Source organism: Schistocerca cancellata, chromosome 1 (assembly GCF_023864275.1).
Source record: "Schistocerca cancellata isolate TAMUIC-IGC-003103 chromosome 1, iqSchCanc2.1, whole genome shotgun sequence".
In the NCBI taxonomy this organism is placed as follows: Eukaryota; Metazoa; Arthropoda; class Insecta; order Orthoptera; family Acrididae; genus Schistocerca; species Schistocerca cancellata.
In genome coordinates, this window is record NC_064626.1 from 503,852,308 (window position 1) to 503,996,486 (window position 144,179).

Genomic DNA, 144,179 nt, shown 5'->3' on the forward strand with positions numbered 1-144,179 from the left:
CAGACAGGTCTGCATCTAATATGGCCAAGAAAGCAAGACAAACAAACATCCAGCCGCGCGGGATTAGCCGAGCGGTCTAGGGCGCTGCAGTCATGGACTGTGCGGCTGATCCCGGCGGAGGTTCGAGCCCTCCCTCGGGCATGGGTGTGTCTGTTTGTCCTTAGGATCATTTAGGTTAAGTAGTGTGTAAGCGTAGGGACTGATGGCCTTAGCAGTTAAGTCCCATAAGATTTCACACACAACAACAACAAACATCCAAGAAGGTGAAAAAGAAGCTGGAAGACCTGCTAGAGGCCAAAGAAGGGCCATCATATGCAGCAGGACAGTTTTAAGTAACTGTAAGTAACAAATTTCAAAAGTTTTTTCTTTAAAGTCAATTTACCGCAAACTAAAATTTTCAGTACATATGCCCCATTATATCAGAAACTATCATAGATAAATGAATGACATTTTCAGTGACTCTGCATAACATAAAAAGCCACCTCTGGTATTACATTCATTAATATTCTCCTTTAGGAAGCTCACAAAAAAGTATTTTCTGCCAAAAAACTTAATATTTTTTGTTAATAAATTTAAAAAAGTAATTCTTAAAAACCATAAAATGGATAAAGTAGATTTTAGTACAGTTGACTCTACTAGCATCATGTAACCTACAGTAAAAATATTGAGGTCCTGCATCAAATAGTTTTTTTCAGAAATGGGTCAAATACTTCCTAAATTAACATGGGTTACATAGGCAGGGTGTGGTCCACTTAAAGTAAAATTCTTGACCTGATGATCGGTAAATGTGAGACTCATTTTCCACGGTAGCCGTTCTACCATAATAATCCTTCTAATAAGATTTCCTGAACTCTTTGTGAACAATAACGGCGGCATACTTCATCAAAACAACGATCTTTGCTTACTCCACTCAATAAACGTTTGTACGTCTTTTCCCTTCACTATGTCAGATGTACACCGTCTGTAACACTTTCACCACAAATGACACATTCAGACGACGCGCTAAGTTCCACTGGCGAATGTGCCTTAACGATGGTCAGTCGACGACGGATGCCTCCTCCACTGCCAGATCTAGCAGTGGTCAGTATAAGACCCAGCTCAACGCACGCGTTTTTGACAGAGGATCAGCAAAATCCAGAGAATAATTGTACTGCTACTGGAAAACAAACAATTGAATGAAACGTCAGAAGGTGACGCTCATTAACCACGCGATTTACATAAAACTGATAAATAGCGATATTTACAAATGAATTAGGTTCTCGGCACTTTGGCTGACTTTTTGAAAATCCATGTTAATGCTCTACACCTTTTCTCCCAGAAATTTGGCCAATTCTCAGATACTGCACGATTTACGGCGACGAAACAAGTGTTTATCTAATGGTGAAAACCTAGAGTTTTCTAGTGTAGCGTGGAAAACGTGAAAGTAATAGTGTTTCATATAAGCTCATTATACGTATGTTGACTGCCAAAATGTGGTGTTTATTTGTGGTAATGAGGATCACATTAATTAATACTGTTCAAATAAATCATTCAGTTTATTGCTAACGGACCTCAAACAGAACACAAACGGCACGAAGACTTCCGACTTCTACCGATAAGTATAGATCACAAATAGGAGGCTAAATTGCCAAGAAAACTTTTGCTAAGGTAATACAAATCACTAGGACTATGTGTTAGCGTAATTTGGTAAACTTCGTGCAGGATCCGGTCATTGACATCGTTAGTGATCTGATAATGTTACAACATGCTTAATTTAATCTCATTTTCATTACTATTAATAAGTCCTGTATTTGAATATAAACATTCATATTCTGACCTTTCGTAAAACCTTGTAAGTTTAATCTGTCATTTCTAGCATAGCACCGAGCGAATTCGTGTAGCACCTAATGCATTAGTCTCGCATTCAGGCATGGATTCAACCCCAGAACCAATCATCTAAATTAGGGTTTTCCGTGGTTTGCCAGTTCACTCTAGGCGAATTCCGGCATGATTCTTTGAAAAGATCACCTTCTTCCTTCCCTCCAACATTAATAAGTACTAGTAATGTTCTGTCTCTGATGATCTTAGCCGTCAACAACACATAAAACATTAAACTTACTTCCTTACTTCTACCAAAGCAGACGATCCACGGGCCTACGGAGTGAAAGCCGTTCGTGTACTCGTATTGTCATCAGCACTGAGCAAGACGAAAATTTCTTTTCCATGTACCACTACTCCTTTCGTCGTGGTCATTTTGCCGCTCACTAATTCATTATTGTTTGAAACTATACTACTTGTTAAAAAGACATGGATTGCCGGCATGCATGCGCAAATGTTCACTGCCATTTCTAAACAACGTTTACCGCCATACAGAAATGGTATGGAGATACGATCGCAAAAGAATTTTACCGACTGATTTCTATTTGATGATGATTTTTTTTATTTATTACCTAAATGACCCACAATAATTTAAACTTCATATCCGCTCATTGCAAATAGTATTCATCTTCATCTTTTCTTCAGGTATTAGGCAGGAATTGCCTGTTACGCTACCCATCTCTGTCGCGGTCTTCCTCTGTCTCTTCTCCCATGGCTTTTATAATTTCTTGCCTTTAAGGGATGTCTCTCGCATTCTTTGCAGATGTTCGTTCCATTTTCTTCTGTAATGTCGAATGTTATCATTTAGGCTAAAGATTTGCAGTTCTTCTCTAATATCTTGATTTCTTAGCCTGTCTTTTCTTGCGCAACCTTTAACACCTCTAAGGAATTTCATTTCTTGCTTCTAGGTAATCACCCAGGTCTCACTTCAATAGAGCAGCGTGGGAACTGCAGTAGATTTGTAAAATTTAATTTCAGTGTCTTCCCTGGTTTTGTTTTTTAGGTTCCTGTTGATTGTTCCACATACCCGACTGAATTTACTGAGCTTAATTTCAATATCTCTGCAGTAGGCATATGTCATTTCACATCCGAGGTAACTGAAATGCTCTAAAATCTTCTGATCTGTGACTATTTTGGTTCTGATTGGTTCTTTCCCCATGAAGGCCATTGTCTTTTCTTTTGAAATTTCCTGTTAAATTTTGCACTTATTTGTTTTAGCAAGTAGATTCCTTTTTGAAGGTCATCTTCCTTATCTGCATCTGAAGGTCATCTTCCTTGTCTGCTAGGATCACTGCATCATCAGCATACAGTAAATTATTTAAAAGAATGATCCTGTCTAGGTATATGCCTTTCTGAAATTCTGATTTCCATGTATGTATTATTTCATTAACGTAGATGTTGAACAAGTCTGGAGAGATGCAGCAACCTTGTCGTACCACTTTGTTAGTTGGTATCTCATTAGTTGTTTTTACCATTGAGATCTAAGGTGATATTTGTGTCTTGATATAATCTTTTTGTCGCATTTACTAGATGCTTTGAATATCCGCGATTCATCATTACTTCCCAAACTTCCTGTCTATTGACATTGTCAAAAGCTTTTTTAAAGTCAGTAAAATTAATGTGTGTTTCTTTATTATACTCTCTCCGTTTTTCTATTATTTGCTGTGTAACAAAAACTGCATCTATTGTGGAGCGTCCTTTCCTAAAACCCGTTTGTTTCTCATGCAGTACTGCTTCTGCTATGTTTTTAAATCTTGTTTTTAAAATCTTAGCATACATCTTGTATGCTGAGTCCAGTAAACTTATTCCTCTGTAATCACTGCATAGGCTTTTATCTCCTTTTTAAAAATTGATATCACTCTAGTTGTTTTCCAGTCTTTGGGAATACTCTTCTTCTTCCAAAATTCGTTGAAGAGACGTAGCAGTCGTTGGTGTAGGATCATTCCACCATATTTTAATAATTCAGCATTAATGCCGTCTTTTCCTGTTGATTTTCTGTTCTTAAGTGATGTTAGTGCAGATGTTAATTCGTCAGACTGTATTTCATCTAATCTTTTCTCGTCTAGTTGTACAATTTCAGTTTCTTGTGCTGTATGACCTTTATCTTTCTGTTGTGTTTAAGGTTTTTAAAAACTTATATGCCAATCAACCAAACGTGTTTCGACGCTTATATGTGAGTCAGATTTATTGTAGTGACGTATAATATATAAAGTTTACATTGATTTATCTATTGTAGGTCTAAAACTTATAACATGTGCGTTTTGTTTGGTTTGTTTCGATTGCTCACCTGCTAATTACATTGTAAGTTAAAGTGCGTTATTAAAGATGGGTTTTGGTGCCCTTTACTGTCGTTTTTCACAGCATGCCATTTGCAAAGCATTTATGAAGAAAATTGTGAATTTCTGAAGTACTATTTCGTCGGTAGCGGTTATGTACGTTACTATACTTCGATTTCCGTTCCGTTGCGTATCTCTGTTGGATACCTCCATCTATTGCTACTGAGTACACTGTTTCCAAACTGTTATTTATAAAATTTCACTCATAACTTTGCTTCACACGTATTTTATACAAAACGTGATTTTAGCACTCACTTTTCTCTCCATACTTATTGAGAAGTGGCTATGGTGTTCTACGTCATTCAAGATGCAAACGTTATAGTTTTTAGGCCCAGAATAAATAAATGAATGTAACTTTATATTATACATTATAGAAATAAAATTTGATCCGCAGAAGATCACGCATAGGCGTCGGAACGTGCCTGGATGAATAGTGAATAGAAAGAAGTAAATAGTGTTTGAATAAAGCGGATTTTTGAAACAACGCAAACTTTAAATCACAAATGTGGAAAAAACCATATATATAAAAGCCCCTCTTGAGGTTTATATATACGGTAACTTATATATAGGTGTAGTCCCAACTGCATTACCAACTCGCATTCGGGAGACAAGGGTTCAAACGCAGACCCACCTTCCACATGTACAGTGTTATTACAAATGATTGAAGCGATTTCACAGCTCTACAATAACTTTATTATTTGAGATATTTTCACAATGCTTTGGACACACATACAAAAACTCAAAAAGTTTTTTTTAGGCATTCACAAATGTTCGATATGTGCCCCTTTAGTGATTCGGCAGACATCGAGCCGATTATCAAGTTCCCCCCACACTCGGCGCAGCATGTCCCATAAATGAGTTCGAAAGCATCGTTGATGCGAGCTCGCAGTTCTGGCACATTTCTTGGTAGAGGAGGTTTAAACACTGAATCTTTCACATAACCCCACAGAAAGAAATTGCATGGGGTTAAGTCGGGAGAGCGTGGAGGCCATGACATGAATTGCTGATCATGATCTCCACCACGACCGATCCATTGGTTTTCCAATCTCCTGTTTAAGAAATGCCGAACATCATGATGGAAGTGCGGTGGAGCACCATCCTGTCGAAAGATGAAGTCGGCGCTGTCGGTCTCCAGTTGTGGCATGAGCCAATTTTCCGCGGGCTACGCGTGAAACTTGCCCGCACGCGTTCAACCGTTTCTTCGCTCACTGCAGGCCGACCCGTTGATTTCCCCTTACAGGGGCATCCAGAAGCTTTAAACTGCGCATACCATCGCCGAATGGAGTTAGCAGTTGGTGGATCTTTGTTGAACTTCGTCCTGAAGTGTCGTTGCACTGTTATGACTGACTGATGTGAGTGCATTTCAAGCACGACATACGCTTTCTCGGCTCCTGTCGCCATTTTGTCTCACTGCGCTCTCGAGCGCTCTGGCGGCAGAAACCTGAAGTGCGGCTTCAGTCGAACAAAACTTTATGAGTTTTTCTACGTATCTGTAGTGTGTCGTGACCATTTGTCAATGAATGGAGCTACAGTGAATTTATGAAATCGCTTCAATCATTTGTAACAGCCCTGTATATTGCCAGTCAAGGATATGAACATTTCTAAGGCGTTTGTGGTGTGATTTGGCGTGTGGGGTCTTCTGTTATCCTTCAGCAATATGTCATTTCGTGCCACGATCACAAAGGATAGGACAACAAGGTTAACATCACTGAACGAAACCATAGGCGTAGCCAGGATTTGATTTCGGGGGGTATATATAAGTAGCGCCGTTTTGCGTTCAATTTCAAGTCCACTTTGTTTCGAAGTCTATTTGTTGACAACCCCAATTCCCCGGAAATCAAATGCTAGCTACGACTGTGGGTTGCAGCGTTTTCCTTCACCGATGCAAATCCTGTTATTCTGGTCTTTATGACCACGGTACCAAATGCCATATTCCAACAAGATAACACAAGACCCCATGCTGCAGATCACACCACAAACGCCTTGATAAATGTACAGATCCTTGACCAGAGCGTACATTCCCCCGACCTCTCATTCACAGAGCGTGTCCATGATATGATGCTATGACCTCTACTTTCACAGCAGCCTTTATCCAACAACCTTCATCAACTTAAGACACCATGTGTTTCAGACATGAGAAGAAATTCCTCAAGATGGCTTTCACAGACTGTTTTGTTCCACGTCACAAAGAATACCAGACAGTATTCGTGTCTGTATTCATTACACCTTACATTTATGTTGATGATGGACATCAAGCCGTAATGGAATGTAAGTTTAATAATTTCATACCTGTTATTTGAAAAACATCCCTACAAAGTTTGCTACATATCGGACTGCTGCATCGTGGTATAACACTTTCCATTTCTGTCAGAGCAATACATGTAGTGCAATTTGCACAAATGTCACTTCAAGAACGAAAGAGGTAAGTCATAACTTTCGTGTATGTTCCGTACATGTACTGCCTCTAGCTGATGGTTACTATTTCGACAACCATTATGCCAGGGTTTGGTATTGACTATAAATTATCGTTGGAGATGGAATAACTGAATCTAATGGAAGAAAGTAATGTCAACACTTATTGTACAGGAAAAAGTAGAGTCACCTGCAAAAGCTCTTGGGGCGACATTGCATATTTGGGAAATAAACTCAGTATTCTTTCGGTGGACGTCAAATATAACAAAAAATTGTATTTGGGATTTTCTATGAATTCATATTAAGTCTGTTACCTTCTCAATTTGTGCTTCAGATCTAGAAGCAGGAAATTAATAACTGAATATGGCCATTTGTGTACAGATACTTATTAATGTACATAATGGTATTATTATTTAGTAAATATTCCATTCCACAAGTTATAATTATTGAAAGAGATAATTATTTCAGTTTCCTTAAAACAGTATTACCAAATCGTTCAATAATTTTGTGAGAAATATTATAAAAATTTTCAACACAGAAATTTTATACTCGTTGGTACAATCGTTAAGAAAGTAAGCATTTCATCAGGTTACCTTCCATTCGGAAAGCGGTCGCTCTCAGTGATTGTTATATTGACTTGTAAATTATAGATTGCAGCAATCAGTCGTCCTTTTTAAATTTTAATATGCAGATCCATATTTCGGCTAGAAGCTAGCTATTCTCAATACACTATTATTTTCGCTCAATGCATGAAAGTCCCTGTTGATGGGGCTCCACCCGCAGTTCATTGAATACTATTCAATCATTCCTTTGAAAGAACACAGACAAATACCTTCTCCATCCTTCCACAATCTGAGACTGATCTCATCTCTGATGACCTCGTCGTCAACGGGACGTTACACTCCAATCCCTTCCGGCTAGAGTCTAGATCAGTGACAGCGGCAGTCACGGTGGCGCCTATCTACCGCTCGTAGGTTGGCAACGTGTCAGTTTTGTGTAGCTAGTGGGATGATACGTTAACGTAACCAAGAGAAGAGCAGAAAGGCAGTGTATTTCTAGCACCGAAATTGAAATCATTCGCTGACAGCATTCCTGCACAAAACTTGTAAGTACGCCACTGGCCCTGTTTTAGACTGTTACCTCTCCTTCTTTCAAGAAGAAGAAGTCCTTTTGTTACTCGCCATTTCTTTCCCTGCCTGATTGACTGTGCATAAATATATCCGTACATTCGACGAACAAACAAAAAGAAAAGAAAATTATTCAAAAATCAGTTTGCAGGATGTTCATATATTTCAAAACAATACAAGGACTGAGATAAATGCTGCTCAAATTTTGGCAAATTTCGTGACTAGAAGCGCTTTTGCATAAAATTCATAACACCGGCTTCATTTTCAGAATAAGAGCGAAAAAACAACCTCAAAAACATAACGAGGCAAACATTTAAAATTTACAGCCATGAAGTTGACCGAAATCAAAGTAATTCTGGCTCATCATTTTATTTTAGATGTCGTGTTTTATCAGCAAAACTTCAGTTCCGTATTCATTTGCTTCGATCATCATATGGAATGTGTAAACAGTGAGAAGGTGGGAAATTAAAACACATTGGGGCAAAAAGAATCATCAAATTTTGCAAACAGCTCGCTTACGGTCTGGCCATAGAAATATGACCTGGGACATACTCTTACGGTTCGAATTCACAGTTACATAACCACATCGCCAACCTCCATCTAACGATGAACTATATCGCAGGGAGTGGCAACTGACCCTTAACAAGAAGGATCCTTTATTGTATGATTATATGATAGCAGAACAAACACTGGTAGCAGTTACTTCTGTAAAATATCTGGGAGTATGCGTACGGAACGATTTGAAGTGGAAAGATCATATAAAATTAATTGTTGGTAAGGCGGGTGCCAGGTTGAGATTCATTGGGAGAGTCCTTAGAAAATGTAGTCCACCAACAAAGGAGGTGGCTTACAAAACACTCGTTCGACCTATACTTGAGTATTGCTCATCAGCGTGGGATCCGTACCAGTAGGGATGACAGAGGAAATAGAGAAGATCCAAAGAAGAGCGGCGCGTTTCGTCACAGGGTTATTTGGTAAGCGTGATAGCGTTACGGAGATGTTTAGCAAACTCAAGTGGCAGACTCTGCAAGAGGGGCGCTCTGCATCACGGTGTAGCTTGCTGTCCAGGTTTCGAGAGGGTGCGTTTCTGGATGAGGTATCGAATATATTGCTTCCCCCTACTTATACCTCCCGAGGAGATCACGAATGTAAAATTAGAGAGATTCGAGCGCACACGGAGGCTTTCCGGCAGTCGTTCTTCCCGCGAACCATACGCGACTGGAACAGGAAAGGGAGGTAATGACAGTGGTACGTAAAGTGCCCTCCGCCACACACCGTTGGGTGGCTTGCGGAGTAGAAATGTAGATGTAGAATTAAGAGATAATGAGCAGTCATATTTTAAAGTTATTTGTTTACTTTTCTATAAAACGATGTACCTGCCAAATGCAAATGCAGGGGATGAGTTAGTTGATGTTCGTAAGTAGCTAGAAATTGTTTAATTGTGGTATCATAGATCGATATCACCCTCACTGGCGTCAATGGAAATGCGAATTTCCGACAACGGCGACAGTGGTCGTGCGGAGCTCACGACGCGCGCCCGCTGCACCACGCCCTCAGCGGCTCTGACTACGAGTGCCCCATGCGGCCGCGATATAGGTTGGCCGAGTCTCAGACGCAGTTTTCAACAGTCTTCAGTCTTACTCAGCCTTCGACAGTTAGTTCGTGCATTAGTAGTGGGAACCTCACACTGCAAGATGCTTTATTTTGCTTTTCGTAATAACTGAACTTTATAGCTGTTTTTTCTTTTGTAAAGTTTCTTTGCAATGCATGGAGGAAGCTACAATTAAAACTTCCGTTTACTGAATTTATGTGTTCGCTAATCATTTCTGTTCCTGTCCAGCTTCTGCGCACCACTCTGTAGCCCACCTCTCCTTACCATTTTGCACGAAGCAGTACACAACACTGGCTACTGCCAAACCTCTGGAAGCTACTGTGAATGGATGCGTCGAGACAGTTCCCGAGAGTTGTGTATAGGGATACCAAAGGACCCTCTCTTGTGGATACTACCCACTCTGCAGGAAGTATGGGACCATCACTACTCGTCCAGCCTGACTGCCTGGCGTGCCAAGCATATCAGAGTTGCAGATCAGAAAGAACTCTAGGTGTTGCATCGATTCCTGTCTTCCACTGAAACTGAAACTGAGCCAGTGAGATTCGCTTCACCTTATGGAAAACTTCCTGTGACCTATGTCAGGAAGAATCAAACGCAAAAGGGTAGGAGTCAACTAATCGTTGGCAGTTCAAATGTATGGAGAATAATGGTACCCCTTTGGGAAATGGCAAAAATGGATGTGTATAGCTGAGGGCCTTATTCAGTATGTTGAAGAGACTTTTCCTGCTAACACGGTGCAACCAACTGCCAGATCTGGTGTTCGCTGGAAAACACGTTGCCACTACTCGAGGCCTGCAGTCATACTTGGATCTTTCCAGAGACTGGCGGAGAAGGTTAAGAACGCCAGCCTTGCACACAGGGTTTCAACGAAGCTCACAGTTCACAACACTCTCCCCAGAACTCATCTCGATCTCCTAGTTCTGAGTCGAGTGGAAGGATTGAACTAGAGACTTGCAAGATTTCGTAACAAGCTAGGCTGCGACTTCCTGGATTTACGCCATAAGGTTGAGAACTGTAGGGCTCCATTAATTGAGACAGATGTGGACTATACTTCAGAGGCTGCTACCCAGGTAGCTGGTTGAGTGTGGGGTGTACACAAGGGCTTTTACATTAAACGACTCTCCATCCAGTCCAGATAACGACGCCTGTAGAGGACATGAAAGTGTCAGTAAAAGTCTGAAGAAATGTCTTCAACAGGCGAGAGTATTAAAATCCTAGTAATCCTAATTGGCTCTAATAGCACCAAATGAACCTAACATATTTGAGGACGTCAAGATAGAAATTGGCATCATGACCAAGACACGGCACTTACCAAAGTACAACAGGCAAATAAAAAAGTAGAAGGATTTATATTTTCCGCAAACTGCAACGCCACACAAAGAAAGCGAAGTTGAAGCAGCAGAAGGTAAGGAGGAAACGAAATGAAATTTCGTGAGTTTATACCTTGTAACTACAAACAGAAGTAACCTTATCGACAATGTCAGTATAAAAAATGGCTCTGAGCACTATGGGACTTAACTTCTGAGGTCATCAGTCCCCTAGAACTTAGAACTACTTAAACCTAACTAACCTAAGGACATCACACACATCCATGCCAGAGGCAGGATTCGAACCTGCGACCGTAGCGGTCGCGCGGTTCCAGACTATAGCGCCTAGAACCGCTCGGCCACTTCGGCCGGCAGTGTCAGTATAAAGACAAGGATTAATGATCATGATGTCATCACAACGACAGTGCTTACTAATGTCAATAAATCAATCAAGAAGTCTAGGAGAGTATTTATGCAGGGAAGAGCAGATAAGCAGTTGTTAGCATCCAGACTGCGAATGAGCATCATTTAGTTCCACTATGATGTACGTAGAGGAATTATTGGCAAATTTTAAACTGACTGTAAATCGCGCTATGGAGAAGTACGTGCCGAGTTAGTGGGTTTAGGATGGAAAAGACCCACCGTGGTTTAATAACACAATTCGGAAAACGCTGAGAAAGCAAATACTGCATCACCCTCCGGTCAAAAAAGAACGTGGAAAAAGAACGTGGAAATGTCGACAGGCAAAAGTTAGTAGAAATTCGAGTGTGTGTAAAGACATAGATTCGCGAAGCGAGCTTCCACCGTCATACCTTATCCCGGATCTTGCTGAGAACCGAAGAAAACTCATTCATACGTAACATCACTTGGCTGACAGCAGATTTCTAACCAGTCACTCGTCGACCAGTCTGGTGGGACAACATGAGACACATAAAAAGGAAAGATGTTTTAAATTTCGCGTTTGAAAAATCGTTCACCCATGAAAATCGTGCAGACATGTCACCGTTAGACGATCGCACAGACTCTCTTATGGAGGACATATAAATAGGCGCCCCTGGCGTTGAGAAGCAGTTGAAAGAGTTGAAGACAAATAAGTCGCCAGGTCGGAATGGAATCCCAATTCGGTGTTACACAGAGTACTCTACAGCACTTGCCGTTTAGTTGCATTTATACCGGATCTCCCACACAGTGCACAGTACCAAGCGGCTGGAAAAAAGCGCAGGTGACTGCTGTATATAAGGAGGATAAAATGACAAATCCGCATAGTCACAGACCCATATACTTAGCGTCGGTATGGTGCGGAATTCGTGAAAATATCTCAAATATGATAAATTTTCTTGAGACAGAAGAACTTCTGTTCACAAATCGGCACGAATATAAGGGGCATCGCTCGTGTGAAACTCAGTTTGCCCTTTTCTCGCGAGATACGTTGCGAAAAATGGATGAAGATTTCCAGAAGGCGTTTGACACTGTGTCCCACTGCAGACTGTTAACGGAGGTCCTGCCATACGTAATAGGTTCCCACATATGCGAGTGGCCCCGAAGACTTGTTAAGTAGTACTACCCAGGAGGTTGTTCTCGACGAGCGGTGTTCATCAGAGACAAGCGTATCGATAGGAGTGTCCCAAGAGAGTGCTGTAGGATCACTCTTGTTCTCCGTACACATGAAGGCTCTGGCAGATAGGGTGAACAGTACTCTGTGACTGTTTGCTATGATACTGTAGTATACGCGAAATTATCGTCGTTGAGTGACTAAACAAGGAGACAGGATGGCTTACGCAGAATTTCTGTTTGCTATAATGAATGGCAGCTTGATCTAAACGCAGAAAAATGTAAGTTAATGCAGATGAGTAGGAAAATCAATCCTGTAATATCCGAATGCAGCCTCGGTGGCGTGCTGCGTGACGTCGATTAAATATCTAGGCGTAATGTTGCAAAGCAATATGAAATCGAACGAGCACGTAAATGTAAGTGTGGTAAGTACGAAAGTGATGGACGACTTCAGTTTGTTGGGAGCGTTTCAGGAAAGTGTAGCTCATTTACAAAGGAGACAGTGTATGTGACACTTGTGCGATCCATTTTTGAATACTATTCGATTGTTTGGATTAAAAGAAAGATATCGAAACAAGTCAGAAGCGAGCTGCTAGATTTGTTACCGTTACGTTCGTGAGCACAAATAGGAATCTCTGTAAGGTTGAAGGTTGGCGACGTTCTTTTTGGAAAACACTGTTGGTTGGTTGGTTGACTGGGGGGAGGGGACCAAACAGCTAGGTAATCGGTCCCATCGGATTAGGGAAGGATGGGAAAGGAAGTCGACCGTGCTCCTTCAAAGGATCTATCCCGGCATTTGCCTGGAACGATTTAGAGAAATCATGGAAAACCTAAATCAGGAAGGCCGGATGCGGGTTTGAACCGTCGTCCTCCCTAATGCGAGTCCAGTGTGCTAACCACTGCGCCACCTCGCTCGGTGTGAAACACTGTTCAGAAAGTTTAGAGAACAGGCATTTTCAGCTGACTGCGGAACGATTCCGTTGCCGCAATGTACATTTCGCATAAGCTTCACGAGTACAGGATAACAGAGAGTCCAACTCGTACATAGACATGTAGAGAGTCGTTTTTCCCTCAATCCAATTGCGAATGGAACAGGAAAGAAAATGACTATTAACGGTAAATGGCACCCTTCGCTCTACACCGTATGGTGGCTTGCGGTGTATGCATGTAGATTTAGATGAGAGAGTATGTGATATTATTTCAGTGATTACAAAATCGAGTAAAATTTATGAAGAATTTGACAGTGTGAACTCATTCATCAGTATGATGTTTCTCCCCTCTGGCCTGGATGTATGTACAGATTCGGTTGGGAAAGGAGTCATAAAGGCAAGGCAAGGAAAGCTGACCCACAACTGTTGTAACTGGTCACTGATATACCGCATTCTGTTGCTGACGTGGAGCTGACGTGCGAGACGGTCTTACGGTTGTTCTATCGGGGACATATCTGAAGATCTTGTTGGCCACAGGAGTGCCTCAACATCACGCAGACAGTTCATAGGGACGACATGTGCCGTGTGTGGACTAGCATTGTCCTGTTTAAAAATGGCACCACGATACTGTCACATGATGTCGCAGGAAGTCCCTGACGTACTATTGTACCACCAGAGTTCCCTCAGTCACCACCAGTATCGACCTATGGTACGCCACACCATCTAGCCAGGAGTAACACACCTGTGCCTCTCCAAAACATTGTACGATTGGGATCACTCGTCAGGTCGCCGCCATACTCGCCGAAAATGGTCATCAGGGATAGTGAAGAGCCACGTTTCATCGCTGAACACAGTGCTACGACATTTATCAGTAGTCCGTGTTTCCTGGGCACGGAACCACTCCAAATGCAGCCGTTTGTGTTGTGGTTTTAATGGCAGCCTACGCAGGGGACTTTGAGTCCCTAGTCCAGCTGCTGCAGGTCACCGACCAATGGTGTAGGAAGACACAGAATGTTGCAAGCAGGGCATTACTTGTTCTCGGATGGCAGGTGCAGATGTGGTTAGGATGTGCTTGGTGCACAATACGGCGGTCCTCCCACGTGGTGGACAGATGTGGTTGATCTGAACCTTAACGACGAATACGCCCACCTCACATTTCTAATCAGTCCAACATCGGGCCACTGCCGCATCTGAATGCAACACAAAAATGGGTCATTCCATCGAAAATCATCAGATTTTAGCCAAATTGGGTTGCATCATGGCTACAGATTTCAATGAAATTTGGTACAGTTACCACACGCACTAAATTAAGTTCATATCTCAGGTATTGAAATGTGAAACCCTTGGCGGGCCGAGCTACGCCCTCCCAAAGTTACCATTTTGGTCGTTTTTTCAAAAAACATGTTACCATGTGTGTCGTCCTAGCTCCTGTACTAAGTCAGATACAGCCAAAAGTTTGGTCTCATTTGGAAGTTAACACCTCTCTCTTGTAGGAGAAAGCAATGGTTCATGGTTCAGTAGTAATACATAGACAAACAGCTACACAAGTTATCACATTTTTGCAAGTTTCCAATATTTTTTATTTAATTTGTGAATGATTGTACTGAAACAATATTTGATGTGTATAGAGAAGCGGTAAGGCTGAATTCATAAAACAAATTTGGTTGTGTTACTTGCATGCACACACTGACTTTTTGGATTTTGAAAATTGCGGAATTGTCGAAAATCACTATTTGGGATCTCCCCAATCTATGTGCAAGGTCACAGCATGCTGTAAATTGCTTCATTATGCAGCTCGTAACTAATTCTAATTACCCCCAAAATATCTTTGTGTTACTCCAATGCATAACTTTTTTATTGTACTCTTTAACAGCGTGTACGTGTCGATAAGGACATTATTGTAAGTGCCACAGAATCTGACACAACAGACCCATTATTCTGCAACATATTCAGCCTGAATTAGTATAAATAATACGTATCACACACTCTGAACATACCAATCATTATCTAAATAGAAAGTTGCACATGCGTTGAAGATCGGTGCCTTTCCTCACTTGGGCTGCTGAAAGTTGTTAAACAACTGGAGTATTTCAATTTCAGGTCCAGTGCATACCGTCTGCCTGTTACAGCGTTTGGCACAATATTTGGTTTTAGAATGTCCCCGAGTTTCACCCTGCTGACTTCGTTAGTTAAAAAGTAAACTTTAGCTGGTCCAGGTGGATGCAGATACTTCACCAAAACATCTTGGTTCTCTTCAGAACAGTTCGCAACAAAGGCAAGGTATCACTTAGAACCGTAGACACAAATAATGTAAGAAGACGGCCTGATATCCTGCAATGATACTGCTTGGTATTGCACTGGGGACTGTTGTCCCTCTGCGTTGTGTGTGAGACAATCCATATGATATCACACGGAGCATGAAGTTCGATACATCTTAACAACATCCTTTCCAGCGTGTATTTCTTTTTGTGTTTGGAATTGTCCTGCGCTGATCACATCTTTCATTCAGCAGCATTGCACTGTTATTTTCAATGTCTTCTGAGGACACATAGGAAAATTGAGTACCCTTTATCTCTTGTAATGCAAATTCGAAAAGTGCTGGTGCAGCGCGGATTGGGTGATGTTCTTGAAGACTCTTCCTGGCAGCCAGTCTTTTGACTGTCCCCCCAACCCCATCAAAGGCACTCTTCCCGTGGCCAGTGGCAAAGAAATGCCACTCAGCATCAGTTCCGAAGTCCTCAGAATGCAGTGTCAGATTTTTTAAATTTTTCCGGTTTTTACATTGAGATGATGCTCCATCTGGAAAGTAGTGAATTTTTCCTAAGTGTGGCATTGCACATTTTATATAGGGAATATTGGTTTTCTGATAATAATATACTGCAGCTGCTGAATGAATGATAGTCACTTATTACGCACATTGTCTTCACAGTTGATGATGCTCACCCTGATTTCGGTAGGTAAACTACAATAGGATGCTCTGTGGCCTGGGATTGCAGCCAGTGAAATCCTTGTGCTGCATCTTGTACAATAAACGAGTAATTCTCAGAAAAATCTCCGATCACAATACACTCTGTTGGGCCAAGCAAATCTTTCAATGAAGCTAAAACTTGATTGCTGTTTTGTCATAAAATGATGACTTTTCAGCAGTTCCAGTTTGTTGCTAAAATTGTGTATGAAATCATCAACTGTTTCCACCACTGATATCAATGTACACCGATCTGTTGTGATCCACTGCATATGCTGGACATCTTCAGCCAAACACAGTGCTTCTGATTCTGCAAGAGGAGCTGAAATGCATTGCACTCCAGGGCACTTATCACACTTACATAACATACAGTCCTCGCTTTCTATAGAGAAGACAATCTTCTCAAGTAAGTCTGTAGTTGTCTCACTAAGCTTGGCGACATCTGTCATCAGCTTCACGTTCTGGTGATGAATACAAACACACACAACATGGGTCGTATGAACACCCGGGAGTACACACCATTTGGGACGCAACCGTGCAAATTTCGAGAAACCAATTTTTTAAGTGGCAAACTTCTCTTTTAAGGCTGCATATAGCTCCTTCAAATTCACTAAAACAAGGTATTTCTCCTTGTGTTCTTTAACACCACATTCCGATCCGACATATACAAAGTCTTTCATCCCTGGACACAAAAGACTGTACTCATTATCCTCATAAAATGTACAAACAGCATGTTGTACATTATCACATAAAGACTTATGACCACGATGCGTAACATCAGGCAAGATTCCTCGTTTTTCCTTCAACGCCCTGGCCTTCCGAACCAAATATTCTGACACCCCAAATTGCCTAGCACAATACTCAATTGCCCACTTCGAAGGAAGGAGGCTGATAATCTTGATTTTTATTTCATAGGTAGCTGTTTTACATTTTTCTTTCAGCTGTTCAATAAGATCAGCGAAGTCTGTCTAGGTGGAAGCTGAAGGGATAAGATACTCATCATTAGGTATTGTAACTTCGAGGCACTTTTTCATGTGCTTAAGAACAGCAAAGCAGATTTTCTTGTACTTCGTTTTGCCATGTGATACTTTTTTTACTACTACTCAGACGCCGTTTCTTAAGTGGTGTCACACTGAGAGCACTGCAGGCCGTATTCACTGCAGCTACAAATTCTTCAGCAGGCCGAAAACTGTCACTTGTATCTATTGACCATTGATCTCGTGGTTGCCTCTTATACTGGTGTTAATCACGCAATAACACTTTGAGCTCAGAGATTTGCCAGGTGTAAGATTAACATTATCAGAAAGCTGCCTATACATGTCTGTGGAAGTAAGTCTCAGAAATTTTTTGACACAGCCTTTTGACGAAACAATGGGCCACAACATACATAACCACAAATTTGTGTGTAAAATTGTCCAAGTATACCTTCTCATGATGGTAGCACAAAGTTTCCTCATCATCAACTTGTAATCCTGTACGAATAGCCAACAGGTGTTTCTCTTTATGCAATAATTTACCAACAGCCGTATGTATACAAAAATTTATTTTATGGAACTTCTTATGTGCAACCAGTTTCGGCATTACATTGATGTCATCTTCAGGCTCCACACGTCATAGTCGTAAAATCGCTATACACGGAAGAAGCTATATAACTGGATCCGTGAATCAAATCGCTACGCAACAGCTCTTGGTGGCCAGGCGACACAGACTGGGGCGGTTTGCAAACCCAATTGGTAAATTATTGCATCAAGAACTACATGCCAGCCGTTGTCCCACAGCCCATAATGGACCAACAAAGATTAAGAATAGGTGTTTTGTCTCATTACTGTAGTCACACATGTTTGAATTCTGATTGTCTACAATAGGATAGTTTATGACACTCCTGTCCTAATGCTGCACCAAGAAAACATTTCTCCATGTCGTCCACACACTGACCATGCACTTCACGAATCACTTCCATACTAAACTGTACTGCCAGGCACACTCCTCATAAGATGATACAATACTGTGCACAATGACAGCACAGCTGTGATTGGATGTTGGTGGTGGACCAACAAGGATTCTTGGGCTGACAGAACTGTATTGCAGGTGGTGTGTTAGGTTGCTATCTGTATGTAAAAACAACAGATTATTACTACATGTATCAGGCTTTCCACAAGTGATAGATGGGACATTTGAAGTTAGAGAAATCAAAATAAAATGTTTAATTTAAATCCTTGATTTCTTTAGCTGGAATTCAAACATTTATTATTTGATAGACAAGATTAATGGGCAATTTCTGTAATTCACCACTATTTTTGTCTGCAGTTTTGAGTAATAGTTCTGGATTAACACCATAAAAATAAAACAGAGAGAAAAATCAAAAATTTAACGTTGAATTTAACTTAATGCACTTTGGATACTTCAGAAAACATCCCATAAAGATAGTAGTGTCATGGTTTCATGCTTTAGGGCATAGGTTTTAACTTAATTATTTCATATAAATTGTCCCATTCATCACAAGTAGCATGTGCCATCCATCACAGTGTCTATCGATCTCAGTGTTTATGTATGAACAAACAATTTGAATTAAAATATAACTTACAGAATTCAGTAGATCCTGAGAATGACTCAATGAAATGAGAGTTTCCTTTACTATGAAAAAAATGCATGATTTTAGTGACATATAGGAGACCTTTCATTGTAAAAAAGAAATTAATGAAAAATAACTTGACCATACCTACCAAGTTTTGCTACTGGAAGCAACTTAATAATGAACTGTTTGTCAATAAGGTGGGCTATCATTGCCAACTTGACAACCTACTATTTACCACTCCCACCACAAGTGTAATTTCTCTAAGACGATGGTAATAAACGAAAGGTAAAAAAGGAGCAGAATGTTTATATTCTCTACATGTAATTTCAGTGCCTTTGGATTTCACTGAAACTTTTCACAGTCATGAGTTTCACCTTTTTAACTTCCACTCGTAGGCTCATTCACTCATAGAATGCCTGGTATAATATGTGGTGTATCAGTATTAGGACATTGTTAAATGACCTACAATAAATGGGAGTAACAAAAAGATATTTTGGGGGTAATTAGACTTAAATACAAGTTACATAACGAAGCAGTATGCAGCACACTGTGACCTTGCACATAGTGCATTTGGGGAGGTCCCAAATGGTAATTTTCGACAATTTTGGAATTTTCAAAATCCAAAAACTCAGTGTATTCATGCAAGTAACACAACCAAATTTGTTTTATGAATTCAGCCTTGCCACTTCTCTATACACTTCAAATATTGTTTCAGTACAATAATTCACAAATTAGATAAAAATATTGGAAACTTGCAAAAATGTGATAACTTGTGTAGCTGTTTGTCTATGTATTACTTTCGAACCTTGAACCATTGCTTTCTTCTACAAGGGAGAGGTGTTACCTTCCAAATGAGTCTAAACTTTTGGCTGTATCTGACTTAGTACAGGAGCTAGGACGACACACATGGTAGCATGTTTTTTGAAAAAACGACCAAAATTGTAACTTTGGGAGGGCCTAGCTCGGCCCCCCAAGGGTTTCACATTTCAGTACCTTAGATATGAACTTAATTTAGTGTAGGTATTAACTGTACCAAATTTCATTGAAATCTGTAACCATGATGCATCACCCCTCCCCCCCCCCCCCTCCCCCATCTGACGATTTCCACTGGAATGACCCAAATGTATACTGGACGATACGAAAAGCCGAGCAAAGCGAGGCCCACAACGAGGCACCATCTAAACTCTGTCGGTTGATGATAACACTGTCTCAGAAAAGTATGCAGTATCTTTGTGTCCTTCACAGAGATCACTCAAGACGCGGCGCTGTTCACGTCCCTTGTATACCTGGTATCAACACTCAACACAAACAACATGAATGCACACTTATGGCCGTTCTACCTGTCACACAGAATTCCAACTCTAATCATTTGCATGTGTGCGAAGTTTCATTACCCTCTATCACTGTATTTTGGGTGTTAAACCATTTTTTGTCGCGCAGTGTAGGTAAACATACAGTAGTGCCTTATCTCAATACGGAACTCGAAACATTTAGCTCTGAAGAGGAGCATGTACAAGAGCTATGGCTCAGGTTTAGAAAAATAGTTGACCATGCTCTTGATAGATATATAAGCAGTAAAACATTTCATGATGACAGAGATCCTCCACGGTATACAGTCCCTATAAATACACTTTTTAGGATACAGAGAATACTGCGTAATAGGTGTAAAAGAAAGCGTAGGGCTATAGAGAGGGAGAAGCTGAATGAAGCAATGTGTGAAGCCCTCAATTACTACCGAAGCAGGATATTATCGAAGGATCTCTCATGAAACTCAAAGAAATTCTGGTTGTGTGTAAAGGCTCTTAGTGGCACCAAAGTTAGTGTGCAGACATACCTGGACTAGGCAGGAATTGAAACTGAGGGTAGCAAAGCAACGAAACGCTGAACTTCGTTTTCAAATGAACCATGGAATGATTTTAAACTGAAAAATATTTCCAGGCGCAGATGTGGCCTCTGGCCATGATTTATCGGTTTATTGCAGGTTAAATTTAAGCAACTGGAGGAAAGTAGGAATTTAAGGAGATGGGACCTAGATAAATTGAAAGAACCAGAATATTTTGCGAGTTTTGCAAAGATTGACTAAAACAGGGAAAAGAAATACAACAGATGACGTCTGGGTAGTTTTAAGGGATGTAATAGTGTAGGCAACAGATGATCAAATAGCTAGAAAGACAATTCCTTGAATGACGACGGTACTTTGAATTTAATTGGCGATAGAAGAAAACATAAAAATGCAGCAAAAGCAGGTAAAAGGGAATACAGGGATCTTTAAAGAGGCCTTGATAGAAAAGAGAAGCAGCTGTATGAATGTCGATAGCTCTGATGGCAAGCCAATACTAACAAGGGAACGCCACGACATTCGGATCACGGATTCACTTTAAACTTTGTGCACTCTTAGCAGTCCATGAGGACAACATAATGTGCAAGTAGTAAGGCGTACTGCTTGGGCGATTTCCAGAAAATCGCAAGAGAAGTTTTACGCGGTTTACCCTTATATTCTAGCTTATTGTAACTCATTGTATTATTCAAGAATTTTTTTTACATCCTTATTTATCGATGTTCGTATTGATCTTTCCAAACCTGTTCGTCGTCCTTGAAATTGTGTCTGCAGATTGAAGCGTCCAGGTGCAAAACAGTTCTCGGTAGCTTAACCGATTGCAAGTATGAGGGATTTCGGAAATCACAACAGGCGGCATTTTCATGAAAACTTTATGCGTTTGGTCGTTTACTTGCCGATAGTTATAAATATCATATTTGTTATGATAATATAAATTAGCAAACAACCAAATAACATTGGAAATTCAATAATCGTTCATGCAAACACACGTCTATTCATCATATTACGTTTCAAATGTAATATGTATGAAAGAATGCGAGTAGCGTTGAAAAATTATAAATTAAAAAAAAGGTACTAGAGCGGGACGCGATACAACGATCCAGCTGTTACAAAACTTGGTCACTAGCCACATGACCGCCGCCATCTCGTACTCAGGGTCGCAACGCACCGTAATATCGGTTCTGCGCAAGACTTGTCTTGCGATTTTCTTGAAAACGCCTAAGTAGTACGCCTTCCTAATTGCATGTTATGTTATGCTAATGAACTGCTGAAAGTGTACAAAGTTTACAGTAAATCCGTGATCCGAACGTCGTGGCCTCCCCTAAGCAATGCTGGGAAAGCTGAAGTATGTGAGAAATATAATAGGTGTTTCTCGGGAATGTGATAATGTAAGCCGGCCGGAGTGGCCGTGCGGTTCTAGGCGCTACAGTCTGGAACCGAGCGACCGCTACGGTCGCAGGTTCGAATCCTGCCTCGGGCATGGATGTGTGTGATGTCCTTAGGTTAGTTAGGTTTAATTAGTTCTCAGTTCTAGGCGACTGATGACCTCAGAAGTTAAGTCGCATAGTGCTCAGAGCCTTTTGAATCATTTGATAATGTAAACTAATTGGAGTAAAACATTCCATATCACATGGGTCGGGTTTATATTTCGTACAGAGGTACAACTATTTACAGAGATACGTTTTCATTTTGTGTGCTGGTAGTTCAACTGCTATGGGTTTATTTATCAATTGTTGCTTTGAAGTTGAAGTTGCGAAGCTGCACTTGAGTTACACAGCTGAACACACTCCAAGACAAAAAACGATTGACCACGATGGAATTATCCGAATGGTACAGAAATCTGTAACTGTGATGTACGTCAGTTTCAGAAATATTGGATGATTTATTCTAGAGAAAGAGTCTCACAAAGTGAGCAAATAAGTAAAGCGTTGGTCCACTTCAGGCCCTCATGCAAACAGTTACACGGCTTGGTATCGATTGACAGAATTGTTGCATGTTCTGAGAAATATTGTGCCACGTTCTGTCCAATTGGCGCTATACGTCGTCAAAATCCCGAGATGGCTGGAGGGCCCTGTCCATAATGCTCCAAACATTCTCAACTGGGGAGAGATCCGGCGACCTTGCTGGTCAAGGTAGGGTTAGGCAAACACGAAGACAAATAGAGAAACTCTCGCCGTGTGCGGGGGTATTATCTTGCTGAAATGTAAGTCCAGGATGGCTCGCCTTGTTGCGCAACAAAACGGGGCACACACTATCGTCGACCTACCGCTGTGCTGTAAGAGACCCGCGGATGGCGACCAAAGGTGTCCTGCTATGAAGAGAAGTAGCATCCCAGACCATCACTCCTAGTTGTCGGACCGTATGGCGGGCGACAGTCAGGTTCGCATTCCACTGCTGTCCGGAGCGTCCCCATGTACCGTCTTCGCTGGCCATCAGGGCTCATTTCAAAGCTGGACTGAAGACAATTCTACGCCGGTCAATGAGGTTCCAAGCCGAAGACGTGTCTGGAGACGGCCTGGACAACGGTGGGATACCAACCTTACTGTCGCTCACCATACAGCCCAAAAACCTCGAGTGATGGTCTGTGGTGCCATTTCTTTTCATAGCAGGATCCCTTTGGTTGTCCCCCGCGGCACCTTTACAATACAGCAATACGTCGAAGACATTCTACACCCCGTTTTGTTGCCCTTCATGGCAAGCCATCTGGGGCTTACATTTCAGCAAAAAACGCACGCCCATAACCACTAAGATTTTTCTGTTGCTCGTTTTCGTGCTTGCCAAATCCTACGTTGACCAGCAAGGTCATCGGATTAAGAACATTCGGAGCATTACGCGCAGGGCCCTCCAACCAGCTCGGGATTTTAACACTGTAATGCAACAATTGGACAGAATTTGGCACGATATCTCTCAGGAGGACATCCAACAACTCCATCCATCAACGTCAAGTCGAATAACTGTATGCGTGTAGGCCAGAGATGGATCAACGTGTTATTGACTTGCTCAGCTTGTAAATCTGTTTCTCTTGAATAAATCAGCCAGTTTCCTGAAATTGTAATTATTTGTTTGTGTGTACACGTACATCACATGTACCGATTTTCACCACATTCGTATAATTAATTTGGTGCGATTTTAGAGTGTATTTCAACTGTGATGTGTTGGCCAGTTCTACTGTACGTTTTAAGCATGCTGAGTATGTTGATATGGCATATGTTGTACAGGTTTTGCTCTGGTAACGCTGCAGCTGCTTATAGAGAGCACGGTTGACGATTTCAGAACCCCAGAGTACCAGATTCAAGAGTGTTTATTCGTATTTTCTTTAAACTGCATGAGACTACTGTAGTACCCAGCAGTCATATTTCATCTGAACATGCAAATGAACAGTGTGTGGATGACGTAGACGACATCATTCAACCGGTAAAACGCAGTCCTTCGACTAGCATGCGCAGAACACAGATTCTAGCAAGTGTGAATATTACCGAACGAAGTATCAGTTTAATAAGGCACGGTTGCATAACACTGACGCAAATTATTTACAGAAGAATGGAAAAACTGGTTGAGGCGCACCTAGGGAAAGATCAGTTTGGCTTCCAGAGAAATGTAGGAACAAGCGAGGCAATAGTGAACATACGGCTTATGTTACAAGCAGACCTCGTCTACTCGTCATCGCCAGTTTCGTCCAAATTTATGGTATGTACAACACTTGGCCAGAAACGAAAGTGACAGCCTTCCATGTAAGTGCAGTTTTGAGGCAGCATTTGCCACAGTAGGAAGACTTCAAAATGATGATCCGAGCGTCTTATGTTGTATGGATTAATATTTTCAGTAACATCCCCTTCATCTACGTACAGCTTCCTGCAGAGTGCATCCTTCATTGAGCCAAACAGATGGAACTCGGAAAGTGCGAGATGAGGAAGAACAGTCCAATGACGTTTTGTGAGCTCCTCTCGAGTGCCCAGATCTGTGCGAGGTTTTGCGTTATCATAGAGAACGAGAAATTCGTTCGCATTTTTGTGGCGACGAAAACGCTGACTCGTTTCTACAGTTTCCTAAGGGTAGCATAATATACTTCAGAGTTGATCGTTGCATAATGATGGAGGATATCCAACAGAATAAACTTTCCAGACTCCCAGATGAACGTCGCCATGACTTTACCGTTTGAGGGTGCGGCTTTGAATTTTCTCTTCGGCGGAGAGGTGGTGCGGCGCCTCTCCATGGATTGCCATTTTCTTTCCGGAGACGGAGCACAAGCTCGAATTACGGACGAATGGGGAAGGAAGTCGGCCGTGCCCTTTAAAAGGAACCACCCCGGAATTTGCTTAGAGCGATTTAGGTTAATGACGGAAAACCTAAATCTGGATGGCCAGACAGGGATTTGAACCGTCGTCCTCCCGAGTGCGAGTCCGGCGTCCTAACCTCTCTCGGTGGTTCCAGTCGACCAAGTCCGACAACTACAACATAGTGTCACCATACTGTGCACAAGCATATCGTACCTCCTTCACATCTGCGCCTGTCATTCGAGAATAAGTAATGCTTCCCTGAAATATTCAGTTCCATCCTGCACCATTGGTCAGCAGCCAGACTAGGGAATTAACGTCCCATGCATAGGCTGCGTTTATCACCAAAACTCAAACGGCTGTGTTTGAAATGATGGCATGACCGGGAAGCATGGATTTCTGACAAATGGCGTCGCAGTGCGTTCAGCAATGTATCGCAATTCTGCACTACCCAGGGTAATCATCGTCGGCGAGTATGGCGGCGATATGGAGAGAGCTCCCATTCTTTCAATGTTTTGGAGGGACACAGTGATGTTACTGCTTGCATTCTCATGTGAGAAGCCATCGGCTATGATTTCAGGCCACGGTTGGTAGTGATTGAGGGAACGCTTGTGGCACAACTGTACGTCATGGCGCCCTGCGTCTTCAGGTGGCAACTTTCATGTGACAGTATCAGCGTCCCATTTTTCAACTGTACAACGCTCATCCACACGTGACACGCATCCCTATGACGTGACTGCGTCGTATTGAGGTACTCCCGTGCGCAGCAAGATCCTAATATCTGTATCTGACAAAACATGTGTGGAACCAGTTCCGATGTCAACTCCGTTCTAGTAACAGTGTCCTGGATACCAAGGATTAGCTACAACAGTTGTGTGCCTGCTTGCCTCAAGAGAGGATACAATGACTTTATGACACCCTTCCCAACCGAATCACTGCATGCTTCCAGCTGAGAGGTCGAGCAACATATACTGACGAGAGGGCTCACACTGCCAAGTTCTTAGCAAACTTGCCTCGATATTGTACTCACTTCAGTAACATCATATATTCTCCCAATCCAATAAGTTTCATTTCCTTTCCTGTTTCCCTTCTGGGTACTCTGTCTTTTCCCCAGTCTATGTATCACCGTCATCAGCATCATCATCATCATCATCATCATTATCATCATCATCATCAGCCAATTCGATCACTTGGTGATTTCCTGTTTACAAGTTGACCCCGCATAGACATATTCTATGTCGGCGTGCAGCAGAGGGCCCCTGCAGGTTCTTCCGTTTCTGCCTTTCTTCAGCTTCCCGTTGCTAATTCAACCCAGCTGCCTTTCTTGTCTCTGTCCCATCTGTCCGGTAGTCTTCTCCTTGGTCTTTATTGGTAAAATGGGCTACACTGTAGCACTTGTTTTGACCATCTGCCATCTTTTCTTATTATTACCGGCAGCATACGTTGGTCAAAAACTGTTTTCTTCAGTTCACCCGACATCTTAAACTTCCAAACTAGAGAGTATCTTCCATAAGCTTGCCAGCCTAATTTAATATGTCTAAAAATTCAGGTTTTAGGTCTCCTTTCCTGTTTACAAGTTGACCCCGCATACACATATTCTATGACCCTTTGCGTACTTCCAACATATATGCGAGTATTTCCCTGCAGCGTCCATTCATTCACCATGATCTTGTTATCCTCATGGTTCATTTTTATGCCAACTTCGGAGCAGACTAATGCAAGTTCGCTAAACAGTATCTGAAGTTCTTTCACACTACTTCCAAGTAGAATAATATCTACGATATTACATGCGTGTCCGAAGGAGCAGGCACTGCAGCGGCTACCACCATTATGAAGTACGTGAAATCTATTCGCAGTTGCGAATATGGACAACCATCAGCGGTCTAATGGAATCAAGACAATGGAAATTTGTGCTGGACGGGGACTGGAACCAGGAATTGAAAGTCGCTTGCCCAGAGTCGGTGGATAAATACGATATCGGAGTGCCTGTGTTATTTAGAAGCAGGACGCAGTGTTCTTCCAGATATGCATGCATGTCGAAGGAACAGGCAACGCGGCGGCTCCTGCTGTTATGGAGTACATGAAATGTATTCGCAGTTGCGAATATGGACAACCGTCGACTGTATTATGGAATGACAACAATGAAACTTTGTGAGAACGAAGTCTTTCACGACGGCACTATTGTATAAAACATTATCGGAGAATGTTTTGTACAATGAAAATTTGTGCTAGACCGGGACTCGAACCCGCGTTATATTCCCACTCCAGCACAAATTTTCACTGTCGTGTTTCCATTATACAGCTGACTGCTGTCCATACTCGCAATTGCGAATACATTTCATAGCGGCTGTAGTCGCCGCATTGCCTGTTGGTTCGGACATGCATGTATGTCCAAAGGTACATTGCATATCACTTCTGAACAAAGCAGGCACATAGGGCAAGCGACTGTCAATTAAAATGTCTCCCCTGTATGGGAATATACTTACTGGATGTACGAGTGCAGGTTGTAAACACATGGTTGACGCCACACGGAAGTTTGGGGCTAGCTGTGAAGCGTGCACCGGTAGCGTAATGGTGAGGCGACCGCTCGCGATAAGCAGCAAATCGGGGTTCGAGTCCCGGACCAGCACAAAATTTCATTGTCGTCATTCCATTATACAACCGATGGTTGTTCATATTCGCTACTGCGAATGCATTTCATGTAGAACAATAACATTAGTAAACCTTTGGTTATTTAACATGTCCCATAATTTGGTATATTGAAATCAAAACAACAAGCTCCCAACAGATTACATCACATGATCAGATTCACTGGCATGAGGTCTCAGATTCCCCTAGATTTCACCTTATTAAAGTTCCAACAGCTGTTACTAACACAAGTGAATTTTTGCTCTGATTTTATGGCAGTTATTACTCAATGGAGAGAAGTCGTCCGAAGTAAGAGTGATTTCAGGTGTGCCGCAGGGGAGTGTCATAGGACCGTTGCTATTCACAATATACATAAATGACCTGGTGGATGACATCGGAAGTTCACTGAGGCTTTTTGCGGATGATGCTGTGGTATATCGAGAGGTTGTAACAATGGAAAATTGTACTGAAATGCAGGAGGATCTGCAGCGAATTGACGCAAGGTGCAGGGAATGGCAATTGAATCTCAATGTAGACAAGTGTAATGTGCTGCGAATACATAGAAAGAAAGATCACTTATCATTTAGCTACAATATAACAGGGCAGCAACTGGAAGCAGTTAATTCCATAAATTATCTGGAAGTACGCATTAGGAGTGATTTCAAATGGAATGATCATATAAAGTTGATCGTCGGTAAAGCAGATGCCAGACTGAGATTCATTGGAAGAATCCTAAGGAAATGCAATCCGAAAACAAAGGAAGTAGGTTACAGTACGCTTGTTCGCCCACTGCTTGAATACTGCTCAGCAGTGTGGGATCCGTACCAGATAGGGTTGATAGAAGAGATAGAGAACATCCAACGGAGATCAGCGCGCTTCGTTACAGGATCATTTAGTAATCGCGAAAGCGCTAGGGAGATGATAGATAAACTCCAGTGGAAGACTCTGCAGGAGAGACGCTCAGTAGCTCGGTGCGGGCTTTTGTTGAAGTTTCGAGAACATACCTTCACCGAGGAGTCAAGCAGTATATTGCTCCCTCCTACGTATATCTCGCGAAGAGACCATGAGGATAAAATCGGAGAGATTAGAGCCCACACAGAGGCATACCGACAATCCTTCTTTCCACGAACAATACGAGACTGGAATAGAAGGGAGAACCGCTAGAGGTACTCAAGGTACCATCCGCCACACACCGTCAGGTGGCTTGCGGAGTATGGATGTAGATAGATGTAGAATTGAGCAGGGCTCTGCCGGCCTCTGTGGCCGAGCGGTTCTAGGCGCTTCAGTCAGGAACCGCGCTGCTGCTACGGTCGCAGGTTCGAATCCTGCCTCGGGCATGGGTGTGGTGATGTCCTTAGGTTAGTTAGGTTTAAGTAGTTCTAAGTTCTAGGGGACTTATGACCTCAGGTGTTAAGTCCCATAGTGCTTACAGCCTTTTTTTTCACGGTGGTCAAATGTATTCTGTCTCCGTGTACAGGGAGACAGTGAATACTTTGAGACACCACCAATGTACATTCATTTTACACTCTTGAACTGTTCTCTATCATGACAATAGGCAGCACTGTGGCATGCTTGACATGGTGAGAAAGTTCTGGTGAACAATTAATTTCAAAGTTTTTGAACAGGGTGTTTCAAAACTCACGTTCACTTTTCTAAAGCTTGTTGAGGTGACTTGGTAGACCAAGATTTACATAGAAACCCGTGACCGCAAATGTCATCCAACGACGCTACAGAGCTTCAGAGTTACAGGCGCTGGCACCTGTACTCCTAAATGTATATATTTACAGGGTGACTCTGCGATGATGTTACAAACTTTCAAGGAAGTGAAGATGGATTTGAGATAACGGTGAGCGAGTCGAAAGTTACCAGCGACAATCATTCTGATACGTCTGACAGTAAAATACTTGTACCGGTACTTTGTTGCTAAGAATGTAGGTTAGACAGCTTTCAGAGGTGGTAGAATGGACCAAGACAAGACAAGATGTCTAGTAAACATGGGTTCTCAAATGAACACCTGAAGAGGTGAGAGTAGTTGTTCATCTTCGAGAGTGAGAAACACTTCTCCTCTATTGAACAAGTGCTCATAGCTCTTATGGTAGAGTCTGTGCAGGATAAGGTGGCCGATGATACGCAGTGGCCAATTTTAGTCCAAAGCGCTGGGCGAGTTCATTCATTTGCTCAGAAGGGGAGGCCGACATTGTTTGCAGCCATTTGGCCGGTCGCCGATGTCAGAATCGAGGCCCATGCCCTGCAATCTGTCTCAAACTATTTTTCAGAAACTATTCGGTAAAAAAAACTTCATTTTTGCATTATTTATAGCTTTATATGTGAGGTTCATCACGGTGTGCCCATCATTTCGTTAATGGTCATAGTTATCGTGATATTTACGTGGAAGTAACACACTGCGTGAAATTCGAAAAAGTTTGCGATGAAAAATGGGGGTCGCTATGATTTTGCTTTTGGTGCAAATTACATAATATGTCGCTGCATTTGAAATTTACCTAGCAAATCGAATTTTTATTTCGACTTGAATGAACATCTCTATCTGTCACCAATCTTGAGAAAATTGATCTGAAATAGCACATTCATTTGTAATGGTGTCTCACCAGCAATAAAACCAAAATGAAATATCCACAACATTCCACAAATTTCGTAAACGGTTTGAGATACCGAAATGAGATTCTGGCAAATGATAGCACACAAAGAAGATAGTATCTTATCACATGATTATTATGCAGAACTTCATTATCTACCATGTTATTCTACTAATTACAGACTTTTGCATTAAAAAATGTAATTGTTAGGGGCCGTCGATAGCTGGTGAAATGAGAAATGCTATGGTTTTTGGAGCATCATCAGTGAAGAAGCCATTACTCGGTTGTTTTGTACCGAGGAGGTGCTTTTTTAATAAGCTACTGACCCTACTTTTCCCCAGTTCCTCACTTAAGAAACTTAATAAACCACTGTTTCAGAATTCTCTCACAGATTCGTCTGCAAAACATGTTAGAGAGGTCACGCTGTGTAAACTCCGCTGTTTTGGAAAAAGGAGCAAATTTCAACATGGAAACAAGAGAAATGTGTAGGTTTTACTCAAAATTCGCACTCATGACGGTTCTCTGGTTACAAATGGTTAACAAATCAAGCGAAAATAAATCGCTGCATTTTCAGCGGAATTCTTTTTAGATACTAATCAAATCAGAGGTGACAGATCTTTCTGAATGGTCACCATGCAAGAGTGGGAGTGGAGGGTCTCCACTTAATATTCACAAAAAATGTGAGCGTGGGCTTCAGTTTAGAGTGGCACTTCCCCTCCAGTGCTCGACATTTCCCCTACAGCGCCTGCCCGCAACCCCTACCACTACCACTCCCGCCGCGTGTGCCCTGCTGACTACCTATCTGCCAGCCATGGTATTCTGTGTAGACTCTAGGCCTTTTAGAGCCCATGTTTACTAGACATTTTTTCTTGTCTTCGTCCATACTACAACCTCTGAAAGTTGCATAGTTTTTGCTTATAGCTTTCTACTCATTCGTTTCTGGTACAGGGACCCTTCCTCAAATTGATACTTCTATCTTTCGCCATCATTCTTGAAAGTATGTAACAGCATCACAGAATCACCATCTGCAGGTGCCGGCATCTACTGTATAACTTTGGCACGCTGTGGCGTCACTGGGTGACGTTTCTGGACGTGGTTCCTATGTAAAACTTGATCTACCAAGTCCCCTCTACAATTTCTACAGGTGTGTAACACAAATAGTGAAACACCATGTGGGAATGACATACAGAAACCAAACATTCTACGATTCATCTCATGATGGATTCACGCAAGAACATGACTCTGTAAAATCGCGAAGTAATGTAGATGCATGGTGTATCCTTCGCAACGTTTCAGTGGCTTTTGCGTTTCTCTCTCATACACCAGGTTTTTCAAGTGGTCCCACAAACAGCAAGCGAGTGCGACTAGATCTGGAGACTGTGGAAGCAAATCCAGGGATTTAACTCTACCAATTATTGCCAAAAATAGAGCTAAAGTTGTGCCTCACTTGTCTGCTAATATGAGCAGAAGAGCCCTCTGTTTGTATCACACATTCAGTCTTGAAGCCTATTGCACGTCTACCAATAATTCTGGCAGTTTCTCCTGTAGGAATCTTAGATAGTCTGCACATGACAACCGAGATCAGATTCTATTAATTTTTTAACAACAATGCAGCACCAGACCTACACTCCCGAATATGGTACCGGATTCTTTCATCCAGCTATGGAACGAGTGTTTTCTGTATACCAGATGTGGCGTTCTGTATAGTGAATATACCATCACTTGTCGAACTTTTTGTATTAATGAAAAGGGCATTTTCCAGGACTTAGCAATCATCAATATAATCTCATCTTATGTACATCTATGCTGTCCTCTGCAAAATACTGTAAAGTACATGGAAGAGAGTACTTCCTATTATACCGGTCATTAGAGCCTGATACGTTCCCGAATAGACTGAGGGAAGAATGATTCTTTAAATATCTCTGTGCATGCTGTAACTAATCTAAAGTTGTCTTCGTGATACCCAAGAGAGCGATATACTGGGAGTTGTATATTCCTGAACTCCTCTCTTAAAGATGATTCTTTGCATTAGACTTTCACGAGACAGTTTTTGTCTATCTGCAAGTGTCTGCCAGTCTAGTTTTTCTAGCATCTCTGTGACGATGTCCCTGAGTCAGGGCCGGCCGGCGCTTCAGTCTGGAACCGCGCGACCGCTACGGTCGCAGGTTCGAATCCTGCCTCGGGCATGGAAGTGTGTGATGTCCTTAGGTTAGTTAGGTTTAAGTAGTTCTAAGTTCTAGGGGACTGATGATCTCAGATGTTAAGTCCCATAGTGCCCAGAGCCATTTGAACCATTTTGAACCTTGAGTCAGGCAAACCTGTGACCATTTATACCCCCCTACTTTGTATGTATTCAGTATTCAATGCTAGTCCTATTTCGTATGGATATCACAAGCTTGAGCAGTACTATAGGGTGGACCATACGATTGCTATAGTTTTTGCAGGCGGATGGCATTATTTAAGTAGCCTACCAACGTTCCGAAGTCTGCTACCTGCTTTTACCTACAACCGAGCCTATGAAATCATTCCAGTTCACATTCCTGCAGTTTGTTACATCCATGTGTTTTATGAGTTGCCTGATTTCAGTTCTGACTTACAGACTTCTAGTCATATGACGCAAAGTTTCTGCTTTTTGTAAAGTGTAGAGCTTTACGTTTCTGGCCACTTAAAGCAAGTCAACAGTCTTTGCACCACTTCTAAATCTGATCATGATCTCACTGTCACTTGCACACTTTTTTTCCAGATAGTGCTTCATTGGAGATGAATGAATCATCTGCAAAAAGTCTGACGTTAATAATAAAGTTGACTGCAAGGTCATTAATATACAGCATTAACACCAAGAGTCCCAGCATATTTCCCCAGGGGACAAGCACGGATCCAAGTTCAGTGTGCAGAGGAGGGAGGGGGGGGGGGGGGGGAAGGAGAGCTCATAGGAATCGTGAATCCCCCAGCCCTCTACCTTAAAAAAAAAAGTCTCTAAAATTCCAGGGATACTACAAAATTAGGAGCTATGTTTAACAAAGGGCACTACCCAGTTGCTTGCTAAGTTCCTGCTCGCATGGATAGGATTGCTGCCTGACCAGCTGTAGAGAACATTCTCACCAGGTACAGGCGCACATACATGGGTTGATCATACCTGCTGCCTACAGCAAACTCAACATGCTTTGTCACTCCACAAGCCGAACCAGCAACTAGCAGGAAACTGAGTAAGGCAAGACAATAAAGGCCCACTTACACAAGCGACCCAGACCACCAAATTGTTCGCCGAGCAGGTTTGTCCAGACCCATTCACCTGTGTGTGGGTGATAGTTTCACAATCGGATATGTGATCTTTGTCCATTGGTTTGACCGGCGGACCTCTACTTGCTGTCCCTAACAGCTACCTCCCAGGCCACACTCCATTAGTACAGACAGGTAGGAGCCACCAAGCAGTCACTAGTTTCCACACACAGGCAAATGCATCAGCTAGTGAATCAGCAGACAGGTCGGTGAACGGACTGGTGGACCAGTCAGACTGTGAATGGGAGCCTCAAAGGAAAGAACCAAAACAGCCCAACTGGCAAGCCAACTCGTTTGCTGACCCGCCCAATTTTGTGCGAATACCAGCGACTGCTTAGTGGGGCCTACCTGTTTGCACTGACTGAAGGGGGGCTGGCGCTAGCAGGTGGAGGTTCGCTGGTCCAGCACACAGATTTGGACCATGGAACCAACCGCGAGCCGGCGACCCATACAAAGGCGAATGGATTGGGGCAGACACACTCAGCAGACAAGTTGGCGGACTGATCCGCCTGTATAGGGGTACAAGGAAAAAAATTACAAAGACTAACTTTGTCAGATGTGGATGGAAGTGACTATTCTTTAACAGCACTTCTCTCATTTACACACTTGCCCAGTCATGACCACAGACCTGTGCTAAAATATAGTGAAATACTGAAAGCGATGAACACACACTTCGATTTTATATCTTGATAATTAGGACATTCTCAAAGTTTTGAGAATTTGTTGCTATTATAGTTCTTAAATCAATAGTATTACAAATCTATATTTCAATTTTTGGACGAATACTTTTCAAATTATGTATCTTTCTGAACTGCAGTTTCTTGGAATTTATTTTAAAGCAGTGTGCTAAGCATTTGCCTAAATGCGTTATTAATATCTTAATATATTATTAATAGCTTAATATATTATTACAACCATATTAAAAGAGGAGACGAGGGCATTTTTATTGGGGAGTGAGGGGTGGAGGGGGGGGGGGGGGGAGAGAGAGAGAGACAGGAGTAATTAGGCTGTGGCAACCGGGACATTATCCTTGTGCCCCCGGAGAAAAAGAATTCCTGGAGCCCTTAAGAAAGAAAAGAAAAACAACCGAACAAAAATGAGTAAACTACATCAGTCTAGTGAAGTCTCTCCCTACATTAAAATAATCAAAGTTGGTTATGCAAATATTTCTGACCTAAGGAATGCGAATCCTTTAGTCAGCTTTAGTCAGCATATGATACTGTGTTCAGTGCACGAGTCTACTTTAAAGAAAACCATTTGTGACACATTTAGTTAAACATCACAGAAACATTACCGGTATTGAAACGGTTGAATCTGAAGTGACTTAAATTTGTTGATATGTTCAGTGAAAATACTGTCTGCACACAGTAATGAAAGCTGAGAATGGTAGCGACTAGAAACAAATTAATATCAATCCGAAGTCATAAACGGTCTCCCAAGTTCTATCGAAACAGCAACTTCAGTCTGCTCCAAGATTTAACTATTGATACGTGATGGCGTAAGAGTTCATGCGCTAATCTGTTACAGACTACTTGTTAGCAAAATGAAACACAGCATACAGCATTAAACAAAGACGACTATACTGTAGTGTCAGGTCTCTTACACACACTATCATCTGATCGTCGAAGTTGATAGCAACAAGAATCAACATATTAATAACTTTAATACAAGCTGCCTCTACCTATTTAGTGCTAGGGAGACGAAAAGCCAAGAAAATATGGGCTCACTATACAGAAACTGAAGATACAAGATGAAGTGGCACCAAGACGAAGGATGAACCACCTTATTCAATTACATGTAAGCGGAAACGACAGTTTCAAATCCCATTTCATCCATTTACTACACATCTATTACTTAAAAAATTAATTACTTTTCTGAAACAAATATTGACTAATTTTTGAAATTCGTCTGTAATCTTCAGAAATTATTATAAAATGTATTACCTTATAATACGTACATGGAAAACGAGTTTTTCAAAACACCACAGCGATACACTCGACTTGCTGAACAATGTATATGCGAGCAAACACAGGGATCACTTAACACGGAAACTTCGTTGGAGAATGTATAATCTATAGTATTCCTATCTTCCTATAAGTATAATTTATAAATTTCATGCTCTTCCAACACAAACTGCCTCAGATAAACACTGGAGATCAGTCTGGATGATAGATTTGTAACATCAAATTACCCTGAATTTAACTGCAGAGTCAAAGATCTCCACGTTTATTAAATGCATATGTCTGTGAGAATGTTATGTTGATCGTCCGTAGAAAGGTGCAGTTGTTTTGACGCCTGCGTTTTGGATGTCACCGACTGACAGAACTCAGGTGTTTCTTGATGACTTACCTTCTGACTGCTATCTTTGCTGCGTGTTCTTACGGTGTTTCACGGTTTTCTTAAGATTTTGCTCAACAGGGACAGAAACATTCACGTTGCTCGCCAGTTGCCCCATCTTCAACTGATGCTAAGCAACGGCGCGGGCCGCTTCAGAGGGCCCTCTATTGTTGAGAACGTCGCGATGTGTTTGTTTACTCTGAGAGAGTTTGCGGAAAATAATCATTGCTCGGTTAAGGAAAGTATCTATCAATAATGGCAGGGACTAATGGGACAATACCTACGAAGATAAGGTGCCTCTGCAATTCAAAAGGAAAAAAAAAAACGAGGGAAAATGGAAATCGGAGAAAGGACAGTGGAAAATTTAGTAAATTTGATCAGTCAAGACAGATCACAAAAACTGCCAACGACTGGGATACCGGTGTGCTGACCCCCCCCCCCCCCCCCGGTCACACCGTACCCCATTATTCAATGGCCCCACTGGTAGAGGATGACACGGCGGTCGGTCGGTACCGATCAGACCGAAAGGGCCTGTGGATGGATTTTACACTTACGACCAGTCAAGAGAAGTCTTTTGCTAAGTTAAAATAATGAAACATTGTTCTGGAAATCATACTGACGTAAAGACATGCATATCGTTTACCTCCTTCACCAATGCCAAAGCTCATTCTGCATTAGAATACGAAAATCAGTTACCTGAGTGTACAGGATGTTCGCAGAAACCCGTTACAAACTTCCAGGACTTGTAGATGGGAGAGTCCTCTTCGAAAATTTTAAAAAAATATCTATATTTTTGTTTTGACTTAAAATGTTCTCTGGGATATCTACGTTATTGTAGTGATAATCCCGTGCCTCTGAAAACCATTCACAGCGGGAAAAACATAGTCGACAAAGCGGCCAGCGTAATTTCAACGACGACCCAGCAGATATGGAACTTATGAGCGTACTAGAACTTGAGATCGTTCCAGCCTATTCCAACTTCTCCACAAAAGTGGACGCAAAGTGTATCGAGCGACCGGAGCAGCGGGTGACAGAAGCAAGAAAAAAGGTCCACAGGACCACCATGGCCACGAAGATGGAGCAGGGCCTCCTTTTGAGTCTGAGATTCCAGTATGGTCCAAAGATCGCTGTCTAGAGGTCTGTTTAACAAAAAAAAATGTAGGCCAAAACTTCAAATGCGTTTTTCTCGAAAACGTAATTTCCATATTGGCGGGAATCATGACTTACGAACGGTATACACGAATTTGATCGAAATTGGATGCTGACGTTCTAAATTAAGTTCTCTATCAGTGTACATAGCTATTTTGATACTTTGTATGCTGTCACAAAATATTGTGAAAATAACCAATATATAATTATTTTGTAATAGGTCCAATCGGGGGGCTTTGGGAATTCCCGCCGACGTTTCGGCTGCAAAGGGTGCAGCGATTACAGGGAGTGTCCGATGTGGGGACAAAAATTATTTCCTAAAGACAAATGTGTACGAAATAAAACTATTTCATTAGATTTGGCGTTACTTTTTATTTTACTTGAAAAAGACATCATGAAAATCACCTATTTTTCATGGCATTGAAGGAGCTACCCCGTTAAGAAATGGTTTGGTGTCGTACTTTATTAACAGTTATCTTTGGTAGTGTGCATTATTTATTATGTGCAGTGATGCAGAAAAGAACAACTCTTTCATGTATAGATGGAGGTAAATCTTTTAAATCATATTGCACTTGATCAAAATACTTAAAAGAGTGGCCTTTTTTAAGTTTTTCTCATTTGTATCGCTCTTTGACTTAAGTGGGAGGAGAGTGACCGAGATAATGGTGTAATTTAGCGTGTATGTGGGTGAGTGAAAAGGGGGTAGGGGTTGGTTATGAAAGACAATGTGTGGACGACGTTTTATTGAGTTGTTAATGGGGTGAAGATGCGGTAGACACGTAGGTGTACGGTGTCCTATTTTACATACTTGCTCCAGCACCCTCATGACTGCATTTAACGCCCGTGGTGGGGGAACTAATAACATAATAAGATTCCCATGAATCGGACACAGGATATGTGCCTGCCTGGGGTATACCTTACGTCTACATCTGTTGACGTCTCTCCATCAAGGATGGCATTCTGCGTCCACCTCACCAAGAAATCCTCAACGTTCTTACAAATGTCGCTCAATACCCCATTCGAGTATACTTTCAATAATAAGCATACATTTAGTACTGAATCAAGTGTTTTTTTTGAGAGTTCATACACTCTTCACAGTTTACTGACAAAATTTTTAAACACACAGCTTATACTTCCCAGAATGAATTCCAGTCTGCAGCGGAAAGTTTACTGATTCGAAACTTCCTGGCACATTAATACTTCATGCACGGCTAGAACTTGAACCGGAGACCTTTGCCTTTTGCAGGAAAGCGTTCTATCTACTGAGCATCCAGTCGCAGCTCATGACCTGCCTTCACAGCTGCAAAAAGTCAGTGAATGTTGGAAGGTAGCCGACAGGTACTGCCAGAAGTGAAACTCTGAGGGTGGGTTGTGAGTCGTGGTGAGATAGCACAGTCTTAGACAACTTGCCACAGAAGGCGAAGGTCCCCAGTTGAAGTCCCTGTCCAACATGCAGTTTTAATTTACCACGAAGTTTCAGATACTTTGTTTATCTAAGACTGTGCCAAACAAAGTTGCAACTTAGCTATCACATCTTCTTGAGCTTGTCTGTGGTCCTTCCTCTATCACACATACACATGCTCTGCTTTTAGAAATCATTATTTATTTATTTGTATGACACATTAGTTCAGTGTCACTGTCTGCTAGGCAATAAACGTGGTATCTTTCTAGTATGCTACTCACTTGAAAATTCCTACATAATAAGCCTCCCAGAAAAGAAAAATTCTTGCAGTGCTGGGTATGCTATCTGCCGATACAACAGCACTTCTGAAACTCACGTATGACAGAAAGTATGTGCATTCACTCACTGACATTCACCAAGTAGTGCTGCCAGCCAAATGAGGAAGCCAGCTGTGTACGGAGTTACTACCCTCTTTTGCTGACAGGTTTCTATCAATGCACTTTGTCTGGATGAGGCAGCTCCACGAAATCTTTAAGTGAACATATTACATATGACTTTATTATTTTTATTTCTGTTGACTTGTCAATCATGAGCTACAGATAAAGAGCAAAGTTTATTATTATTAGTTTACATGAGAAATAGTAGATAACTCTGTTCACCACACCGACCAAAAGGTGCAAACCACAGGCAGATGAAACAGTAATATTATTGGATGTTGTCTCGTGTTGTACACTGTCTCTTCCTCCTTCAACTCACTCCATTATTTGCCTTATTACATGAACGCCACTTTATATCAGGTCATCAAATATAGCATTCCAAGGGTAAGCAAATTTAATGAAGATCTCTGCAATGTAATGGTGGGCTGGCACTCACATGATACTTTGTGGCTGCAGAAATGAGTGTAGTGATGGGATCAATTCATTTCTTCACTGTTACAGTATGTATTACACTAAGCTACACTGCTACATTAATATTAATGACAGCTTTCATGTTCATCATCTACAGTCTAGGCTATGGTTTTACAAAAGTGTGACCTTTTTTTTCTGCCTTCATATTTTGTTCAGTGCTACAAGATAGTATACTTCAGTCGATGAGAATCAACTCTCTAGTAAAGTGTCATCTTCTCTAAATTTGACTTTCAACATTATAAATTTCCAACAACCACCATTGAGCCATTGCCAAATCCAATTATGAACTAGCATTAGAAGAAACACCTTCCAGATTGTTCAGTTGTTGCCTTCAGACCAGTGCAGCTCTCAAATATGAGAAATGACTGAATCATGAACATTTCTTTAACTGTAGAACATCACAATCACAAAGATGGTTACCAATAACACACAAGGAATGCCTGACTAGCTGACATACTTACATTGTGAATATTTTCTAAAATATATCTACATCATATGATATTACCAACTTAACATTAAATTCATGTGAGCCAGTAGTAGTAATGCAGTTGTAAAGCTGGTTTTGTTTTGCTGTTGCTGTAAGATTTTGGACATGATGTTTTTGTGGAAAACTTTGTGGTCTGCAAACCAATTTATTAAATCTAGAATCTTTGTGTTCTTTTGACTTACCTCATTAAGTCACACCTCAGTTGCAACATTTGTCCTGCTGTACCAATCTAGATGAAAGGCATATTACTTTGAGGATGATGAACCAAGATTCTCCTTATGATAGATACATTAGGTAATCATTTTATCACATTTATAGAACTGTGCAGATGTTCTGTTACTTCTCAAAACATTCATTCTCAAATTTTCGGAATGAGAATACACTTTTATGGGTTTAGAGCAAATGATGTAGGAAAAGCATTATAAAGTAATTGACACAATAGTTCTCACATAATTTTGCTATAGGCCATTCCAACCTGCTTCCAAGAGATTAAAATATTCAGACCCTCATTAAATTTTACAGAGAGGTTCATATATAACCTTAGTTGCTCACTCTTTCATGGGTAACCCAACTACAATACTCTAAAATACACACAATTTAACTAGCATACTCTAAAAACAATTCAATTTTCATGCACTCAGCCTACTGTCCCACTGATGTTATACAGAAGATTTACGTGTTCGTACAACTAATTGTCAGCATCTGCAGCAAGATGTTCTTTAGAAAGTGCTCCATTTTTCCTTAGAACATCTATAATTATGCAGTAAAAACTGACAATCAGCAAATCCTATCTTGTAAATGAGGATGCACAGCTGCTTGTTACAAGTACAGAAGAAATGGTCATAGATATAGGAAGGCAAACTAAATGTTACAGCAAAGAAACTGTTTTAATCCATTACTAACAGTCAGGGCTTTTACTGAATTATAACAAAATGGAAGTGGTGGAAGTAGCAGAATTGGTACCACTGACCAAATACCAAAAAACAGAGCTACGAGTTAACCAAACTGCTTAATTATGAACCACTATAGAATAGTTGTGATGTAAACAGAGTAAACAAGATAAAGAACCAAATAGATAACACACAAAAAAGACAGTTTATGCATGTAAGACTCAATTACTCCCTGCAGGTAAATGCGTCTCTTACTACTGAAGGATCAGCCGCTGTGTTTCAGTTACTGCTACCTCTACGCTCCACAGTATGGCATAAAGCACTCCACAAATGTCAGACATAGAGACAGAAGTTGAAAGATAGGCATATCAGGCTGTGTGTAATGTCATTACTTTCATTTCACAAGAGGCATTTGAGAGTTCAGCACTTCTCCAATTGCACATTGTCTGCTTGCAACAGAAACCAAAGTACTACTGTCTCCCATTCTGTCAAACCATCATTTGTGTACACACATGCCAAGTTACACTGCACACATGCTATCTGGAATTTTCACCCACATAAACAGTCCATTGAATACAAAAGTATTCCTTCAGTACTCTTCGACACACCTAACTTTATTTATAATTTTATTATGCAATGGTTCTAACCCAGTCTTCTAATTTAGTTCAGATTAATTTTGTTCATGCCACATTTATACTCATTATCTTCTACATACCCCTTGTTTGTTATAACACTATCATTCCCTTTCATTATTTCATTTGTGCAGAATTATCTTTTTTTCCCCCTTTGGAGGACATGCCTCATTTAACACAATGGCTAAAATTTCCTCTTTCATTTCACTTCCATCACATTTCTTTCCTCCCTCTCAAGGTTCTTTCAGTATGTTATTTCTGTTTCAGCTGGTTAGTACTCCTGTTACCACATCACTCAAATGACCCTTCTTGACACACTGACTGCCAGAAGGCTACCAGCAGCTACAGCAAAGCCTTATACTGTGCTTATTACTGATGCAGTGTCCCAGCTTGGCAGTGAAATATCTATCACTCTGTGTGTAACAGTTAATGCATTGACTGAATCCCTACTCCTCATGATTGCAATGTCTGCAAATTTATCACCCTCCACAAGAATCCAGTTTTTAAAACTTTTCATTTCATCACTCCTTTACAACAGAAGTTTGAATTTTATAGTTATCATATTTCCATAGCAAAAGTTTTTCAAGGACTCCAAGGGATACTGAATATTGTTTAAATCACATTCTGCTATGGAGTGCACAGAAATGAATGTCTGCATTACACATTACAATTCAGTAAAAGCCTTACTGCAATGTTTTGAAATGCACCTGAGGAGAATCTTGCAGTACTACCTTTTCACTTCACACTGAACGCCTACCGGCAAACAATTATCCAATGACTGATAACAGATTAAATATGTTAGTGTACCTTCTCTACTCTCCATCACGTTCATGCTCAATAGCTGCTGAGGTGTGGTGAGACAATTAATTCACAGAAATTATTGATTTGCCCACACAGCTAAGAGAATGATAGTGGATATTGACAAAAAATGAGTTCAAACAAGTATTTTAGTAGGTAAATAAATGTCCCTCGAAGTTCTCAGTCACAAAGCTCCCAAAACAAATCAACAAGAATCTCTATAAGTTACTCCTCAGAAATGCGTGTCTGCAGTCTTTCAACTTCGTCTGCTTTTCAGTACGTTGATTATGCTAAATACAACTGCATCTATCCTCAAAGTGTGCATCTAACTGTCACTCAGTCCTAACTAATACTTGAAAGAAGATTCTCTGCCAATTACTACATACACTAATGAGCCAAAATATTACCATCACTGACTGCCCATCATGAGATTGAATCAGCTTGGTGGCATTGCATAGGCAAGTATTATAGTAAGTAACTGTAAGCAGCATGCAGTCTAACGAAGGCTTTCCAGAGTGGGAAGGAGCGCCTGGTCCCCGGCACGAAACCACCCGGCGGACTTGTGTTGAGGTCTGGTGAGCCTTTCAGTCTGTGGGGATGGTTTTTAGGCAGTTTTCCATCTGCCTAGGCGAAAGCGGGCAGGTTCCCCTCATTCCGCCTCGACGATTGCTGCGCAAACAAGTTCTCCACATACGCGTACACCACCATTACTCTACCACGCAAACATAGGGGTTACACTCGTCTGGTGTAAGATGTTCCCTGGGTCAGGAGGGGGGTGGGGGGGGCCGTACCACACAATAACCCTGAAAGAGTGGTTTGGTGTGGGGCAGCAGAGAGATGAAGTGGACTGCAGTAGTCGTAGTGGGGTTGTGGACCACTGCAGCTGTGGTGGGGATGGACCCACTCCGTCATTTCTAGGCCCCCGGTTATCATACAATACAACTGTAGGCAGAGAAAAGGTGTCTCAGGACTCATTCTAACAACAATATGGGCTGGAAATATGGAAATCCATTGACATAAGCGACTTTGACACTGGATAGATTGTTACAGCCCAGCGCATGGAAAGATGGTCGGCTGTACAAACGCTATAGCCATTAGTATCTATGGAAAGTGGCTGAAAGACAGTGAAAAATGAGCTGGTGATAAGGTGTTCAGTGTCCATGCCTCTTCACAGAATGTGGCAGTAGGAAGCTTGTTTGGTCTGTTGAGCAGGATACGTGACAATCCGTGGCAGATCTGATGACACAGTAGTGCTGGTGCAGGAACAAGTGTTTTGAAGCACACCATTCAGCACACATTGTCAAACATAGCGCTCCCAAGCCAACCAAATGGTGTGTCATGTACATTAGACCATAGATTAATGGAAACATGTCACCTGGTTAGTTGAATTAAGTTTCTTATTACACTGGATTTATGGCTGTGTCCTAAATGCCTGCTGCTCAGAGACATGCTTCGCATCTTGTATGCAGGCTGGTGGGGGTGGTATTATGCTACAGGGAACATTTATATGGGCTTCCATGGGAGTTGGGACAGGAACTAAATGCATCATAACACCTGGCGGAACACATCTGGGTGACTACTAAGCACCAATTCCATACCCACAAACCACTGGCCTGTAATTTATACGAAATGTTAGACTTATTGAATCCATGCCACATACAATTGTAAATACATTGCATTCTGGAGGCACCAACACACTATTAGATAGGTAGTCATAACTAAAGTTAAAGCAATTACAGCCCTTGGTCACAAAATTTAAGTCTTTTGACCAGATTTCAACACTTCTATGAGTGCCTTCATCAGAAATTAAATATTCAAATTGGCCTGTAACATTAGCACAAATTTATGGGAAAAATTTTTTATATAGAAGTGTAAGTACTGACTAACAGTACAAGAAAGAAACAATACTTACACATCATATATAAGATAAATATCGAGTGAGAAAGGCTTTAGTCACAAAAATTTAAAAAGAATTCATGGAAGGCGAGACACTATGGGTTGCTCGAACCTATAAAGCCACAGGTAGCAACAGACTGAGGCGCCCGCATTAGCAAGTGCAGGCAGATGAACATTACATGTAGAGTGCCATCTAGTAGCTGTAAATATAAGTAGGCTACTTAGCATTTAAAACATAGACAGCTGAATATTAAGATAAACAGTATTTAGTACATGATCTAATAGACGAAGTTTTATTTGACAACAGCAGAGATGGAAACTTTTTGTTTACGAAAAAGCTTAGAAATACAGTTTGAAGACTGAAAACTGATTAACAGTACAAAAAAAGAAGTACTTACACGTCACTTGTAAAATAAATACTAAGCGAAAAAGCTTTAGTCACTTTTTTTTTCATGATTGTGACTAAAGCTTTTTCGCTTAATATTTATTTTATACGTGAGTTGTATATGCTGCATCTTTTTGTACTGTCAATCAGTTTTCAGTCTTCAAACTATTTCTAAGCTTTTACATAAACAAAAAGTTACCATGTCTGCTGTTGTCAAATAAAACTTTGCCTCTTAGTTCACGTACTAAATACTGTTTCTCTTAATACTCAGCTGTCAATATTTTAAATGTTCAGTAGCCTTCTTATATTGGCGGCTACTAGATGGCACTCTTGGTGTAATGTTCAGTTGTTGCTACCTGTGGCTTTATAGGTATGAGCCGCCCATAGTGGCTTGCCTTCCAAGTATTCTTTTTAAATTTTTGTACTAAAGCCTTTCTCACTTGATATTTATCTTATACGTGACATGTAAGTACTGTTTCTTTCTTGTACTGTTAGTCAGTACTAACACACACATATATATATATAAATAATCCCGTAAATTTGTACTTATGTTATAGGCCAATTTGAATATTTAATTTCTGATGAAGGCACTCATAGAAGTGTTGAAACCTGGTCAAAAGACTTAAATTTTGTGACCAAGGATTCTAATTGTTTTAATTTGTAAACAGTCACTGAACTGAGCAGCCATGTTTAAATCTTTATGGTAGTCATAATGTTGTGGGTGATCAGTCTATTTGAACTTTGAGATGGTTTGAAACTGTGAGCAAGGTTGAGACTTCTTTCCTCTATGTGTCAAGTTCTCACTGCCCAAGCTACCTAATTACACCCTGCAGCTCAACTCCAAGCTGCAAATAACCTGAACTTCTCCCCTACACTCCAAATACTATGAAATAGAGCCCCTGCAGCTCATACCCAGAATAATCTTAAAGGATTGATTGGATACACATTAAATATGTATTGCATAACTTCAATCACTTTCACATTTATTCAACAATGAGACTGCCAATTCCGAAAGTATGGTCACTTTACTATTGACAAAAACATGCAGACTTATAAAAAATGCACTGACAGTATCAAAATGAAAGTAATGAGTCAACAGACATGAAAAAACTATGTTCTTTCGCTATTGCATCATAAATCATTAGAGCTCAGTAAAGAAACTTCAGAATAAATATTGAAGCAATATATGTATGAATGACCACTTGTAACCCTTCACACATAAGTAACTGTAGGGCTCGAATTTTTCAGGCTTATCACAGTGTAATAGGCAGATGACTTCCTGGACACAGTATCCGGAGAGTAACTACCATTAACCAATAAATAAAATGCTGTAGTAGCTATAGTGAATTTACTACAAGAATCTTAATATTTCACCTCTGCATAACCACAACTGAAATTTAAGAATTCCTTTTATGTCTTAATGATGTGCCAAATTCTCTCCGCTTGAAATTCTGCCACTTGAGATTTCAGCCAGCTAGTGCCATTATCTTTAAGTTATTTGTCAGAATAACAGTATTTAGAGCCATGCCACTTTTTTTGTGCCTGAAGAGGTGGAAATCACTTTGAACCACATTTGGGCTGTGGCAGATGTTCCTTTAATGCCCTTCAATCTGTTGCCCATTGTTTTGTCTCTATGTGAGCATGGGAACTTTATAACAAGTAACCAGTCATGATTCTGTTCAGTAGGCCTTTTCATTTCACATTTTAACAGTTAAATCCAGAGAAGCAGTCATCTGTTGTGGTCCTCAGAAATGAGTCCTGGAATCCACTGACCACAAATTACTCTCAAAAATATCTGGAAAATTGTAAAACAACTGAGAGGTCATTAAATGCACCTTTTCACTGATTTTTCTGCTATTTTTGCTCCATTTTGTTACTGACTATAGTTGGTCAATACCTTTAGCATGAATATTCATATGAATGTGCAACACCTTCACTAAATTACATATGGTCCATATACAGAACATAATACACAATTAATGTCACAGCTTTGTTATTTCTTACCACTATAAAAGCTATTACAGAACGAATTTTACATTTGATGGAATTTTCAGTTGCAATGACCATTTTGAATAATTAATCAGAAGCAATTTGGTTTTCTCACTACTGCAGCTCTAAGGAAAGTGATCTACTGTGGGAGGTAATGAAGCGACCATTCCGTTTCCCCTACTACTTTCTACGATATATGAAATTGAATTTACTTTCCAGATAGCTCTCAAATAAGTACAGTTAATTGTATGTTTAAAAGGATGGTTCTGGGAAATTATTTCTCTGCTCTACAAATATATAATATGGAAAAAAACAATGATCAATTTAGGGGACATATGGAGGCACACAACCCATTGTTTCATACACAGTACAAGTGAATGCGCCTGGGTAAGTTACCTGGACAGCACAGCATACAGGTATTTGTGCAGTAGTAGTAGCAGTAGTAGTAGTAGTAGTAGTAAAGAGGATATACTACAGTTATTTTTAAGCCCACACTGTCAGCTCCAAGAATAATCCCAGGTCATGAAATGAAAAACGACCCATTTTCTAGTAGTTATCGCAAGCCTATCAATCTTCTTAATCTAACTTGCCATTATCATACCTTGCTATTTTTTTTTTTAAGGAAAATTTTGCAGATGTTACAAATCCAGTGCACAGCACTTCATAAAATGTGAATTGCACTGATGACATAGGTAAATAAGGCAATTCATCCCGGTTACTTTTGAACTACGAGTGCCAATGTTTCTGAAACAGCTATGTTAGTGAGATGTTTACTTGTCTCTGTATTAACTGTCTCTCTATCAGACTAATAACACCATCATGAATAATTGTTTAAATCAAGAAGCTCCCACTGTAATTTGTTTATATGATGAGTACTGTTAATGGCACTTTGTGAAGGCCACCTGGTTTACATCACACCAAAATAAAATAGACTTGCATACCATAACACATCAAAACCCTGCTGAATGTGAAGTTCCACAAAAGGCAGGCAGAATGAAGGGGACTGCTCAAACCATTATTACGATGTTCATTATCACCTCGCCGCCACCACCACCACCACCACCACCACCACCACCACCAACAACAACAACAACAATTTTTTGCTGACTGAAGTAAAGCAGACCTGTCAATTTTACTTTGTGGCATTTACGAGAAACAAATAAAAACTTCTTCCATACACAAGAAATGACAATCTTTCTCTTAGCTACTCAACTTGACATAATTCCAATACGTCACCACAACAATCACTGAGTTTTTGGATTCACTTTATGTGTAAATACTACAAGGAAGAATTTAACAGTACTTCACCTCTCACTATGAACAATTACTTGGGTAATATGATCATAAAATGCCAAATTGGTGTTTCTGGATGGGTCAAATCAATAATTATTTACAGTCAAAATTGTGTAATCAGTAGAGTTGCAACGCAATGACAACTCAAAAAAATTTATTATCATGTTATAAGCTAGTAACCAATACTGAACTTACAAAAGCAATGATGTTACAATATTAATACATACAAAATTAATATATTTATTGTGTGAATATTGTACAGTAAAACACTATACAATTATTTGAGTTCTGCTTGTAACACATTATCTTGTAAGCAAAAAACAGCTAAATATTGTTCACTGATAGCACCAAATCAGCAATGTAACAGCATAAATACATGTATTAAAAATAACTGCAAAAGTAAAGTATCAAAATGCTAAAAAATAAAGCACTACAAGCTCATTTATTAGGTATTCCTTATACTTTGTAATACAGCATGTGGCAGTGAATGTATTTAACATGCTTATTGTATATTAGGAATTTGACTTCAATAACATGCATACAACTGCTACCAACACTAACAGTTCAAAGCTCGGCACTATGTTATACGGAACCAGGATGACAAACACCTGGTAGGGGAAGTCACGCAAATTACTGTTTTTATGCCATTGGCTTACAAGATATTCTTATCACTTCCTTTATCAAATTTATTATGCCAAGATTTTACATGACCATCGACTCAAATGCACGTTCATTTCACTATTCCAAATTATTTACAATATAAACTGAGAAACATTTCTGGTAGCTAGTTTTCCATTAAATTTGCATGCTTATACAACCTAAGGACGTCATACTATCAAAATACTTGCAAACCTTTATCCTACTGTTCCCAAATTAAAAAAAAAAATGTTCAAGAACAGTGCAACATTCATACAGATTTTTACACAAGTTATTTTCATAGAGGAAATTTGTTTCCAACGTACACTTACATAAAGATCTGTCCAACAAGGTGTGACCAAACAGTATCAAGGCTGCATAATATTCCCCTGCAAAAGAGCTTATAAAGAAGTACTTAAAAGTTCCTGCAGTATTGACGGAGGGTTTTCATGTTTCTCACAGGCACAGTCAACAGCTGTGTTGGCACATTTCCTTTTAATTTATGAATCTTTTCAGTTTCAGAACAAGTCATAACATTTATCAATGCAATTATGATCATCTACATTCAAAGTCATCTTGCACAGGACAAGTGAAAATTCTACAAAATCTTGTGGCATACTTTAATGCTACCTTTCATAAGGCTCATGGGAATGCTACCAGGAAGACAGGCCATTCACAATCAGCCAAGCCTTGTGCTATTTTCATGGCAATCTCCAAGTAGGACTGTGCATTAACCAAAAATAACTCTTCAAAACATAAGTGATAAAACGTTGGCTGTGTGTAATGTTACCACATGGTTGAAATAAATACAACAGCTGAAATCAAGTTGCACAACTTGCCTACAGGTAATAGCAGTAACTGTTGCCAGACCTTTAAACAAAGCGCAAAAAACCGATTCTGAACAACTGCACAAAGTGATTTTCTATTTCAACAGCATTATTTATGTTGTCAGTTTATCTTCAAGAATCTACCCGTCAATTTGTTTTATCACCTGTGCCTTGAATTGAAATGATTGATACTAAAAGCATTAAGACTCTCAAAAGATGATCGTCACTCGTGTCCAAATAATATGTGCATAAATTCATTAACCCAACATTTTCTCAGCAATTCCCAAGAGATCTATAACAACCATCATCATAAACAACATGTAACAATTACACAATGCAGTTTTTTTTTTAAATGAGACTGCTTCATCAATCAGCAACATTGAAGCAGCTATTATCTAACAAACATTTTCACTACCTCAGTACATTAGTTATTAGCACAATGCCACTACCTGGAACAACTTCAAGTATCAAAATTTATCATGAACCATGATATGTTATGATCACACCTCATATTTCTTACTAAAACTAATAAATAAGTGTTAAGATCTCTTGTCAGTGACATGTAAAACATATCTTGTTCTTTCTTTAGCAAAGTGCAAGTAGACGTCTTGACAGGATGAGCAATGATGATTCTCGTTTTCACGATTAGCGGCATGGGCTGCACCATACCATTCTACTTGGTGTCACCATTCAACAGCTTTTCCACTCTTTTCCACTTGAGCAATGGACCTATTGGAATCTTGCAAACGGAAAGTTCAGAGAAAAACACTGATCACTAAAGATTCTCTCTTTTACATAATATTACAGAAGAATTATAACCATGTTAACATGACTTATCTAAAACATGAAAGGACAGTATAAGAAGACCAATGAATAAAGAGTGAAAGAGATGGCTGTTAAGTCAGAAAAAGAAAAGTTAAACAGAAGACTCCGAAGAAGAAGAAGAAAAAAAAGAAGAGGAAGAATAAGTCACATGTAAATAGTAATGTACATGGAAAGACAATGCAACAAACAAACTGCACAGCTACCTACTATTAAATGAAATGGACACACACACCAGTGCAGGATACAAAATCAGCTGATCCACTAAGGAACACCCGAGATTTCCTTCCCATCCTATCACATCACAATAAAAAATTAAAGATGCATATACTGTGTTGGTTCAACTGTAAGTTTCAAGCCTGCATAACACTTGACTACAAAATGAACCACTGACTGATTATATTAGCAGTAATTAAAATAAATACAGCAAAGACAATAGGACAGAAGAAAGGCCACATCAGCTTCAAGGATCAAAGCAAGACAGTAACAGAACTGAAACGTGAGCATGAAACTTCAAGCATAACAGTATGAAAACTTACACAGGCAGAAGGTAGTTTCCATGTACTCACATTAACAATATCACATTTATTATCAAGCTATAAATATCTATGTGAAGTGAGATAATTAGTAAGGTATGCATAACATGAGTTATAACATAGGCAAATAATAAAGAATTATTCTTAGAGATTGAAAGAGCAAATATCTACCAAAAAACCAACTGCAGTAAAAGAAACATCAGAAATACAAAAAAATTATATCCACCAATCCAATGAACACAATGCTAGTCACTGAGATTACTACTGACACTAGTAAATAGCATCTAGCTCAAATGTTACCAACATAAAACTTAACTCCATTAAAAAGTTTCCATCACGAAAACATTTTTGTTAACTTTCATACTAGTATGTCACTCACTAAAATTAACTATGTGCACACATGAACTATATCAACAGAGTGTAGAAACAGTGGAAGTTGTGCTTTGCAGTGAATGCACTTCAGTAATCTGCTATAGTAAACAGATCTACCTTATAGGCCATTGATCTTTTTACACAACTGAGTCATCACCATACACCCTAAATTAACATCTTTTACATGAGGTCATAAATAAATACTCCCCTCTGAAAAATTTGGTCTTTAGAAATGATGACAACTACCACACAGATACCTGCTTTCTGGAAAAATATTCAGCAGATGACATCAACAAAAATCAAATGCAAACAGATATAGCAATAAATTATTTTGTTACAGCTTATATGCACTAATGATTGCAAATCCCACCACAAATTGGTTCCTGGAAGTTGTTCATGTTTGTAATGAGCAAACTGCAATACATTTTCCCCCTACACCAATATTTGCATCTCCACAAACAAATTATTCTACTATCAAATCATATAAAAGCATGAAGTTTTTAAAGACAAAGAAACGGACCACCAATAATTGTACAAAACTAACAGAAACAATACCAGGTTAAGCAATGGAAGATCCTACGCATGGTCATGATTAACAGAAACCAAATTTTGTTACTGTACACAATGGAAAGTATAACAGGATGGTGACAACAGATTTAATAACAATTTCAATGCCACATCACACTCATTATTTGTTTGTGTGTTTTGTATGCCCATTTACTGCTGCCTTGGCAGTATAGAGCTGATTTAATTTCCATTTCTTCCAAGTGATGGGAATATTTGAACAATCAATAAACTATGACTTTATGGACATCTAACAGAAGCAAATAATCCAACACCTGTACCACTTAGCAAACCAATGACAATGTCAAGTTTTTCATTTGTGCACATAAGCAGAAAGTGAGAAGACATTACATCTGCTCAATAGTTTGTACTGGAGAATAAATCATGAAAACTGTCTTTAACATATTTTAAGTGCCAGAATATTCAGAAAACCGTAAATGTAATCATATATTTATTCAAACAATAAGCCATTATCAAACAATATTCTTTGAAATAGACATGGAAGGTTCAATACAATTTCCCCTATTTTCTGGAATTCCGATTCTTTGGATCACCTACACAATAGAATCACATTCTTAGAAGCTGTGTAATGTACACAGAAGAGAAACAACATGCATTTGGAATTTGCAAAGCATGTGCACAGAACATGCTCTCTACACCAGTTGCTGAGACCAGTACATGAAGTTAACTTATTTCACTTAAAAGATTTAGAATGATAAATAACTCAGTCTCTATTTTGTGACACTATATGGGAAAAAAATCCCATTCAAAATTTTCCCATAAAAACCCTGTAGCTCCTAAACACTACTCCCAAATAAGAAATTCCTTATAGCAGATAGACAAATGTTTGATATACAGAGCTCCAATTTACTTTAATGAAATCGAATTAATGAACTTCATGTACAGGCCTCTCATTCATACCATGCAACTACATTACAAACACTATTAACAGTAAAATTACTGAAGAAAGCAATATGTGCACTTCACTTGTTAAAACAGCAAATACATGCACCTAAACATCCATATTAGCCTTCCAAGCTCATCGTTACATATGAAAGGATAATTTCATTATTAATGGCATTATACGATACACCACAGCAGAAGAAAGCTGCATATATATATATATTCTTCACACATACCTCAGTGGCCCACACAAAAGCACCACAGCAACAGATTTCGCCTTCTGTCACACTAATTTGTGGATTGACTTACCTGCAAGAAAAAAAAAAAGGAATTGTGAAAGGACAGTCGCCACATTCCTGTGCTCTCCCTCAGTATGCACTGAATAAACACATTTTAATGACTTTAACACATGTCAGCACTGATCACACTCAAAATCATGACCCGATGCCAATATTAACCCATTCTTTCATCACCCCAATGTAACTTTTATTCTCCCTCTGATATTGAGAGGCACTAAACATTTACAAACACCACTCATTATTTAATGGTCAATGGCAAAAGTTTACAAATAGTACTCCACGTCAACAAGTCCTACTCCCGCAAAAGATGCTACACACGTTAATCAGAAAATTCTGAATGTAAAATGACACTTCACCTAGATGAAAACATTTTTGTGTAGTAGATACCGAATAAATATTTTCTTCTCCTCACTTGGCACGTTAATTTCGGAATGTTAGCTGCTGTCAAAAGCAAGTAACATATATGTTAATAAAAATAAATAAAAAGTTTACACTGCTGGACGATCGTAAACAACGTCTTTTGAATGTCATGGTTGACACGCACTTTAGCAGTAGTCTTATTAAGCACAACGTTACGTCATTACACCAAACCGTAAAATTATGCAGACACAACATCACGGCAAAACTTAAAATGACAGTACACCTTAAACCTCGTCAATTTTCCCAGTTGAAACATAACCTTAACTACGACAGCTGATACATGAAATCATGCATGCCTAAGTCGACTTTCTCTGTTTCAACAATATCACAAATTGCTTTTGCGAAGAAGAAACTTTTGCCTCTCGACTTCTTGTGAGAACCTCTGGTAACATATTGTCAGGAGGGATTTACTGAAATTTTAAAAACTATTCAATCGAGAAAAAAAAAATTCCGGAGCGCTGTTGAAAGCCTTTTCTGCGTCCAAATTCCTACTGCTTGAGGAAAGCCGTGTTAATTACCCGTTCATGGTGAAGATATTGAACAATACTTGGTGCCCCGCCTCACGGTTTATTTCGTACAAGTAACGCGCTGTCACTGACGATACAACAAGTGGTCTGGCGACAATCCAATATGGCCAACCCTTAATTATGACAGTGCTTCAGAAATAAATTCCGTCATTATAGGGAACGAGAAGGATACAGTTATTTCCTGCATTATATACTGTAACGAAAACTTACGCATTTATCAAACAGCTTTAACATGTTACATAACAATATCAACAAGTATATTATTCAAGTTCAGTGTTAGTCCCATACGAACAATGTTATCTGTGGATCGCAAACAGAGCTGTATTTCTAAGTGTAAAATATTGAAAACTATACGAGTTTTAAGAAATTAGAACTCGTCATAGTATTTACCATATACTTTTAATGTTAAAGCTACCAAATGCTTACGGAAAATACGCATCAATGACAAACTCGGATAGAATAATGAAGCGCAGTGCGATGGTGAACCAGTATCTAGAGAAATGTAAACATATGCACGGAGAAATAAATAAAATTCCGAAGAAGTGCTAATGTTTGGTGAAATACGTGATAATTTTATACTTATCTACATTGTGCTGTATTTGTACATCACTAAAGACAAATGCAATTACCGGTACCTACATGAACATCTGTACTGAGCAAACCACCGTGAGGTGCATGGCAGCGGGTACGTCCTAATGTACCAGTTATTAGGGGTTCTTCCTGTTCCATTCACGTATGGAGCATGGGAAGAGTGGGTGTTTGAATGCGTCTATGCGTGCTCTAATTATTCTAATCATATCCTCAAGTGAGCGGTACGTAGATGGTCGTATATTCCTAGTTATCATTTAAAGCCTGTTCTTGAAACTTCGTTAATCGACTTTCTCGGTATAGTTTACGCCTGTCTTCAAGAATCTTCCAGTTCAGTTCCTTCAGTATCTCTGTGACAAGGGTCTTCCAGTTCAGTTCCTTCAGTATCTCTGTGAGATTCTCCCACAGATTAAACAAACCTGTGACCATTCGTGCTTGTTCAGTATCCCCTTTTAGTCCTACCTGCTACGGACACCACACACTTGAGCAACATACTAGGAAAGGTCGCACGAGTGATGCGTAAGCAATTAATTTTACAGACTGATTGCACTTCCCCAGCATTATACCAAGAAACCAAAGTCTACAACTCACTATACCCACGAATGAACCTATGTAATCATTGCATTTCATATCCCTATGAAGTTCTACACCCAAGTATTTGTACGAGTTGGCCGATTCCAACAGGGCTCATAGATATTATAGTCATAGGATACTATGGTTCTTTTTTAAAAAAAAGTGTAGAGCACCTCTGCTGCACGTTGAAATCTGATCAAGATCTGACTGAATATGTATGCAGCTTCTCACATATAGTATTCATTATAGATAACTGCATCATCTGCAAAAACCCCAATTTTACTATTGTCATTGTCTGCAAGGTCATTAATATACAACACGAACAAGGGTCCCAACACACTTCCCTGGGACATGTTCACAGTTACTTGTGCATCTGACGATGACTTCCATTTAAGATAACATGGCGTGTTCTTCCTGCCAAAAAGTTCTCAATCCACTCACCAATTTCACTTAATACTGCATATGATCAAATTTTTGACAATAGGTATAGAAGCGGTACTGAGTCAAATGCTTTCCGCTAATCAAGAAATACTGTATCTGCCTGGTTGCCTCGATCCAAAAAAAAGCCTACAGTACGTTATGAGAGAAAAGTGTGATTTGGGTTCACATGATCGATGTTTTTGACATCCATGATAATTGGCACTGAGAAGGTCATTCTGTTCAAGATACCTCATTGTGTTTGAGCTCAGAATATGTTCTAAGATTCTACAACAAATCAGTGTCAAAGATACTGGAGAATAGTTTTGTGGATCACTTCTACTACCCTGCTAGTAGACAGATGTGACCTGTGCCTTTCAAGAACTGGACACAGTTTTTTGTTTGAGGGAGCTGAGATAGATTATAGTTAGAAGATGGGGCTAACTCAGGCAAAAATTCAGTACAGAATCTGACGAGGATTCCATGTGGGCCTGGAGTTTTGTTCAGTTTTAATGGTTTCAGCTGTTTCTCAACAGCACTGACACTAATACTTATTCCATTCATCTTTACAGTGCTAAGAGGATTAAACTGGTGCAATTCTCATTGGCTTTTCCTTTGTAAAGGAGCATTTGGAAATGGAGTTACGCATTTTAATTTGCTACCCTCAATTTCAGTTCCTGTCTCATTCACAAGGGACTGGACACTAACTTTGTGCCACTAACAACCTTTACATACAACCAACTTTTTTTTATTTTTTTAAATGTCATTTGACAATATTCTGCTATGGTAGTCATTGAAGGTATTATGCCTTGCTCTCATGACAGCCAAATGCGTATTTCAGCATCTATCTATAGACCTATGCTTTATTTTACAACTATTGTGCAGTAACCTCTGTTTACTTAGAAGTCTCTTTACAGTGACTGTATACCATGGAGGATCCCTCCCATTAGGAAATGTTCTACTGGGCATGTGTCTGTCCAGTGTGTGGTCAACTATTCTTTTAAACTTGAACAGGTGTTCCTTTACATACACCTGACCTGTACTGAAAGTTTCAAGTTCCTCACTGAGGTATGACACTACAGATTTTTAATCTAGTTTACTGAACACACATCTTTCTGCCTGTTTTAGTTGTCCTTTGTGCTTTGGTAATCATTGTTGGCACAATCGCATCATGGTCACTGATACCCGTTTCAATGTGGACATCCTCAAAGACAGCTGGTGTATTTGTTGCCATTAGATCCAATATATTTCCATCATGAGCTAGATTCCTAACTATCTATTCTAGGTAGTTTTCAGAGAAGGCATTTAGTAAAGTTTCACAGGATGTCTTATGCCCACCAATAACAAAACTGCAATTTTCCCAATTTATTGTTGAATGATTAAAGTCTCCAGTAATGATTACAGTATGATTGGGGAACTTATGTATAAGTGAACTGAGGTTTTCTCTGAAGTTCTCGGTTACATCAGGAGATGAGTCTGGTGGGTGATAGAAGGATCCAATTATCACTTTATGCCCACCCCTGATACTGAATCTTGCCCAAGCAATCCTATATGCAACATCAATTTCTGTCTATCTACAAGTAAAAAACTCCATGTATCAACCTTGGAAGCTTAGACAGTACTGGTAGGGCAGCAATTGTAAAATTTAAGAAATGAAGATTTAGTGGTATTAATCAATACCTTTATCACTGTCGATTAACATTCTGAGTCTCTGTGTTCTGTGAAAACTGTACATCAATTGCACAACCCAGACAAACTATAAAATAAATCATCGCTGTTCTAGTTAGCCTATTATTTTTGTCAAAGTACTTCTATTGGTTCCATAGTTTCGTAGGATTCCAAACTGTTTTTTAAGAGGCTTTCTATTCAAGTCTGGAAATGTAGTGTCATGCTTATTGTACATTTCACAGCCACTGGAAAGTCTGCTAGTAACTGTGTACCCACCGCTAATTACTCAATCCAAGGAAAACTGAAAATAGTATATAATGAAGTACGCCGCTTTGTTTAGAACTGTTGGCTATTCTATTTTAGATGACTAAATCATAAAACGTAACTAAGAACGTATACAATACTTATATTCTTTTCATGTTGTAGTGACACCTTCATAAAATGTGAATAAAACTTTTATTAATGTTTCAATATCATATTACTGTTTACCAAAATTCTGAAGCTATTTGGAATTTGTTAAAAATATTAACTATTCATGCTAGATTCCTACTTTCATATTTAGAAGCAGTTTTAATGATCAGACAATTCAAATGCTATTTAAGCACCTTCCTGTTTTAAACTAAACCTCAACATGGGCAAGTTCAACAACAAAGAACCTCAGATTGTTCGTTTGTGTTAACATTATTACAAAACAAAATAATCATTTTACGTTGGTACTTCTGCAGGTAATAAAGGAAAATCAAAGAAAAGTCGAATACATTTTGAGAAATTTCTCAGCACTGATAGTACTTATGTAGGTACAGGTAATACGTTTTTGTATTTGAATATGTCACAGAAGAATCTCAGCTCTCCATAAATTTAGTATGTTTTCAAGAATTCCCAAGAAGTTTCCTTCACCTAGTTTGGCATATCAAGCTTCAAATTTTCTACCACAAGGGTACAAGGTGATCACACTTTCTTCACAGTCCACCTGTAATGGGATTTTTCTGAGACCATACTTACTGTCACTGATCAGATCCAAGGCACTCTTTTATCACATTGTCTACATAGTGCAACTCCAGCACACAATAATGTATCTTTCAGGCAGTCATGCCCTTGTAGTTAAACCTCAAAGAAAACAAATAATTTTAGGACCTTAGCTTATTTATAATATTTTAGGGTATTTATTCATAACTCATTCCCTTTTATTACAAAATATGCTGGGGGAAAGAAAAGAAATAGAAAAAATACATTGGATGTAGTTATTTCATGATGAAGTATGTCCTGACCATTTTATGTATAGGTTGTATCATTAATTTATGGAAATTTCTTAGAAATGTTGTTGGGTAACTCTGATCACTTGGGAATGTGTTCATGTGGAAACAGAGTTATATTTCATCAAACAGGTTTATCTTATGGCTCCTTAGCAATATGTAATACTTGTAGATTGTGTGCTATGTCTGTCACTGGAAGTCCGTCTTCAGCGACATATAAGCAAAGAGCACCCATGAGTTCAGAGAATAGTACATTGAAATTTCTTCCTGTTTATGATATGTGAATCTTTAAACATTAATAGCAGCTGAGCTTGTACGTCTCTTATCAATTGTATGCTCTGTTGGCCTCTTATTTAAAAGTATTAGTAATTTCTAATTGATTTACCAGCACTCACAAATGATTTTAATGACATTTTGAATTGCTGTTATGATTACATTTACTGATACAAATCTTAACTGGATTATTTTTAGCTGTACATTAAACTTCAAATACTTAGATAGCATTTAGAAGTGTAGATGGATGTGTTTCTATTATTTTGCTGTAAGTCGAATCACAGTTAGGTAGTATTAAAACTACAACATTTTTTCTTTCATATCAATTATTTATTTAATGATCTTAACACACACAGTTCTATGAACAACGTTTTTGGTCTTGCCTTCTTTTCCAAGGACTTAAGGAATTTATGGGTTAGACACATGCAAGAATTCCACATAGAGTTGTCCATGAGAAAAACATGGTTTCTCTAAAAGCACACTAGCAACTTTGAGTGTTTGACCTTCAGTAATTTTTAGTGTGAACTGCAGTCTTTTAACCTGAAAGGCAAACCCATCAATATAATTTGAATTTATGGAATGTCAAAACTTTCTCTTGCAGCTTGCCACTAATTATAATAGCCTTAACAATATTTTGCCGTGGTTGTCCAATTTATAAGCATGTACCATTATATAACCTGATCATACCAAGACTATGCATTAAGAGAACTGTGCAGTAATAGAACTGTAGAACCAACCTATAACCTCAGATTATGAGAAGGCACTCCTGACAAGTCCAGAGAATTTAAGAAACTCTGTACATTATGAGGTGACTTATTCAGTGTCTGTAAAACTGTTATCAGCAGATAGATATCCTACAATATCTCCTTCTATTGTGACAACTTTCTCATTTATCCATCCTACAAATTCAATAGTTGGCACCAAAATGCCCTTTCACATCATCATTCTTTATTTCTCATATTCATTTGCAGTTCAGGATAAGATTTGCCAGATGCTGCAACAATTTTTTTCAAATTTGAGAAACTGCATGCATGAATAAACTTTGGATCTGCACTGAGACAAAATACTTCTTAAGCATTCCAAGTCTCTGACCTTTGCTCAAGTGTTGTCTGTATCACTATTTCACCCTTAGATGGGTCGATCCCCAAAAGTGGCCTATATGTTCTTCCTTAGGGTTCAACCCTATTTCCATACCAATTACATCAAAAACGACTCAGCACTACAGACATAAAAACATAGCAGATGAAGTTACTATCACATTTGTTATATTAGTACAGGTGTTCTACCTTGAGGTCAAATATCATTTTGAGGGGCAACAATAATTACAAACCTTTTATCAGTATTTCCTTATTAGTAACAGATTTAGTTCAATAATGCCACCCTGAATCATTTTATCACTTTCCATTTTGTGTTATTTGTTATTACAGCTATGGCTGAAATCGATTTATTCTTCTTACATCAAACATGATCAAATAACACATTAGGTCTTAACAGAAATACTAAAGAGACATTTGACCGATGACCGTAGTAGTCTGGTCCCTTTAATCCCACTAAAGAGACTTTCATTTCACCCTCAGTTAAAATTTAAGGATTGAATCATATGTATGTTACAAATATCGTTATGTCTAATTAATCTTTACGGAGATACAGATAATTTCGTACCAGCATATTCTCTTGTCAATCTAGTGCATATTCAACCAGAATAATAAATACTCCTTATTTGCCAATGCAATTTTATGGTCAATTCTAAAAATGCTAGGAGCAGTTATTGTTTAATTTTTATTAATTATGACTTTGCCATTTTATAATAAAACACAATTTTGACATCTTCAATTTTATCCCGGTAGCCGAATTTTATTCTCAATTGTGCTAATTGTTGTTTTCTTAAGACAAATTGTTAAGCGATTACTGGAAGAGAACCTCATGTTATAATAAGAAAAATTTTAACTATCATTTACTTTTCCTGTTTTCTACTTAATGTTCATGCATCAAATGCATGACATAAGTTAATTAAAGACTACATTTAAATAATAATTAATTGCCTTATGAAAAGCACATGCTTTGAAAATATGAAATTTAACTCATCTATTCAATATTTCATTCTCAAAAATTTCACTAAATAAATGAAACCAATAACATATTCAAACCAATAAAGAAAGTGAATGGAAGGTAAAAAAAAACTTTTCAAGCTAAATATATAGGATTATCTTAACGGAAACATTGTAAAATCTCATGAATCCAAATAAAACCTAAAGATATAATAGCAAGGTTACTAAAAAATGTAAAAGAGAACAGTGAAACCAACAGCAGCAAACTCTGTGTTCAGCTCTAAAACTAATTAAGATTTTTCTTCAGCAAAGTTGAAAATATTTCGATTTGGCTCAACTAAATGTGAAGCATAAGCTGAAGATAAAGGGGAAAAAAAACATCAAATCAACAGTGAAGTTGGCAGTTTACAATTATACCTACCAACTAAAATAATAAAGGACAATAAAATTAAAACCCTATGAAAGAGTTCAAGCAACAGGGCACAGACAGCCTAATAAGAAATAATTGAAATTAGAGGATCAACAAATAATTATTACAGCATAAACACCTAATTTAGTACATAAAAAATGAGAGGCCAAATAAGGAAAAGTGACTCAAAGAGCTAAATACATCATTAAATCAAAATACGATAAAAATAATAAAGTACCATACATTATTTGACAAAATAAAAATTAGCTGTTCTTTACAAACTAATATAATTGCACCAATAAAAGGTTGAGGAACAGCAGTGAACCGTGCCTTAATAGAACCTTTATGAGTTTGGATGTAGACCTAATCAAAAACCTTTGCTGTACTGAAGTTAAATAAGCTACTCTAATCAAAGCACAAATAATAAAATAAAGTAAATGTAAATAAATCACTAAGTATCAAATCTATGTTCGTTAACAACCTTTACAATGAAATACGCATTAAATGAGCCTCATTACAGACAACCACGCCATAGGTGCATCTACAATGAAGTGGTATCTGTGGAGAGTCAGGACTTAACATATGGTGCCTAAAGAGAGGCTACAGCCTTTTCCATAGTTGCAGGGGCGTAAGTCTGGATCTATCCTTATAACAGAAGCCCATATGGCATTGTTATCTTGGTACTGCAAATGGCAGAAACCAAGTAGACATTACTGTTATCCTATTTCCCTAGTGCATGCAGCTCTACGTTACGGCTTAACAATGATGGCATTGTCTTAGGTAAAATATATTGGAGCTTAACTAGCCCCAGTTCCAGATTTCCAGATGTTAACTAATCAAAAGGATACCATCATTTGGGAAAACAAAAATGGTGCTTACAGGACATATCATGGAACTATAGGTCTCTTAATTGTGTAGGACCACAAATATAAAAGAAATTTGGGCTCATGTGGAGGGGCAGCAGCCTTTTCAGTAGTTGCAGGGGCAACAGTCTGGATGATTGACTGATCTGGCCTTGTAACACTAACCAAAATAGCCTTGCTGTTCTGGTACTGCAAACGGCTGAAAGCAAGGGGAAACTACAGCCGTAATTTTTCCCGAGGGCATGCAGCTTTACTGTATGATTAAATGATGATGGCGTCCTCTTGGGTAAAATATTCCGGAGGCAAAATAGTCCCCCATTCGGATCTCCAGGCGGGGACTACTCAGGAGGACGTTGTTATCAGGAGAAAGAAAACTGGCGTTCTACGGATCGGAGCGTAGAATGCCAGATCCCTTAATTGGGCAGGTAGGTTAGAAAATTTAAAAAGGGAAATGGATAGGTTAAGGTTTATAATTTATAAAAAACAGCTACCAGCCACATGTATGGTTTAAAAGGTATATTATCTTCAGAACATGACCGGTTTCGGAAGATAATAAACCTGAAGATAATAAACCTTTTAAACCATACATGTGGCTGGTAGCTGTTCTTTTATAAATTATAAACCTTAGTACAACAGCCACGTTTCTCAACATGTCGACTTTCAACAAAATAGTGGATAGGTTAAAGTTAGATATAGTGGAATTAGTGAAGTTCGGTGGCAGGAGGAACAAGACTTTTGGTCAGGTGAATACAGGGTTATAAATACAAAATCAGATAGGGGTAATGCAGGAGTAGGTTTAATAATGAATAAAAAAAATAGGAGTACGGGTAAGCTACTACAAACAGCATAATGAACGCATTATTGTGACCAAGATAGACACGAAGCCCACGCCTACTACAGTAGTACAAATTTATACGCCAACTAGCTCTGCAGATGACGAAGAAATTGATGAAATGTATGAGGAGATAAAAGATATTATTCAAATAGTGAAGGGAAACGAAAATTTAATAGTCATGGGTGACTGGAATTCAAGCGTAGGAAAAGGGGGAGAAGGAAACATAGTAGGGGAATATAGATTGGGGCTAAGAAATGAAAGAGGAAGCCGTCTGGTAGAATTTTGCGCAGAGCATAACTTAATCATAGCTAACACTTTGTTTAAGAATCATGAAAGAAAGTTGTACACATGGAAGAACCCTGGAGATACTAAAAGGTTTCAGATAGATTATATAATGGTATGACAGAGATTTAGGAACCAGGTTTTAAATTGTAAGACATTTCCAGGGGCAGATGTGGACTCTGACCACTATCTATTGGTTATGAACTGTAGATTAAAACTGAAGAAACTGCTAAAAGGTGGGAATTTAAGGAGATGGGACCTGGATAAACTGAAAGAACCAGAGGTTGTACAGAGTTTCAGAAAGAGCATAAGGGAACAACTGACAGGAATGGGGGAAAGAAATACAGTAGAAGAAGAATGGGTAACGTTGAGGGATGAAATAGTGAAGGTAGCAGAGGATCAAATCAGTAAAAAGACGAGGGCTAGTAGAAGCCCTTGGGTAACAGAAGAAATATTGAATTTACAAACGTCTCAAAAATGAGATCGACAGGAAGTGCAAAATGGCTAAGCAGGGATGGCTAGAGGACAAATGTAAGGATGTAGAGGCTTATCTCACTAGGGGTAAGATAGATACTGCCTACAGCAAAAATTAAAGAGACCTTTGGAGAAAGGAGAACCACTTGCATGAATATAAAGAGCTTTGATGGAAACCCAGTTCTAAGCAAAGAAGGGAAAGCAGAAAGGTGGAAGGAGTATATAGAGGGTCTATACAAGGGCGATGTACTTGACGACAATATTATGGAAATGCAAGAGGATGTAGATGATGATGAAATGGGAGATATGATACTGCGTGAAGAGTTTGACAGAGCACTGAAAGACCTGAGTAAACAAGGCCCCCAGAGTAGACAACATTCCATTAGAACTACTGACAGCCTTGGGAGAGCCAGTCCTGACAAAACTCTACCATCTGGTGAGCAAGATGTATGAGACAGGCGAAATACCCTAAGACTTCAAGAAGAATATAATAATTCCAATCCCAAAGAAAGCAGGTGTTGACAGGTGTGAAAATTACCGAACTATCAGTTTAATAAGTCACAGCTGCAAAATACTAACGCGAATTATTTACAGACGACTGGAAAAACTGATAGAAGCCGACCTTGGGGAAGATCAGTTTGGATTCCGTAGAAATGTTGGAGCATGTGAGGCAATACTGACCCTATGACTTATCTTAGAAGAAAGATTAAGGAAAGGCAAACCTACGTTTCTAGCATTTGTAGACTTACAGAAAGCTTTTGACAATGTTGATTGGAATACTCTCTTTCAAATTCTGAAGGTGGCAGGGGTAAAATACAGGGAGCGAAAGGCTATTTACAATTTGTACAGAAAGCAGGTGGCAGTTACAAGAGTTGAGGGGTATGAAAGGGAAGCAGTTGTTGGGAAGGGAGTGAGACAGGGTTCTAGCCTATCCCCGATGTTATTCAATCTGTATATTTAGCAAGCAATACAGGAAACAAAAGAAGAGTTCGGAGTAGGAATTAAAATCCATGGAGAAGAAATAAAAACTTTGAGATTCGCCGATGACATTGTAATTCTGTCAGAGACAGCAAAGGACTTGGAAGAGCAGTTGAACGGAATGGACAGTGTCTTGAAAGGAGGGTATAAGATGAACATCAACAAAAGCAAAACTAGGATAATGGAATGTAGTCGAATTAAGTCGGGTGATGCTGAGGGAATTAGATTAGGAAATGAGACACTTAAAGTAGTTAAGGAGTTTTGCTATTTGGGGAGCAAAATTACTTATGATGGTCGAAGTAGAGAGCATATAAAATGTAGACTGGCAATGGCAAGGAAAGCATTTCTGAAGAAGAAAAATTGGTTAACATAGAGTGTAGATTTAAGTGTCAGGAAGTCGTTTCTGAAAGTATTTGTATGGGGTGTAGCCATGTATGGAAGTGAAACGTGGACGATAAATAGTTTAGACAAGAAGAGAATAGAAGCTTTCGAAATGTGGTGCTACAGAAGAATGCTGAAGATTAGATGGGTAGATCACATAACTAATGAGGAGGTATTGAATAGAATTGGGGGGAAGAGGAGCTTGTGGCACAACTTGACTAGAGTAAGGGATCGGTTGGTAGGACATGTCCTGAGACATCAAGGGATCACCAATTTAGTATTGGAGGGCAGCGTGGAGGGTAAAAATCGTAGAGGAAGACAAAGAGATGAATACACTAAGCAGATTCAGAAGGATGTAGGTTGCAGTAGGTACTGGGAGATGAAGAAGCTTGCACAGGATAGAGTAGCATGGAGAGCTGCATCAAACCCGTCCCAGGATTGAAGACCACAACAACGTGGAGGGGTGTGGATAAGTCCTTTTTCCCTCAGTCTATTTGCAAGTGGAATAGGAAAGGAAATGGCTAATAGTGATACCCAGTACTCTCCACCATGCACCATGCCATGGCTTGAGTATTTACGTAGATGTACATAGGTTATGGAATTTAAAAATAGATTGGATATTTTAAGGTCAGATGTCAAATAGGACTAGTGCAGTAGCTGGTCTGATGGTGAACAACATAGGAATGCGGGTCAGCTACTACAAACAGTATTGTGAACACATTATCGTAGCGAAGACAGAGATGAAGACCAACACCCAGCACAGTAGCACAAGTCTGTATGCCAACAACTAGCTCACCAGATGAAGAGGCTTAAAGTATCTAAGGCGAGATAAAATAAATTCTATTATGAGAAGGAAAGTTGCTACTCACCATTTAGCGGAAACGCTGAGTCGCAGATCACACAAACAACTGCAGTCTCAGGCAACTGAAACCACACTGCCAGTTGCCCGAGACTGCAGTAGTGTGTGTGAGTTGGGTTTGCGTGAGTGTTTTTGTGCACATGTGTGTCTATTGTTGATAAAGACCATTGGCCGAAAGCTTTAAGTGTGTAAATCTTTTTGTTGTGCCTATCTGCGACTCAGCATCTCTGCTATGTGGTGAGTAGCAACTTTCCTTCTCATAATATTGTTACATTCCATCCTGGATATTCCATTGTTTGATAAAAGAAATTATTCAAATGATAGTTAAGGGAGTCCGAACATTTAATTGTGATGAGGGACTGGAATATGATAGTAGGAAAGTAAGAGAAGAAAAAATAGTGGGAAAAATTGGACTAGGGGACATAATGAAAAGGGAAGCCAGCTCATAGATTTTCACACATTGCATAAGTTAATTACTGCTAACACTTTGTTCTTAAGAAGCATGAAAGAATGATGTATACATGGAAGAGACCTAAAGACACCAGAATATTTCAGATCAGTTAGATAATGATAAAACAGAGATTTTTGAAACCATATTTTAAACTGTAAGACATTTCCAGATATAGATGAGCACTAACCATAATTTATTGGTTATGAACTGCAGGTTAAAACTGAAGAAACAGCAAAAACGTAAAAAATAAAGGAAAATTTGAAAGAACAAGAGGTCACTGAGCATTTCAGAGGCAGCATTAGGGAACAGTTACTTGGAAAAGGAGAAAGGAATTCAATTGAAGAAGAACAGTTAGTTCTGAGAAATGAAAGAGTGAGGATAGCAGAGGATCACATAGGGAAAAATCCAAGAACCAGTAAAAATCCTTCAATGGCACAAGATATTTCACAAATAGAAATTACTAAAACACAGCAAACAAAGTAGACAAATGGAAATACAAACATATGAAAAACGAGACAAAGTTATTTCAAAGTAGTAAAGCAGGAATGACAAGTAGAGTAATGCAAAGCTGTAGAAGCATGATTGGCTGTGGAATGGTATCTGCCACCAATAGGAAAATAAAAGCACCATTGGGGAAAAATTGGAAAAGCCGCTGTATGAACATAAAGAGCTCAGATGGCAAGCCAGTACTACGCAAAGAAGGGAAGTCTGAATGGCAGAAGGAACAGATAGAAGGGAAGCAAAACTGGTGAAAGTGTAAAGAAAGGGAAATGGAAGTAAATGAATAGGAGATAAGACACACGATATTGCAAGAGTAATTTGACAGAGCACTGAAGCACCTATGGTGAAACAAGGCACCTGGAATTGATGACATTCCCTCAGAATTATTGATATTCTTGAAATGAGGTAGAATGACATCATCATTTGCTTGCAACAGGTGAAATAACACATCAGACTATAATAAAAACATTTCAGTCTGAAGGGGGATTGGTGTGAATGCTAGCAAACCATATATTTAATAAGACAGTGTTGTAAAATACTCAAATGAATTACTTGTGAAGTAATGGAAAAACTGATAGAAGCTGACTTCGGGCGAAGATAGGTTTCGTTTCCGCAGAAGTGCAGGAACATGTGAAGAGATACTGACCCTAAGACTTAGCTTAGAACAGACACCAAAGAAAAGCAAACTTATGTTTACAGCATTTGTAGATGTGGAGAAAGTAGTTCATGATACAATCTTAAAAATTCTGGAAATGGGGGAGGGGGGGGAGGTATAAAATACGGAGAGTGAAAGTTTATCTACAACTTGTATAGACCCCAGACTGCAATTGTAAGAGTCAGAGGACATGAAAAGGAAGCAGTAACAGAGGAGGGTATGGGACAGGTTTGTAGTCTACTCCCGATTTTATTCAATCTGTCCACTGAGCTAAGAAACCAAGGAGAAATTTGGAAAGGGAATCAAAGTTCAGGAAGAAGAAATAAAAATTTTGTGGTTTGCTGATGACTGTCAGTGTGGCAAAGGGCTTAAAAGAGCAGTGGAATGGAATGTATAGTATTTTGAAGAGAGATTACAGGATGAATACCAAAAAAAACTAAACCAAGGGAAATGGAATACAGCCAAATTAAATCAAGCATTGTTGAAGGAATTGAGATCAGGAAATGAGACAAAGTAGCAGAAGAGTGGTGCTATTATGACAAAAAATTAACTGTCTGTGGCAGAAGCAGAAGGGATATAAAATGCAGACTGGAAATTGTAAGAAAAACAGTTTCTGGAAAAGAGGATTTTGTCAACATAGAATATGAATGTGTGTGTTAATAATTCTGTTCTGAAAGTATTTGTCTTAAGCAAGTTTCCAACCTTTTAGCTTACCTGGGCCATACTGGAAGAAAAGTATTTTTGGGCTGCACAAAAGCTAATAACCTAACACTAACAACAACCACTGAGTGGAGTAGAAAAAAACTGGAATGGACCAATGCAAGATAAGCATCGTATAGCAGGATTTTCATATTGAAAATGCTCAATTTGTCATAACTTTACATCATCAAAGTTTTTTGGATTTTTTTTACCAATCCTATGATAGATGCTCACTTCTTGGGTCACTTTGATACACACTTTGGGTTACACGCAGCCCTCGGGTCGTGGTTTGGACGTGCCTGGTCTGGTGTGTAGTCTTCTATAGAAGTGGAATTTGTGTGATAAATAGTTCAGAGAAGAGAATAAAAGATTTGAAACGTGTTGCTATAGAAGAGTGCTGAAGAAGAGATGGGTAGATTGCATAACTCATAGATGGTACTAAATCAAAATGGAGAAACAAATTATGGCACAACTTGCTTAAAAAAAGGGATCAGTTGATAAGGTTGTATCATGATGGATCAAGGAATTTTCAGTTTGGTAGTGGAGAAAGTGTGGAGAGTAAAAACTGTAGAGCGAGACTAAGGGATGAGTACTATTAAGGAAATTCGACTGGATGTAGATTGCAGTAGTTATGGAGGGACTAGGAGGCGGCTTGCCCAGAACATAATAGTGTGGAGAGCTGCATCAAACCAGTCTTTAGACTGAAGACCACAACCCACATTGGGCTTAGTTCAAACTACTAGACAGTACCACATTCAAATGGCTGTGCATAAAGACAAATGCAGCCAATACGGACTGAGAAACACATTCCAACAGGAATACAGTGTATGCCATTGATTACTGAGCATTCATGACAAGTAAAATGGCTCTTACCATAACATATATTTGTTTCTGGAAATATATTTGCAGGATTTCTTTAGCTAGTTTTGACCAATATCTTAAATACCCTGCATATCATTCTACATTGCACAGACACTCATTCACCTGCTAATGAATAGTGATTTGTACAGCATACTTATAGATCAAACAACTGCATTAATCTTACCATTGCCTTGCCTGCCCCCCCCACCCCACACACAAGCATTTACAACTAGCTTATGTTAACATTGTGACTCCTGCATGCAAGGTGCCATACCGTCAGGCATGAGGCTCTGCTATGGCTGCCAGTGGACACTTGGCATCAGGCACAAGAATCTGCTGTGGCTCCTGGCAGTTTTGTGGCAGTCAGAGTGTTAACTGTGCTTGTGTGTTGTTCACAATTCTTGGAAAATGAATGGTTGCATGTTACTTTTTCTGACGAATCATTCTGTGTGTAGACATCTCTAAGAAAAATGGCATCAAGATGAAACTATTTTCAATATAGACTGAAAACAACTTCTCCTTACAGTCCGACTTCCATGACAGTCACATGTAATCAAAATTTCATTATTTTCCGTAAACAGGTTCTTTCATCTTAAAAAAGATACAAAAGGTTTACGGAAATAATAATTCTCAAAAATTAATTAGGAATATCATACAAGACCTTAAGTTTTGGTAATATTCAGCAGGTAAGATTTACTTCTCTCCTTTCTCTACTGTCACGTGAGGGTGTCCTTTCATGTCTCATTTACGCACAGAAATAAGACAAAATCACATGGTGCATCAGGCAAGCAAGGGGTGCATGTGTGGGGAAGAGGGCGGTTGTCAGTGGGGGACGGGGAGGCATACAGTTTTTGGCTAAATCTTGGCATAGTGAGATGGCTACATGGGCAAAAGTTTATCATCCTGCAAAAAGCAGTCCCCTCTCCACCATACATCAGGTTTTTTTATGCAGACTCTTGATTCTCCAAATAAAGAACTTGATTAATGTCTGACATGGTACAACAAAATCTGAAAACACACGACCATCACATCATAAAGACAAAAGAGCATTGCCTTGCTGTTTTCCTTCACTTGATACTTTTTGGCAAGGCAACAATATCTTACATTGACTTGATTGTTGCTTGGTTTTGGAGTTGTAAACACGAAACTATGATTAATCACCAGCAATAGGGGTCAAAGAGAGAACAATTCTTGCAATTGCGCTGTCCTCCACAGTGGTATCTTGGTTAGCTGTTTTGAACATTTTGTGACTATTTCTCAACCAAGATGCAAAGTCTAGGAGCTTCACATTGTCAATTTACACACACTAATGGAAAAATGATGAGGCACCAAACAAAAATTGACTACGGCCAGACACTGTAAAGAGTTGCTTAACACACCCTCAGTGACAGCAATATGTAATATGCAAGCCCTGTCCATGGCACTACTATTCCAGAAGTTTCTGGAACATCCCTGGCATAATACTTCCTTATAAATGCTGAAGTTTACACTTTTCAATTACATGAAGTGGATAGTAACTACAATGTATGGGGGCAGTCTGTAAAGTTCTTGTCCTGTTAGTGAAAACGATGATCTATGCTTTTGAATAATTTTTTTTAACATAATGTCCTTTAATATCAATACATTTCATCCAGCATTTCCCCAGAAGTACCCATTCACAGTCACTATGGCTTCCCTATTGGACAGAAAGTGCTGAACACCAAGGAATTTCTTCAGTTTTTCAAAACAGATGGAAGTCCAAGGAGGCCGACTCTGGGAAAACTGTGGATGTTCCAGCACTTCATAGTGCCAATTCCTCAACTTCCCCATTGTCAAGACACTTGTGGGCAGGGCGCTGTCCTGATAGATGTTTTTGTTTTCCTTGTTTATGCCAGGTTTGTTTTCACAAATGCTCACATTCAGTTTTGTTAGTTGAGAGTAGTATTCTCCAATTATGGTTTTACCATTTTCAAGATAATCAATGAAATTCCTTTTGCATCTCAAAACACTGACACCATGATCTTTCCTGTCAATGGCACAGTCCTTGCCTTCTTTGGAGCTGAAGAATCTGCTTCTATCTTCTGCATAGACTGCTATTTGGACTCAGGTGTATAATGGTAAACCCATGTTTCATCCATTGACATGTATCAATGCAGAAAGTCTAATTTTTCTTAAAATGCACCAAACACTTTCTGGGAAGTGTTGTACAAATGCATATGTAATCCATAGGGAGTAGACATGACACCCACATTGCACAAAGCTTTCTCATGTTCAGTTCGTGGTGCAAGATGTGACCAGCACGTTCCTTTCACATTCTTGGAGAATTCGCAATTTCACACACCTTTATACACCAATCTTCCAAAATCATATCATAGACAGTGTCAATGATTTCTGGTATGCTTAAACTTGTGGACGTTCTTTTCATGGATCATCTTTGATGCTTTTACTGCCATCTTTTAAACTTGGCTGCCATTTCTTCACGGCAGAAACTGAAGGTGAAGAGCTGACATACACATTGACAAATCACAAATGGATTTCATTCAGTATTAAACCTCCTTTTACAGTGAATCTGATCACTGCAAGGTACTCAATTTTTTTTTTTTTTTCCATTTTCAACACCATGCGCACCACAACTGATTCAAGTAACTGCCTACAGTCAACGAATGTCTTGCAATTTTATGTGGCATCAACTAATATGTGAACCAACATAAGGCGGGGGGGAATCACATGTGTAGCGCTGCAATTTCTGGGCATGGCTGAGAACTTTTCAATCATCCTTATATAGTGAAGCTCATGTATGAATCTAGTTGTCTTGATGGAATTTGGAAACACTGCATTTTGTGCTTGTATTGGGAAATCTGTTTTGTAAGGCAGCACTTAGGAGTTATTGGAAAGACATACAAATGATTACTGTACTTTTTATTTGAAAAGTTATGCCACTGTTTATAATTGTACAAGACTAGAAATGGAATAATTGAGATGGCTTGTAAACCAGGCGCAGACACCACAGAATCATTTATGACTGACCTGTAAGGGGGTCACACAAAAGACAACCAACAAAGTGTTACTCAAGCTGTTGCTTAAATAACAATGTATCCATTCACAGAAGTGACAGAACATCATAATTAACAGCATTTATGAGTCAGAGAATACACTTGCATGTTATATTTAACTATACCCACAGTCATTTTCTTACAATACCATAATTTAATTCCATTTGCCAGAAACAACATTAAACTCTATATAAATCTAAAAATTCATGTGTTGCAAAATTTTAACATGAAAACAAACATATTTTAAAACTGAGAAGAACGAAATACAAACTTTATCACCTACATGAATAAAGTCATTGTAATTCTTTGATAAACATTAATCTCTCTCTCGTGACATACATTCAATCATACAAACACCTAGTTTACCAAAATACATACTATAAAGTTCTTTTTGTCTCTTTTTCAGTTACCTTATTAGTTAACTGAGCCCTAAGAGTCATGGAGATTCTCATTGCAATATGTTCATAACATTATGCAGTTCTGTTCAGTTATTTTAGCTGTGTTATCATAATCCATTTAGAACAATTTATTTTAAACAATGAGAACAGCATCAAGTGGGTCCAGAAGAATAAATAATGTTGATAAAAAACCATCATTTTATATAAAATTGTCAACTAATGAATTTACTGTAAAAAGATCCATTGCTACATTAAAGAATAAATCACAAAAATGTGTGACCCATAACTGCAAAATATTAATCCACAACGAATACTGCTTGTGTCTGCCAGTGGCAAAATACCTATGATGCCAGTTGAGTGCTGTTCAAACACACAAAACTGACTAACAGTTAGTAAGTACAAGTGTACAGACAGTTTATACTAAATCACTGAACGCTCTTTAACTAACATCAGTTTCCGACTTTGGATGCCCCTTCAGTGACAGTTTCTTCACTGCTATACATCCATCGCCAGTACGCCACCCTCATACGATCCCAGATGTTCTCCCAAGAGTCCATTGCAGGACGGACATCAAGGAGAGCAAAAGTATAATCCTTTGGATTGACAGACCCACCATCGTAATAATCTATAACATATCGGACTTCTTTTCCACAGCGATCAACAATCCAGTCATGTCGGTCAAAAGGAAGCTCATACCTAAAACAAAGAGAGCACAAGGAATAAATAAACTGAAAAGGGAATGCAATGAAATAAAAATAAATGAAATCTATAATGGGCTGTGTGGACTCATTATTCATATTGAAACTATTTCCTTCAGTGGGTTGTCAAATTGTAATGGCCAAAGAATAAAGGATCACTCTTTAAAATTGCTAGGCGGCAGGTGGCTTTTTTCTGTTTTAATGGCTCTGTCATACCTCTATGAAAATTTAACAAGCAGCCCTTCACACCAAATGCAGTTGTATTTGTTCTGTTTCTAATGGAAGCCTAGTAACATCCTATTTTGGGAGCATCAGTCACAAGGCTTCACACTGATCTATCATGCTACAAAATAATAATCTGTACTGTAAAAATGAGTATATTTGTTATTTTCTCAGCTTAAAATTTGGATGTCTTTGTAAAGTTATGTTTAAGAAAGAAACAAAGCCAAACAGATAATTGCAGCATCCAAGAAGAAATCGTGGGAAGACTTTGAAAACAGGTTGGAGACTATGGGTCAAGCTGCTGGAAAACCATTCTGGAGTGTAATTAGCAGTCTTCGAAAGGGAGGTAAGAAGGAGATGACAAGTATTTTGGACAGGTCAGGAAAACTGCTGGTGGATGCCTTGGGCAGATGGAGGGAGTATTTTGAAGAGTTGCTCAATGTAGGTGAAAATGCGATCAGTAATGTTTCAGATTTCGAGGTAGAATGGGATAGGAATGATGATGGAAATAGGATCACATTTGAGGAAGTGGAAAAAATGGTCAATAGATTGCAGTGCAATAAAGCGGCTGGGGTGGATGAAATTAAGTCGGAACTCATCAAATACAGTGAAATGTCAGGTCTTAAATGGCTACACAGGATAATTGAAATGGCCTGGGAGTCGGGACAGGTTCCATCAGACTGGACAAAAGCAGTAATCACACCAGTCTTTAAACATGGAAACAGAAAAGATTGTAACAACTACAGAGGTATCTCTTTAATCAGCGTTGTGGGTAAAATCTTCTCAGGTATTGTTGAAAGGAAAGTGCGAGTATTAGTTGAGGACCAATTGGATGAAAATCAGTGTGGGTTTAGGCCTCTTAGAGGTTGTCAGGACCAGATCTTTAGCTTACGGCAAATAATAGAGAAGTGTTATGAGTGGAACAGGGAATTGTATCTATGCTTTATAGATCTAGAAAAGGCATATGACCGGATTCCTAGGAGGAAGTTATTGTCTGTTCTACAAGATTATGGAATAGGAGGCAAACTTTTGCAAGCAATTAAAGGTCTTTACATGGATAGTCAGGCAGCAGTTCGAGTTGACGGTAAATTGAGTTCATGGTTCAGAGTAGTTTCAGGGGTAAGACAAGGCTGCAACCTGTCTCCACTGTTGTTCATATTATTTATGGATCATATGTTGAAAACAATAGACTGGCTGGGTGAAGTTAAGATATGTGAACACAAAATAAGCAGTCTTGCATATGCGGATGACTTAGTTGTGATGGCAGATTCGATTGAAAGTTTGCAAAGTAATATTTCAGAGCTAGATCAGAAATGTAAGGACTATGGTATGAAGATTAGCATCTCCAAAACGAAAGTAATGTCAGTGGGAAAGAAATATAAACAGATTGAGTGCCAAATAGGAGGAACAAAGTTAGAACAGGTGGACGGTTTCAAGTACTTAGGATGCATATTCTCACAGGATGGCAACATAGTGAAAGAACTGGAAGCGAGGTGTAGCAAAGCTAATGCAGTGAGCGCTCAGCTACGATCTACTCTCTTCTGCAAGAAGGAAGTCAGTACCAAGACTAAGTTATCTGTGCACCGTTCAATCTTTCGACCAACTTTGTTGTATGGGAGCGAAAGCTGGGTGGATTCAGGTTACTTTATCAACAAGGTTGAGGTTACGGATATGAAAGTAGCTAGGATGATTGCAGGTACTAGTAGATGGGAACAATGGCAGGAGGGTGTCCACAATGAGGAAATCAAAGAAAAACTGGGAATGAACTCCATAGATGTAGCAGTCAGGGCGAACAGGCTTAGATGGTGGGGTCATGTTACACGCATGGGAGAAGCAAGGTTACCCAAGAGACTCATGGATTCAGCAGTAGAGGGTAGGAGGAGTCGGGGCAGACCGAGGAGAAGGTACCTGGATTCGGTTAAGAATGATTTTGAAGTAATAGGTTTAACATCAGAAGAGGCACCAATGTTAGCACTGAATAGGGGATCATGGAGGAACAGTATAAGGGGGGCTATGCTCCAGACTGAACGCTGAAAGGCATAATCAGTCTTAAATGATGATGATGATGATGATGATGATGATGATGATGTAATACCATAGTGTAGTAAAAAGAGTTTAATTTGTTATGTTTCACAAAAAGTAATTGCGAAAAAATGGCACACAACAGAAGCACAAGAGCGCATATATGACAGCAGGTGGACCAGGGAATCTGGACAATCGAAGCGGCATCTGGTACACACTGACTACATTTGAGCATAGCACAAGCATCACAAAGGAGCCAACACATCACTGGAAAATAGAAAGGAACTGGCAACATTAAGTCAAGAAGAATTTACTGACACTACTGCATGAAAAACCATCCTCATTTCTTTCACTAGTCTTGACAAGAGATGTAGCCTAGCGTTTTTGCCGCAGAAGCAGCTGGCTTCTGTAATAGCAATGTAATAGAAACAAGAACCGTAATTACTATCAGTTAGGCACAGAGTATTTCGATGAGCCTGGGGACGTACTAGTTTTGAGAAGCTGTCATTTGATAGCAGTACATGTCTTATCTATGTAAATATATTTTGATTGGTAGTGAAAGTGGTAGACATATATAGAATTTATCTTCTATTCTTTCCAAAATATAGGTCAGTATTGTAATTCATATTAAGAATGTAACTAGATAGATCGCTAATATGACTGCTCTGTTGTAATCGGTAAACATATGACTAGGGAAACATAAAAGTGATTTTTAAATTCTTATCATTTAGTAGTGTTCTGACCTAATCTACGAAGTCCTTTCCAATTAAAATTGATTTTTGTAAATTTATTTCAGCATTCTATTGCACTGAATTCTGTGACATGCCAAAGTGGCATGGCTGCTGTCATGAGGAAATATGTCACACAACCTTAGTTACAGTGCAACAGTAAGTGGCTAATCTCTATATATAATAGGCAATGTCCTGACTAACTAACTAACTGACACACTCACTCACTCACTCACTGACTCACCATCATTCAGCCCAAACCACTAAGGATAGGAACTTGAAATTTGCAGATGACATTGATCTTATGCCGTAGCCATCATTTAAGGAGGGATTTTTGGAAATTCACCCTCAAGGGGTTGAAACAGGGGCTGAAGATATTTTGAAAATTAATGCTATTTAGGTAATATTGAAGCTGTACCTACGAAAACTGGTATTTGGTTTCTTGGTCAGAAATAGAGACAAGTGTTTCAGTATTTTTGAACATTTAGCCCTTATGGGGATGAAAAAGTGGGTGAAAATTATTTTGAAAGTAAATGAATAATAAAGAACCACTGAAGTATCACATCTATGAAAGCTGGTATTTGACTTCTCAGTTACAAGTAAAAAAAAAAATACATGTTTCAATATTTTTCAACATTCAACCCTAAGGAGGTTGAAATGCTTCATGAAATATTTCATTATGAACATTTTACAGCGAAATCTATGACAATTGGTATTTCACTTCTTGGATAAATATAAAGAAATACGCGTTAGAGAATGAAAGATTCTATGGAAATATCACCATAAGAATGCAAAACGCATGATTAAAGAAAACCTACAACTCTAGCGACCAGAATCACTTCTCAGTCAGACATACATTCGCAAAAGACCATGGCCTTAATTAGCATGAAAAGTTTAGGAGTTGTAATTTGTGAATAACATAAAAATCCGATTTAAAATAAAGTGCTGCGCAGACAGTACAAGGTGCACCAGTGAAACAGCAGACACAATGCTAGCTATACACAATATGATCATTTATTTATCTATATCTGATTTTTTATGTACGACTTCTGTATAAAATGTATTGTAGACATACATAAAATGTGTTGCAAACATATAATAAAGGAGGGAGAAGCTGTAAGATGCTGATGCTGATGGTAGCTAGCGGTGTAAACGCTCCATGGCTGTGAAGGAACTACTGCAGCATAGCAGCAGGCCACTGCATGATTCTGTGAAGGCCATTGCAACAATATTATTATTAAAAAATATGAATAATGCTGTCTGTCAGTCTTCAATGGTTCCCAAGTTTTTAGTATGAGCTTATTGACACTAGTGTCCGCCCCTGGTAGCTGAATGGTCAGTGTGACGGCACGGCTTGTCACTCCACTGGGCCCGAGTTCGATTCCCGGCTGGATCGGGGAATTTTCTCCACCCAGGGACTGGGTGTTGTGCTGTCATCATCGTCGTCATCATCATCATCATCATCATCATCATCATCATCATCATCGTCGACGGCATGTCGCCGAAGTGGCATCAAATTGAAAGACCAGCACATGGCGAACGGCCAGCCCGACGGGGGCCCTAGCCATATGATTAAATAAATAAATTGGCACTAATGTAGAGAATTTGGCCCAGAGCCCAGACCTGGTGAATGAATCAACTTTCGAGTGTTTCTAAAAACCTTAGTAGAGGTGTTCATGCCAGGTCAAGAAAGTACGCGAGACAAAAAATTTAAAGCTGTACCATTAATTGGAATATTCAGCTAATTTATAGAGTTGTAAATAAACTTACATGCAGTTAGGGAAATTAGATTGAGGAAACCTCTAGTGGTCATGAAACGGTTATTTAATTTTGACCAACTCAACCTGAATCAATAGTAGATCTAAAAACAAAGATGATGTGACTTACCAAACAAAAGCGCTGGCAGGTCGATAGAAACACAAACATACACACAAAATTCAAGCTTTCGCAACCAACGGTTGCTTCATCAGGAAAGAGGGAAGGAGAGGGAAAGACGAAAGGATGTGGGTTTTAAGGGAGAGGGTAAGGAGTCATTCCAATCCCGGGAGCGGAAAGACTTACCTTAAGGGGAAGAAAGGACAGGTATACACTCGCACGCACACACCCATATCCATCAGCACATACACAGACATCTGAATCAATAGTAGTGTATAGAGAACAGATTTTTGATCAGCAGGATCTCCAATTAGATTACCAGTATGAACTAGTTCGCCTGCGCAGAGGCGAGAGGTGTCCGAGATTAATTGTGAGAAAGGATTTTGTGAAGCTGCAGTCACTGCTTGCGATAGGACTCAAGAGCGTATCTACAATATAATGAAATGGACAGATTGCTAGTTACCATAAAGATGACATGCTGAATTGCAGACAGGCACAACAAAGTGACTGTTACTCATTGAGGTTTCGGCCGAAGCCTTCTTCAGTGCTTGCTTCTGTGAATGTGTGTTTTCCTTTCTGAAAGATACTCTGGCTGACAGCTCAATGTATAATAGTCTTTTTGTTTTACCTGCCTGCAACTCAATGTGTCATCTTTATTGTGAGTAGCCACCGAATCTATCCTTTTCATAATGTCGTCGATACTCCTACGTGGACTTTCCACTGTCCAAGAGCATATCTATTATTGCAACAAGGGCTACTGATGAGTCACCTGATAACTGCTGACGGGCTATCTTATCCCTTAAACATTAAATACCCTTAGTTGAATTCTCAAAGTCTATGAATGGTCTCAGCTGGAACATTAAAACTCAAAGTACACAGTTATTAGTCACTTTTCTCATGATGAGCTGGATCAAGTTTCCGCTCTTCTTTGTAACCGACAATTCGGAGAAGTAGCAGGTTAACAATCTGCCTTACAACATTGACAAATGAAAGTTCTAATCTTTCTATCTCAAAGTTTAATCTGTCAATAAAGTAGAATGACTCTGAAAATTGAAACCATCTATTAGAGATAACAGTAACATCACTTTAATGAGAACCAAACAACTAATAGCTTTTCCACAGATAAAATCCAATAGCTTTCTGAGAGTTTAAATTTAATAAAGAAAGTATATGCAGTCAGATTTGCATTTTAGACATGATTACCGAAAGAAAAGAATATATTTTATGTTTGTGTTCGTTTGTGTGTCTGTCGACCTGCCAGCACTTTCATTTGGTAAGTCACATCATCTTTGTTTTTAGGTATATTTTTCCTTCGTGGAATGTTTCCTTCTATTATAACCATATATATATATATATAAATCATATCATGATATCAGAGTAATATTGTAACAAACTTGCCATTTTTTTGTCACTAGTAACTCTGACTAGAGACTCGTTACATACCTGTTGTTATCCCACACGTGGCAACGAAAGAACAGAATATTACAAAAAAACTATGTAAAGTTACTTTAAATTACAAAAGGGAAGAGTTACTCACCAATACTGGGTGATTCAAAAAGAATACCACAACTTTAAAAATGTGTATTTAATGAAAGAAACATAATATAACCTTCTGTTATACACCATCACAAAGAGTATTTAAAAAGGTTTTTTTTCACTCAAAAACAAGTTCATAGATGTTCAATATGGCCCCCTCCAGACACTCGAGCAATATCAACCCGATACTCCAACTCGTTCCACACTCTCTGTAGCATATCAGGCGTAACAGTTTGGATAGCTGCTGTTATTTCTCGTTTCAAATCATCAATGGTGGCTGGGAGAGGTGGCCGAAACACCATATCCTTAACATACCCCCATAAGAAAAAATCGCAGGGGGTAAGATCAGGGCTTCTTGGAGGCCAGTGATGAAGTGCTCTGTCACGGGCTGCCTGGCGGCCGATCCATCGCCTTGGGTAGTTGACGTTCAGGTTTCATAACTAACCTTTTTCGTAGGACTCTCCATACAGTTGACTGTGGAATTTGCAGCTCTCTGCTAGCTTTGCGAGTCGATTTTCCTGGGCTGCAAACAAATGCTTGCTGGATGCGTGCTACATTTTCATCACTCGTTCTCGGCCGTCCAGAACTTTTCCCTTTGCACAAACACCCATTCTCTGTAAACTGTTTATACCAACGTTTAATACACCACCTATCAGGGGGTTTAACACCATACTTCGTTCGAAATGCACGCTGAACAACTGTCGTCGATTCACTTCTGCCGTACTCAATAACACAAAAAGCTTTCTGTTAGCATCAACTGACGCTGACGCCTAGTCAACAGCGCCTCAAGCGAACAAATGTACAACTAAATGAAACTTTATAGCTCCCTTAATTCGCCGACAGATAGTGCTTAGCTCTGCCTTTTGTCATTGCAGAGTTTTAAATTCCTAAAGTTGTGGTATTCTTTTTGAATCACCCTGTACATTGCTGCATGGCATTTAATACAGCTTTAAATTGGGTAAGGCTAAGGTGTACCACCACCACCACGTAATGACTGCTTATACAACAAGAGCAACTGCATATACTGTCACAAAGCTAAAATTAAACTAAGGAGCAACAGGGCATACTTTCATGCAGTACAAGCTGTATTTCTCAGTTGGCTGTTTATTTGTGGCAAAGCAAAAATGAAGTGATTGTCTATAGTCATGTATCAAGAGGCAAGCAAAATAATTTATTCCTTCACACAGCCAGATTTCACTAATAAAGAACAGGGGAAAAGTAACTCTGGTCATATTAAGTCAGATCCCGTAATGTATTTTACAATCAAACTGTTTCTGTTGCTTGTGATGCATCCAGCAGGAACAGTAAATAAATTCAAGATATAAATAAGAAACCAGCATAATGTATTGAGGACATAAATCCAATACATACAATAAGTTCATGTATTCACATACAGTGTATGTGGTTATTTACATAGATTAGAAATGTGATATCTGACTGTGGGAGGAATTAAAACAATTCCCCTGAAATATTGTTGGCTTTTAGAGCAATAAATACACATTCAAATTAAGCATCTTTGGTTATACTTATCCATTACGGATATTTTAGAACCGTGACTGTATATTAATGTAAATAAATTATACACAACTGCAACCAGTCACTTTTTCATTAATAATGCTTTATTACATTAACCGGTTTTCGAACCCTTTCAGGTTCATCTTCAGATGATTTCGGCAGAATCCGGGAAGTTACATCATTACTGGTAGTAGCATAATGCTGGGTGCTGGGTGCTGCAAACCAGCACCCAGCATTATGCTATTACCAGTAATGATGTAACTTCCCGGATTCTGCCGAAATCATCTGAAGATGAACCTGAAAGGGTTCGAAAACCGGTTAATGTAATAAAGCATTATTAATGAAAAAGTGACTGGTTGCAGTTGTGTATAATTTATTTACATAAGCATCTTTGGTTGCTCAATAGTGCATTAGTTGTAGTACACATTTGAAAAACACCACATGTATCACATAATTATCAAATTATTGCTAGGGCTATTAACTGAAGAGGGTGGGATGTTACAATTTACACATACTGAAATAAGAAGCATGAAATAAATTTGAATTTGGTACTTAAAATCTAAACAGATTACATTTCTTTTTTTATAACAAATACTGTACAATATTACTGCAGTATTTGCTAAAATCCAGTAGTGACCCCAAACAACATTGTATTTCTTCTTGTAAATGAGCTATGCCCTTCTTGGTATACATAGAATGTCCTCTTTTAGTCTTATTTTGTAAGGCTCCAGACAGGTGAGTAATTTTATAGGATGGGTTGCAAGAGGATTTTGTAAGTCATCTCCTTTGTAGACTGACTACATTACTCTGTACCAACGAACCCAAGCCTGTCACCTGATTTATCTACAACCGAGCCTATGAGATCATTCAATTTCATACCCCCTCAAATTGTTACACCAAGGTATTTGTACAAGTTAATTGATTTCGATTGTGACTCGAGATTGTAGTCTTATGTGCATCATTTTTTTAGTTTTGTGAAGTGCACTATTTTACATTTCTGAACGTCTCAAGCAAGTTGTCCATCTTTGCATCACTTTGAAATTAAGACCTGACTGAAAACTTGTGCAGTCTTTTTCAGACAGTACTTCGTTACAGATGACACATCACCTGGAGGAAGTCCAAGGTTACTATTAACATTGTCTTCAAGGTCGTTACTTTATGACATGAACAGTAAGGGTTCCAAAACACTTCTCTTGCGTGCACCTGAAGTTACTTCTACATAAGCTGATGACCCTCCATCCCATAATGCATGCTGCATCCTCCTTACCAAGAAATCTCCAAACCAGTCACAAATTTTGCTTGATGCCCTATACAATTGTACTTACATTTACTATTGAAAGAGTGGGTCAAATTCTTTTTGGAATTCAAGAAATACTGCATCTAACTGACTGCTCTATGGGATAGATGGCTTTCAGGATGTTATGTGAAAGGTGAAAATTGGCTGGTCAATGTTTTCTAAATTCATGCTATTGCATGAAGGACATCACTGTCTTCAAGGGACCTCACTACATTTGCGATCAGAATATGTTATGAAATTCTGCAAGAAAATGGATGTCGAGGAACTCGGATGGTAGTTTTGTGGAGCACTTCTACAACTCTTCACTTAGTCAATTGTGACCATTTTTTGTTCAATGGATCTGCAGTATATTATAGTTAGAACAGGAAGTGACAGCCACAAATACGGTACAGAATCTGGTACGAATTCGATTGGGTCCTGAAGTTTTGTTCAATTTTGGCAACATCTCAATACCCACTATTTTGAACCAGACTAAATATTGCACATTTTTATTGACGAGTCTACAGAGAACTACAGCAACATTGTGCAATGTTTTCCTACAGTAATATTGACCATCTACACTATGCTTATTATTAATTACGTACACAGTTAACATAAGACATGTTTAAAAAAATTATTACCCAAGCCAGCTTCGTATACGAGCGCGTGGAGAGTAATCTTTGGCTCGTCCACCAAAGCTCTTTAACTTTGGTTTACCACATTCATGAGCATGCAGAGCTTCCCACTTCAAAACTTCCAGCCAAGCATGTTCATTATTGGCATTGTGGATACGAATAATATCATTCATATCTTTCTCCGAGATATCCTCTTCTCTCCATCGCCATCCTTTGCGCAGCATAGCATTCCAAAACATCTGTAAAGCAAGGTACATTCCTCCATTAACATATAAGACACAAATTCAACCAGAATAACAGTTTTGCCAACAGTATCCAATTATTCATACCAAGTTAAAACTTAAACTCCAGCTACAAAAAGTTACATTAAAGCAACAACTGATTGAAGCTGGAGTGCGTATAAAATTCATATTTTAAAAAATGAAGAAAATATATCTGCAGCTTAGTGATGGCAGCACTCTGAGACAAATGGATATCTTTCAACTAGTGCTCATTTGCTCCATTTCAGGTAACACCAGTAATATCACCAAGTTACCATGGACAAGTTGTAACAACAGGCCCTCGCACTGGAGAAGGATATGGAGCTGTGAGTTTTAGTAGCCACATAGTAATTAGCTGCACCACCATATATTCTTCCTCCCTCTGTTACAGGACATCTTATTCACTAGTGGGTTAGGTGAAACAGCATATCTTGTTACAATATTCAAAAATTATGAAAATGATACATTACTTCTCACTATAAATACATTGCTTTTCACTATAAAGATGACACATTCAGTTGCTAACAGGCACAATAAAAATACTGTTTCACACAAAATTTCCAGCCATAGCTTATTCGAAAAAGAAATGAAAGAAAGGAATTCACACAAGCTGACACGACACAACACACACAGACACACACACACACACACACACACACACACACACACACACACACACACACACACACACACACACACACACTATCACCGGCCACACTGGGCAGACAGTAAGTGCTGAAAGAGAGCAGCAGTCTGGGGTGGTGCAGGGAAGGGGAGGGATAGCAGAATAAGTGTTGTCTGATGGAATATGCAAGAACTAGAAAGTGGCATGACAAAGCCACCAGGCACAGTATCTAGAGGCTGTGGGGAGGATCAGAATGGGGAATGGGAAGGGAGAGGAGGAGGAGCAGAGAGAGCTGCGTACAATAAATGTGATGAGACGTGAATTGGAATGATGTGATAGAATGGAGCAGGCAGAAACTGTTGAGTATGGAGACAATAGGTTATCGCAGGTTGAGGCCAAGATTTTCATGAGCGCAGAATCTGTTGTACGGATAACTCATATCTGTGCAGTTCAGAAAAGCTGCTGGTGGTGGTGGTGGTGGTGGTGGTGGTGGTTAATAGGGGCTTTGATAACCTTTCATCATGTGCTGAAATGAGACATATTACCCAAGATTCTCCTCCCCCCTCCCCCAAAAAGCGGTACTCCATCACCAACCCAATCTCCCTGTGGAAGACCCAGGGGCAAGACCTGTCCAATCCACCCACCAAGCACTTCCTATACCAGTCCTGTCACAAGCTTATCCTAGCCCTTCCGGGCCGGGCCTCATGTGAAAGCAGACATGTCATATACCAGCTCGGCTGCAATCATTGCACAGCCTTTTATAAAACTATCACTACTAAACAAACGTTCACAAGGAAGAATGGCCATCGTCAAACTGTAGCCAAGAGCAAAGTGGACAAGCCTTGTGGCACAACATGCAGTTGAACAATGGCTGCTTCATAACCTGAACCATCTGGATCCTCCCTTCCACCATCAGCTTTTCTAAACTTTGGAGATGAGGCTCATCCTGAGAACACATTCTCCAGTTCTGAAATTATCCTGGCCTAAACTTACAATAATCTTCTGTCCCCACACCCTCCACTCAACAGCTTCTCCATCCTCTTGTCCTACTATATCCTCCCAATCCATGTCCACTCACCCTCATTGTGCACTGCTCTCTGTGAACATACCACCCCCTCTGCTCCTCTTCCTCTCTTTTTCCACTCCGCATTTGCCTCCTCCCCCCATAACCTTCCGATACTACATCTGGCAGCTTTGTCCTTTGTCCTGCTGCTTTATAATCCCTGCATGCTCTGCCAGACAGCACTCTTCTCTCCACCAACCCATATCGTGTTACCCTGCTATCTTTTCCCCTTCCCTGCCCCACTCTAGATTGCTGCTCTCATTTAACCATTTAACGCAACAGCTGCAGTCTGCCCAGAGTTGCCAGATGTAGCAGTGTCGTGTGTGTGCGTGCGCGCGTATATGGGGGGGGGGCACATATGCCTGCTGATGTGAACATGTGTGTTTTCCTTTCTTTTCTTAAGGAGGATTTGGTGGAAAGCTCAGTAACAGTCTTGACATGCCAGCTTTATGATGAGTGGCAATCTATCCTTTTCATAATTGTTGATATTTCAACCTGGGCTTTCCACTGTTTGTTACAGTATTCCATTTAGTGGTCTTCATAACGGCAGCAACATGAAGTTCAATTATTAAACTGCCTAAGAGACAGCTGGGTGGCATGTAAATCCAATGCCTTTACATGCAGAGAAGGGAGTCCTGCATACTTTACTGGGTGCAGGCATCCAATAGCTTGAAATGCAATTAGTAAGTCAAAATAGAGGAGGAACTTTGTCATATGATCGCATCTCATCTGCTACAGTGCCCTGAATATCAGGATTAACTACAGAAAATTCACTCAATAAGATTCTTCGGTGTATTTATCTAGCTGGTTCATGCAGTAATGTTGTTTAGTTTTCAAAGCTGAGGATGAGATACTTCAAAATATTCAATGAGTTCTGAAATTCACAGCATAAATTAAATTCAATAATCACATATCTATAGTAGAACAAAAGGAAACTGGTCACTGTACTAACAAAAGCATAACCAGCAACTCTGCACAACTCTGGTCTGTAAGTTACAATCAAATGTGTGATGGGGAAGATAGTAATTCCTTCAGATCTAGTGCGTTTTTGCCCTATGTGGGTGCTCTTTCCTCGAAGGTAGGCCGTATTCTTGAGAAACACTGTGTTAAGGTGATCTTCTGGCCCCCCACGAAGATTGCAGCTTTACTCGGCTCTGTGAAGGACGATTCACAGCTTCGTAAAGTGGGTGTGTATCGATTCCTTGCGGAAATTGTGAGAAGTCATACATAGGTCAAACTACACGCACCGTTCATGAGAGGTGTGTGGTGCATCGAAGATACACACGCTTATTACAGCCAGACAAGTCAGCTGTGGCTGAACATTGTATTGATACAGGGCATTTCATTGATTACAGTGATGTGAAGATTTTAACATCCACCCCTTCCTTTTGGGATTCTGTCTTCAAGGAAGCTATAGAAATTAGATTAGCTGACAATCTAATAAACAGAGATAATGATTTTAATTTGGACAAAGCATGGAATCCGGCTCTTGGAGTAATTAAACTGCAGAGAAGTCACCGTCATGTCACCGCCGATGATCATACATCGATATGAGAAACGAATGTCTGTACGCCTTCACCACAGGCAGCGCATGTGCAAGCGTATGTCTATGCCACCGACCAGCAGCTGTGACCCGCATGCGCAGTACCGCCGCGGTGGAGCATATAAGGCCGCGCTTGGCATCTTCTCATCATTCTTGTGACTCACTCTGAGGATGGCCAGACGATACGCGGCCGAAATATCAGTGGAGGAAATTTTATTGGCACAGCTGCATGCCCGAAATTTAATGGATTATTCATTACGCTGCGAAAAGCTGAAAATGCACAATCTACATGAAGACCCAAAAACACTTACCTTGGTCCGAAAAGGGGTCCAATATGCAGTAACACACAATTTCAATAAATTGCTACTAACCATTAAAAACTAGGTTTCAGATTAAGCACAGTGCAAACAGAGTTTGAAAGACTTTTTGATAGGCAACTCCTTCTACTCTACAGATGAATATCTTAACAGAGACTGTTAAGCCAACTTAAGTAAAAATGTCTGTTATATTTCAGTTTTGACAACACTTTGTCACTACGGTCAACATTCGATATTTTGTGTATGATAAATTTATTAATAGTGCATAACAATGTTTGATTCTGACAGCGTGTTAATTCTGTAAATACTGGTTGTTCCAGTTTACCACATTGTGTTCACCTATTTCGACAATCTCCTGACAAATGATCAGGGTATTAAATATTATATCCAAATGTTTTATGTTTTAATGTTATACTATCTGATATGTTCCACACCCACAAGAATCATCTTTTTATTTGTGGGGGGGGGGGGGGGGGTCTATGGAACAAAAACTGAATCAAATCTAATCTAATCTCTTTCCTCTCCCCTCACTCTCATTCCCAGCCCAACCATTCCCCACACTCCAACTTATACATGTTTCCTGAAGGATGCTTTATTGTGGCTGTTTACTGTGTGGCCATTGAGAGAACCTCTACTGACATGGATAAATGCCTTCAGCCTATAACCCATAACCTACCCTTCTATGTAAGACACCAACCATTTCCTTCAACAACTTTCCACAGTTGCTCTTCCTTTACTACCTGGCACTCTGCTTGTCACTGTTGATGCTATCTCGCACATTCCGAATATCCATGGCCTTGCCACTACTGAACTTTACCTTTATCAACACCGAACTGACTCCAAACCTACCACCTTCCTCGTCACCATGACCAACTATATCCTCACACACAATTACTTCTCCTTTTGAAGGCATCACCTACAAACAAATCCGTGGAACACCAATGGGCAACCACATGGTACTTTCCTATACCTACCTATTCATGCACATCTACAGGAATCCTGCCTAGCCACGTACAATCACATCCCCTAATACAGTTTCAATAATGACATCTTCATGATCTGGACCGAGTGTGAGGACATCCTATCCACATTCCTCCAGACCCTCAATACCTTTACACCTTCTCTCACATTCATTTCATATGGTCCTCCTCAGACCAACAAGCCACCTCCAATGTTGACCCCCATCACCTCAAGGGAAGCTACCTCCTTCCATATCACACCTACAATCACCAACAATACCTCCACCTCAATAGCTGCCATCCGTTCCATACTAATGAATCCCTTCCACATAGCCTAGTCATGTGTACTCATCTGATCTGCAATGATGAGTAGTACCTCTCCAAATGTACTAGGAGTCTCAATGAGGCCTTCATAGACCGAAATTACCCTCTCAACCTTTTCCAGAAAAAAGATCTCCCTTGCCTTGTCTCTCCAGCTACCTACCAAATAACCACTGTCCAGCAACAAAGGAGAATGCCTCTGGTGACTCAGTACCACCTATGACTGGAGCAACTGAATCACATTCTCTGCCAGGATTTTTTTACCTCTTGTCGAACACTGAAAGGAATATCCTACCCACTACTGTTCCACACATCCTATCAGCTACTCCATTCCTGTCAAAGACATCTCCTATACTATCAAAGGTAGGGCTATCTGTGAAAGCTGTCATGTGATCTACAAACTAAGCTGCAACCACAGTGCTGCTTTCTATGTGAGTGACATTTAACAAGCTGTTTGTCTGCATGAACGGCCACAGCTAGACCACCCAGTTGCTGAACATACTGCACAACATGATGTGTTTCACTTCAATGACTGCTTCATAGTCTGTGCCATCTGGATCCTTCTTAAAAACACTAACTTTCCGGAATTGCACTCATGGGAACTTAGCCTACAACATTCTTTTTTCTCTCATAGTCTCCCTGGCCTCAACCTTCACTAGCCCCTGTCCTCTCCCTACCTATTCCGTTCCCTGCTTCCTTTCCAGCATTAAATAGTCCACCAACAAACCTACATTTTTCCCCCTACATGTCTCCCTTCACTCCTCCCCCTTCCCTTCCATAAACAGCCTCCCTACTCTGCATCTGGCAGCCCCTTCTCCAAGGTGTCCCTGCAGGCTCCCACAAGCAGCAAATCATCTCCCACTCCTTATCTGCTACCTCTCCCATTCCTCATCCCAAGCCTTCTCCTTGCCCCCTCCCAGACTGTTACATATCTCAGTAGTCACAGGCATGGTTCACTGTCAGCTCCCAGCAGCCAGAGACAGTAGCCATTTTGTGTGTGTGTGTGTGTGTGTGTGTGTGTGTGTGTGTGTGTGTGTGTGTGTGAGAGAGAGAGAGAGAGAGAGAGAGAGAGAGAGAGAGAGCGTGTGTTATTTTGGAAGAAGGACCTTTTGTCTGAAAGCTTAAATGTTTAGCAGTCTAATTCTGCTTGTCTGCAGCTCAACGCATTCTCTATGTGTGAGTAGCAATCTATCCTTTTCATAATATTGTTACTCTACTAAAAACTGATGGCTTTACATGGCAATTTAAATGTGGAAATCCACTGAGTCCATGCTAAGCTACAGTCTAGTTTCCAATACATGAGAGCTCGTGGATAATAAAATTTACATCACCTAAGAAGTTCTAATTTACATTCTGGCTAAACCCCTATTTAAGGGGAAAATTTTTGGATCCTCAGAGATTTGTTAAAAGGGGGTTTCACTGTAATTATATAGAGTACCTTAAGAGAAATAGAGAGCAAATACCTGGGCTGATGGATAGACCCAAAATTCATTTTCAGAGCCTGCTTTAGGGATAGATGAAGTCTGCCTCTGTGTTGAAAGTGGGAATGGCTGATCTGGTGCTGGATGCTGATTTGGTGCGGGCATCTGAAAATATTAAAAAGCCAGGTGGACAGTATTATTTAACTGTTTTAACAATTTATATATGCTGTGAACAAACACACTCTAATGTGCTTAGACATTCAGTAATATTGTACTGTGTGTTTAGCCTCAATGTTGACCCACATTGCATTTCTCAACTTTTTATAAAATACAACATTTTTTATTCACTAATACAAAGAATAACATGGAAACCTAAATTTATACAGCATATTTCCCTTCTGAACAGATTTATAAGTAAGAGACTTTCTGATGGGACAAGCAACTAATAATTTATTAAAGACTATCCTAGAAAGATTTTTTAAAACGGGAGTTAAGATCTCAAAAAATAACAAACAGTCCAAAATATCTACATGAAATTTACAAACAGAATTCACTAAGATGAGAACAAGAAGCACTAACAAGCAGACAGATGTCTGTCACATACTGAATACATAATCCATAATGTTAACTCTTTGTCTTTCTCCATACCAGTGCTTGTATTCTGCAGCACATGTCAAAAGAAGTCAAATACCTTTATTTGTTTCACATTCCCGAAGGTTCTCCTTGTACATGGGATTGAGAAAACATGATGAATGAATGAGCATATTGTATCCAACAAGACTAATATCAAATTATGAAAGGGACGGTGCACACAATGAAAAGTCTCTGGCTTTGTCCCCTTCCACTTGGAACCAAAATTGAATTTGGTATTATATGAAACATTGATGTCTTATTAAGTGTAACTGCACAAATATCACATGTCCCTTATTCTCATAACTACCTCTTATCTCAAGTAGAACATGAGATGCCATAAACTTAAGCATCATATCTATGTAGTTACAGAGTGTCAAGGTTTTTGTTTCTCCAAGAAAAATCTGTATAGAACATGCACAGTGGGACATCAAAAACACTTGGACAGAAGTGTTCTTCCAACAGCACTGGCAAAAACTGAGTGTCTCATTTCAAGACTGATGAGTTTCGAGGACCTGCGAATAACCACCAAAAGGAAGATGACATACTAGATACCTCCTGGGAGCATACTAGTTTCACTATTACCAATGGTCTAGACATTAGAAAGCTTTCTGTGAAGCAGACGCCAAAATGTTTGAACAGCGAACCGAATAAGCCACAACATGTGACACTCTGAGATATTTGGGAGCATTTCAATGTTACAAAGGAGTTTTTTGCTAGGTTAGTGACAAAGGGTGAATTCTGACTCCACATTTTGATCAAAAAGCTGATGATCAGTCAAAGGAATGGCACTATAGTTGGTCCCACAACCAAAGAAGTTCTGTAACTATGAACAGGACAAAAAATTCAGAATGTCCACTTTCTAGGAAGAAGACCATATTAAAAAGCAGACCACCTACCTCAGGAACGCGGTATAACTAGACAACACTACACTAGCCGCCTAAGCCAGCAATTAAGATGAAAAACAATGGTAAGTTGACCAAATGATCCTTTAATTAAGACAACGCACCTTCACACACATCCCCAGTTGTGTTTGCCCTGAATTTCCAATTTGACACACTTATCCTCCTATCAACTAGACCTGACCCCTCTCAACTACCAGCTCTTTCTGATCCCTGAGTGGCTGAAAGGTCCTTAATTTGACATCATGAACGACATTCTTTGATGATCTACCACAAGATTTCAAATAAATTTGCAAAGTTCAATCTCTAACTATTCTTTCTATGGAAATGGTTTACTGCTTTACAAAATGGAAGAGAAAATTTCTGTGCAAAACTGCTTTAACTACAGTTGTTTTGAAAAAACTTTCTCACAGTAATAAATGTGCTTATGTTACTGGCACTGACTCAGAAAATTGAATTGATTGATGGTAGTTTGAAGAAATTCAACAGCACGGGGGACAGGGGGAGTTTACTACGTATATTTAATACCCAGACATATTTAGCAATTGTGAAGCATTGCCAGTTTCACTAGTTTCAAATCAAAATCATAAGTCATGTACACATTAACTACAGAAATACCCAGAAGGAATCTTTATACGGATACACATAGTGTTCCATTTATCAGCTGAGCACAGGCACGGCACAGTAGATGGTGGGCAACGAGCACTCCATTGACTAACGGATCAGATGCCATGTCCCATGGCTTCAGTGTTGACAGTTTTGAGGATTAACATACCTATGAAAACAGAACCAAGCATCTTCTGAAAATAGAATGAGGATCCAGTTCACCATCATGCACTTCTTTCAAAACTCAATAGCAAACATAACCCAAACATAACCCTGTATGCACTATCACCAGGCTTAAGTTCTTGCTCCACTGTTACTTTGTAAGGCCTTAGCCCAATTAACTTAGTACACTTTGTAGAGAGGTGCAAGAAATTTGCATTCACTGTGAAAGATGTCCGAGACTTTTTACAAGAATTTTCCATGCATGGTGCAATGTCTCTGACATGAGCTTCTGTGAGCACTGTATGTCCTCATTTATGCTTTTTGTCATGTACACTTACTGTTTCACAAAATTTGTTCACTAATTTTGGGAAAGCATGATGACTAAACACCTGGAAACTTCTGCTTGAACAATCTCTGGACAATATGAGTGGACTCTGCGAGCACATACGAAACAGACATTTGTTGTGGAATGGAGTAACTTGGTCTTGCCATTGTTGCATTCGCAGACTTTACTGTTATACTCATGATGTCTGTTTCACCATTGGAATAACACTGGCCAAACAGGCATGTACTGCTGCCTCATTACGGAGACATGGGACCCATCTGACTAGCCTGTGTGGCTCCAGTGGACGGCAAACATAGCCTATGGCATGCAGTCATGAAATAAATTGAACGTCCTGCATATCAGAAATGGTAATATGTGGCCAAAGCAGCAGGTAAAGAAATAATGTGAGTAGCTCGCCTTGTACAGCTCATCATTGGCTACTACATATTATCCTGTAACTGAGTGCCACCAGCCTGACAAGCACAGGCATTTCCAACATCCACTCCATATGCAAACGAGCAGTGCACGGACAGCCCACAGTGAAGTTTAGCCAGTAGTGCACTGTTGATTTTTCATTTAGGTGATAAATGATGTTGATGTGATTGGCTGAGTACCTCATAAAAATGGCTGAGACAATTACTGTGTAAAATATTACAACAATTACTGTGTAAAATATTACAATCTCCAAATGGTTAAAGGAGGTCAAACTGATCTTCCTGCTCTGTATTACATGGTAGTGTGTATTGTTCTACGCAAACAAAGCATTTTTTCTGTAAATTCAGTTTGAGTGTACTCTAGCACCTAGTATGTTAAGGCTGTTCTGTTGAGACATTTGACTAAGAATGATTGTTAATTTGACCAGCAAAATCTGGTGGAGTCTCTGAAAATTAACCTTACTTGTAAGGTCTCCTTTCTTTCTGGATCATCAGATGATGCAAAAACACATTCTGGCTAAACAGCAGTATTGTAAAAATAAAACAACTGCAAAATTTTTTGGGAAGAAACATATGCCTGATGAAGATGCTATGATATATGCAAAAGTTGCATTTGTTTATCAATTGTAAAACATGGTTTTAGTTACAAGTCATTGCGCCGCCAAATGAAATTGTATCATGCCTAGTTTCCAGAGAATAGTAGTGCATCTAAAATTTCATGTGAAATAACTAAGGCAATGGATAAATGTACTTGGCCTTTACAGTCAAGATGTAGTCCTACAAGGTCTTCGGATGCTAGGAACTGAGGAAATAAATTTTTTTTTTTCCTTATTCAGAGACTGCCATGTTTCAATGAAGACTCCAAAAAACCGACAAAGACATTTTGCATGCAATAAAGAATGTTACAGTATCTAAAGGCTTTCATCTGAATCCAGTAAATGCATACAGTGCTGACAATGTTCCAATGAACTACAGCAAAAACAATTTGGTTCTTGTCTAACTGAAAAATGAAAATCTATCCATTCTGAGAGCAAACTGCAACTGCCATAATACTGCAACACATGGTCATAAAAATTTCATTCCAGTGCAGAGGGAATAGTTCTCAAAATCTACAAGGGATCTGGTTTCTCTGCATCAATAGTTCAGTCACAGAATTTTCACAGTTTGTAGAGATACGGTTTAGGGAAACAGTACGGCGTGTCCTTGCAATATGGCACTCGCTTCTTCCTGCAGTTGACAGAATTGTTTACTGCTGGCATGCTATAAAGTCATATTTTATTCAAAGGGTGAGGAAGATTGTTCAAGATTGATTTGGCAGTTTGTGACATCATATGGGAAGCATGATGCTGAAGATACTGAACATTCACTTCCTGAAAGCTAAATAAGTTTTCTGCAGCACATTTTGCCCCTACCCGAAACTTGAATCAGACAACAACTCAGTTACTTCTGTTGAGCTGGACAGAATAATAATGGACCATAAGAGGAAACTACAGAGAAGGAAACAAAATAAATTCTTGGGAAAGGAAGTTTACGAAATTCTGGAAGAACTATCAAAATCACAGAGGCCGAGTTTTGAAAATGATGCACAATCTTTCTTGTCACACTGTATTGATTAATTTTCCTGAAGTTACTTTTCTGAGAACAATATGTTGAATCTGCATACACCTTTTTCACTTAAAGAACAAGATTTTCATCTGTAATGGCATTATGTTTTCCAGGTTACCAACAAACTGAAAGTCAGCCTGGATGAGTATCAGTCATACAATCGACTCTGCCATTTTCGGAATGAATATGCTGGACTTGTTAAAAGTAGAGCAGGAGGCCAGATTAGGGTAGATTTCTCGAAGCAGCAAACCACAATTGGCGTCTCCCACTCCCAACTGATTAGTCTTATATCACAGGTATTTTCATTTCTTATCAATAACTCATATCATCAGTATGACGGGTGTCATGGCCCTAGAGAAAATAAAACTTCAAGTAAAAGAACTTTTCTGAAGTCGTGGCAAATTCTTGAATTTCCTGAAAGGAAGAGGGACAGTGATGGACGGCGGAAAGCAGCAAAGAGCAACGTCAAATATGCACTGAAAAATACAGTGATGATGTTACTGTTGGTCATTTTCTTTGAGATTTTTTTTATCTCCCTCTTTTATCTGAACTTTGAATTTAACTTATTATATTGCTTGTAAATGTTTTATATTGCTTGTAAACGTTCACTTAGAAATTAATTTCGTGTTTAAATAGCAAATTCACACATTACAAATAAGAATGAAAAGAGGACAACTTTATTTTTTATTCTTGTGTTAACGCAGCATTACAAATAAATTTTGACATGTTTAGAAATTACAGGTACAACAAATTCATTATATTATCATATTTGCAGTAAGCTATCAGCATTTTCTCCATTCCCTATCATCAAGAAGTTGAAGTCTAGCCCAGGGTTTCTTGATAGGTGGCATCCCTAATCAACAGTGGAAAAAAGATCTCAATTTCAGATCACAAATGCTGCACATTTACCACACAATAATTGCATCATACTGTATTTACAATAGTCTTTTTTCTCAGACAGTATGATATGGTGTCAGGAAACATTAGCAGTAAAACTCCTAACACTGCAAGTCTGACTTAAAGATCTGTGTAGCTCCTTTTTGGTACGAGGTCAGAATATTAAAACCAACTGATAATTCATATAATTGCATAGGCTTCCACGGCCAGAGTCAGTCGACATAAAGAGTTTTCTGGGTATGGTACCACATCATAATGTGTAAAACTACTGCTGCTGGAGAAAAACAAACAACGTTTCAGTCACAGTTGAAGCGGCCTTCTTCTGGGCAGTAGCTTCATATATTATGACATGGTACCATACACGGAAAAGTTTTATGTCTACTGATAATAATTCCCTCACAATACTAACAAGTCTAAGAAAGCATAGTATTGAGAACTCACACTAATAAGCTTTTATTCTGAGCATTAAATCAGTCATTTATTTCCTTCAGCTTCAAGGCCTCTTATATTAAAAATACGAGGGTGAGTCAAATGAAAACAAATTTGTAATAACAAATCGAAACTTCACGCCATTATCCTGTAAGTTGGTAAGCGTGCTACGAACAGCGTGCAGAATTGCCTGTATGTGGCAGCATAGTGCAGATGCACACATACTGTCACAATATCAGTATAAAGATGGCCGCCCCATTTGCGACTTGCACCAGGGAAGAACAGCATTCTGTTGTTCGTTTTTTGCATAGTGAAGGTGTGAAACCTATTGAAATTCATCGACGAATGAAGGTTCAGTATGGTGATGCATGTTTGTCACAGCAGCAAGTCTACGAATGGAGTAAGTTCGCAAATGGTGTGACTTCAGTGGAAGATGCTCCTCGTCCAGGTCAGGCACAATAAATTGTGACTCCACAAAACACTGCAGGAAAACTGCTGAGTGACACTGAATGACATTGGAGCATACTGCTGAGTGACACTGAATGACATTGGAGCATGTTTACAGATTAGTCATGGGTCAGCACACCCCATTGTGCATGATGTGCTCCAGTTCCACAAAGTGTCTGCAAGATGAGAGGATGACGTGTTGATGCTTGTGAACAACTTCTCCGGCGCTTTTAACGAAAAGGTGATGGCTTCCTTGCAAGAATCTTTACTGGGGACGAAATCTGGATTCACTTCCACCAACCAGAAACGAAGATAGTGAGCAAGGAATGGCTTCCTACCAAAAGAAGAGCAAGAAGCAGGAAGAAACCAAACTGCTCCAAAGTCATCCTACTTCCACCATATCCTACATTCCAAGCAAGTAGACCACAGGAGGTACGATTACAGAATTAAATGAACTGGACGATGAGTAAATTACCGGGAAGATGGAGAGCGAGCAAGCATAAATAACTACAACAGATCAACACGAACAAAGTAAATACCAATTACTGTGTATGTCACGACAAAGCAAACATAACTACTAATTCTTCCACAATGCACACTGACTGACGCAACAGATAATAAACGGTATATCACACATAATATTTGGACCGTAAAGTATAATACCAGGACTAGTGGTTAAATGATGTAACGAAAAAATTATGGCATTCTGCGCAACATAAAAAAGGGCAGCAACAAATCTGAAACACATTCCTTGTGAAACCTGTAGCGCATAGAATATCAAATTGATACGTACTTAATGATCTGTGTGGGGATAGTAATGTTGCATGCCACGACCCTCACTATCCTTTTTGTGTACTCACCATGTTCAGTGGGTTGACAGTGTTATCGAAATCGCCATGATTCACGGGGCACTCGGATACAGTTGCCTGAAACACACATACGACATTTCAGTGACAGCTTTAAATTACCTGATAATTAACGCAGGGTAGCATGGCAGTACTACATACCTTTGCCTCTTCTTCCTTGTGCATGGGGCAGCCTGCCGGCGGATTGCCATACATCCTTGCAGATTTATTGACACCATCTGACTGTACTGAACCCTTTGTGTCGTATGGCCCAGTTATTTGGGAAGCCGCCACCTGGGCGGCTGTCACAGTGTTTCCCATTCCCAAATTAACAGGCTAAAGAGTGTAACATTCAATAAGAGAAGTGAAATTGTTACAACATGAAGCAAATTATCTTAGCAATGTTACGTAAAATATCTTAAACACGCTATTTTGGGATTAAAAAGCATACCTGAAGATTACAACAAACTGATTAAGAAACAAATCAACAACAATGCAAAACGAAACACTTACGACCACTGCAGACGACCAAGGAAACTTTACTTCAGCGCAAAGACATTACTCTACCATACCCAGAGACATACAATAATAGTCTCGCCGTAACTAGGAAGTGTCTCGCGCCAGTAAAACACATGGCTGCGTTCACGTTTCGTACCGGAAACCAGAATTACGTGACTAGCTGCAGTACAGTTCTGGCTGACACGAGAGATGAACGCTTGACGCGGAACTCTATGCTCAAGTGAATGTTATTGTATATTCATAACCGTAAAATTCGTGTAAGTACTTATCCTTAGTTTCATCTATCAGTTGCCTACATGCACGAAAGAAACTGCGAGTATAACTGCTGTTAAGGTGAAAAATTTGGAGCCAGTTACATTTCGGTTGCGCGTAATAGCTTTCGCCTGACAGAAAGAAAGCATACCATTGCTGTTTTTGTAACACATGTGTGTGATCCCGATGTAGATGTAGACTCGTGATTAAAAACTAGTTAACATTTGTTGTTACGCAGTTACATCAACTATCATCGTGTATTAAATACTCAGACACATATTACGATACTAAAGCTTTTCGGGCAAAGTAAATAAAGCAAGGCCATACATACACTACTGACACTCTTGGGATTACTATAAATACATTTATACATGTACTTTAAATTTATTTATTACTCAATGCCCTTAAATTACTTTAATGTTGTATAATTCATTGTCTAATCCAACCAAAAAAAGCCTTCAAATTTCATAAACGCTTTTCTGTTAGTGCTTGGTGTAGCACGTCAACCTCTCATTTTTTTTCTAGGTGTATCTACTACAGGTAAAAGTAGTTCATTGACATCTTCTTCCTAGCGAGGTTAAAACTATTAACATATATTTCGCCTAAAAGCGTCATCTAGATTATTACCATACACAGGGTCTTCCCTGTGTGCATCACAACTTCATGATAATGACTCACCCTACTTTTGTTTACTTTTGTAATAAGGCATTTTTAGCATGTGGTGGTAGTAGAATTAATTTTGTAATTCACTGAGAAGGATGGTATATATGACTCAGTTATGTATGGTATTAAACACTTCTTTGATAGTTCTGCTTTCTTTTTCTCCACATCAATACTGTTTGTGTTGAGTATCGTTTCCACAGAAACAACACAGAGAACAAGATGTTAACAGAAGAAAGTGTAGCACATAAGCAATAATTTTTCACTGTAAGCAACTGTTTTCCTCTTACAATGGCTTCTAATTCGTGAAGGACGGATCAGTTTCAATACCTTGCTATATACCTTGTGAGTGTGTGCTTACCATGCCAATTTGAAATCTAAGTGTATGACTAGTCATATGGCTGTCATATGACTAGTCATATGGCTGTCAATGAGTTTGTAATGGAAGGTTGTAAATATCACCAGCTTCAGTGTTTTTTCAAATGTGAATGACATGTAACAAAAACAATTGAGTGTATCTATTATGCCTTATTCTACCTCTATTATGTAATGACATTACAGAGACTCTCATTTTCTTAAAAATAACGTAATAGGCAATGCTTAGCAGAGTATTTAAACAGTGACAGTCATCATGTTAACAATGTTGTTGCTATTGTCATCTTCAGACTGAAGTCTGGTTTGATGCAGCACTCCATGCCACTCTATCCTGTGCAGGTCTCCTCATCTCTGAATAACTACTGCAACTTATATCCTTCATCTCTTCAACAGCATAACCTATATAAGACATAAGTAAATTCGAGCAACAAATATGAATCAACAGGAAGAAAAACAAAAAATTGACCAGGTGTGAGTAGGGCTCATGCACTGAGGGTCCTGTACAAAATTACATACAAAGACACCTCATGCATTTTGGAAATCGAGACTCGACTATTTTTGGTCATTAGTAACATTGATACTGTCAAGATATCAGCTCCAGGGATTTCAAGACATTGAAGTCTGACAATTCAGACAGACAGCTGGATAACAAATGACTAAAATATTTTTGTATGATATAATTGCAAATTAACAATTTCGTATTTTTCCTTTTCCTTGCACTGTGAAAGCTGCTTATTGCCAAATTTCATGATTCAAAGTCAACAGGAAGTAACCTATAGGTTTTGACGAGTGAGTATGCGACTATCGAAATATATGACCTAAGTGGCCACATGTTTTGGTTACATCGACTTAGAAGCTTCAATTTTTACCGCCAAGGCTCTGTAGGCTTTAGTATTTAGAATTAAAACTTGGTATCTCTACTGGTTCCTGAAAAAAAGGAAAGACAGACAGGCAGAGGTTCACCAATGTGATCCTATAGGGGTTCTATTTTTACTGACTGAGGTATGGAACCCTAAAGATAATAAACAAACCAAGTGCAACGAGAATAAGGAAGTGATTCAAGAGTATGCAATTGCAGTGGGTGGGGTCATGTGATATCAATTTCTGGTCTAAAACGTCAGGGCAGCCAGGCGTTTTACTGGCACAAGATACTCCTGTTGTAACTAGTGATTTCATGTCAGTAAGGGACGTTCATGAAGGTATAATAGTAGAAAAACAGCTGATTCTACTTGTCAGCTGCACGTGAAACTGTTGTTAATATTTTGTATAATTTGAATTTCCCCCCATGAACGTTGCCATTGGTGGAGAAGCTTGCATCCCTCAGCGATACAGATAGCCGTACCATAGGTGCAACCACATTGGAGGGGTATCTGGTGAGAGGCCAGACAAACGAGTGGTTCCTGAAGATGGGCAGCAGCCTTTTCAGTAGTTGCAGGGACAACAGTCTGGATGATTGACTGATCTGGCCTTGCAACACTAACGAAAACAGCCTTGCTGTTCTGGTACTGCAAACGACTGAAAGCAAGGGGAAACTACAGCCATAATTTCTCCCGAGGGCATGCAGCTTTACTGTAAGGTTAAATGATGATGGCGTCCTCTTGGGTAAAATATTCCGGAGGTAAAATAGTCCCCCATTCGGATCTCTGGGTGGGGACTACTAAGGAGGATGTCATTAGTAGGGGAAAGAAAACCGGCGTTCTACAGATCAGAGCGTGGAATGTCAGACCTCTTAATTGGGCAGGTAGGTTAGAAAATTTAAAAAGGGAAATGGATAGGTTAAAGTTAGGTATAGTGGGAATTAGTGAAGTTTGGTGGCAGGAGGAACAAGACTTTTGGTCAGGTGAATACAGGGTTATAAATACAAAACCAAATAGGGGTAATGCAGGAGTAGGTTTAAAAATGAATAAAGAAATAGGAGTCCGGTTAAGCTACTACAAACAGCATAGTGAACGCATTATTGTGGCCAAGATAGACACGAAGCCCACACCTACCACAGTAGTACAAGTTTATATGCCAACTAGCTCCGCAGATGACGAAGAAATTGATGAAATGTATAATGAAATAAAAGAAATTATTCAGATAGTGAAGGGAGACGAAACTTTAACTGGCATGGGTGACTGGAACTCGATAGTAGGAAAAGGAAGAGAAGGAAACGTTGTAGGTGAATATGGAATGGGATTAAGGAATGAAAGAGGAAGCCACCTGGTAGAATTTAGCACAGAACATAGCTTAATCATAGCTAACACTTGGTTCAAAAATCATTAAAGAAGGTTGTATACATGGAAGAAGCCTGGAGATACTGGAAGGTGTCAGATAGATTATATAATGGTAAGACAGAGATTCAGGAACCAGGTTTTAAATTGTTAGACATTTCCAGGGGCAGATGTGAACTCTTATCACAATCTATTGGTTTTGAACTGTAGATTAAAACTGAAGAAACTGCAAACAGGTGGGAATTTGAGGAGATGGGATCTGGATAAACTGAAAGAACCAGAGGTTGTAGAGAGCTTCAGGAAAAGTATTAGGGAACGATTGACAAGAATGGGGGAAAGAAATACAGTAGAAGAAGAATGAGTAGCTTTGAGAGATGAAATAGTGACGGTAGCAGAGGATCAAGTAGGTAAAAAGGTGAGGGCTAATAGAAATCCTTGGGTAACGGAAGAAATATTGAATTTAATTGATGAAAGGAGAAAATATAAAAATGCAGTAAATGAAGTAGGCAAAAAGGAATAAAAATGTCTCAATCGACAGGGAGTGCAAAATGGCTAATCAGAGATGGCTAGAGGACAAATGTAAGGATGTAGAGGCGCATATCACTAGGAGTAAGATAGATACTGCCTATAGGAAAATTAGAGAGACCTTTGGAGAAAAGAGAAGCACTTGCATGAATATCAAGAGGTCAGATGGAAACCCAGTTCTAAGCAAAGAAGGGAAAGCAGAAATGAGGAAGGAGTGTATAGAGGGTCTATACAAGGGCGATGTTCTTGAGGACAATATTATAGAAATGGAAGAGGATGTAGATGAAGATGAAATGGGAAATACGATACTGCGTGAAGAGTTTGACAGAGCACTGAAAGACCTGAGTCGCAACAAGGCCCTGGGATTAGACAACATTCCATTAGAACTACTGACGGCCTTGGGAGAGCCATTCCTGACAAAACTCTACCATCTGGTGAGCAAGATGTATGAGACAGGCGAAATACCATCAGACTTCAAGAAGAAAATAATTCCAATCCCAAAGAAAGCAGGAGTTGAAAGATGTGAAAATTACCTAAGTATCAGTTTAATAAGTCACAGCTGCAAAATACTATCGCGAATTGTTTACAGACGACTGGAAAAACTGATAGAAGCCGACCTCGGGGAAGACCAGTTTGGATTCCGTAGAAATGTTGGAACATGTGAGGCAATACTGTCCCTACGACTTATCTTATAAGATAGATTAAGGAAAGGGAAGCCTACGTTTCTAGCATTTGTAGACTTACAGAAAGTTTTTCACAATGTTGACTGGAATACTCTCTTTCAAATTCTGAAGGTGGCAGGGGTAAAATACAGGACCGAAAGGCTATTTACAATTTGTACAGAAAAAGATGGCAGTTATACGAGTTGAGGGGCACGAAAGGGAAGCAGTGGTTGGGAAGGGAGTGAGACAGGGTTGTAGCCTATCCCCGATGTTATTCAATCTGTGTATTGAGATAGCAGTGAAGGAAACAAAAAAAAATCCGAGTACGAATTAAAATCCATGGAGGAGAAATAAAAACTTTGAGGTTCGCCGATGACATTGTAATTCTGTCAGAGACAGCAAAGGACCTGGAAGGGCAGTTGAACGGAATGGGCAGTATCTTGAAAGGAAGATATAAGCTGAACATCTACAAAAGCAAAACGAGGATAATGGAATGAGGTCGAATTAAATCGGGTGCTGAGGGAATTAGATTAGGAAATGAGATGCTTAAAGTAGTAGATGAGTTTTGCTATTTGGGGAGCAAAATAACTGATGATGGTCGAAGTAGGGAGGATATAAAATGTAGACTGGCAATGGCAAGGAAAGCGTTTCTGAAGAAGAGAAGTTCGTTAACACCAAGTTTAGATTTAAGTGTCAAGAAGTCGTTTCTGAAAGTATTAGTATGGAGTGCAGCCTTGTATGGGGTTGAAATGTGGACGATAAATAGTTTAGACAAGAAGAGAATAGAAGCTTTCGAAACGTGGTTTTACAGAAGAACGCTGAAGATTAGATGGGTAGATCACATAACTAATGAGGCGGTATTGAATAGAATTGGAGAGGAGTTGGGGCACAACTTGAATAGAAGAAGGGATCGGTTGGTAGGGCAAATGCTGAGACATCAAGGGATCACCAATTTAGTATTGGAGGGAAGTGTGGAGGGTAAAAATCATAGAGGGAGCCCAGGAGATGACTACACTAAACAGATTCAGAAGTATGTAGGTTGCAGTAGGTACTGGGAGATGAAGAACCTTGCACAGGATAGAGTTGCATGGAAAGCTGCATCAAACCAGTCTCTGGACTGAAGACCACAACAACAACAATTTGAATTTTTATATATAATTGTATCACCTATACAATAGTAACCACCAGAATTAGGCAGTGCAGTTGTCAAGACATGACTTCAAATTCGAGAGAACAGAATTTGCTCCATCCTGATCTTGTTTTCCATGGCTTTCTTAAATCATTTTAGGCAACTGGTGGCACACTTCTTCGATCAAGGCCACAGCTGACCAGACTCGTGTCCTCAAAAAACATGTTTGTGTACTTATATTCTGAGCTATGTATTTTCATGGTATTATAATGACGAATTCTATGTCGTTGTGAGTTGATCTCTGGGTGAATAAAAACACAAATAAATTGCATTATGGAGTTTCACTGAAGGGATAAAAGCGAAGATTGAGGCAACTCATGCTGAATCTGAAACTTATTTAAATATCTTCCAAACTCAGAGATACGAAATCATGCAAACAACGAAAATTAGACATTGCATTCACCTTTTAGTATCTGCCGTTTTTCGTACAGCCAGCAAAAGTTATCTGCATTGTTGTTACATTTATAATCAGCATAGATTCACAAGAGTAACACATCAAATTACAAGAAAAGCTAACTGGCAAATAGCTTGAGTAACAGGGTCCTCGAGTATTAAACACAGAACATATCTTGTGCTTTTCAGATTGTGCCGAGGGCTACTACTGTATTTATCATCGAATTTATAACTGTTCCCCATGTAACTGTAATCTTACAACCTAAAACCAGAAAAACCACCATACTGTGAATTTCTAAGACATAAAATTAATAGAAAGAAACTATTTTCATCAATAAACAAAAATCAAGCTAACTGTTATAGCATCCAAATGTTCTGTAGTTAAATTCCGTCAAGAAATTGCAGGTTGCATGTAAGGTGCACAAATATTTTTAAATGGTTACTAGTAGATTTTACTAACGTATTTTGGACTTTAAAATTATTTTTTGCATAAAAATAATTATTTGAAAGTGATGAAAACACTATAATAAGTGTAATCATACAATGATTTGAATCTCCAATAAGTTAGTTTTGATCATAATAACCTGAATGGTCAGTCTCAATTGTAGTCTCATCTGGTGTAGAAATGCTTGTTTATTTCAGGAGAAACCAGAGTTGTTGACAGAACTTCACAAAAATCGATGAATTCATAAACGAGATCAGTGCTAACGCAGAACCAGTTTGTTCACTTTTTGTCTTGGCACTTCACTCAACTTTCACCAAGCGTCCTAAATTATCTCAAAGGCAGTAAGCTTGTGAAATATTTGAAAAGAACTAGCGGAACCAATGTAAGGTACCAATTTCTTCAGCTGTCTAGCGATCATTTAATATTATGTAACATTAAAAGTTGGACTAACGTCCAGGTTGATAGTATATCAGTGACATTATTTACTATTGCCATTACTGTCCCTAGTGACAGTAAGGAAAAATTCCAGCACTCACTGAATGAGTTGAACAGTATGTTGAGCACAACAGTACATTGAGCACAGACTTACCTTTCAGAAAACCAAAGTAAGATGAAAATTTTTAAGAACAGCAGAAATGAGAATTTCAATAAACTTAACATAATAATTGCTGATTATTAGACTTAGTAGAGAAATTATGATACCTTGTAAGCAAAATAACAGTTGATGGATGAAGCAAGATAGACATAAGGAACAACCTACAAAGGCAAAGAGAGCATTATTCTCCACAAGAAGTGGTGCTATTATCAAAGATATGCATTAATTTGGGGAATACATTTCTGAGAATTTACATCTGGACTACTGTATAGTACAAAAGTGAATAATAGACTGTCAGAAAATGGAAAAGAAGTGGATGAAGCATTTGAAATGTGATGTCAGAGTAGGATGCTAAAGGTTAAGTGGACTAATCAATTAAGAAATGACGAATTCTCTGCAGATACAGTGATAAACACCTATTAGAAGCTGAGAATATGAGTGTAGTAAATTTATTAAGACATCAAGAACTCACCTTCATGGTACTACAGACCAAAATTGGTGGAGGAAGGCAAAGATTAGAATACATATAACAAATAATTGCGAACATTACTCTGATGAAAACATAGCATTATAAACATATTTATTTCTGATTCCTCATTTGGTACAATGATACAGAATACTTACATTACAAACTGTACAGTCATTTTTGAAACGGGCTTTTTCCTAATTCTGACAAAATGACATTAAGAATGGTCTCAGATCTATACACACAAATACATGTTTCTGCGTTAAAAGGGCTTTATTCCACGTATTGTACGTGTGTTTTTGCGACTTTGAAACTGCTACATCATTGAGATCATTTTTGAAAGGTTACTCCTGAAATAACGCCCTTTCAATGGTGATCATTTTTGCATACCTAATTCACTATACACTTTTAGTTGTTCACATGTTATTTCTGAATAGTCTCTGAAATGTAAAATAGCATCAAGTATTGAGTTGGAATGCAATGAAAGTACTGAGAATCTTTTATTCCTCTAATTATCTGTTGTTTTTAATTTTGAAAAGGCTTACACTGGCTCAGCGGTTATTAACAGGAACAAAATGCAAGACATACAATGTTTATTTAAGTATGTTCCACACGTATACAGGTATTTTTTGATGGTTTGATGAAATGGCTTCTGTTGGTGCTGATATGACCAGTGAAACCATTTTATATGTACTTCGATTAGAGTTACAATACTGTTGAAATGCATGGGTAAAAAAAAAAACTTGAAACGCTACTAAAAATGTAACTTGACCACGCAAATGAATTACTTCCTTAATGAAAGGACCTTATACCAAGAGTTTGATTTTTTCCAAAGATATTGCAAAACTTAGCAACTACAGTAATGGCAAAATACCCATTTCATTTTATTGTTTAAACATGGAAAAACCCATCCTGTTACATTTCATACATTCACAGAATATTTTCCTTAGTTCCTGAAAACATAAGATTTTGGAGTAAGGTCCTTTCAAAAATGACTGTATTAAATTTAATAACTGCATACACTGAATATTTTGAATGTGTAAATGCAATAAGTAACTAATTTCCTTATGCTGTGAAATATCAGTATACATCACATAACAAATCCATCCAAATCTCTTCCCTGACACTACATCAAAATGCAAGTGTATACATATATACAATAACTTCATTTATCTCCACAATTGGCAAAAGGAATTACATTCACAATAAGACTTAAAATTGTCATCCCCAGTTACAAAGAAAGACACACAGGGTTTTGTCATACTTATTCAAATTCGATCATTGTCATAGTCTGTGTCTTCAGTCTCGAAAGGTGTTCCATAAACAAGGTTTTCAACACAATTCTGCAAGTAGAAATGAAGTAGAGTTAAATCAGGCGAACAAGATGACCACATTACAACATTCCTCGTCCTGCTCACTTTTCTCAGACAGATGTTCATAAACAAGATTTATTGCATTAAAAGTTTTTCATATCCTACAGTTTCTGCTGATTTTGTTGGTGACAAGTGGACAAGACGTTCAACAACCAGCATTGCGACCTTGTACTATGTTGGAACAAATCGATGGAATGAACCAGTTGGATGATCTTCTGAAGAAGCCACTTGAAAGATTTTATTTAATTCACTACGTGCAGGAAGTGAAACAGTAATTATTCATTTGTTTATTTGGTTGATTTTTTCTTTTGAAGAAAGTGTAGCAATAAAAGGAAAAACTTTTAAAGGTTCACTGTAAACTGACGTTTATAAAAACTCTTTGTAATACGTTTTGTTGTTGAGTAGTTCATATCTTGTGAATAAATGGTAGAATAGAATATGGAATAAACCATTTTTAGACCAAACTGTGTTGGTCGAACTCAATAACCGAGCAACGAAGTTAAGATCTGAGCTAGCAGAAAGTCTTTTCCCAGTAGAAGTACTCTGACATTAAAATCAGTAAACATACGTACAAAGATGTTATTTTAAATTAACATTTGGTGTGCCAAAGTTGGATTTACATTCCTGTTACATCAATTTCTTATGTACATGGCTAGTGCAGATTTTGCTGAAGGGGGAAAAGACATTTGCAGGAATTTCGGTTTTCTCTGTCTTGATTCATTTATTTTTGTATTTATTTATCCGAAATGGTAGACCTAGTGATACTGGCACAGCTCTGTGCCGTCGTAATCCAAGATGTTGATTCAAGATGGCAGACCTGTAATTACTGATACAGCCTGCATGATCGTCATATCTTCCCCAAACCCTATGACATCAGAATACAAGTTGGTGGACTTATTGGCACAGCTTTCATGGCTGTCAGATCACTTCAGCCAAGTATTGAAACCAATACTGTGATTTGTTGGATACTGGTACAGCCTGCTTGGTTGTCAGATTGTTTGTGCTAAGTATAAAAGCCAAGATAGTGACTCGTTGGATACTAGCACAGTCTACATGATTATCACAACAATTCAGTACAATTAAAGATAGTGGATCTGCATGGATGTCAGATTTCTCAGGTCAATGCACACCTAGCAAGGTTGCTGTGTCACTTGTGCTAAGTACAGAATCCAGTCCTAAATTTAGAATGGAGGGAAATTACAAAATAAACATTGGTTTTCCTCCATCTGCACACACCACTAGTAGATCGTAGTAATAGACGCAAATCATCAAGTAAAACTGAAGTGATATCAGGTGCTCCCCAGGGAAGCGTCCTGGGACCTCTGCTGTTCCTGACCTATATAAATGACCTGGGTGACGATCTGAGCAGTTCTCTTAGGTTGTTTGCAGATGATGCTGTAATTTACCGTCTTGTAAGGTCATCCGAAGACCAGTATCAGTTGCAAAGCGATTTAGAAAAGATTGCTGTATGGTGTGGCAGGTGGCAGTTGACGCTAAATAACGAAAAGTGTGAGGTGATCCACATGAGTTCCAAAATAAATCCGTTGGAATTCGATTACTCGATAAATAGTACAATTCTCAAGGCTGTCAATTCAACTAAGTACCTGGGTGTTAAAATTACGAACAAGTTCAGTTGGAAAGACCACATAGATAATATTGTGGGGAAGGCGAGCCAAAGGTTGCGTTTCATTGGCAGGACACTTAGAAGATGCAACAAGTCCATTAAAGAGACAGCTTACACTACACTAGTTCGTCCTCTGTTAGAATATTGCTGCACAGTGTGGGATCCTTACCAGGTGGTATTGACGGAAGACATCGAAAGGGTGCAAAAAAGAGCAGCTCGTTTTGTATTATCACGTAGTAGGGGAGAGAGTGTGGCAGATATGATACGCGAATTGGGATGGAAGTCATTACAGCAAAGACGTTTTTCGTCGCGGCGAGATCTATTTATGAAATTTCAGTCACCAACTTTCTCTTCCAAATGGGAAAATATTTTGTTGAGCCCAACCTACATAGGTAGGAATGATCATCAAAATAAAATAAGAGAAATCAGAGCTCGAACAGAAAGGTTTAGGTGTTCGTTTTTCCCGCGCGCTATTCGGGAGTGGAATGGTAGAGAGATAGTATGATTGTGGTTCGACGAACCCTCTGCCAAGCACTTAAATGTGAATTGCAGAGTAGTCATGTAGATGTAGATGTAGATGTAGCTGGAGAGCTGTACTGGGTCAGCGACAGCCCACCTGCACACACCATCACCAGTAAGTCTACACATGAGACCCCCTTACAAGATGATGCCACAACCGGCAGCCATATCAAATCCACCACCTCAGCTGCACCTGCAGACAACAAACACCGAGTCCTAAGTTTAGAACCCAAGACCACACTTATGTTAAACGTAAATTGGCGGGAAATTCCCTCTCTGTACCACTGTCAACACCAACTCTGTCTCTAGACAAATGATAAATCCTCAAGTTTAGAATCCAAAAGGCAATATGTCCAATGTTAAAATTGCAGAAAATTTAAAGTAAACAATACCCTACGCAGACGTTCTGTAGGGAAATTAAAAAATTCAGGCACATTAGCCCTCTCAGACAAATTGACATATGGCTCAGGAGCCAAGAAAAATACATTTAGGTATTACACATGGAAAATTCGCCACAAAAAATTAATATGAAAGATTGGTGACAGCTATGTCACTAGCCATTCCTCGCAGATGTAAAGTTATATGCGTCAGACATGTATTAGACACAGCAAGAACAAAATACATTTTTCTGAAGTGACAAGTCGATAGATGACATCAAACCTATACAAATATAGATCTCTCAAAGAATAACAATTACACGAGAATAGAGGTCGGTTACAATGTGCTGCTAGACACTTCGTGACATGAAGTCAGCTACCATCAGCTGGTGAAGAGATGTTTAACATACTGTTTCACAGTAGGCTGCAGTACATCTGTAAACAGATTCCTGATACACGACTCATGCATATCAACTGTTGGGTTAGCTCCAGGTATCTGCCAGAGGTGCTCTACGGTACAGGTATGCTCTCTGCCAACTTGTCTCATGCAGTGCTGCCGCAATCCAGCTAGGTACAGAGTAACGATACTTCTACAGCCCATAATCTTGAGTGGTTAAACCTTCTAAACGCTGAAAAAATCCATACATACTCCAAAAACATTCCATGGTACTTACAATGATATAATAGATTGTTAATGTTCTGAAATGAACCTTACTGAAAATAAAAGACAGGAAAACACAAAATGGGACAATCCAGACTATATCTTCAACTGTTGCAGTCCTGTCTTCCTAGCTGCGTGTAATATTACGGCATATTGCTAATTTTTACTTGTTTACCGTCTAACTACTACTGAATGAAACACAATTTTCTCACCAAATTGTCACAAACATAACCAAGAAATGTAATTTAGTTTTTGCATCGTTTAGCGAAATGCTTTGTTTGAATAGGTGGTAAAGAGTCCAACTTTGTGTTGGAGTTAGGCGACATTACAAGCATCTGAGGAATCCAAAAGTCCAGTTGATTAACATGCAGTCAAGATGGTCAAGATGAAAGTGGACACTTCATGAACATCAATGGAGAGCAGCCAAAACACTATACCCACTGGCTTAATTACATTTTCATATACATTTTACAAACTGTACAGTGACGATTCAGCATGACACAAGCCCATAATAGATTTCTGGAGATATGCGACAAGTTTATGATAACCTCATTACATTTTGTTTTGGCAATTATGATTTTAAATCATTCAGACAAATGCATAGTATCCTTGAAAAGTTGGGGATATATGTCAGTGAAATGTATTTCTTCGAGAGCAGCACATATAGTAGCAAAGGAAGAAATTAGATGGTGTAGTTCTGACAAGTGGCAGTACTACCCATTGAACCATCGTTTTAACACTCAAGAGGACATGCCTGTGTATAAAGTGCGCCAATCACAAATAATGTTTTTGGACAATTCCATTGTTGTTTTACAATTGTGTGGCAGTACCTGTTCCTTAATTTTTGCCTCTGTCAATACAATAACAAGTTGTGTTGTCATACATCCAACTGAGCAGCAGTAATACAAAATAAACAGCAAGTTAGGTAAGAAAAAATTTACGACCCACGCAAAAAATCACCCAGATTCCGAGTTAGCAGCACAACCCCTCAGTGAGTCAGCTGTCTATGAGATAATTTGTAGCCAAACAAGCGATTGGTATTGATTTGATGCAACTGTGCCGTTTAATGCTTCAAGTTGGTCATTACTGTGAGGTATCATTTGTGTGTGGCAACAGAGTGATACAACGAAAGGTTTCTTTTTTGTTCGGTTAAACTGTGATTTAGCTCAAACAAAGTCAGTTTATTTTATTGTCGTTTAATTAAACTAAAATTAAACTGTAACTTTGTTCATACATGTGTACTTTGGTAACATAAAGTCTGCTACTCTTTACATGTGTACAAAACGTGTCACGCATTTGCTCGTGTTATGAAAAATGGCGCACATGCTTGAGGATTAAGGATGTCCCTGTTTCTATCACAGACTCAAAATCATCACCATTAGGAAGCTGAAAGTTACATACACATTTCTGATGAGTACTGGTGTTAGATGCTTTGATCTGGTGGATACACATCTGTAAGTGCAATATAAACATCACGTTTCCTCACGATTTCTAAAGAATTTCCAATGAATGCAGGTATGCATCCTTCAACAAGGTAAGACTTTGGCTGGCCAAGGGTTTGGATGGTCATGATGAAGAAGTCTGTTGTTGTGACTTACACTGGATTCCACATGCAGGTGTACAATTGTCAGCAGATGAAGTAGCGCTACAGCTTAATCTCTTAGGTTTCCAGAGGTATCTAACATTACATGTTTACACAAATCCCTTGAACTTCACTTGGGGTCTAATATCCAACAGAGGCATTCAGATCAGACGAATCTGATAGCTAAGACATCATCGTGAGTTCTCTTTAAGCGACTGTAGCACATTTTATGACTTATACTAGAGTTAATTATAAGGGTGGTTGTGCAGGAAGGTAGCAAGGCAGATTCAGTAAGCTAGCGCAAGTAGATTTAGACTATATATTCAGATAGATTTCCAACTATATGTATTTTCAGTGGCAGTGGTAGTAGTAGTAGTCATAGTAGCAGTAGTAGAAAGAGTATGAGATCTAAACCATAGATTCTTAGCCACATGCGCCACTATCACAACACATTGGTTTGATAGCTGGAAGTATTATTTTTTAATGAACACTGATTCTCGCTATGTTTCGACCTTACTGTGACGGATATTGATGTAGATGATAAGTTAAAATCCAATCATCCTCCCTATAAATGGGACAATTGAGACCTCCAAGCAGGACACGAAATTGTTTTGAGACTTAAAAAGTCTCCCTATCAGCAACATTTGCACTATTCATTGAGCTGCTAGCATGGCACAGTGCATCTATGAAAGTGGTGTTACTCACTGCAACATACAAGATGAATGCAACTAGCAGTAAATATGTTGTTGTTGGCTTGGCATCAGACCATATGTTCAACATAGTTGTACTTTTTGAAAATCCATGATTTAGTAACGTTAAACTAGTGCTTTCAGATTGTGAATTGCATCAGTTATGTTAGAAATCTACAGAGATAACTGCAATGTTCAATGCTCAAACACCTGCAGTGTTACGGGACTGCCATACAATACCTGTTGGAGACTACCCAAGGAAAGAGAAAATTTACAGCAATGAGAATACTACACAGTCTACTCACCTTCAGGAATCTACATCCAGTAACTTGACATATGCTAGCTGAGCCATCCAGTGGGGACTGTATGGGTGTCCTTGGTGGTGGCTCATGTGAATGGTCTCCATGGAAATTGTCTTGCATGGACTTAGAAGGCTTACCCGTCAAAAAACTTCAGAAGAAATCTTTGCTACGATTTTTGTTGCATGATTTGCTTCGACACACAATACTTACAATGCATCAGCATTACTACTTGGTATCTTAAGGAGAAATGTAAACATTTATCTGTGGCCAGGAGCATGTAGAAGAACTGTCAGTTGTCCATGCACAGCATACATACACATCTAGTGGAACAGTTGTTGTGTCAAAGGAACTTAGCTCTTTTTTACCAAGCATGAAACTTAAGACTTTAGCTATTTCATTGTCAGAGAATGAGAGGATCATAACACTTGTAACAAAACATCTCATTACAGCAAAAAACTGTAAAAGTACAAAGCAATAAGTGGACTTTAAGGTCATAAGGTCATGCTCTCTCACATGAAGAACTGTTCTAGTAAGTACATACGTCACCTGTGCATGGACAGGTATTCGTTTAAACTTGAGCTACAATTCTTCTACATCCTCCTGCCCATAGGTAAACATTTCGAGTTCTTCCTTGAGACATGTCTGGACTGCCTCTTCATCTAGATTACTGATCATATAAATCATTCTAGTTGCGATTTGTATATTAGTAATCTTAACTGCACATTTCCGTCGACATGTATGAGGTCATTTGGTGAAATGAAACACATTTGAGATAAATAAATAATCATTTGTTTTCACTTTTTTAAGTTTGGGATAACCTAGTGAGATATACAAATAAATGCAAATATTCACATAAATCCTCATCAATATCAGGTAGTGATGCTGATGTGTTACACATACTGTGTACTGAAGCACAACACCCATCGAAATTTGTAGTAGTCTGACATTTCAATAAAATCCATACACATAAGGCTACCACCAAAGGGGATCATACACCATACTCTGGGTAACTGAGCTAGTATACAAACATCAAGGGTCTGAATGTAAATTCATGAAATGAGTGCACTGCATGGCATTCTCACTGTTGAAAATTTTCATTGTTTCCAGGTAGCCCCCAACACATACTATATAGAAATCCAATAACACTACTGGCGTATGGACATTGAACATTGCTGCTATCTGTATTGAATTCAGACGTAATTGATACCATTTTTAGTCTGAAAGCACAACTTTCATATCATTAAATCATGGACATTCAGTAATTACCACCAGACTAAATTCATGATCTGATGCTAAGCCTACAACAACACATTTACTGTCGCTCTCATTCGCCTTGTATAATGCTGCGAATAACACCACAGTCTTTCATGCTCTATCCACCGCTCATAGTGCTGATGTTAGTGATAGAGCAAACTCAAAGTCTCGCATCAATTCTGGATGCTGACTTCATTTTTGCTTTGCTCCAGTGTGTCAGCTGTACTATGTGATTCTGTTAACTCGATGATTGGTGCATACATTGGGTATAAAGGAAACTCGAATTCTGGTAATAATTCTGTATCCTGCTGTGATAAATCAGGGAGTTGGTCAGCATGTTGAGTTGATTTCTGCTGCTGCTCAAATGTATCACACTGCACTGTCAGGGAGCAGTCATGCTCCAAATGGAATAATAAACAAAAACCATAAAAACACATACACATATTAGATAAAGATAATAATAATAAAAATAATAATAATAATAACAGTAATAATAATAACAATAATAATAAAACGCTGAAAGTTATTAATATCTACATTCACCTATATGAACTTGTTTTTTATTCAACTTTTGGATCTCTGACAAATGGTTGTCTACCTTTCACTAGGGTGTATTGAACACATTCATTGAGTCCGCATTAGGGTTAGTAAGCCTAGACACTATTACGAGTGGTAGGGGGTATATAACTACAGTAACAGGGAAACTGGAACAAATATTTTGGGCTGGTAACATTACAGACTTTCCCTGGGTCAGCCATCCTGATCTCAGTCCTGAGTTCTGACATAACTTACCATGTCCTGGATCATCATATTGCACTGTGATCTCATAGGTCTGTCATCATGGATTGTAATCTTGGATTTATGCACGTGACAATTTCCACTGATGCAGCATGGAAAAACCAAGTAGAATACAATTGTGTTGGAACTATAGAGGTCTTCGGTGATAGCACCAGTCACTTGTGAAACTATGACATTGTCTCTATTAATAATGTCCGTATAATTAATATGTGGGTACCACAGATCTTGCGCCGACCTGTTGTGCTGGCTCTGTGCTAAAGCTCTCATGGAAATCCACAGTTCGCAGGTATTTGGTGAATTTTACTGTAACATAGTGGTGTATTGGGTTATTTGTTATAATTTTTGCTGTAACATGCGCAATTTGTTACAATTTTTACTTTAAAGGGGTATTTTATTATAGTTTTTGCTAAAACATGGAGTAGTTCATTACAATTTCACTGTAAGATAGAGCCATTTGTTACAATTTTACTGTAGCTTTGGGCATTTTGTTACAATTTTACAATAACATGACTCAGATTGTTACAACTCAGCACTAACTTGAGGGGTTTTGTTACGATTTTTGTTGTGATAGAAGGTTTTTGTTACAATTCACTTTGGCGTCGGGAATTTTGTTACAATTCAGCTGTAACATCAGGTGTTTTGCTACAATTATTTCTGTAAAATGGGGAGTTTTGTAAAAGATTACGTGTTACGTGGTTCCTTTGATCAACAGGTACATTGGTGAATTTCCCCCACAATCCGGAATCATGTAACATATCCAAAGCCTGAAATTCATGTGAAATACTTCACAGCAGCCTTCTTAAAATCAGACTCCCCACAAGCTGTAATAGTTCTAAGTTCTATGAGTGTTAGAAATATTTTATTACAGTAGAACATATTTCGATATCCCTCAAAACAGCCAAAATTCCAACGCTTTTTCATGCTCTGTCACTTCACCATTCATCTCCAGACACTCGTAAACTTGACAGGCAGAAAACTTCAAGCATATTGACCCTTGTTGAAGGAATGATATTAACATTAATCGGAAAAATATTTAGCAATCCTATGCAAGCTTGTACATCATAAAAAGAAGTCTCATTATCCCACCAATCGACAATAATCATTAGAACCAATCATGTGGCAGTCACACTTTGAGGTTCTTTCACTGTCATCATTTAGTAATCTGCAGGATTTGTTAATGTTTTATGATAAAGTAAAACACTTGCAAAGAATGATGTGTATAAGTGAATTTCACTGAATCAGAATTATTCGTAATACAGGCACGCCATTGAGACCTAATGCTGGGATTAATATATGCAGTGAAATGATTACCTCTATGAAATATTGTGGCCCTAGCAGGGACTCGTAATGTGGGGAATTTGCATTTTATCATTTAAAAACATTAAATGTGGTAAGAAACTCAAGATTTAAATGAACTCTGTGTTTGAATCACAAAGGATCCAAAGCAATCATTAAATTACTAAAGTTACAATCACAGAATTAATCACGACAACAACAAAACTGGAATTAATGGTTGGCAAAGTTGCTTGATGGCATTGGAAGTGCTTAGTAATATTACATCTGACTTTGTGAAATGTATCTCAACCTGACTACATAATGATTACAGTGACTGTCTGAATAGAGAACCTGTCTTCCTAGCTGCGTGTAATATTACGGCATATTGCTAATTTTTACTTGTTTACCGTCTAACTACTACTGAATGAAACACAATTTTCTCACCAAATTGTCACAAACATAACCAAGAAATGTAATTTAGTTTTTGCATCGTTTAGCGAAATGCTTTGTTTGAATAGGTGGTAAAGAGTCCAACTTTGTGTTGGAGTTAGGCGACATTACAAGCATCTGAGGAATCCAAAAGTCCAGTTGATTAACATGCAGTCAAGATGGTCAAGATGAAAGTGGACACTTCATGAACATCAATGGAGAGCAGCCAAAACACTATACCCACTGGCTTAATTACATTTTCATATACATTTTACAAACTGTACAGTGACGATTCAGCATGACACAAGCCCATAATAGATTTCTGGAGATATGCGACAAGTTTATGATAACCTCATTACATTTTGTTTTGGCAATTATGATTTTAAATCATTCAGACAAATGCATAGTATCCTTGAAAAGTTGGGGATATATGTCAGTGAAATGTATTTCTTCGAGAGCAGCACATATAGTAGCAAAGGAAGAAATTAGATGGTGTAGTTCTGACAAGTGGCAGTACTACCCATTGAACCATCGTTTTAACACTCAAGAGGACATGCCTGTGTATAAAGTGCGCCAATCACAAATAATGTTTTTGGACAATTCCATTGTTGTTTTACAATTGTGTGGCAGTACCTGTTCCTTAATTTTTGCCTCTGTCAATACAATAACAAGTTGTGTTGTCATACATCCAACTGAGCAGCAGTAATACAAAATAAACAGCAAGTTAGGTAAGAAAAAATTTACGACCCACGCAAAAAATCACCCAGATTCCGAGTTAGCAGCACAACCCCTCAGTGAGTCAGCTGTCTATGAGATAATTTGTAGCCAAACAAGCGATTGGTATTGATTTGATGCAACTGTGCCGTTTAATGCTTCAAGTTGGTCATTACTGTGAGGTATCATTTGTGTGTGGCAACAGAGTGATACAACGAAAGGTTTCTTTTTTGTTCGGTTAAACTGTGATTTAGCTCAAACAAAGTCAGTTTATTTTATTGTCGTTTAATTAAACTAAAATTAAACTGTAACTTTGTTCATACATGTGTACTTTGGTAACATAAAGTCTGCTACTCTTTACATGTGTACAAAACGTGTCACGCATTTGCTCGTGTTATGAAAAATGGCGCACATGCTTGAGGATTAAGGATGTCCCTGTTTCTATCACAGACTCAAAATCATCACCATTAGGAAGCTGAAAGTTACATACACATTTCTGATGAGTACTGGTGTTAGATGCTTTGATCTGGTGGATACACATCTGTAAGTGCAATATAAACATCACGTTTCCTCACGATTTCTAAAGAATTTCCAATGAATGCAGGTATGCATCCTTCAACAAGGTAAGACTTTGGCTGGCCAAGGGTTTGGATGGTCATGATGAAGAAGTCTGTTGTTGTGACTTACACTGGATTCCACATGCAGGTGTACAATTGTCAGCAGATGAAGTAGCGCTACAGCTTAATCTCTTAGGTTTCCAGAGGTATCTAACATTACATGTTTACACAAATCCCTTGAACTTCACTTGGGGTCTAATATCCAACAGAGGCATTCAGATCAGACGAATCTGATAGCTAAGACATCATCGTGAGTTCTCTTTAAGCGACTGTAGCACATTTTATGACTTATACTAGAGTTAATTATAAGGGTGGTTGTGCAGGAAGGTAGCAAGGCAGATTCAGTAAGCTAGCGCAAGTAGATTTAGACTATATATTCAGATAGATTTCCAACTATATGTATTTTCAGTGGCAGTGGTAGTAGTAGTAGTCATAGTAGCAGTAGTAGAAAGAGTATGAGATCTAAACCATAGATTCTTAGCCACATGCGCCACTATCACAACACATTGGTTTGATAGCTGGAAGTATTATTTTTTAATGAACACTGATTCTCGCTATGTTTCGACCTTACTGTGACGGATATTGATGTAGATGATAAGTTAAAATCCAATCATCCTCCCTATAAATGGGACAATTGAGACCTCCAAGCAGGACACGAAATTGTTTTGAGACTTAAAAAGTCTCCCTATCAGCAACATTTGCACTATTCATTGAGCTGCTAGCATGGCACAGTGCATCTATGAAAGTGGTGTTACTCACTGCAACATACAAGATGAATGCAACTAGCAGTAAATATGTTGTTGTTGGCTTGGCATCAGACCATATGTTCAACATAGTTGTACTTTTTGAAAATCCATGATTTAGTAACGTTAAACTAGTGCTTTCAGATTGTGAATTGCATCAGTTATGTTAGAAATCTACAGAGATAACTGCAATGTTCAATGCTCAAACACCTGCAGTGTTACGGGACTGCCATACAATACCTGTTGGAGACTACCCAAGGAAAGAGAAAATTTACAGCAATGAGAATACTACACAGTCTACTCACCTTCAGGAATCTACATCCAGTAACTTGACATATGCTAGCTGAGCCATCCAGTGGGGACTGTATGGGTGTCCTTGGTGGTGGCTCATGTGAATGGTCTCCATGGAAATTGTCTTGCATGGACTTAGAAGGCTTACCCGTCAAAAAACTTCAGAAGAAATCTTTGCTACGATTTTTGTTGCATGATTTGCTTCGACACACAATACTTACAATGCATCAGCATTACTACTTGGTATCTTAAGGAGAAATGTAAACATTTATCTGTGGCCAGGAGCATGTAGAAGAACTGTCAGTTGTCCATGCACAGCATACATACACATCTAGTGGAACAGTTGTTGTGTCAAAGGAACTTAGCTCTTTTTTACCAAGCATGAAACTTAAGACTTTAGCTATTTCATTGTCAGAGAATGAGAGGATCATAACACTTGTAACAAAACATCTCATTACAGCAAAAAACTGTAAAAGTACAAAGCAATAAGTGGACTTTAAGGTCATAAGGTCATGCTCTCTCACATGAAGAACTGTTCTAGTAAGTACATACGTCACCTGTGCATGGACAGGTATTCGTTTAAACTTGAGCTACAATTCTTCTACATCCTCCTGCCCATAGGTAAACATTTCGAGTTCTTCCTTGAGACATGTCTGGACTGCCTCTTCATCTAGATTACTGATCATATAAATCATTCTAGTTGCGATTTGTATATTAGTAATCTTAACTGCACATTTCCGTCGACATGTATGAGGTCATTTGGTGAAATGAAACACATTTGAGATAAATAAATAATCATTTGTTTTCACTTTTTTAAGTTTGGGATAACCTAGTGAGATATACAAATAAATGCAAATATTCACATAAATCCTCATCAATATCAGGTAGTGATGCTGATGTGTTACACATACTGTGTACTGAAGCACAACACCCATCGAAATTTGTAGTAGTCTGACATTTCAATAAAATCCATACACATAAGGCTACCACCAAAGGGGATCATACACCATACTCTGGGTAACTGAGCTAGTATACAAACATCAAGGGTCTGAATGTAAATTCATGAAATGAGTGCACTGCATGGCATTCTCACTGTTGAAAATTTTCATTGTTTCCAGGTAGCCCCCAACACATACTATATAGAAATCCAATAACACTACTGGCGTATGGACATTGAACATTGCTGCTATCTGTATTGAATTCAGACGTAATTGATACCATTTTTAGTCTGAAAGCACAACTTTCATATCATTAAATCATGGACATTCAGTAATTACCACCAGACTAAATTCATGATCTGATGCTAAGCCTACAACAACACATTTACTGTCGCTCTCATTCGCCTTGTATAATGCTGCGAATAACACCACAGTCTTTCATGCTCTATCCACCGCTCATAGTGCTGATGTTAGTGATAGAGCAAACTCAAAGTCTCGCATCAATTCTGGATGCTGACTTCATTTTTGCTTTGCTCCAGTGTGTCAGCTGTACTATGTGATTCTGTTAACTCGATGATTGGTGCATACATTGGGTATAAAGGAAACTCGAATTCTGGTAATAATTCTGTATCCTGCTGTGATAAATCAGGGAGTTGGTCAGCATGTTGAGTTGATTTCTGCTGCTGCTCAAATGTATCACACTGCACTGTCAGGGAGCAGTCATGCTCCAAATGGAATAATAAACAAAAACCATAAAAACACATACACATATTAGATAAAGATAATAATAATAAAAATAATAATAATAATAACAGTAATAATAATAACAATAATAATAAAACGCTGAAAGTTATTAATATCTACATTCACCTATATGAACTTGTTTTTTATTCAACTTTTGGATCTCTGACAAATGGTTGTCTACCTTTCACTAGGGTGTATTGAACACATTCATTGAGTCCGCATTAGGGTTAGTAAGCCTAGACACTATTACGAGTGGTAGGGGGTATATAACTACAGTAACAGGGAAACTGGAACAAATATTTTGGGCTGGTAACATTACAGACTTTCCCTGGGTCAGCCATCCTGATCTCAGTCCTGAGTTCTGACATAACTTACCATGTCCTGGATCATCATATTGCACTGTGATCTCATAGGTCTGTCATCATGGATTGTAATCTTGGATTTATGCACGTGACAATTTCCACTGATGCAGCATGGAAAAACCAAGTAGAATACAATTGTGTTGGAACTATAGAGGTCTTCGGTGATAGCACCAGTCACTTGTGAAACTATGACATTGTCTCTATTAATAATGTCCGTATAATTAATATGTGGGTACCACAGATCTTGCGCCGACCTGTTGTGCTGGCTCTGTGCTAAAGCTCTCATGGAAATCCACAGTTCGCAGGTATTTGGTGAATTTTACTGTAACATAGTGGTGTATTGGGTTATTTGTTATAATTTTTGCTGTAACATGCGCAATTTGTTACAATTTTTACTTTAAAGGGGTATTTTATTATAGTTTTTGCTAAAACATGGAGTAGTTCATTACAATTTCACTGTAAGATAGAGCCATTTGTTACAATTTTACTGTAGCTTTGGGCATTTTGTTACAATTTTACAATAACATGACTCAGATTGTTACAACTCAGCACTAACTTGAGGGGTTTTGTTACGATTTTTGTTGTGATAGAAGGTTTTTGTTACAATTCACTTTGGCGTCGGGAATTTTGTTACAATTCAGCTGTAACATCAGGTGTTTTGCTACAATTATTTCTGTAAAATGGGGAGTTTTGTAAAAGATTACGTGTTACGTGGTTCCTTTGATCAACAGGTACATTGGTGAATTTCCCCCACAATCCGGAATCATGTAACATATCCAAAGCCTGAAATTCATGTGAAATACTTCACAGCAGCCTTCTTAAAATCAGACTCCCCACAAGCTGTAATAGTTCTAAGTTCTATGAGTGTTAGAAATATTTTATTACAGTAGAACATATTTCGATATCCCTCAAAACAGCCAAAATTCCAACGCTTTTTCATGCTCTGTCACTTCACCATTCATCTCCAGACACTCGTAAACTTGACAGGCAGAAAACTTCAAGCATATTGACCCTTGTTGAAGGAATGATATTAACATTAATCGGAAAAATATTTAGCAATCCTATGCAAGCTTGTACATCATAAAAAGAAGTCTCATTATCCCACCAATCGACAATAATCATTAGAACCAATCATGTGGCAGTCACACTTTGAGGTTCTTTCACTGTCATCATTTAGTAATCTGCAGGATTTGTTAATGTTTTATGATAAAGTAAAACACTTGCAAAGAATGATGTGTATAAGTGAATTTCACTGAATCAGAATTATTCGTAATACAGGCACGCCATTGAGACCTAATGCTGGGATTAATATATGCAGTGAAATGATTACCTCTATGAAATATTGTGGCCCTAGCAGGGACTCGTAATGTGGGGAATTTGCATTTTATCATTTAAAAACATTAAATGTGGTAAGAAACTCAAGATTTAAATGAACTCTGTGTTTGAATCACAAAGGATCCAAAGCAATCATTAAATTACTAAAGTTACAATCACAGAATTAATCACGACAACAACAAAACTGGAATTAATGGTTGGCAAAGTTGCTTGATGGCATTGGAAGTGCTTAGTAATATTACATCTGACTTTGTGAAATGTATCTCAACCTGACTACATAATGATTACAGTGACTGTCTGAATAGAGAACCGAAGAAACCCATAGATACAAGGATGCATTTATGAACATGGGACAGTGAACTCTATCGGAGCCTGAACTTCAAACTCTTGACTGCCCTAACATGGTAGAGCTGGGAGCTACGCTCAGCATAATTTTGGCAGAGTGGAGACATCATATATTGCTGCCATGAAGTTCGATATGAGCATCACTCTGCCGAAGCCTCGAACATTGGACCCCTGTTGGCTCCTCCAGCTGAGAACGCAGTCTGTGGACTTGCGATGTGTTCAGCGCCAAGACCAGAGACGAAGTCCTTCTTTCTAGTTCAGTAAATAACTAATTGCTCTTATCTTCCCATAAAAAAACTCGACCACCAATCCTGTCTAAAGTTACATTGGTCCACCAATTGAGTAATTGTTTCTTTAACAAAATATCCAACCAAGCAGAGGCGAGCTGTGAAAAGACCAATGATCTCAGTTTCCTCCCCTCTTTACTAAAAAACTTCCCACTATGTGTTACGTCCTCCTAACGCCACTTCTATTTCACCAATCAGTGCACCCTCAGCCATCAGTTAGCCTCACATTACTAGTCTTGAGGAGAGTTAAAAAGCTGTGCTCGACGCTAGCCACCAACTCTGCAGCATCTTCTGAACCTGTAGTACATGAGAGCCGTTTTGCCATGTGTTTTGGAAAGCTGGGAGATATTCATCTGCTGAAAGCATAGTCCTTAACAAGGTCTGAGCACGTACTTCCTGCTAGTATAGTTTTGTCATCTGGAACGAATGCTTTCAGTTTGGCCATCCAAAGTGCATAAATTGCAAAACAGGCTAGCACTAGCTTGATGCTGGCTGAGGCAACTTCCCTCAAGACAATCCTAGAGCAGCTACACCTGGCAATCCCCTGTCCACAGGTAGTGTTCTTTCAACATACCTCGATTCGTATAGCTGAGTCTCTCTACACATCGCCTGCTCCATATCTGTCTCGCTCCTCTCTTCCACAGCCCACCCAGAAAACCAATTAAAATGGTGCACGCAAAATGCTGTGGCCGCTAGATGCGGAGTCGGATGGGGAAGCATGGGGAGAGTGGCAGTGGTAGCGGGTCGCTCAGAGTGCTGGAGGGGAAGTGCCATTCTAAACTTGAAGCGTATGCTTATATTTTTTGTAAATATTAAGTGGGGCCCCTCCACGCCCACATATGAATGGTGACCAAAAAGATCTACTGTCAGCTCTGCTTTCGTTAGTATCTAAAAACAATTCCGCCGAAAACGCAGCAATTTACTTTTGCCTGGCTTGTTAACCATTTGTAACTTTCAGAGAAGCGCCATGAGAGGCGAATTTTGAGTAAAATCTACACATTTCTCTGGCTGACATGTCAAATTTACTTCTTTTGCCAAAAAACAGCGGAGTTTACACTGTCTTAGTTCACTAACATGTTGTGCAGACACAGCTGCGAGAGAATTCTGAAACTGTGGTTTATGCCTAATGTCTTCACGTATATCGATGGAGCTTAAAAATTACATACTTTCACTGAAAAAGTCTTTAGTTATTAGAATAACATGGTAGATAATGAAGTTTTAAACAATTACATCATGGCAAAATACTCTCCTTTTTGCATGCTACCATTTGCCAAAATCACATTTCGATATCTGAAACCGTTTGTGAGACATAAGGAATGTTGTGGATATTTCACTCTGACTTTATCGCTTGTGCTGCGCGATCGCAAATGAGTTTGCTAGTTCAGATTAATTTTCTCGAGATAGGTGACTGATTGATACCTCTAGCCAAGTTCAAAGAAAAATTCTACATGTTAGCTAAATTTCATACTCAACAATATATTATGCACCAAATGGAAAAGCACAACACCTTCTATTTTTCATTGCACATTTTTTCAAATTTATTTTTACTTTTATGTAAGTATCACAATAACTATGACCATTAAAGGAATGATGGGCAGGTCATCTTGAACGTAACATGTTAAACTATCAGTAAAGGAATAGTGAAATTTTTTACCGAATAGTTTCTGTAAAATCGTTTGAGAAGGACTGCAGGATGCATCCGCGATTCTGTCATTGCTGACTGCCAAAAGGTGGAAAACACTTATTGGTCTCCTCTTCTGAACAAATGAATGAACCCACCCAGCGCTTTGGACGCAAACCAGTCACTTCGCATTGGCCACTGTATTACTTATATATTCAGTACTATATTAGAGTAATGAATTTAGAAAGAGGAAATTAAAACAGTGCACACAGTTACTGTAATCTCATTAGTCCATCTAAACTAGCTCAACTCTCTTCCAGTCACTCTACTAACCATAAATAAATGAAGAGAGATGAGCCACATGCTTACTACTTTTCAGCACATCTTAGTTGCACAAAAATTTTGTGCAGGCATTGCCCGTCTAAGGAAAGGTAGTAAGCTTCAAACGCAAATTTTAGATGAGCTGTACCCTGTGAGGTCGGGAAGTTTGTATAGCTGACAACCAATATCATTGGCTGAACAATGGGCAAAACAAGTAGGTATCTTTGCTAACAAGTACACGGAAATAAAGGTTCTATAAACGTAAAGAAAAGACATTCATCCACAGGGAAACCATAGAAAAATAGAACTTTATTATTTCTGATATTATGTCTCATAATAAAAGTGTAAAGATCGTCAAAGATCTACTAGCTGAATATTTAAGTAATCATAATCAGGATGAAACTGAAAAGATGTTCTATACAAATACTATCTGTCATACATAACTTAACTCAAAACACATAAACCCATCACTTTGACACTTGTATAAAAATTCTTCAGTTGTATGCTTATAGCTACCCATATTTTCAGCTCTCCAGAAATAATAAACACAATACCTGAAAACTAATGAAACACATAAATCTAATAAGAGGTATCTGAAATCACTGAATGTGTAAATTAATCTGCTTTGATAATGACAGCAAAAGATAACCAGCATTAAACATATTGTGTTATTACTTGCAAACGTTGTGTAATATTCCTAGGATAAACTAACATTCTATACTGTGATATTAAGTGTAAGCATAAAACAAAAGAAACAAAACTATGCTCTCATTCTTATCTTTGCAGTTCCATAGCTCTGAGTCCAATCTTAGTGCATATATTTGATATCACAATGACAATTGTTGAGTATAAGCCATAAATCATTGCGACCACAGAAAGAGAAACTTAAGTACACATGTCATGTAAAAAATGACAAATTAGTGATAGAAAAATGAAAGTCTGCTGGAGCAAAATACAAACGATACTGAACATGAATCTGGGCTGAGAATGAAGATTCTACATTGACACATGAGAACTGTGAGGCATTCACTTTGTAACACGAGAGGGGAAGGGAGCTTTCACATTGTCACCAAACGTTCTGGAGTAAGGTGTGGATCACTGCTCCAAGTATTCAAATGATGACAGGTCTGTGGGTTCTCTTCTCTTAAGTATAGGTTTGAAGGTAACATATGCTTATGGTCAAAAATGGAGTGTTTGTAGCTCCACCCAGAGGTCAATGTACTACTAATGGATGTTTGTCATTCTGTGGTTGTCAAATCGATTGTACGATGACAGGGGGGTCCTAATGGCTCCATCAAGAGCTGAATAGATTTTAATTGTGGTATAGCAGGAATGTGTATATACTGCTGTCCATGGGTTTAGACCGATGTGGATATGTCGATCAATACCAACTGCTATGGATGATAGCATCTGGGTGTTCTTCCTACGAGAGGAAATTATAAATGAACAGTGGACATGTAGCACAGTACTGCAAAGTGGTACAGACTGGCTGTGTTGCAAATCTCTCATGAGGAGGAAAAGTGTATCAGTTCATCAAATTTTAACGTAGTTCCTTTGTGTAAGAAGAGCTCTAGAGAAACTATATCTTCTAGTGTCCAGAAGGTGGACATGACAAGTAACAAGAGATTTCTCGTTTAAGCATCAACACCTGCAGCATCTCAACTTATGGTATGGCTGTGCTTTGATGGAAAAGCAAGCCCTGTGCTGTACGGTTCTCCAACTCCAGAACCCTGGGACAATCCACCAGATGAGCCAGTGTCCCGCTGTTCCACCTTTTTATGCGCCACAGTTCGCACAATAATAGCCACAACGGCAGGTCTCGGAACAAAAGAGTCACGCCGTAAGCCGGCCAAATTAATGAAAACAATAATGGAAATATGCAAGGCGAACAACCATTTTTTTCTATGTTAGCACTTCAATAACAATAATCGGTATCATCCCAGATGTCAAGGCAATGGGAACAGGAACCAGCACCAAAATAACAGGAACCACAGACAACAAGGTCACAATGACCAGTGGCTGAAGAATTTCCAAGGTCAAGGTCAACCCACAAATCATGAAAGAAACAATGGATCACGAAATAATGATACACCACCACATGACTGGAATAGAAGTAACAGTCACGACATACGGATAGTCGAGGTGGCTGAAGTGCAACAATTGCTGAGTTCCAGGGCGTCAGCCTAGACGCGACTTCATCGAGCTCCCTGATGACAGTCCTTGGGCAGAATGGGGGCAATATTTGTAACGAGCAAATGCATATGCTCAGGTACAATAATGATACTGACAACGGTCAGGAGCTGCTTAATGAGGTAGCCAATCATACAGAAAATCCCTCAGAATACATACAGGCTGCTGTTCATTCAGTTGTGGGTGGTATACATGCCACTCTGTTTCTAGACACAGGAGTACTGGGACAAAGTATGTACCACCCCACTCTGCATTGTTGCCAGATGTATCCAAGATGGTGGCGATGACATCATCCAAAGTGCCGGCGTGTAGACTTGGCAACAGCGCATGACGTCATCCAAGATGGCTGCAATGACGTCATGCAAGATGGTGGATTTTGGCGGAAGTTTGAATTTTGGCGGTAAAGTGCCACGCCCCCTCCCCCCACAAAAATGGCGGGAAATTCAAATTCCAACAGGATAATGTATCACACCGTGGTTATCTCTACTAACCAAAGAAAATTGCAGGAAGATAGGCCACTTGGGCTACCTCCACTAACCTAAGTCACCTGACTGCCACTTCCTCCTATGAACTGGCACAAGTTTGAATTTTGGCGGTAAACAAAGGTCAATTTGCGTATCTCTACTAAGATAAGAAAATAGTGTGAAAGAAAGAACACTTGTACTAACCTCAGTCGCCCGACCGCCACCTCGACCCAGAAAAATGGCGGGATGTTTAAGTTCCAACAGGATTGTTATGAATTCTGCACCACTTGTTAGCAACAGACACAGTGGCTGAGGCAAAGACTGAGATGGCGTGGAGTTTTACAATTATTCATTGAACTTTCTTTACAATTCCTCCTTCGTCGTCGCTGCCCAGCCCTGTGGATCCCTCCGCCTGGTTGCTGCTGTGTAGATACTCCTACAATGAGCTCCACGCGCACTGCTAATTGCACTCGGGAACCTGAGGCCACCAGTGCTCCGCTGAAGCCAGGATGCCCTGTGGTTGAGATGAACTTGTCGCCGCACGGAGCCCCAGTACGGGCACGCCCATGGAGCCGTGTCGCCGTTAGGTCAGCTGCCGACGCCTGCTGCACCGGCGACTGGGAAGCCGTCAGTCGCAATGTCCACAAGGTCCTGTCATGGACGGACCACGTGTCGCGGGCCTGGGTTGCCGTGAAGTCCGGGCGTCACCCACGGCAGCGCCTGTGACCACAAATGCGCTGCGGCTGGTCCTGCTGGAAGTTCTCACTGTATTTAGTCAGCCATGGTGCCGACCAAACTCGGGCCGACCTCCAGAGCTGAAGTTGACATCTGGCGGCGAACGGATGACTCCTGTGAGCTGGAACAGACTTCTGGAATCGTCACCTATGAAGATTGAACATTCAGACACGGACCAAGTCTGTCCTCAGATCCAAATTGCTTCCTAATGGCTTCTGTCCGTTGCTGCCTGCGCTCCACTATTTATATCTGGCAGGATATGCCACCCTCGGTGGCAGCTTTTTTTATTACTCCCGCAGGATACTGCAGCGTAACTTAGCGTGCTGGCCTCACCTCCCCTTACTCAGCACTCTCCACGCTTCGCTCGGCGCTCGGTGTGTGTGCATCCTTGCGTCAGTCTGTTGGTTGACTGCTGCTGTCAGCAAGGCTGTCTGTGCCTGCCTACTTCGCAATGCCTCGGTTGCAAGTGTGCCTCTGTTTCGCCATTCTCCACTGCGTGAAGCAACGCTTACTAAATGTGGCTGCAACACTGCCTCCTCCTAAAAATTGAATTCGTCCCTGAATTTACCCTATACATTAAATATAGTTCTATCGTATATTCTACTTCTTCCCTATATACATCCAGGTTGTCCTGACTCACGCCCTACTGGTAATCCATTCTACAGGAATCTCATGGAGCGGTCTTGCATTAACATGCTGAATCCTCTGTTTCAATAAGACATATACCACACCAATAAATACAATCAACCCGGTAATAGTACTGGTTGAAATACCAATGGTCACTATGCTACGTTTCCGCCAGGTATGGTACTCCTCCACATGCCTTAATAATTGCTGCATTGAAATTTGACCTTTCTCCGAATCTACGAGTTTATCTATCGTTTGCAATAGTGTAGCATCCAAGGTGTTGTTAATATACGTCAAATTTTCTCGTGGAGCGATGCTGAATGACGCATCTGGCCAGTACAACGTCAGATGAGTATCTGTAACCTTGATGACTCCCATGACCGTCGCTGGTAAGCTGAAACGATCCCCTACTATTTCACAATTTGTCCCGTTGATTAGCAAACCACTGTCCTGTAATTCCATCTCCGTGGTTGCTGTCCAATTCCCATAGTCATAACACTTGGCTGATATCCTCTTCATGGCAAATACTGAATACAACCAGTGCCTCCCAACTTGCTGAAAATGTGGCGTAGGCTTCACTCTGACACTCCAAAGCCTTTGCTTCTGCTCTAAATAACTGGATCTCACATGACCCCTTGCCCGAGAAAACAACCTGTGATGGAGAAATGGAAACTGGCTCCGTTAGACATCTACTCAACTCTAAACTCGACGTAGTAGCATGAGTACCCCCCTCCTTAGAAATTAATAAAACCTCCTGTGTCCTGAACTGTACACCCTGCCCCATGTACTCCCATCTGCCTGGATAAGGATGCATTACTAGAAATCTAATCTCTATACACATCTTAACTAGATCCGTTGTTACCTAGACATATGATAAAAAAGTGACATACTCGCTTCAATTATCGGCTCAAAGTGCTCTACCCCCTCTGGAAACTCACCCTCTGCCTGCTTCAGACTCCATCTGAATTTTTCTGGTGACATCAACGTCACACTCACCTGCCTGTGCAATGCGTGATGTACTGCCTCTTGTAATTCATCCATCCTCACTAGTGCATCACCAATGCTGTTAACGAGTTCCCACAGCAATTTAGTCATTTCCAGCTTCCTTTCCTCTATATCCAATCGCGCTTGTACCTGTTCCAGATCCGTATTCAGTAATTTCTGTGTTTGTTCTATATATGCTCATAACCCTGTAGCTATCCCATGCACCATGTGTGTCACATTCAACAACTCTGTACCTAATCCCCGTGTTGTGTGTATATCCGCTAACTTCCCTATGCTTTCCAGCCTGTCGCGAGTAACTCTATCTGCTGTTCCAAAAAATTTTTTCAGCAACTTCCCACCTGCATTCAACCAACCCCTCTTTACTCTCTTTCTCCTCCCTGGAATCATGCTCACGACTTGGCGCAGTTGTTCCCTTATTTCCTTACATGACCTATCCAAAGCCTCGTACTCTTCTTGCATGTCCCGTAATATTTCGTTCTTAGATGCAACCGTTTCCACACTCGATACCACCACCTGTAGCTGCCACATCTCGTTCCTTACCTGCAGGATATTGAGTGCCAGCCGAAGCGTCCACTCGTGACTCTTGAGGACCACATCCGGTTGTTTCCCGAACTACACCCCACTTCGCAACGGCATATCCTGTACCTGACCAGCTTGTGTCAGCTGTTAGAGGACTACGATCCATACTATCCACTTGTACCCCATCCTGCGTCACCTACAGAATGGAGAGAGAAGGAAAAAACTCCCATCACTACCCCTTAATACCAATAAAATAACCCTAGTCCGTGCACAAAAATAATACACACGTGATAATTACTGCTAACTACACATCCCTCGAACGCAACTTATACTTAATACCCGGTTTACTGTCTGCTTCTGGCGCTTTTTTTCGCTTTCTGTCAGAAGGAGAAGTACATATACACGGATCTACTACCCCCTGGAACTGCTTAACTCTACTAACGTGAACCACCGTTGTCTTGGTAGGCAATTGTAATTTTACATTGACAGGTGAGGTCATTTCCACTGCCTGGTACGGTCCCTGGAACTTGTTTGTGAACTTCTTGGTTCTCCCTTTTGGAACATACGGACTAGCTAGTAGCACCCATTAGCCTACTCTGTACTGTGGCAACTTCCTCTTTGTACCTCCCATCCGTTATTGTCATTCCAATGCTTTCGTGTTAGCTTGTCTAACTCTCTGCCATACTTCCTTAACGGTTTTCGCAAATTGCCTTACATGCTCGCCCACCACTTCCAGCCTTGGACGAAGCATGTCTAAAGGTGATGGCATCTTCCGCCCACACACCACTTCGTACGGCGACAATCCTGTCGACGTATGTACCTCACTATATGCACTGGTTACGAATTGCAAGTACACATCCCAGTCGGTGTGTTGACTATTTACATAGTGACTCAACATCTTAGTGATCGTGCGATGCACTCTCTCCGTTCTTCCGTTTGCTTGCGGATGGAATGGGCTAGTCCGTAATTTCTTTACCTTCAGTAACTTACACAGTTGCTTCATCAGATCAGACGTGAAATTAGTACCTTGACCCGAGATTAAGGACTGAAGTATCCCATACCTGAGTAACCAATTATTAACTAAAGCTTGTGCCACCAAACTTGCTTTCTGATCTGGTAATGCGACCATGACTAAATACCTAGAAAAGTGGTCAATCACTGTTAACACATACTTATTCCCTGCTGCACTCCTTTTACATGGGCCTAATACATCAATTCCGATTTGTTGGAAAGGTCTGTCTGCCTCTGGTAATCTTTGAAGCTGAATCTTTTGATGGCTCAAGTCCGCACGCTGTGCGCATGGCACACAATTCCTGAAGTACTCGTTCACGTCTTGACGTCGTGTGCTCCAGCAAAACTTCTCCACTATCCGCCTATCCGCAGCTCTTCTCCCACCATGTCCTGAAAAAAAAAATGATCATGCGCCTGTTGCAAAACCTCAGATCTTATCGCTGCTGGTACGACGACGCGCGGGCCGCGTTTCGTCGACCTGCAAAGTAACCCGTCCTGTACTAGGAACTGCGGTTGCTTTCGGAACAACTGGCAATCACTATCCACGGCTTGTGCCCTTTTCCACTCATCTTCAGTCACCCCTGTTACTTGTAATACTGCCACTTTCCAGGTCAATGCGTCAGCATTGGCATGTTTCACATCTGGCTTGTGTATTACCTCATAATCGAACTCACTTAGTTTCAGCGCCCATCTCAGTAGCCTACTCGCTGGGTATTTTAGACCTAATAACCATTTCAGAGCTGAATGATCCGTCACAACCTTAAACCTTCTACCGTACAGATAACATCGAAAGTACGAAATCCCGTATATTACCGCTAACAATTCCTTCTCCGTCGTGGAGTAATTTTGTTCCGCCTTGTTAAGTTGACGAGACGGGAACGCAATCGGATGTTCTTTGTCATCAATTTCTTGCCCAAGTACAACCCCAAGAGAGTGATTAGACGCGTCACATTGTAGTATAAACTCCTTCGAAAAGTCTGGAAACTTCAAAACTGGATCTGATGTCAGTATCCGTTTCAACTCTTGAAATGCTTTCTCGCACTTTGACGTCCACTGGAAGGTAACAACTTTTCTTAGCAACTTAGTAAGTGGCCTCGCTATTTCTATGAACCCCTGTACGAATTTTCGATTATAGCTCGCAAGACCAATATACGATTGTAGTTGTTTAACCGTTTGCGGAACGGGAAAATCTCGTACTGCAGAAGTGAGACGAGTATCTGTCCGTATCCCGTCCTGACTGATAACATGCCCGAGATAATTTACTTGTGCTTGCGCAAAATGCCATTTGTCCAAACTTAATGTTAGCCGTGCTGCCTGTAATCTTTTAAACACCTCCTCTAACCGTTCCACATGCTGCTCTATATGTCTTGAAAAAACTATAATGTCATCCAATTACACCATGCATTTTTTCGGTTTCTACCCGCGAAGGACTCCATCCAACAACCTCTGAAATGTTGCTGGAGCGTTTTTTAGTCCAAACAGCATTCTTTTATGCTCGAAGTGACCACAATGCATCGTAAATGCTGTTTTTGGCCTGTCCTCCGGACATACTTCAATCTGGTGATAACCGCTTCGCAAATCCATAGTGGAGAAAAATTTACACTGCCCTAGGTTGTCTAACTTTTCTGTGATATTCGGAAGCGGATATACGTCCGCCACTGTCCGTTCATTCAAATGTCTGTAATCGCAACAAAAGCGAAATTTTTTCGACCCGTCCGGTGTCTTTTTCGGAACTAGGACCACGCTATTAGACTAAGGACTATTACTGTGCTGGATTATCCCATCTTCCAGTTTTTGCTCTGTTAATTGCTCTACTACTGGTTGTAATTGTTTCGGTAGTCTGTATGGCTCACAATACACCGGAGCGTGATTCCCTGTCGGAATACGATGCTGTGTTATTGGTGTAGCAGGTAACGTACCCTGTGCTTCAAACAATGCTTCATACTTGAGTAATAATGCTTCCATACCCGAACGATCATTTCCTCTCAAATGATTTACTTTGTCACGAAGTGCAGACGTGCCGACGGTTTGCTTTACATCATAGTCTAGCCTCGAACTATCGATGTCCTCTTCATCCATTAACTCTACTGTGGCTATTACTAATCCCTTCGGCAGATCGACATCATCCCGCCCGAAGTTATCTAAACTCACCGGAACCATAAACTGCCCGTTTATGTCCGTTACCCGTGATGCACTCCTACGAATAAAGCAATGCTCTTCGTCTAAAACCTCATTACTCGGTAGTGGCTCTACCAAGAATAACCCCTGCTGTGGCACATCGACATCCACCGGTACCCAGATCTACTTCCCTGTACCTATTCGTACTTTGTCACAGGAAATCACCTTTAATGCACTTGTACGCAGTTTAGTTGGCATCACCTTAGCTATAGGTGCACCTTGCGACTCGAAACATTTGCAATAGCTGTACCCATTGAGATCAAGTTCCCATCGAGTTCCAGCGTATGTTACAAAAGGTCAATTTTGGGCGTCTCGCTTCCCACGCCCAGGTTCCCGGGTTCGATTCCCGGCGGGGTCAGGGATTTTCTCTGCCTCGTGATGGCTGGGTGTTGTGTGCTGTCCTTAGGTTAGTTAGGTTTAAGTAGTTCTAAGTTCTAGGGGACTGATGACCGTAGCAGTTAAGTCCCATAGTGCTCAGAGCCATTTGAACCATTTGGGCGTGATGTTTAATCAGAAAGTCCAACCCAAGTATCGCTGAAAATCCCTGTCCCACAGTTGACAACACCTCCATTTGCTCCCAGAACCACACGTTCCCTATCATAAACTTGAGCTGTGCTGTCTCTAGTGCATCTAATTTTTTTATCACCTGCTGTGCGCAATCTGTATCTCGGAGCTTCCAATCCTTTCTTGCCCATGAGGTCCACACTGACAACTGATACATGCGCTCCAGTATCCACTAAAACTCTTCGCCACTTATCTTTTATCCAGACCATCAAACTACAATCCGCCTCTACATGCACTCTCTGAGTACCTGTTTTTACTGGGAATGCCTCCCGACGGCAGGAACACTCCCTTTTTCGTTTAACAGTTTTTTACCTGCTGTATCATTAACCCATTTCTTGGCTTTACACTGCTGTGCCTTATGCCCTATTTTCTGACAATTGAAACACTGCGGTTCCTGACATTGTCTCTTAAAATGACCTTGCTTCCCACAACGGTAACATTCTTTGGAAGACAAAAAATTTTCTTGTCATTGCGACTTCTAGTGGTGCTATCCACTTCCTGCAAATGTGTAGCTACGCGCAATGCTGCTGCTAAGTCGCTTGGATTTTCCATCCGTATCCGGCATGAAAAATCCGGCGAGACCCCTCGCAAAAATGCGTCTAAAGCTCTATTCTCTGCTTTTTTCAATAGAACTTCATTTGCACTCGCATCTTACGTTAACTCATGCGTGTGCGCATTCGTTCTCCTAATTCTGTCTGAAAATTCTTCTACCGTTTCACCCGTTTTCTGCATCATCATCCCCAATTTTTCCCTAAAAAATCGGGCACTGTTTTGTTTCCTAAACCTTTGCAATAATCCCTCAGCCAAGTCTGTGAACGTAGTAGCATCCTTTAACCCATTGTGGTATGCCACATAAGTCTTTGCGTCAGTCTGTTGGTAGACTGCTTCTGTCAGCAAGGCTATCTGTGCCTGCCTACTTTGCAACGCCTCGGTCGCCAGCGTGCCTCTGATTTGCCATTCTCCACGGCGTGAAGCAACGCTTACTACATGTGGCCGCAACAGGATAATGCATCACACTGCGGTTATCTCTACTAAACTAAGAAAATCGCGAGAAGATAGCTCACTTGGCCTACCTCCACTAATTTAAGTAACCTGACCGCCACTTCTTCCTATGAACTGGTGCCAAGTTTGAATTTTGGCACCAAACAAAGGTCAATTCGCATATCTCTACTAAGCTAAGAAAATGGCGCGAAAGAAAGGACACTTGTCCTAACCTCAGTCCCCCGACCGCCACCTCCTCCTAAGAAATCGTGGAAAACGGACTTGGGCGTAAGTCTTTATTTAATCATTTTCATGCAGTACCGCCATCCAGTGTATTAACCATGAGTTCCGGACGCCAACTGACTTAGTACAAATCGCCACCACCAGAGGGCGCTCTCATCTCTGAAGTAATCCAATATGGCGGCAAAGATTGTGTTCACCATGAGGTCTAGACCTAGTACCCAGTACTGGTTCCAGAGGGCACTGTCGTGACATCAGGTGATGACACAAGTACTGTTATCCGAGATGACGGCATCCATGGTGTTCACCAAGAGCTCCAGACTCCAACTGACTTAGAGCACAGTACCGGCACCAGAGGATGCTGTCGTCCATGACATCATCTGACGATGCGACTACCATTATTCAAGATGGTGGCATACATTGTGTTCCCCACGAGCCCTAGTACATATTGACACCACCAGAGAGCGCTACTGTGGACTTGGAATGAAATTTCGTGAATGCCATGCCCACCTGAACTTGGAAGGAAATAGTTAAAATCTCTGCCATGATCCTCAATCGATTGCCACTTCCCCTTACCAGCCCATGTTATCGGGCTAACGTGCACTAATGTGTACTAATGTGCACAGTGCATGTCATAATCCAAGATGGTGGGGGAAATGCCAGGAAACAACTCTGCCTATGATGGACATAAGTTTTTATTTTGCAAGCAATGTCTCCACCACGAGATCTAGACTCCAACTGACCGAATACACGTTACTGCCACCGGAGGGTACTGTCATCCCTCCTGTGACCTAATCCCAGATGGTGGTCTGTAGGGCGAAAATAGCGCGAAAATTACTCGGGCGGCACTGGGCAGCTGGGGCAGTAAGGAAGAGTGCACTCTATTTATTTTGGAACATTTTATTTAGGGATGGAGTATATTTATCACACTGACACAAAACACTCTCCTTGATGTGCTTGGGATCACAATACACACGCAAACAACTCCTAATTTTCCGAAATAGTTTCAGTACAGACATGTAGACTCCTCCTAAATAATGCAGTACATAAATGTGCAGACACAAAATCAACTCGTCAACTGTCCAAATAATGCACAGCGCAGCTTACAGACCTGCTTAGAAAATAATATAGCGAAGACATGCACAAGCACCGTCCGCCACCCCCTGTCCAGTAGAGTGCACAGGAGGCTAGCGGCAACCCCACCAAGTGACGTGGTCGTCAGTTGTGAAATTACACACAGGTACCCTCAGGCATGAGGTGATGACATCCCTTTCGTACTTGACACCAGAGAAATTCCTATCTTAATATGTGTTCACCTAGACACCAGTGCTGATGTGATCGGTTGGGAGTGCAGCCGCGAGCTACCGCCCGACACAGGTGAAAGTTGCCTCTATTTTCGAGTATAAAATGTTCAAATGTGTGTGAAATCTTATGGGACTTAACTGCTAAGGTCATCAGTCCCTAAGCTTACACATTACTTAACCTAAATTATCCCGAGGACAAACACACACACCCATGCCTGAGGGAGGACTCAAACCTCTGCCGGGACCAGCCACACAGTCCATGACTGCAGCGCCTTAGACCGCTTTTCGAGTATACAGCCACTGTTGTAGTGATGTCACAGAACTCCAAGGCACAGTCCCCATATGCGAGACATCTCTCAGGACAGCACTTGTCTTTACCGTTGATGACAGAGTAGCACAGGACACATTGCTCCTAGCGCAACATGACACACACGTTTAACCCTGCTTAACAGCCCAGCATGACTGACACCTCCCTGCAAAACGTCCACATGGCGACTCTCAATGTTATATCTTCTCAATCTTATACTCATGTCACGTGTCTATGTAAGAAACAAGAACTGACTCGATCTCGCGAAAAATTGTATAGTGTCCCAGAAACAGTTAACGCTCGCTTACTTGATGTCTCAGCTTATATGCACGAAAATTCTTGCCCTAACAGAACCTGTTTACGAAAATAGCGCAGAATAACGTCGAGCGCACTCTTCCCAGAGCTCCTAACGTGGTACCCACTCCATCACGTGTTACCCTTCTTACTCTCAACTTACTCAAATGTTCTCACCGCTATGTAGGCGCTCCTATATCCCAGCACAAAGATCTGAATGAATCGAGCATTATGATTGGCTCTTATCGAATTTACCCTCTGAATTACTGTTGTCATCGGTATCGAAGCACCATCCACCTTTTCTTTCTTTCTGCAGACAGGACTTTCAGCGGTAAAATTATTTTGCACAGATCGTTAAAGTGCATTGACAGTTAAATCAGTAAAGTTGTCAATAGATCATCAAATATATAGGGGGCTCACAAGGATATTGGAGGGCAGAAACATATTTACCAGTGTAACTACAATTAAATATTACAAGGGCTGCTACAGTCTGACACCGATCGATGTACAGGTAATGTCTCCTCTTGACGGCTGTGCTTCTGCAACGGATCTCACTATCTATAACACACATAATTTTCCATGTAAAAAATCTCTCAGGGTTATTGATGTGCTGAATCTATACATACCTCACGATAGGACACACAGTCATCCTCTCTACTCATGCCACAACATAAACCACAGTAACTTTACAATGCAATATACACACATTTTACACAACATAAGCCACGTTAACTTTACAATGCAATATATACACATTTTACATGAACAGTGCAGTTATCTTTTATATCTGTACAGCACCCGAAAAAATTATGGTATACCTACACTCACACCACTATATGTCACGATGGTCCTCAGTTCTAGGGAAGCACCATCCACCTTTTATTTCTTTCTACAGACGAGACTTTCAGCGGCAGTAAACTATTTTACACCGATCACCATATTGCAGCAACAACTAAACCTCGCAAAGTGCCATACATATCGTCAAATGCGGCGAGACCCTTACTCAATTACACTGCTCTCCCACTGATGATAATAGCTCGAATACAAGAACACAAGTATTTTCGCATGGTTTACCATAATATTATATCATTTTCGCGGTACTTTTCCATATCAAGCATAAGTAGTAGCCAATGGCTCACACAGCATAATTCCGAACATATACACTGGAAATTATTTCTTTACAAACCCAAAACTTTACCTAGGTGGAGCGTGGTCTAGACCATGGAGTAACTAGAAACAAACACATGGAAAATGATATTTCCACCTGCAAATACCGATCTCGTTGATGTAACAAATTCCAAATCATACCTATAATTTACAAGCCAAGTAAGCTTTTTCTCATGTCAAGAGAACAAGGAAACGTCTCTTTCACCTGCTAGATGCACACCCCATAATCGATTTTCTCTCAACTAAATAATGGCGTGAAATTTTCAGAAGCAGTCAACCGAACAATTTACACTGAAGACAATAACAATCCAACGCAAACACACCTCCATATGAATTCTCAAATTTCCACTTGATCACGAAAGCTATCCAACACATGTTAAGTATTGGTTCGCTATTCGGTCGTCTAGCTAGAAAATCGGTTACATATATTTTTTATCATTATACTTACAATTAAATGTTACGATCGCGGTCTCAATTGAACAGCATTCGACAGTGAGCGAAGTATCAGAAATACACGCTGGTGAAGGCTGTGGCTCTGGAAATGGAGATATATGTACCTTCCTTACGACTGGACATAGTCATTTCCATTACACAAACACATACTTTATAAACCGCAAGCTCAAATACGAACATATCACGCATCCCCTACTACTAAGTATAATACTTCATCAATAGCCGATAGTCTACCATACGAAATAATACTGGCCGAAAATCAACGATGTGTGTGCATGTCTCTTACATTTCTTCCTGCGAGAGAGACGTAATCGACCAGATTTTAAAAAAACCCGATCGCAACAACTACTGCATGTTTCTGTCACAAACGATCTTGGTTCTATAAGTGCACATAAGTATCCATGTTAAAAGCAATACCCGCTTTACGAACCAAGGTATGACATTACCTCTGAATGAGGTGGTATTTTTCCAGACAGATACCGTGACATTGATCGTAGGAATGTGTATTATCAGCCCATGATGCAACCTCGTGATAAAATTACCACATTCTGAAAGTGATTCGGCTAAGGAACGTGGTATGTAAACGGTATTTACGACTCCCTCACACCGTCCAAGCTAGATAATTCTATAGTGCCAGTAATGTGTACTAGGTCAGTTGGAATCTAGATCTTGTGTTGAGTGCATTACTTGCAAAATAAAAACTTACGTCCATCATAGGCAGAGTCGTTTTCCCACCATTTCCCCCCACCATCTTGGATTACATCTTAAACTGTGCACATTAGTACACATTAGTGCACGTCAGCCCGACAACATGTGCTGACAAGGGGACATGGTGGTCGGTCGAGGATCGTGGTGGAAGCTTTAACTATTTCCTTCCAATTTCAGGCAGGCATGGCATTCGCAAAAATTCGTTCCAAGTCCACAGTAGCGCTTTCTGGTGGTGTCAATATGTACTAGGCCTCGTGGTGAACACAACGTATGCCACCACCTTGAAAAACGGTAGTCACATCAACGGATGATGTCATGTATGTCAGCACCCAATGGTGCTGGTACTGTGTACTAAGTCAGTTGGAGTCTGGAGCTCTTAGTGAAAACATTGTATGCCGCCATCTTGGATAACGGTACTTGTGTCATCACCTGATGTCACGACAGTGCCCTCTGGTGCCAGCACTGGGTACTAGGTCTAGACCTCATGGTGAACACAATCTTTGCCGCCGTATTGGATCACTTCACAGTTGAGGGCGCCCTCTGGTGGTGGCGATGTGTACTATGTCAGTTGGAGTCTGGAACTCGTGGTGAATACACTGGATGGCGGTACTGCATGAAAATGATTAAATAAAGACTTATGTCCAAGTCCTTTTCCCATGAATCCTTAGGAGGAGGTGGCAGTCGGGTGACTGAGGTTGTAAGTAGGCTGCTTATGTTTTCTAATTGGCAACGTTACGTAGGGCTATGTAAGTAGGCTGTTTATGTTTTCTTATTGGCAACGTTATGTAGCGCTCTGTATGAAAATCACTGGCTGTGCTGTGTGCAGTCTGTGGCTAGTTTGCATTGTTGTCTGCCATTGTAGTGTTGGGCAGTGGCAGCTGGATGTGAACAGCGCGTAGCGTTGCGCACGGTCCACCGTGCAGTGATAATTCAGGGAGAAAATCTCCACTACTTAACCGACAAGAAAGGAAGTACAGCAACTACCGACATGACGACAGACGATATAATCATAACGACAGACCTGAATTTCATCAGAACTGGCGGGATTCAAACAGAGCAGGGCACTCTCGACAACGTGAATTTGTGGAAGTTAGGTCTCCTAATCCCAATAACGTCTCACGCCAACAAAGAGATAGCAGACAATGACTCGCATCGCAGACAGCCACCTGCGCCGGCTGGCTTGGGGGAAAAATAGCATACACGCTAACCTTGAAAAAAATTTTAGCATTCCTTACTTACGTATACAACATGATAATTGCTTTGAAGTTGAAACTCTGCGCGTTATAAAGGGTAAAAGATTGCACCACATTTCACATGTAAAACCGTTTATTGAAAGATAATCTGCTTTTTAACTTTGTCTTTGCCATAAAACGTTTCACTTCACGTTACTAGTATGCTTTAGAAACTGTTACCATGCAACAATGTTTGAAGTTAAATATCCAGTCAAGAACCAAGAAAACTTATTTAAACAGAAATTACGAATGCATTGTTATTGTGAACAGACATCACAGTGTTATTGTGTGTGTGCATTCTTGCTTGTTAGTTGCACGATTACGTAACTACTATAAGGCTCACATACTTAGAACATTTACCAGTACTGCTAATGAGATTCTAATGCAACATTTTGGTTTACTTGAAAATACATTCTGGATTTAAAGTACTTTCTGTGAGATACCAGATGACACAGTGGTTAGTTTATGTGACAGCTACACGATTTTATCACGACGCTACTAATGAGTGAAAATTTACAATGTTGCTTTTGCGGTGTTTATGTTTTATATCTGCACAGTTTTTCTGTATTATTATGGAAAGTAAAACATGTTTTAGTAGTAACTTTTGTGGTATAGCTACAATGAGACAGCCTTTTCCGTAGCACAACAATACGTTACAGCACAGTAATTTCTTCATCACAACAATAAGCGTAATAACTAAGATATCTATACGCAAAGCATTTCTCTTTTGTTTATCATGAGGTAAGTACATTGACTTCTGCAGAACTTAGCTTTCGGAGGACGATAACTACGACACTTCCACAGAGATTATCTTACAACAAGACGCACAGTTTAGCGCTACAGGACACGTATTTGAGTGATTAATTTTGTACTTAAAACATTTATTTTTTAAAGATATTTGAAGTACAATGATACAAAAGTTTTCTGTGATACATTTCATTCCATTGCTGTAATTTGTAACACATGAGGGTATAATTACATTAATCCTCGGGGGGGTACACGCTTACTTTGTGTACCATGTGTGTGGCAAGCACAAGGAGCCCTAGCTAATATGGTATTTGCTTATACAACTTTACACATCGGTACCATATTTCTCTAACACATAAATTACACAGCTAGCTGATCATTTAACTGAGAGAGACAAACATTTTTTTATTACGTCAGTGACACATGTTTACGTAATTACACTGTTGAATAACTTCACACTTAAGAATTTGTATTTTGTCTGTACTTTGTGAACTTTTCATATTTTTTCAGACCCATTGTGATATTATGAGAGCTTTGAATGATATATTTGGTATGGGATCACGATTTTTAAAGTACGTTTGAGGCAGATGACACTTTTGACATGAGCAGAGAATTTTTTTAGGTTTTGAAATTATTGGAGGAAGCTACGACGATTTTGAGATTTGACTGAGGTGTTATGATGTTATTTTTACGACGACGATGTGTATTATGCTGTTGAGGTATGTTTATGATCAAAAAGCCGATGTTATATGAGGAATTTGATTATGCTACATATTTATTAACATGAAATATTGAAGAAGTGTCGACGAATATGTATATGTGTAGTAAGGTAAGGAATAAGGAGTAGTGGTTAGGGACTCTGATTCATGAAAAAGGATGTTGGAAACCAAGAATCGTACTTTAAGAGTTATGAAATGTATGTAAATGCGTGAATGTATTACAATACCGACGAAAAATTTTTGGACAATGTTATATTCATAGGATTTTGTTTCTACACATTTGCAACGCAAATTCTTGACCTGTGAAATATTTGTATATGAGACTGTCACTGTAGCGGAAACTGCTGTCGTAAATATTTCCGTAAGAAAGTTAAGTGACCACCTGCACGTGATGCGTCGTGGGCACCCAGCTGTGTCAGACGCCTGGAGAACAAGCCATTAGTGTGTGTACCCTTTTCAGAGGCACAGGTAGAAAAAAAGAAAGGGGAGGCCATTATCCTCACTATTGACATTTCCTTGTTGAAAGCATACTGTGGAGCCCGTAATTTATGATATTTACTAAAATGCCTAATGAAATGATGAGAAACATTTTACATCTATTGTTTTTGTAGTTGAGAGATTGCTCATTTTGTTTAATATCTGTTTTCCAGCTGTGTTGCAGCATTAGTTTTATAAAATAAAATAAAATGCATTTGCTAATGTGAACACTTTCTGTCAACAGATCTATTAAATAATTATTTTATGATCTACATTCTTCGAAAAAGGAGCTCTTGGAATGGAAAGAACAATAAGAAGGGATTGATAACAATAACTGCATATATAAATTTCTTTTCAACTACTTGGTAATATTTTTCGTAGAGTAAGTTGTTGTGCACCACTTTAATTACATAGACATTAAGATGTGAATATACATTTCCCTTGTCTGCACTGTTGACTTTAGTGTAATATTTTTTTCTGCTTGAGCTATGTCATGCTTAGGTATAAGTTACTGCTGTTTGCCAGGCATAGTGCTACTAAATTTCACTTTGTATTACTCTGTTGAGCTAGTTTTTCTACTGATTTATTTTTCTTGTTGCTGCACATTGGCTCATATTAGTTGTAATGTTGCATTTTCTCTGTTAATTTAGATTTACTGCTGCTGCCAATTTGCATTTTTTTGTCATTGCTGTTTGCGTTAATTGTTTTGTGCTGCTGCATTGCCTCGTCCCTTAGTTTAGCATCTGAGCTCAGTAGATTTAAGTTAGCTTAAGAGGGGGTAGTCTATAAGAGAATGAGTTGCGATGAATTTGAAGACATGCACTGAGAGGTTATACGAGAAAAATACAGAAAGCATGCTTGGATAGGATTTTTTTTGGTGGAAGCAAAGGTTGAAACAAGACGAAAGATCTATGGAATGAAGTTTTGGGTTGGACTGCAGTATCAAATGTTACACAGAAAACAAACCCTGTCCTTTCCTTTTGGTGTTATCCCACTATGTGTTTGTGTACCCTTGTGTATTTGTTTTCTTCCTGTCTCTGTGTAGTTTCATAGAATTTTTTCTTCTTCTAACACTAAGCTACATTCACTATGATGAGGAATACTGTTATCCTCAAATACAATTGGCATTAATAATACATTATTTACCTTGTAAATATGCTTAGACATTATTTATTCTGTTTTGTTTTAATGCTCATGTGTGAAGTTGATGTTTCAATAATTATTCTGATCTTTTATGTATTTACTTATGTCATAATTCCTGTAACACTGATGTATATGTCTATTTCTATTCTTTTGTAAAGCCTGTATTACTACAAATGTTATCTGTATTGTTATGTTCTTTAATGATGTATTTTGTACCTTTGTTATTGTATTCTTATGTTATAAAATTGTAATTGACACCAGTTCATCAAATTAAGTAACTTGTAAGTTACATTTCACTGCACACGTTTCTGTTGGTCATAGTATATGGACAATATGTGAGAAGTTGGGGCTCTTAGTGTTTACATGTGTGTTAATAATTCAGCAAGGGACTGGATAACAGCACTGCTGGTTCTAAGGACAATTCCAAAAACTTTGTACGTGCACAAGTGGTGGTTTATGGACTTGCTATATTCTCTGCAAGACTCTTTGATGGTGATTGTGCACCTGCCCAGTCGCAACAGATGGCTACTGGCCATCTCTACAAGGACTACAGTGGGTCTACACCTTTGCTGACTCACCAATAGCATTATTTCTACAAGGACTACAGTGGGTCTGCGTCTTTGATGGCCCACCAATACCATTATTTCTACAAGGACTGCAGTGGGTCTACACCTTTGATGACCCACCAATACCATACTCTCTACCAGGACTACTGTGGGTCTACTCTGTGATGACCTACCTACCAATATTCATCAACTTCGACTGACTCTGCGGTGGGTTTGCTCTGTTGTGACCCATTACCTGTCTGCATGTCAAGAGTCAGCACTGTCTTTCCATTGGAAGGACAACACTACTTCTTCAAGACTACATGGAAATCCACTACTTCTGTGTGCAATTTATTTTACTAATGAGACTTTGTGAAAAAAAACTGTAATTAGTATTATGATGAATGATCAGGACTATCTTTATGGACTGTGAGAAAATTTTAGCTTTTGACCAACATTGTATCAATAAGTGTGTGCATTTGATTTCTTTGTTATTGTAATTACGATTATGAAAAATTTTAACAACTATGTATTGCCCAGTGCCCAAAACAATTTGTAAAATTTTTTGTGGGGAGCATGGGGGCTATGTAAGTAGGCTGTTTATGTTTTCTTATTGGCAACGTTACGTAGGGCTATGTAAGTAGGCTGTTTATGTTTTCTTATTGGAAACGTTACGTAGCGCTCTGTATGAAAATCACTGGCTGTGCTGTGTGCAGTCTGTGGCTAGTTTGCATTGTTGTCTGCCATTGTAGTGTTGGGCAGCGGCAGCTGGATGTGAACAGCGCATAGCGTTGCGCAGTTGGAGGTGAGCCGCCAGCAGTGGTGGATGTGAGGAGAGAGATGGAGTTTTGAAATTTGCAATACTGTATATCATTAACTGCTATGTATATTATGATTTTTCAACACTATTAAGGTAAATACAT

The 144,179-nt window shown here is 39.5% G+C and overlaps 1 protein-coding gene and 1 long non-coding RNA gene across 3 annotated transcripts; both read right to left on the reverse strand.

The window, feature by feature from the left end:
• Window positions 1-49,198: 49,198 nt before the first annotated feature.
• On the reverse strand, window positions 49,199-53,458 carry LOC126178152 (uncharacterized). Its single transcript, XR_007536071.1, has 2 exons — window positions 53,347-53,458; window positions 49,199-49,651 (listed from the first exon to the last, which is right to left on the reverse strand). It is a non-coding gene; the product is annotated as an uncharacterized LOC126178152 (long non-coding RNA).
• Window positions 53,459-71,304: 17,846 nt separating this feature from the next.
• LOC126178126 (holocytochrome c-type synthase) lies at window positions 71,305-96,803 on the reverse strand. 2 transcript variants are annotated; one of them, XM_049924507.1, is made up of 6 exons: window positions 96,665-96,803; window positions 96,314-96,487; window positions 96,167-96,232; window positions 88,912-89,034; window positions 82,367-82,599; window positions 71,305-72,549 (listed from the first exon to the last, which is right to left on the reverse strand). In XM_049924507.1, the coding sequence occupies exons 2-6, from the start codon at window positions 96,470-96,472 to the stop codon at window positions 72,303-72,305; spliced, it is 828 nt and encodes a 275-aa protein (XP_049780464.1). In that variant the 5' UTR covers window positions 96,473-96,487; window positions 96,665-96,803; the 3' UTR covers window positions 71,305-72,302. The 2 variants fall into 2 exon arrangements, with proteins under 2 accessions (XP_049780464.1, XP_049780463.1); XM_049924506.1 differs by having other exon boundaries at window positions 96,603-96,714.
• Between the last annotated feature and the right edge of the window lie 47,376 nt (window positions 96,804-144,179).

Excerpts from the sequence above, each read along its gene's own strand:
- LOC126178126 (XM_049924507.1), bottom strand. The coding sequence starts at position 96,472 with ATGGGAAACACTGTGACAGCCGCCCAGGTGGCGGCTTCCCAAATAACT. Across the intron at positions 89,035-96,166 it reads CTGTCAACCCACTGAACATG|ATGCCCGCACCAAATCAGCA; the intron begins GTGAGTACACAA and ends TAATATTTTCAG. Across the intron at positions 72,550-82,366 it reads CGTATACGAAGCTGGCTTGG|GTATGAGCTTCCTTTTGACC; the intron begins GTAATAATTTTT and ends TCTTTGTTTTAG.